The 137,055-nt window shown below is 52.4% G+C and overlaps 30 protein-coding genes across 30 annotated transcripts in view; 18 read left to right on the plus strand and 12 right to left on the minus strand.

Annotated features, from left to right (window-relative positions):
- UCRPA7_4478 (putative glutamate synthase protein) overlaps window positions 1-4,444 on the plus strand; it is a gene marked incomplete at both ends in the record, with an annotated part of 6,517 nt that extends 2,073 nt beyond the window's left edge. The window contains 2 exons of the mRNA XM_007916976.1: window positions 1-4,262; window positions 4,318-4,444. The exon at window positions 1-4,262 is cut by the window's left edge and continues 1,733 nt beyond it. Of these exons, the coding sequence (XP_007915167.1) occupies window positions 1-4,262; window positions 4,318-4,444 (4,389 nt within the window). The remainder of the gene's footprint in view (window positions 4,263-4,317) is intronic.
- Window positions 4,445-5,675: 1,231 nt separating this feature from the next.
- UCRPA7_4479 (putative vacuolar transporter chaperone 2 protein) lies at window positions 5,676-8,050 on the plus strand (the record flags this gene model as incomplete). The annotated part of the gene is made up of 2 exons (XM_007917056.1): window positions 5,676-7,895; window positions 7,964-8,050. The coding sequence occupies 2 exons, from the start codon at window positions 5,676-5,678 to the stop codon at window positions 8,048-8,050; spliced, it is 2,307 nt and encodes a 768-aa protein (XP_007915247.1).
- Window positions 8,051-8,942: 892 nt separating this feature from the next.
- UCRPA7_4480 (putative tpr domain containing protein) lies at window positions 8,943-11,333 on the plus strand (the record flags this gene model as incomplete). Its single annotated transcript, XM_007917013.1, has 4 exons — window positions 8,943-9,023; window positions 9,100-10,132; window positions 10,188-10,369; window positions 10,419-11,333. 4 exons carry the CDS (start codon window positions 8,943-8,945, stop codon window positions 11,331-11,333), a joined length of 2,211 nt encoding a protein of 736 aa, XP_007915204.1.
- A 1,741-nt stretch (window positions 11,334-13,074) lies between these two features.
- On the plus strand, window positions 13,075-15,005 carry UCRPA7_4481 (putative golgi matrix protein; the record flags this gene model as incomplete). Its single annotated transcript, XM_007916998.1, has 5 exons — window positions 13,075-13,120; window positions 13,190-13,320; window positions 13,394-14,496; window positions 14,555-14,937; window positions 15,001-15,005. The coding sequence occupies 5 exons, from the start codon at window positions 13,075-13,077 to the stop codon at window positions 15,003-15,005; spliced, it is 1,668 nt and encodes a 555-aa protein (XP_007915189.1).
- A 235-nt stretch (window positions 15,006-15,240) lies between these two features.
- UCRPA7_4482 (hypothetical protein) lies at window positions 15,241-16,370 on the minus strand (the record flags this gene model as incomplete). The annotated part of the gene is made up of 2 exons (XM_007917010.1): window positions 15,241-16,288; window positions 16,351-16,370. 2 exons carry the CDS (start codon window positions 16,368-16,370, stop codon window positions 15,241-15,243), a joined length of 1,068 nt encoding a protein of 355 aa, XP_007915201.1.
- Window positions 16,371-22,999: 6,629 nt separating this feature from the next.
- On the plus strand, window positions 23,000-24,160 carry UCRPA7_4483 (putative aspartic-type endopeptidase protein; the record flags this gene model as incomplete). Its single annotated transcript, XM_007916993.1, has 1 exon — window positions 23,000-24,160. One exon carries the CDS (start codon window positions 23,000-23,002, stop codon window positions 24,158-24,160), a length of 1,161 nt encoding a protein of 386 aa, XP_007915184.1.
- Window positions 24,161-25,136: 976 nt separating this feature from the next.
- On the plus strand, window positions 25,137-27,034 carry UCRPA7_4484 (putative vacuolar amino acid transporter 2 protein; the record flags this gene model as incomplete). The annotated part of the gene is made up of 4 exons (XM_007917037.1): window positions 25,137-26,096; window positions 26,153-26,315; window positions 26,374-26,946; window positions 27,006-27,034. 4 exons carry the CDS (start codon window positions 25,137-25,139, stop codon window positions 27,032-27,034), a joined length of 1,725 nt encoding a protein of 574 aa, XP_007915228.1.
- A 2,815-nt stretch (window positions 27,035-29,849) lies between these two features.
- UCRPA7_4485 (putative gtp-binding protein rhoa protein) lies at window positions 29,850-30,999 on the minus strand (the record flags this gene model as incomplete). The annotated part of the gene is made up of 5 exons (XM_007917065.1): window positions 29,850-30,008; window positions 30,136-30,270; window positions 30,354-30,551; window positions 30,762-30,789; window positions 30,932-30,999. 5 exons carry the CDS (start codon window positions 30,997-30,999, stop codon window positions 29,850-29,852), a joined length of 588 nt encoding a protein of 195 aa, XP_007915256.1.
- A 3,706-nt stretch (window positions 31,000-34,705) lies between these two features.
- UCRPA7_4486 (putative kow domain-containing protein domain-containing protein) lies at window positions 34,706-35,976 on the plus strand (the record flags this gene model as incomplete). Its single annotated transcript, XM_007917053.1, has 2 exons — window positions 34,706-35,173; window positions 35,236-35,976. 2 exons carry the CDS (start codon window positions 34,706-34,708, stop codon window positions 35,974-35,976), a joined length of 1,209 nt encoding a protein of 402 aa, XP_007915244.1.
- Window positions 35,977-36,086: 110 nt separating this feature from the next.
- On the minus strand, window positions 36,087-40,212 carry UCRPA7_4487 (putative elongator complex protein; the record flags this gene model as incomplete). Its single annotated transcript, XM_007917018.1, has 6 exons — window positions 36,087-36,964; window positions 37,025-37,770; window positions 37,823-37,902; window positions 38,517-39,007; window positions 39,059-39,987; window positions 40,037-40,212. The coding sequence occupies 6 exons, from the start codon at window positions 40,210-40,212 to the stop codon at window positions 36,087-36,089; spliced, it is 3,300 nt and encodes a 1,099-aa protein (XP_007915209.1).
- A 1,195-nt stretch (window positions 40,213-41,407) lies between these two features.
- On the plus strand, window positions 41,408-42,022 carry UCRPA7_4488 (hypothetical protein; the record flags this gene model as incomplete). Its single annotated transcript, XM_007917020.1, has 1 exon — window positions 41,408-42,022. The coding sequence occupies one exon, from the start codon at window positions 41,408-41,410 to the stop codon at window positions 42,020-42,022; it is 615 nt and encodes a 204-aa protein (XP_007915211.1).
- Window positions 42,023-49,098: 7,076 nt separating this feature from the next.
- UCRPA7_4489 (putative histidine phosphotransferase hpt1p protein) lies at window positions 49,099-49,665 on the plus strand (the record flags this gene model as incomplete). Its single annotated transcript, XM_007917034.1, has 2 exons — window positions 49,099-49,250; window positions 49,398-49,665. 2 exons carry the CDS (start codon window positions 49,099-49,101, stop codon window positions 49,663-49,665), a joined length of 420 nt encoding a protein of 139 aa, XP_007915225.1.
- A 1,688-nt stretch (window positions 49,666-51,353) lies between these two features.
- On the plus strand, window positions 51,354-51,944 carry UCRPA7_4490 (hypothetical protein; the record flags this gene model as incomplete). The annotated part of the gene is made up of 1 exon (XM_007917046.1): window positions 51,354-51,944. One exon carries the CDS (start codon window positions 51,354-51,356, stop codon window positions 51,942-51,944), a length of 591 nt encoding a protein of 196 aa, XP_007915237.1.
- A 639-nt stretch (window positions 51,945-52,583) lies between these two features.
- UCRPA7_4491 (hypothetical protein) lies at window positions 52,584-53,472 on the plus strand (the record flags this gene model as incomplete). Its single annotated transcript, XM_007917011.1, has 2 exons — window positions 52,584-53,349; window positions 53,432-53,472. 2 exons carry the CDS (start codon window positions 52,584-52,586, stop codon window positions 53,470-53,472), a joined length of 807 nt encoding a protein of 268 aa, XP_007915202.1.
- An 8,161-nt stretch (window positions 53,473-61,633) lies between these two features.
- Window positions 61,634-63,497, minus strand: UCRPA7_4492 (putative sugar transporter protein; the record flags this gene model as incomplete). The annotated part of the gene is made up of 4 exons (XM_007916971.1): window positions 61,634-61,731; window positions 61,789-61,943; window positions 62,005-62,911; window positions 63,401-63,497. The coding sequence occupies 4 exons, from the start codon at window positions 63,495-63,497 to the stop codon at window positions 61,634-61,636; spliced, it is 1,257 nt and encodes a 418-aa protein (XP_007915162.1).
- A 5,408-nt stretch (window positions 63,498-68,905) lies between these two features.
- Window positions 68,906-71,174, minus strand: UCRPA7_4493 (putative hsp70 protein; the record flags this gene model as incomplete). Its single annotated transcript, XM_007917009.1, has 5 exons — window positions 68,906-69,238; window positions 69,294-69,822; window positions 69,872-70,123; window positions 70,181-70,780; window positions 70,981-71,174. The coding sequence occupies 5 exons, from the start codon at window positions 71,172-71,174 to the stop codon at window positions 68,906-68,908; spliced, it is 1,908 nt and encodes a 635-aa protein (XP_007915200.1).
- A 2,283-nt stretch (window positions 71,175-73,457) lies between these two features.
- On the minus strand, window positions 73,458-75,833 carry UCRPA7_4494 (putative serine threonine-protein kinase mak protein; the record flags this gene model as incomplete). The annotated part of the gene is made up of 2 exons (XM_007916992.1): window positions 73,458-75,659; window positions 75,717-75,833. The coding sequence occupies 2 exons, from the start codon at window positions 75,831-75,833 to the stop codon at window positions 73,458-73,460; spliced, it is 2,319 nt and encodes a 772-aa protein (XP_007915183.1).
- A 5,419-nt stretch (window positions 75,834-81,252) lies between these two features.
- UCRPA7_4495 (hypothetical protein) lies at window positions 81,253-83,395 on the minus strand (the record flags this gene model as incomplete). The annotated part of the gene is made up of 2 exons (XM_007917036.1): window positions 81,253-83,166; window positions 83,393-83,395. 2 exons carry the CDS (start codon window positions 83,393-83,395, stop codon window positions 81,253-81,255), a joined length of 1,917 nt encoding a protein of 638 aa, XP_007915227.1.
- Window positions 83,396-86,283: 2,888 nt separating this feature from the next.
- UCRPA7_4496 (putative ubiquitin conjugation factor e4 protein) lies at window positions 86,284-89,287 on the plus strand (the record flags this gene model as incomplete). The annotated part of the gene is made up of 4 exons (XM_007917003.1): window positions 86,284-86,636; window positions 86,686-86,890; window positions 86,941-88,340; window positions 88,396-89,287. 4 exons carry the CDS (start codon window positions 86,284-86,286, stop codon window positions 89,285-89,287), a joined length of 2,850 nt encoding a protein of 949 aa, XP_007915194.1.
- A 940-nt stretch (window positions 89,288-90,227) lies between these two features.
- UCRPA7_4497 (putative tbc1 domain family member 10a protein) lies at window positions 90,228-93,386 on the plus strand (the record flags this gene model as incomplete). The annotated part of the gene is made up of 1 exon (XM_007916985.1): window positions 90,228-93,386. The coding sequence occupies one exon, from the start codon at window positions 90,228-90,230 to the stop codon at window positions 93,384-93,386; it is 3,159 nt and encodes a 1,052-aa protein (XP_007915176.1).
- Window positions 93,387-94,749: 1,363 nt separating this feature from the next.
- On the plus strand, window positions 94,750-96,468 carry UCRPA7_4498 (putative phthalate transporter protein; the record flags this gene model as incomplete). The annotated part of the gene is made up of 4 exons (XM_007917061.1): window positions 94,750-95,019; window positions 95,276-95,944; window positions 95,997-96,362; window positions 96,427-96,468. The coding sequence occupies 4 exons, from the start codon at window positions 94,750-94,752 to the stop codon at window positions 96,466-96,468; spliced, it is 1,347 nt and encodes a 448-aa protein (XP_007915252.1).
- A 1,100-nt stretch (window positions 96,469-97,568) lies between these two features.
- On the minus strand, window positions 97,569-99,203 carry UCRPA7_4499 (putative ubiquitin fusion degradation protein; the record flags this gene model as incomplete). Its single annotated transcript, XM_007916974.1, has 1 exon — window positions 97,569-99,203. The coding sequence occupies one exon, from the start codon at window positions 99,201-99,203 to the stop codon at window positions 97,569-97,571; it is 1,635 nt and encodes a 544-aa protein (XP_007915165.1).
- Window positions 99,204-103,307: 4,104 nt separating this feature from the next.
- UCRPA7_4500 (putative exocyst complex component sec6 protein) lies at window positions 103,308-105,563 on the minus strand (the record flags this gene model as incomplete). Its single annotated transcript, XM_007917007.1, has 1 exon — window positions 103,308-105,563. The coding sequence occupies one exon, from the start codon at window positions 105,561-105,563 to the stop codon at window positions 103,308-103,310; it is 2,256 nt and encodes a 751-aa protein (XP_007915198.1).
- Window positions 105,564-106,101: 538 nt separating this feature from the next.
- Window positions 106,102-106,950, plus strand: UCRPA7_4501 (putative 60s ribosomal protein l15 protein; the record flags this gene model as incomplete). Its single annotated transcript, XM_007917017.1, has 3 exons — window positions 106,102-106,188; window positions 106,346-106,502; window positions 106,583-106,950. 3 exons carry the CDS (start codon window positions 106,102-106,104, stop codon window positions 106,948-106,950), a joined length of 612 nt encoding a protein of 203 aa, XP_007915208.1.
- A 1,952-nt stretch (window positions 106,951-108,902) lies between these two features.
- Window positions 108,903-113,180, minus strand: UCRPA7_4502 (putative rna-binding protein; the record flags this gene model as incomplete). The annotated part of the gene is made up of 6 exons (XM_007917022.1): window positions 108,903-110,191; window positions 110,246-110,969; window positions 111,467-111,656; window positions 112,288-112,733; window positions 112,860-112,880; window positions 113,004-113,180. The coding sequence occupies 6 exons, from the start codon at window positions 113,178-113,180 to the stop codon at window positions 108,903-108,905; spliced, it is 2,847 nt and encodes a 948-aa protein (XP_007915213.1).
- A 4,646-nt stretch (window positions 113,181-117,826) lies between these two features.
- Window positions 117,827-121,419, plus strand: UCRPA7_4503 (putative dna-directed rna polymerase iii subunit rpc2 protein; the record flags this gene model as incomplete). Its single annotated transcript, XM_007917027.1, has 3 exons — window positions 117,827-117,953; window positions 118,015-118,027; window positions 118,089-121,419. The coding sequence occupies 3 exons, from the start codon at window positions 117,827-117,829 to the stop codon at window positions 121,417-121,419; spliced, it is 3,471 nt and encodes a 1,156-aa protein (XP_007915218.1).
- Window positions 121,420-121,710: 291 nt separating this feature from the next.
- UCRPA7_4504 (putative dna repair protein rad57 protein) lies at window positions 121,711-123,180 on the minus strand (the record flags this gene model as incomplete). The annotated part of the gene is made up of 1 exon (XM_007916995.1): window positions 121,711-123,180. The coding sequence occupies one exon, from the start codon at window positions 123,178-123,180 to the stop codon at window positions 121,711-121,713; it is 1,470 nt and encodes a 489-aa protein (XP_007915186.1).
- Window positions 123,181-126,209: 3,029 nt separating this feature from the next.
- UCRPA7_4505 (hypothetical protein) lies at window positions 126,210-127,356 on the minus strand (the record flags this gene model as incomplete). The annotated part of the gene is made up of 5 exons (XM_007917043.1): window positions 126,210-126,356; window positions 126,407-126,522; window positions 126,582-126,682; window positions 126,733-126,925; window positions 126,978-127,356. The coding sequence occupies 5 exons, from the start codon at window positions 127,354-127,356 to the stop codon at window positions 126,210-126,212; spliced, it is 936 nt and encodes a 311-aa protein (XP_007915234.1).
- Window positions 127,357-132,671: 5,315 nt separating this feature from the next.
- UCRPA7_4506 (putative replication factor c subunit 1 protein) lies at window positions 132,672-135,874 on the plus strand (the record flags this gene model as incomplete). Its single annotated transcript, XM_007917040.1, has 2 exons — window positions 132,672-135,502; window positions 135,553-135,874. 2 exons carry the CDS (start codon window positions 132,672-132,674, stop codon window positions 135,872-135,874), a joined length of 3,153 nt encoding a protein of 1,050 aa, XP_007915231.1.
- Window positions 135,875-136,931: 1,057 nt separating this feature from the next.
- The window catches only part of UCRPA7_4507 (hypothetical protein), a gene marked incomplete at both ends in the record, with an annotated part of 1,509 nt that continues 1,385 nt past the window's right edge, over window positions 136,932-137,055 (plus strand). Inside the window, one exon of the mRNA XM_007917026.1 lies at window positions 136,932-137,047. Coding sequence (XP_007915217.1) covers window positions 136,932-137,047 — 116 coding nt within the window. The remainder of the gene's footprint in view (window positions 137,048-137,055) is intronic.

Genomic DNA, 137,055 nt, shown 5'->3' on the forward strand with positions numbered 1-137,055 from the left:
AAGAAGGAGGGAGTCGAGGGCTACATCAGGCACCTGGACTACATCAACAATGAGGCTACTGCTGCCGTCGAGGCACGAGACCGCATCATTATCCTCTCTGATCGCAACACCTCAAAGGACCGAGTTGCTGTCTCCACTCTCCTCGCCTCTGGTATGGTTCACCACCATCTTGTCAGCAACAAGTGGCGATCTATGGCTGCTATCGTTCTCGAGACTGCTGAGGCTCGTGAGGTTCACCACATGACTGTTCTTCTCGGCTATGGTGCTGATGCCATTAACCCTTACTTGGCCATGGAGTGCATCCTAAAGCTGAACAAGGAGAAGCTCATCAAGAAGAAGCTCAGCGATGACGTTCTGATCCGCAACTACAAGCATTCTTGCGACGGTGGTATTCTGAAGGTCATGAGCAAGATGGGTATCTCGACTCTTGCCAGTTACAAGGGAGCCCAGATTTTCGAGGCTCTTGGTGTTGATGACACTGTTGTCGAGCGATGCTTCCGAGGAACTGCTTCCCGTATCAAGGGTATCACCTTCGAGCTCATTGCCGAGGATGCCTTCCGTTTCCACGAGCGTGGCTTCCCGTCTCGTTACACTGTTGGTGTCCCAGGTCTCACTGAGTCTGGCGAGTACCATTGGCGCGATGGTGGTGAGGCTCATATCAACGACCCTTCTTCCATTGCCAACATCCAGGATGCCGTCCGTTCCAAGAACGACAAGTCCTACGAAGCATACTCAAAGTCCGAGTATGAACAGATCAAGGCCTGTACCCTTCGAGGCATGCTTGATTTCAAGTTTGAGGAGCGCAACCCTGTTCCTATCGACCAGGTTGAGCCCTGGACAGACATCGTGCGCCGTTTCTGCACTGGTGCCATGTCGTACGGTTCCATCTCTATGGAGTCTCACTCTACCCTGGCTGTTGCCATGAACAGACTTGGTGGCAAGTCCAACACCGGTGAAGGTGGTGAGGATCCTGAGCGATCCCAGAGACTCCCTAACGGTGATACGATGCGATCTGCTATAAAGCAAGTCGCTTCTGGTCGTTTCGGTGTCACTTCTGCCTACCTGGCCGACTCCGATGAGCTTCAGATCAAGATGGCCCAGGGTGCTAAGCCTGGTGAGGGTGGTGAGCTTCCTGGCCACAAGGTATCCAAGTCCATTGCTCGCACTCGTCACTCCACCCCTGGTGTCGGTCTGATCTCTCCTCCTCCTCACCATGACATTTACTCTATCGAGGATCTCAAGCAGCTCATTTACGATCTCAAGTGCTCCAGCCCTCGCTCTCGCGTGTCTGTCAAGCTGGTGTCCGAGACCGGTGTCGGTATCGTCGCCTCTGGTGTCGCCAAGGCCAAGGCTGACCACATCCTCATCTCTGGCCACGACGGTGGTACCGGTGCCTCCCGATGGACCGGTATCAAGTACGCCGGTCTGCCTTGGGAGCTGGGTCTTGCTGAGACTCATCAGACCCTGGTGCTGAACGACCTTCGTGGCCGTGTCGTTGTCCAGACTGACGGTCAGCTACGTACCGGGCGCGATGTGGCTATTGCCTGCTTGCTTGGTGCTGAGGAGTGGGGCTTCGCTACGACTCCTCTCATTGCCATGGGCTGCATCATGATGCGCAAATGTCACTTGAATACCTGTCCTGTCGGTATTGCCACCCAGGACCCTGAGCTCCGCAAGAAGTTCCAGGGTACCCCCGAGCATGTCATTAACTTCTTCTACTACATCGCCAACGAGCTCCGCGCTATCATGGCTAAGCTTGGTTTCCGCACCATCAACGAGATGGTTGGCCATGTTGAGGTGCTCAAGGTCCGTGATGACTTGAGGACTAACAAGACTGAGAACATCGACCTGTCTCTCATCCTCACTCCTGCCCACAAGCTGCGCCCTGGTGTTGCTACTTTCAACGTCCGCAAGCAGGATCACCGCCTCTATGTTCGCTTGGACAACAAGCTGATTTCTGAGGCTGAGTTGACCTTGGACAAGGGGCTCCCGTCCAGAATCGAGTGTGATATTGTCAACACTGATCGTGCCATGGGTACTTCACTGTCCTACCAGGTTTCGAAGAAGTATGGAGAGGCTGGTCTGCCGATGGACACTGTCCATGTTAACATCAAGGGCTCCGCCGGTCAGTCTTTCGGTGCTTTCCTTGCTCCTGGTATTACTCTGGAGCTAGAGGGTGATGCCAACGACTACGTTGGTAAGGGTCTGTCTGGTGGTCGTCTTATCGTCTACCCACCTCGCTCTGCGGTCTTCAAGGCTGAGGAGAACATCCTGATCGGTAACGTTTGTCTATACGGTGCCACTCTTGGTACATGCTTCTTCCGAGGTGTTGCTGCCGAGCGATTCGCTGTCCGTAACTCCGGTGCCACTGCCGTTGTTGAGGGTGTCGGTGACCACGGTTGCGAGTACATGACTGGAGGTCGTGTTGTTATTCTGGGAAGCACTGGTCGCAACTTCGCGGCTGGTATGTCTGGAGGTATCGCTTATATCCTTGACATCCACAACGACTTCCTCTCCAAGCTTAACACCGAGATGGTTGAGGCTTCCGGCATTGAGGATCCTGAGGAGATTGCCTTTGTCCGTGGCCTGATTGAGGATCACCACCACTACACCGGCTCTGAGCTTGCTGCTCGTATTCTCGTTGACTTCAACCGTGCTCTGCCCCGCTTCATCAAGGTCCTTCCTGTCGACTACAAGCGAGTCCTTCAGGAGGAGGCAGCCAAGGCTGCTGAGGCTAAGCGTGCGGAGTACAACCTCCCTGTTCTTCCGGGTGTTGAGGCCAAGAAGGACAAGAAGGAGGACAAGTCTGCCAAGCTTGCTGATATGGAGGAGTCATTCGGTGACAAGGCCGCTGAGAAGAAGCGTGCTCTTGTTCTCGACAAGACCAAGGGCTTCATGAAGTACCAGCGACGCGCCGAGAAGTACCGTTCGGCTAAGACCCGTACCAAGGATTGGGCTGAGCTGTCTCAGAGACTGGACGAGGACGAGCTCAAGTACCAGTCCGCTCGATGCATGGACTGCGGTGTTCCTTTCTGCCAGTCTGACACTGGTTGCCCGATCTCCAACATCATTCCCAAGTGGAATGAGCTCGTTTTCCAGAACCAATGGAGAGATGCACTCAATAGACTGCTGATGACCAACAACTTCCCTGAGTTCACTGGTCGTGTCTGCCCTGCTCCTTGCGAGGGTGCCTGTGTTCTGGGCATCAACGAGGATCCCGTTGGCATCAAGTCTATTGAGTGCGCGATCATTGATCGTGGCTTTGAGATGGGCTGGATGATTCCCCGACCTCCCGAGGTACGAACTGGCAAGAACGTTGCTGTCATCGGTTCTGGTCCTGCTGGTCTCGCTGCCGCTGACCAGCTGAACCGTGCCGGTCACTCCGTCACTGTCTACGAGCGTGCCGATCGCCCTGGTGGTCTGCTCATGTACGGTATTCCCAACATGAAGCTTGACAAACGTATTGTCAAGCGACGTACCGACTTCATGGCTGCCGAAGGTGTCCAGTTCAAGACCGGTGTCGCAGTTGGAGAGGACGTCACCCTGATGGATCTCAAGGCTCAGAATGACGCAGTTGTCATCGCCACCGGTGCTACTGTTGCCAGAGACCTCCCCATCAAGAACCGCAACCTCGAGGGTATCCACTTCGCCATGGAGTTCCTGCACAAGAACACCAAGTCTCTGCTTGACTCCGAGCTTGCTGATGGTGCCTACATTTCTGCCAAGGACAAGCACGTTGTTGTCATTGGCGGTGGTGATACCGGAAACGACTGCATTGGTACTTCCCTCCGACATGGCGCCAAGTCCGTTGTCAACTTCGAGCTCCTTCCCCAGCCTCCCAACGAGCGTGCTCGTGACAACCCGTGGCCCCAGTGGCCTCGCATCTACCGTGTTGACTACGGTCACACCGAGGTGCGTCAGCACATGGGCAAGGATCCTCGTGAGTTCTGCATCATGTCTGAGGAGTTCGTCGACGATGGCGAGGGCCGTGTCAAGGGTATCAGCACCGTACGCGTTGAGTGGACCAAGTCTCCGACTGGTGGTTGGGACATGAAGAAGGTAGAGGGATCCCAGCAATTCTTCCCTGCCGACCTCGTCCTCTTGTCCATGGGTTTCTTGGGACCTGAGGCTCGTATCCTGGGTGATGACATCGAGAAGGACGCCCGCAAGAACGTCAAGACTCCTGCTGGCAAGTACTGCACCAACATCGAGGGTGTCTTCGCGGCTGGTGATTGCCGCCGCGGTCAATCTCTTATTGTCTGGTAAGTTCCATCTATTCTCAACAAAGCAAGTTACTCAGCACTAACGTCATTATAGGGGCATCAACGAGGGTCGCCAGGCTGCTCGTGAGGTTGATCTGTACTTGGAGCACTGCACCGCCCTGCCAGTCACGGGTGGTATTATCAAGCGCACTGCCCAGGAGGTTTTCAGCGCTGCTGCTTAAATTGGGAAATTATGGACTGAACAAGAGAGAAGGCAGCATTTGTACGACCTTGTAAGCCTATCACGGTAGCATATTGCATGTTTCCCCTGCGGTGTACTACGAGCAGGTTCCAGAACGGTTTGGATGGCCAGGTCATTTTTTTTCTTCTGATTTCTCCCTTTTTGCTCGTCTTTTTTGATACCACCAAAGAGCAGCACACATAAGAAAAGTTTTCATCGGAGATTCCCAGGGGACGGAAACGGGCACGGGATGGATGGATGGATGTCTTCATGAAACGGATGGCGGTCTACGAATGGAATTGGCGAAGTGCTTTCTTCGGGACGCAGCGTTTCGTGTTGTTTCGTTTTCATTGTCATGTCATGTCCTTGCACATTTGCATATATGAGTTTGCTGTTATTGTACATACTGTTGTTGATATTTATATAAAACCTTAAAAATCATATCCCAAAATGCCCAGTTTTAAGTGTGATTAGCATATCGTTTTGAAGAGATAGTCAGTCTCGGTGTCGTTGTTTGTGACTGATAACCCAACAATTCAAGTCTATAGTGACATTATATCTTAGACCTCAAACGTTCATAGATGAACCAGCCAATCCATTGATATAATATCCAGGAGAGCAGACATGGAGCACTTCTTGGTTAGGGATAGCTTCTCATTCTCGTATCATTGCACGTGCCCACTATTATGATTGCTACAGCTTCGTTGCAGGTTACCGATCTAAGTGGCTGCTTGTAGGCTCAAGCGGCGATCTGTGGGCAGGTTTGGCTGGGACACGTGCTAAAGTTTGACTCTTGATAGGCCAATTGGGCTGTGGTAGTGATGAAAATTGGAGGGGTTCGAAGCTGAAAAAAGGCTACCCCCACATGACAGTGACGCCGGTAGCAAATTCTCGCACTCCGCCCGGCAGGCTAAAGCACTCTAATAGCAACGAAGACGGCCGCTACCTCGCTTCGCCTGTCTCCATCCTATGTCATAAGATCAAAGTCGACGGCCCAGACGAGCCCACGAAAACATACCAAGAAGCTTTAACTAGCTACCTTGCTTCTTTAATCTTCATCATTTGTGTATAAGCTACGTCTTATTGTATTGTTTACCTGTCTAGGAGCCGACACACTCTTATCTACTAATCAATTGAGCCTTCGACCAATTGCTATCTGCATAATATTCCACCAACCAGCTACCCACGGGTCAATTGCTTGACGACGCTTCCTTGCAGACACCTAGCCCACCATGCGCTTCGGGAAGACTCTCCGGTCTTCCATCAACGAGCCATGGAAGGGCAAGTACATTGACTACACCAAGCTCAAGAACCTGCTGCGGGAGGACAAGTTCGAGGACGATGACGTGCCGTGGACCGAGGACGACGAGAACCGCTTCTGCGACGAGATCTTCAACGTCCAGCTCGAGAAGGTCGCCCAGTTCCAGGAGGAGACGGTCGCCAGCCTGCGCCAGCGCGTCGATGCCGCCTTTGAGAAGCTGAGAGAGCTGGCGCCGCCGGCCGCCGAGGGCAAGTCGAAGGGCGACATCACCACCCAGCGGCTGAAGGAGCTGGAGGCGGAGCTCGACGAGATCACGAACGAGGTCAAGGAGCTCAAGAAGTACAGCAGTGTGAACTACACGGGGTTCCTGAAAATTGTCAAGAAGCATGATCGCAAGCGGGGTGATCGATACAAGATCCGGCCCATGATGCAGTACAGCTTATCCCAGCGGCCCTTCAACTCCGAGCATGCGTACAGCCCGCTGCTGAACAAGCTGTCGCTGATGTACTATGCCATCAGGCAGCACCTAGAGGAGAATGCACTGGCGGATGCGCTGCCCACGGATGCGGACAGCCAGGCCGAAACGCACAATGGCGAGCGGTATACTGCACACAAGTTCTGGGTCCATCCGGAAAACCTCCTAGAGGTCAAGACGTATATTCTCCGCCGCCTACCGGCACTGGTGTATAGCAATTCGTCTGCCAAGGAGGCTGACGGTATTGACGATCCGACACTCACGTCCCTCTACTTCGATAACCGCAAGTTCGACCTCTACCTGAGGAAACTGGACCGGGAAGTGGAAGCGTCGTCTCTCCGATTGAGGTGGTACGGCCAGTTGGGCTCGAAGCCTGATATTGTGCTCGAGCAGAAGACCATCCATGACAATGGAAGCAGCGAGGAGCGCAAGTTCACCATCAAGGAGAAGTACATCAAGCAGTTCCTGAGCGGCGAGTACAAGATGGAGAAGAGCGTGCAGAAGATGGAACGACAGGGCCAGAGTGGGGAGGACGTCGAGGCGTTCAAGACGACGGTGGACGAGATCCAGGAGTTCGTCAAGAACAACAAGATCGAGCCGATCCTGCGGGCCAACTACGTTCGCACTGCTTTCCAGAAACCGGCGGACGACCGTGTACGAATTGCGATTGATACTGAGGTCGCCTTCATTCGAGAGGATTCGCTAGACACTAGACGTCCATGCCGTGACCCCGGCGAGTGGCACAGGGCAGACATCGACAATAGAAACATAACCTACCCTTTTAAGGACATCAACCAGAGCGAGGTTTCGAGGTTCCCGTACGCCATTTTGGAAATCAAGCTCAAGGAGGACGGCGTCCACAAGCGGCCGATCTGGGTAGAAGAGCTGATGGCGTCACATCTGGTTCACCCCGCGCCTCGGTTCTCGAAGTTCGTTCACGGCGTGGCCTCGTTGTTCGATGACTACGTGAACAGACTGCCATTCTGGCTGAGCGAGCTGGATGCGGATATCCGTAAAGACCCGCAAGCTGCTTTCGAGGAAGAGGAACAACGGAAGGCCGAGCGAGCCGCTGATGAGCAGGTTGTAGGGAGTCTTCTGGGGTCAAAGGCTGTCTCATTCCAACCCGCAAGAAGCTCACCAATGGCGAAGTCATATCTCCAAGACAGGATGGCTCGAGACTCAAATGCGGGACTGCCATATTCGTCATCTGATGCTCACCTACCGCGGACCAAGTCACCGGCAACCGAAAATGGTGACGCTGGTGACGAGGCGCGGAACTATGGGACATTGTCTTCTGTGCTCCCCAGCTTTTCGATGACCAAGTACTCGAAGGCGAAGAGAGCCAAAGAGGCTCCCCTTCCAGAAGGAGTCAAGGAGCCCGAGACTTGGATCAAGAATGCTGGCCCCTTGAAGATTGAGCCAAAGGTATGGCTTGCCAACGAGCGCACGTTCCTCAAGTGGCAGCATATCTGCATCCTGCTTGGTGGCCTTGCTGTAGCGCTGTACAGCGCAGCCGGTGAGAGCCTCATCGCAGAGTTTATGGGCATTGCGTATATCCTCATTGCTGTGTTCGCTGGACTCTGGGGCTATTACATGCTGAAGACGCGACGGGCCATGATCATTGCGCGCAGCGGCAAGGACTTCGACAACATAATCGGGCCGATGGTTGTGAGCGCAGCACTGATGCTCGCACTGATCTTAAACTTCATCTTCCAGGTACGTAGCAGATGTTTGTCATGATTAACCGAACCATCTCAACTATGATGCTAACAAATTTGTTTTAGTATCAAGCAGCAGTTGCAAGAATGGAGAAGGACGCCGTAGTCTTTGAAAATAAGACTGTAGAGATTGATAGAGTAGAGCTGCTCTAGACAGACCTTGCATGACCGGGGAGACTCTTGGATACTGAAATACCATCAGATCATGTATTGGTGTAATAGATAGCCTTTGCATCGAGGCTCGGGAGATGTACGAACTTGTCATACCTTGTACAATGTCGGCAGATAATGAATAGGCATATAGCGATAATGTGAAGAGGCCCGATTAGAAGCTATCGCGGGCAGTTCCTGTAACGGTTGCACGACCCTGGTCACTTGTATGTCTAGCAGCTGCAAGCAAGCCGGCGTGAGTTCTGAATGGACCACGCAGACTTCCAGACCTCCAATAAACACCTCCGCAGCACACAATTAGCACGTGCAGCTGGTTGGGCAGGATGAAGAAAGTACAGCAAAACCGAAATGTGTGGAATACGTAGGGTGATTCAATGAGTTTAGGCTCTGAGATTCGCATCGCTCAGCTGGGAACTGCAGGCCTCCTGCATTGCTGTTTCAAGAGTGCTGCAAGCATCGCCACAAGGCTGCGCGGAAAGCGTCCTGTCTCGTGCGCCGGGCGTCTCCTCGCTGCGGTATTAGTCCACCCTTTCTTAGAGACTACGTAACCTGGACAGCTGGGAATGGAATGATTCACTTGCCATTTCATCTCAAACGCTTTTTGCTTCCTTTTTCTGCCTGAACTAACGGAGCTACTCAACCTTTAAAGACGCAAGGGCTTTATTGATCGCCAGTTTTTCGACGACCGCTCAACCCTTGGACACATCACGCTTTCACGGCGCAAAGCCACACTTCTTACACGTATGCTGGCCGCCCCAGCCTTGGAATCGTCAGTTTGGAGATGAAGAAACTCAGATAGTCCTCTGAGCGGCGACATCGATTTTCAAATTCTTTATGTCGCAAGCTATCGTTTTCTTATGACAGCTTGCCCAAAATGAGTGACGAGAGAGAAAAGAAGGGCGGCTTCTGGGACCTGTTCCGCAGCAAAACTACCACGCGCAGGGGCAGCCGGCTGGTCAGCAAATTTCTAGACCACCCCCGTGAACCTCGGTTCATTCTTCTAATACCCGCCATGCTGACTTCTAGCATAGGAAAAAGAGCCGCCAAGGAGAGCAAGTGAGGGAGATGCGGCAAGTCGTCGGCGACGAACATCAGAAGGCCCGGATCGCGTCACCAGCACTCGGCGCCGGCCGCGGCGTCCTATCTCCGGCGATGCCAAGGGCAAGGGCCGGGAGGGCCCAAACGGCGCGCCCTACGATACCGGCCCGCTGACAGAATGGCCTCCCTCCGGATTCTCCAGCGAGGAAGAGCTCACGCTGGGCCACGCCATGGAGCTTATCTCGAGAGGCGTGCCTGCGCACAAGGGTCACAAGCGGCCCATCCCTCACGCCTCGGAGAGCTACTACGCGCTCTTCGCGACGACGGCGGGCAACCGTGGCGATGACACGGACACGGCGAACCAGCACGACTCGATGACGCAACTCATGACCCTGCGGATACAGGGGCCTGGGTCGCCGACGTATCCCTGGGAGACACTGGAACAGCCCAGCTACTCATTCTACTTCGGCAAGCGCCCCGGTACGGTCACGCTCAACCAGTGGACAACCTTGTCAAGCAAACTACCTCCTGTCATTGCGCTTCGCGACCCTGGCGTGATGCCGCGAGAGGTCGACCTCGAGCAGGTTTTCCGGCGCCTGAAGGAGCTGGAGGCAGGGCTCGAGGACGACGACGACGATCTCATGTACAGGAACTTGTACAAGAGGCTTCTGAGGGATCCAGACAAGATCATGAATCCGCACAGGACCCTTGACAAGCAGATCACGGATCTGATCATGGTGCTGTCACGGCCAGACTGGTTTGACTTCACCAATCCGAGGAATCAGATTGTGACGAAGTTCATCTTCGACACGGGACACACGAACCACCAGCAGTATTTGAAGTTCTTCCACCAGCTGCTTCTGAGTCTGGAGCTGGATTTACGGATCAACTCGAGACATCACAATGACTGGTCGAAGGAGAAGTTGCTACAGCAGTTGCCGCCGCGGCTCCAGTGGAATCTTGCTTTGTCACGGAGATGGCGCGATAACGTGAGGGTGGAAACATATGGGAAGACAGCCGGTGAAGGTAAGTGTCCGCAAGGTCCAACTTCTTTGGCTGCGTCGTTGCTTACACCCAGTAGTGAAACTACGCTTCAAACTTAAGAGACGACAAATCAAGATGATCAAACGCTTTGCCCAGATGATGAAATGGCCGAACCTACACGAGACCCTTGACACCTTGAAGCGCCGGGACACTGATTCTACTTTGGATGGTATTAGCTCACATGCGATGGCTTTCTTTAGCGGCTTGGTTCTCCCAGGAGTAAGTACCCTTCATAGTAAATGAGCTATGTGTTTCTGACTTCTGCCAGACTACATTCCCCTTTCTCCTGATGAATTCCCTGATCGACATCGATCCAGACAAGGCCACCGATGACCTAGCTCTCCTCACCCACTTGCACCCATTATGTGGCTTCCAGTATCGTAATAGCTACACCTACTGGACGTCCATGTCCATTGTCGGTAAAGTGCTCGCGCCCACCTGCCACGAGATCGCTGGTTGGGTTGGACCGGCTCGTCCCACCGTTGACCTGGGCCGGTCTCAGATCGCCCGCATCCGCACCCGCCAGCCGCGCCAGCGCATGACGGCCGAGGACGTGGCGACGATGAGCGAGCGGTCGGACCCCCTCGGCCCGCCCACCGAGGTGTTCCCCGTCAAGGAGTACACGCTGGTGGTGCCAGACACGGACGAGATCGTCGACACCGTGCGCATCGAGCTACTGACGCTGCGGCCCTGCGCGGATCGCAACGCCTCCAACGAGCCCGCGGACGCACCGCGCTGGTTCGACGCCAGCATCCAGTTCGCCATCGATGGTGTGAGCTGGCCGCTGCGGCTGGCGTACGATGTATCGTTTGTATGCGCGTGGCCGTGCAGCGATGGTCCACACCCGCTGTTCTTCGACTACACGTACATGGCGGTCAAGGCGGACGAGATCACCGGCATCCGGGACTGGGCCGGACTGTACGGGGGCAGCAGCAAAGCCGGCAGCAAGTCCGGGAAGTCTGCGTCTGATCTACTGAGCGCTAGGTCCAGCCCGGCTGTGGGCTTGGGCCCGTCCAAGGCCAAGACACCGATCCATTCGGACCTCAAAAGCGATGACGACGACGACGAGAAGGTGTTGGTCATTGAGGCGTTTGGGGTTGCAGACAATGAAGTCCTGGCCCGTGCCTGGTGCGCGCACTGGGGCTTGAGTGCGGTGGTCGCGGATATTGGCAAGACATGGTGAGTCTTTACGTTCGGTGTCCTCCTGCAGAGATCAAAGTAGGCCTCTCCCCTGAAGAGGACCAGTGTTGCTGACTTGGCTTACAGCATGGCATGTGCTATCCGAGAGGCCTTCGCGGCTACACTTCGGGTGGTAATACTTGTGGAGGACCTGGATTCAGCTGGTGATGATTGATGAAAACGAAGTTGGACGCGTTTACGATAATGCAATGCGACGACATTGGCGTGATGTTTTATGGTTAATCTTCTGCACGGGGTAAGGGAGGGAAGAGGATGATGATGCTTGATGCCATTCATACGGTCTAGGAATACCCCTGAACTTGAAAATTGGGGGAGTTGGAAGGATTATTTTGCCGTATTTTCGAGTTTACGCACCGAAGAACGGTAATAAGTACGCGTATTCGAGCAATTTACATCTGCTTTCCACTTTGAAAGAAGCCTTGCCACCATATTCCCAAGGGAGGAATATCAAGTGACTGCGAGTCGTTCGAAATATGCTTCAGGGGCTACATGTCAAGGGGTATCTAGGCAGTGAATACGATTTTACATGTCCGCACATAGCGAACCCAATGCGACCACAGAGATTTGGGCAGACACCGGGATTATAAAGCGCGTGTACTGATCTACTTCGCGCCGACTCGTGAATCAGCCGGCAGGCGTGTTGCGTCGGGGCTAATTCGATGATATGTCTGGCGAAGGGGAAATATGTATAGGGAAGAAAAAGAGGAAATTTTAAGCAGCCCTGCCATTGAAGCGAGCTTTATGTTAGTCGGCGGTCATGTGACAGCGAAGTATCTCTATCACTCCCAGTCTCTAATCCTCCGTCAGAAGTAAAAATCGGTTCTTTATCATGAATGATTGCCGATACTAAACAAAGAGTGTCTTAGTTAGTTTAATTTGAGGCCCTAGAGATTCTGCTTATTGTTACAGCTTCACTCACTCACAGGTAGTATGACGTTGATGAGTGGCGGTTATGCCCATACCCTTAACGAACTTACGTCTATTATCCTAGCAAAGAAGCACTTTCGAGCCATGTTATGAGGTATAACAATAGATCTACCTTAGCTCATATCAGAACCGCATCTGATATGTAGTCAAGAGGCTCGAGCCTACTGCAGCTTCACTCGTATCGTCGCTGTCGGAGTGTTCGTATCAGTGCCTCGGTGAAGGTGCCGTGACAAGCGTGCGACCAGTCATGTTTGCAGAACCCCCACCATTTTGGATGTTATCCCCATAGAGTCCCCTAAAACACCCCGACTTGTCGACAGGGACCACCAGAATTCGCAAGGCCCAAGCAGGCAAGCGGCGGTTCACGATAATGTCACAATCATGATCCCTGGTCATTGTGATGGTAGTCACATGGGCCTAAAGCAAAGATATACTCTTAGTATTCAATAGAGATCCGGCTTTTGTGGCCGTTTGCTGAAAGTACCTAACCTAGAAGTTGTAGCTTGTAGGTAGTCCGGATTTGTTCTAGCATGTGCGTTAGCACCCGGTGCACTCTACCCAAGTTGCTGGCCGCTCGGCAGGTTCGCGCCTGCTACCGTGCGGTACCTTAGCCTGGCAGAAAAGGCTGACGTGTAGTTGAACTACCAAATGTTTCAATGTCCACCAAGGAGATTTAACACACTGTTTGCACCACCACTCTCACTTCGCTTGGTCAACAAATCTGGCAACAGACCTGCGGAACCGTCTCCGTGGCAGCGTCCCAATGCTCTCGTTTTAAGACGCCATCCCAATTGACCATGTCTTCCGCCGCGCCGCCGGATCCTACCAACTCAGCTTCTCAAGGTTAGTCCAGTGGTTCGCAGCATACCGGATGGGCAAGTTACTGACACGTAGTCTGCACTACCTCAACAGCCCCCAAGAAGAAGAACAATAAGAAGAAGAAGAATGCCAACAAGGCCAAGGCCGCAGCAATCGACACCGACAAGGATGTCAAACAGGCCGACAATGACGACCAGTCGGGTGATGAACCAGACACCCCGGTGGTATGCTCTCCTCAGCTCCTACCCTCTCAGCGCGCACCTTCTTTTGCAGACAATGGCTAATGCACTCTCGTAGAACGCGACGGCGAAGGATTTCGAGCAGCCAGCGAGCCCCGTCAAAACCGAAGCTAAAGCAAATGGCCACGTCGAACCACCAGCCAGCAACGGCCACCCCGTCTCCGCGGACAGCAGCGAGAAGGATAACGACTCGTCCGGCGCTGACACCAGCGCGAAGCTCGAGGCCATGACACAGGAGCGGGAGGCCCTGCGCGCCGAGGTGGAGCAGCTCAGGAAGCAGCTCGAGACGATCCAGGAGACGCACTCGTCCGAGGTTGGCCAGCTCAAGTCGGACCTCGAGGACAGCGAGGCCGCCAAGGAGCACGCCGAGACGCAGTACCAGACGCTGCTGGGCCGCGTGGAGAAGATCAAGGAGACGCTGGGCGAGCGCCTCAAGCGGGACAGGCAGGAGCTGGAGGAGGCCAAGGACCGCATTGAAGAGCTCGAGGCACAGAACGAGGAGCTCCAGAAGGGCGCCAGCGCCTCGAGCGACGACGCAGGCAGGCTGCAGGAGGAGCTTCAGGAAGCGACGCGTGAATTGGCGAGCCTGCGCAGTCGGAGTAACCTCTCACAACAAAATTGGATGAAGGAGAAAGAGGACATGACGAGACAGCTCCAACACTTCAAGTCGGAGCTTGAGTCGACCGGTAGTGCCATGGGCGAGTGGGAGGTCATCGCAATGGAGGAACGTTCGGTTCGAGAGAGTCTCACGGACAAGGTCTCTGATCTCGAGGAGCAACTATCTACGATCAGGGAAGCCTATGAGAGGGCTGCTGCAGAGCGTGATACCCAGTCCCTGACGATCGATGGCCTCCAAAGGGCGCTCCAAGAGATACAAGAGGCCCGAAGGAAAGAGCTCAGAGAGATGGTGGAGTCATCCGAGGAGCAACTCCAGGCCATGAAGAAACGCGTCCAGGACGCAGACGCAAGAGTGGCCGAGGCCGAGGCGGCAAAGGAGACGCTGTCCAAGGAACTTGAGCGAACGGCACCCTTCGAAAAGGAGGTCAGGGAGAAGAACCTGCTCATTGGCAAGCTACGGCATGAAGCAATTGTTCTCAATGACCACTTGACCAAGGCGCTCCGTTATCTGAAGAAGACAAAGCCTGAAGAACAGGTCGACAGGTATGAAAGACTTCATCTTCTGAAACCTCACCCTAGAAAAGTACTAATATTCGTCAAGGCAAATCATTACAAACTACCTCATTCAGTTCCTCTCTCTGGATCGATCAGACCCAAAGAGGTTCCAGATCTTACAAGTCATTGCAGGCTACCTGAACTGGACAGAGGAACAAAAGGAGCAAGCTGGCCTCGCCCGGCCCGGCACGGCGAACAATACTCTTCGCCTGCCGTCCTCGCCTTTCCACCGTACGCCGAGTACGCCATCACTGAATGCAGAGTTCTTCAGTGAGCCTACGCCTTCGTCGGCCAAGGAGTCGTTGGCAGATCTGTGGGCAGGGTTCCTGGAGCGGAGTGTGGAAGAGGGAATGGGAGATGCTGCGTCAAGAAAGGACAGTGTTTCGAGCATAGGCACCACGGGCACTCCACGGCCAGAAGCCAAAGGGCGTGAGTCTTCATGAGGCTATCCAAGGGATTCTCATATGAAGGGGATCGAATTGCATTTTCTAGGGTAATTGAAGGCACGAACCTCACAACATTTACAAGGCGTTCTTCTACAGGTTCAGGGTGCTTATTTTTATGGCATGGGATCCTCGTCCGAGCCGAACTGTGTCGGTCTCAGTGTAAGGTTTATCAGCACAGCACACCAACAAAAGATATGATACAATACTAGGATGTGATGTGTCCCTATAAGGCTATAAATTCTTTGCCGTCTGAAGTGATACGCTCTATATGTTCCTTATGAGTCGCCTATTTTGTCTGTCTAAATGTCGATTGCAACGGTTCGAGCACGGCATTTGCGTACGTGTCCGCATCCCGGCTCATGGCTTCCATGTTCACACGATTCTGCAACGCATCATTGACGCCCTCAATCACCTCGCGCTCCTCCATGACCTCGCCCATCATGCGCACCTCGTGGTTCCAGTACACCTGCGAGGCGCCCCGCAGCTCCTCGTCGCGGCTCGCCGTGTTCTTGACGATGCCCGCCGCGCTGATCTTGCTCTTGACCGAGCCCAGGGCCCGCGACAGGCTCTCGAGGCGCTCGGCCGTCGACGGCGGGCTGGCAAACGCCCGGTTCGTCGCCGACAGCCACAGCAGCCAGCCCAGCAGCGCGTCGAGCCCCGCGAGCGCCAGGTGCCGGTACGTCCGCGCGCGCCAGAAGAAGAAGTCCGTCTCGGCGAGGCGCAGCGCCCGCGCGTTGCCCTGGTACGGGTACACACTGACGGCGTAGGCGTCCGCGAGCCCCACGGCTGCGGCGGCGATGGTCGCCGTCGTGCGCCACTGCGCGCCCTCGCGGCCGCTGACGAGGGTCGACGTCACGAGCGCGAGGACCACGAGGTTGAGCAGGTGCGGCCATGCGAGGGCGGGCAGCGCGTAGTAGAGGTATGAGCGCGGCTCGTCGGCGGCGCAGAAGGGGCAGTTGGCGAGGACGTCCGGGCCGAACTGCAGGTAGAGCAGGCGGCTCTCGAGGTTGACGAAGCGGGCGCGCAGGGCTTCGTCCTGTGGCGTCAGGGAGTTGTTCGGTCTCAGCGCAGATAGGCGGGTGAAGAGCACATCCGTCGGTATCTGCAGTCTGGACTGTGTCCTGGTGAAGACATTCTCGGGTGCGAGGATGGGGATGGTCTTGATGAGGAAGAGCACCGCGATGACGAACAGAATCGCGAGGGATCTCGCTGCTTTGGGAGGAAGAGGTCGTACGGCAAGGCCCTGGACTCGTGGTGCATTACGAACCGAGCGGTAGTAGCTAAGTGCTCGGGGCACGATGATGGGCCCGAAGAAGATGAGGAGAGACTTGATGCTAGGGAGTAGTGTTAGTCGGCTTTATAAAGGGCAGTTTGATTTGAGTATGTAGCGGCTTACCTGCTCCATGGAATTGCCATGGTTATTGTATCATTTCAAAGACAAGCTTAGGTGAATTCAAGGACAGGGGCAGATACTCGGAGGATGTATCTGCATCCAGATGCCAGGTTGCGTTGTCAATCAATCTCACAAGGCTGAGGACAGCGTTGAAGGGAGACCTGTTGACAATGGTCTTCTATTGGCGATTAGGCACGGCTGCAGTGGGGTATGGGGCCTAGTCTACAGTGGGGCCAACGGCGGCCACAGGCCCATCTATCTGCACTTTCTCGCCCTTAAATTTTTGTCATGCTTCACTTCTACAACTCAATACAAAATATCTTAAGCCCTCAAGGCCAAGCGTGAGAAACACTGCAGGCACAAGCCAGCAGCATCCTTTATTTTCGCTAGTCAAGGTATTGTTCCTATCATTATGCTATCTATAGTACAACAATGCTATAGTGACGCTGTTGTATTGAAGTGACCGCTTGGATGTCTTCTCAGACTTCATCTCTTCTACCCCATGGGCACTTTCGAAGCTTTAGCACACCTTCTCAATGGATGCTCAAAGTCAATATGTTGCCCAGAGCGAGCCCAAGTACTCTGCCAAGAGTCATCTCACGTAGTGTTGCAGAGTTTCAGCTTACCGGCCATGAAGAGCTTTGCGTCAAATTGTTGAGAGACATGCTGTGATGCTGATGATGCCTTGTAATCAGTCTGCTATGCTGTTGATGTCGTTGAATTCCTTCTCATGAAGCCTTTTCTCCCTTAGCCGCCGCTTTCGGTGGCTTTGCCGCTGGGACCTTTGTCGGCTGGGGCGTCGCCTCTCGTGAACCTAGGATCAAGCCAAATATCGCGACGATTGTGTCGATCAGCAGCGAGACGACCCCAGTGCAGGCCACCTGCCATGATGCAACACTGACACTCCCTAGCGGCGCCCTGGGGAAGGAGAGTAACCACTCTGCATAGTATGGAAACCATCCGTAAGGTAACCAGAACATCGGCTGCTTAGCGAACCAGAAGGGTATGAAGTATTGCAGGCCTCTCGTCGAGATCCATCGCACCGTCGTCACGATCTTGTCGAATTGTGCGCGCGAGCCGCCAAGTGCAGTCTCTGATCAACAACCCTGATTAGCTATAATCCTTCCAAGGCTAGAAAAATATGGGAATGGGTTTGCGTACTCTTCTTCTCGAGCTGCTCTAACAGTTTGTCGTGATGTCTCCGGAGCTTCGCCCACTTTGCGAACTCATCCTGGCTGCTCGTAGCGTTCAGGTCTCTGCGGACCTTGAGGTAGTCCTGCTGTAGCTTGCGTTGCTCCGCATACTCTTTCGAAGCCGTGCCTGGGAGGGCATTATAAAAGCTCCATAACTATAATCAAAAACAAGAGTATGTCAGCATAGTTTCCCGCAAGTCCGATCAAAGAGGTAGTAGCTCAAGGTCTTGGGCTGCATACTAGGTCGTTTATGGTCGCTGCGCCGATGGTGTTGACGGCCTGGACCACCAGCTCAACTGCGAGAATAATGACGAGAAGAGGAGGCATGGTTGCTGTCTGACGGAACTTTCACAAATATGCAGCGATGGAGTGATGCTCAGATCGTCATGTCCGGGTACAGTTGTGGGCTGTTGGACCGTGAGGCTACCAATTCGTGGCTTTACTTGGGCGCCAGGGTTTAGCGGCGCAAATGGACCGCCGCCAGCTGACATCACACTTTAGAAGCGTCTGTGCCTGAGGCTGTTCAACCAACACACTAACACCACCTGAACGTATCACAGTGAGCTCTAGATGCCTAACAGGTGAACAACTAAAGTTGTGGGCTGCGCTTTCCAAAATCAATGCTGATGGGCTGTCACTGTATATCATATTCACACCACAGCTTGAGTTAAAGGGCTGATGGCTTGAGCAGGAAGGTGCATCATGTCCCGGGCCATCGAGAAAGACATAGCGGCGTCACTGAAGAAAGGCGATCCCGTCGAGGCCTACAGGCAAATATCTGAAGTATTGAACTCAACAACCGGGTCATGTGAGATTGAGATCCTCGGGAAAGCTCACCCTCTACCGCCAGGGACATACTTACTCCAGGATGGTCCGGCAGCTGCTATTTCGAAAGTGGCCCTGGTTCAGGCATTTGTAGTTGCCCACAATATCCTCAGAGACCATCTCGATGGGCAAAGAGCGGTACCAAATGAGGAGTTGCTTGCCGCAACAAGTGTGGCTCTTCTCTTGGATCCTGAGCACCTCACGGCGGCGAACATCCGGAAGAAAGTTGTCCTGGCTCGGCTATCACAGACTCATGAGGCTCAAGCTGCAGAGCCAAATGGTCTGCAGGTCATGGACAGCGAGAGGTGGTTCGTTGACAACCTCTTGATGAGCCGCTTGCATAGGCATACCAAGTCTCCAACCCTCTGGAGCCACCGCAGATGGCTCATGCATAAGAAGAGCTCATCAGGTCAAAATGTCGACGTGTTAGGCGATATCACACGAGTTGTGTTAGTAGCAGCGGAGCGACACCCAAGGAACTACTATGCTTGGACGCATGCCCGGAGTCTAGTGAAGTTCATCTCAGATAAGCCAAAAATTTTGGCTCGTGATGGGCCATCACTGTTGACAGTAGTCAAGTCTTGGTGTATCAAACATCACAATGATGTATCTGGATGGTCTTTTCTCCACCACCTGCTGATACTCGAGGGAAATGCAGGTCGGCAAGGGGCTGTGATCACTATCTACTGCGAGATTCTGGATCTGGTCAAGTCATTTCGTTGGGCAAACGAATCTGTGTGGACGTTTATGCGTACCTTGGTCGCGTCAGGGGCTGTGGGAGAGGACGGCACTGAGGCGTTCTTCGAGGTAGCGACAGGGCTTAAGAATGCGGTACCTCAGAGCTCGCAGGACTGGAAAACACTCGACGCAGCTGAGACCTGGTGTCGGCAATACAGACGCATGTCTGAGACTTGAAGTGGTGTCCTTCAATGCTTACGTACACATACCAGCAGAGTGCTAACGTGTGGAATGGCAAGCCATTCTTCCTCGGCCTTGGCAGGCATAGCCAAATGAGGATGACATCGTTAGTCTGTAAGAGACGCAGACGGCCTGCCTTGCTGCACGGCAAAGCTGGTATGCTATCCTTTTCGCGCCCTTGGACGGACCTTGAGAAAGTGCTGGAGTCACTGAAGGCCCATACGAAAGCTCAGGGGCTATTGTGTGAATGGTGCTCACGATAAGCTTCCCCGTCCTCGTCGTGGCTATGGTTGCAATCAGTTTAATTGACCCGGACTGGCATACCGGCGGTGAACGACCAAGACTGAAAAACAAACGGATGCCGAGCGAGATCTACAGGGACGTCGTCTCGAGGTCGCAATTTCAATTAAAACCCCGGGTCTCCAGTGTCCTGCAAATCAGACTCTAGGAGATCTTGGTGTGGTATCTATGGAGGGCGCCTTCCCAACAACGAGATAGACTGGTCGTGATGAGTGCCATCTCAGCAGCAACGCGGATTGCACGTGTAGATTAGAGGTGCTGATCATCGACTGATATGGCACTAATACAGTGACGACTTCGAAATGTCTTAGCATTGCTTGCGTGTGTTATAGTGTAGTGGTCCCTGGCCATCGTGGGGCTGTGAAGGACGGCATCTCGAACACGCCCGCCCATCAGCCCAAAAAGCCGCGATAGGCCAATTCCCCTGGCGCCTCTGGGCACACCCTTGGAGATGCAGCATACACACACACATGCTGTAAAAGGGCATGTGGAGGCGTCATGGGCGCCTGCAAGGGTTAGGAGATATGGAGGTGTAGCCATTGCCCCAATTGGGCCTATGGACGGGCTATCCTAGCTCTCTAGGTGCTGCCAGTTGTCGGGTGTGGTAGCAGTGAGCCCCTTTCTTTTCAGCTTCAACTCCAGAACCCCGTAATGCCGATGATGGCTCAAATCGGCAGTGTCATTCCACACGTTGGCTCAAGACATCATGCAGCTTTTTGTGTGCTGTTGAAGAAAAATGAGTGACGTCGTGAGAAGTGATAGAATCGTAGAAATGGACGGTTTCTCTCGTTTCTGACACAACCAGTGCTGCCACCTTCTAATTTCGGAGGGTGCAGCGATCATTCAGCCGAGAAAGCCCGCTGCCCTGACCAGCAGCACGCGGTTGAGTACGGGCATTATCATTAATATACCAGCACACAAAAATGCGTGGCATAGCGCGGGATGGTATTCTCGACAAGTCTGGTAGGCAATTAATGCTACATACATGTATGCACAAGTAAAGACGAGCACAATAAGAAGCTATGAATAGGTAGGTAAACAGCTTGAGGGCACGCACGCCACACGGGAGCAAGGGCGGCGTCCAGGTATCGAAGAGAAGCAATCTGGGCATCATCCTTGGACGCATCTCCCAAGAGCCCCGAGCGTCTCAAGACACTCGTAAAGGCAAAGTCGGTCAAAGATGAAGCTGTTCCTGTCAGTTCTACCTTGCAGGCCTAACATTGTATGGGAGTCTAGGAGTCTTTTCTGAACGTGGGTCTTCGTGTCGTTATCATTCTCTACCTCTGCAAGGTTGCCCGACTCCCGAGGCCCTGCGTTTTTGCTGGGCCCCCTGCATTGAGGATTCCTGCTTGGCCCAAAGCAGGTCCCTGGCACCAGCTAGGGCGCTATCTGCTGGGCTTGGCAAAGGGCACATGAGATGAGAGAGAGACCGAGAAGCTCCGGTGCGTTGCAGCAACAAACACAGCAGTCTACCACGATACTCCTCCAGTCGAGCCTTTTAGTCAAATTTGATGTTGAAGATCGGTGGAGGGCTCTTGAGGGCTCCCGAAGGCTCTCAAGGCAACTCTGAAACGCCGTGCGCCCTCGAGCTGGAGAATTGGCCCGCAGAAGGCAGATAGGCGGTGGGCCATGTGGCTCGACGATCTTCATCCCATCTTCGAGAATCTCCACGATTGCGTACATGCACAATTACTGTGTGTACACTGGAGACTGGCCCCTCTCTCTCTCTCTCTCCCTACGTGTATCTCCCACTCAGGGCGGGCGCGTGGGCCTCGAACAGCACTGACATTGGGTCGTTTTGGGGGAGCGCTTGCTCTGTGCTCAGTGCTCAGTGCTCACTCAGGTGCTGTGAGGGTTTCGAAACCAGCAGCGAATGAGAGGTGCAGCGAGGACACGGACATGGACAAGGGCACTTTAATGAGGTAGATCGCAGTTTAAATATCTACTTGGCGGAGACCTGTTACCCTGGTTTCTAGCCGCTCAGCTGAGCGGTGGTCCTGACGAGCCCACAGTAACTGCGCATCTGCCTGCAAGGGACAGACCGCCATAGCCGTGCTAGGAGATACACGCGGGCACCCGCAGGCGTTGATGACGGACAAGGTCGAAGCCGGGTAGAGCTCAACGTGCCCTAGGGCGCCCTAGGCCCGTAGCTTGTTAGCGCAGAGCCACGGTGCGCGCGCGCTAGGCCTGCTTGGGGGGCTGGCAAGTGATATCGTTGATGAAAGAGAGACAGAGAGACAGACGAGCGAGACTCGAGATGCGGAGGGAATGCTACGGTACCTGCACCACGCCCCGTCGCGGTTACCACGATACTCCATCCTGCTCAGCATGCGCCGCACAACGCCGTGTACTGGGCGGTATATCATCAAACAGAGCTGCATTCCCCCTCAAGTCCCTCATCATCTGCCTGCTCCAAGCCGCCCGCCCGCAACGCTTCTCCTATCCAAATTCCAGCTCCTCTCCCACTAGTTTAGGGCCTTGGTGTGATGGTGGTACCTTGACGTTGACCTTGCCTTAGTCTACTGTTTGGGTTCCCACTCTCTCTACATATTCCATCCAGCCATCCGTTCGATCTATTACATAGTAATTCTCTCCTTCCTCTCGTTCCATTGACTCGAAGGCTGTTCCCTTTCCTCGACGCCCTACTGCGCTTTTTCCTTTGAGGTCTTTTTCGGCATCATAAAATAGACCCTCACGTTGTTATCATCATCGTCAATCTCAGCATCATCTGATCAGTGCGGCACGCTTTCGTCTAGCTTGTCGCCCGTCTCCTTGTCCTTGCTTATCACTAGTCTCTTTGCCTGTGGCGCTCGTCCTTTTTTGTTCCTCGTATTTGCCAGCGCTAGCATACATAGCATTGGAGTTCGCCGAAAGAACCGCGTTCTCGAATCCCAATTGCATACACTCAAAACAGCATTTTCTCTCGTCTCGTCTTCCTCCAACGGTTCTTTGGAAAGGGAAGGGGAAAAAAATACGTCTTTGTTCTCTTGCCCAAGGGAAGACTCGGACCGCATGCACCAATGCTGCCCATATAATCTCTAATCCTTTAATACTGCCAGGGGTGGCAGAGTCTGGTACTCTCGGCCAGTTCGGTGTTGGCCAGAAGAGAGTCTGAAGTGAAGAGGAGGAAGTGCTTAGAGGACCCAGCCGGAGCGTCACCATGCTCCGCGTCCTCGTCTTAATACAGCTGACGCTATGGGCAACCGCCGTCCACGCCTTCTTTCCGTGGATACCCGGGTACCTATGTGATGAAGAAAACAACTGCGAGAAGCAGGACAAGAGGGGGCAACCCATAAGCCTCGGGGCTCCATTGAAGAAGGCAAACACCCCAGCAGGATCTGTGACCTTCAAGCTGTCACAGAGGGTCTCGGGCGTAAGTATTGAGCTGCTCCTTCAGCATGTAAATCATTGCTAACATGAGCTTCCTAAAGGCCAATTTCCGATCTTCTGTAGGAGCTGCACGACAGGCCGACCATCTCCGCAGGAAGAAGGCTTCCCTCGAGGTTTCTCGCGCGCTGAACCATCCTGCCGAGGTGGTTAAGCGTGACAACAAGTATGCGGTGGTGTCTGCAGTCGCGCCTACACAAACAAACAGCGTAGGAATCAACCAAGATGGGACCGATTTCTCCTACTTCATTGAGGCAGGAATTGGTTCGGCCTCAACGCCTCTGTTCTTGCTTATCGACACGGGAGCAGGCACCAGCTGGGCTATGGGCTCAGGGTGCAAGTCTACCGCGTGTGGGATGCACAATTCCTTCGGTCCTGATGACTCGACGACATACAAGGATTCATCCCACGTCTTCTCGATAGCATATGGATCCGGATCTGTAGCGGGCACATTAGCTGAGGATTCCATCTCAGTTGCCGGCCTGAAAGTCACCATGACTTTTGGCATTGCCAATACCACGTCTGATGATTTCACACATTTCCCCTTCGACGGCATACTCGGTCTTTCCATGAACAAGGGTGCTACAGATAACTTCATGGCCTCTATCAAGGAAGACAATCTGTTGGGCTCGAACATCTTCAGCGTGGCATTGAGCCGCAACTCGGACGGCCAAAACACGGGAGAAATTACGTTTGGTGCTACCAATCCTGATAAATTCACCGGAGACATTACATACACATCTGTCTCGTCCGGGAGCAACGGCGACTGGGCTGTACCCATGGACGGCTTGTCTTACGATGGCAAGGATGCAGGGATCAGTGGCAGACTGGCTTACATTGATACCGGTACTTCATATGTCTTCGGTCCTCCCGACGATGTTGCTGCTATCCACAAAGTCATTCCCGACGCATCCAGCTCCGACGGGATCACATTCACCGCTCCTTGCGATACAGACAAGCCAATCACCGTCACGTTCTCCGGCGTCAAGTACACCATGTCCCGAAAGGACTGGCTTTCCGCCCCTTCCGGTTCTGGGGTTTGCACCAGCAATATCTACGGCCACGAAGTCGTCAAGGGCTCGTGGTTGCTTGGGGACCTCTTCCTCAAGAATGTCTACGCCGTCTTCGACGTAGACAAGACTCGTATTGGTAAGGTTCCCTTGATTGTGTCATACCATCAACAGCACTAACAGCCTGCAGGATTTGCTTCCAGACCAGTGATTGCCACGCCGACCACCACATCTTCAAGTGTTGTGTCGTCCACAACTGCCCCCGAATCATCGGAGACAACATCAACTGATGGTGATAAACCATCTAAAACCGCTGGTACAACGATCACTCCTGTACCAAGTGCATCGAGCGGCACAACAGGCGGAGTTCCGGGCCTTAGTGGGCACGAGACATCAGCGACTGCTGTGGGTGTCGCCCAGACCCAGGCCGCCTCAGCTACGGCAACTCAGGACTCCTCCGGGGAGAACCTAGGATCTAACAAGTACGCTCCGATCATGTGCATTGTTGCGGCTGTCGTCTTTATGGCGTAATCTAAACTATAATTCTCACATATATGGGTGAGATTACACCTGTATGAATATGTGTTCGAGGATCAATCAGCTCGAAAAAGAGAGCTCGACATTCCATCAAAAGCACGCTTGCATTGTTTCCATGTATTTTTACGTTGTGGAGGGATGGGAAAGATCCCTCAGTTATGATGATACCCACAGAAAGTAGGGCAGAGAGCCTGGATGTATACGAGATCGATAAGGCTCTGAAGAGGCACTGGACCTCTTCAATTTGTATGTAGTAATATGTAATCAAACAAATATGATTCGATTCATACAAAATTGTACTCTCGATGCCATCTTTCAAAATGAAGTGTCGCTTTGTATTGGTATCTAAACACCCCCTTACCTGGTACGTAGCTACGCGTATAATTTCTAGGTAGCGTCAGGTGACGGCCCAGGACCCCTGTGGCTGATCGGCGTAAAGCCAATTGAGAGGAACGGCTGGTGAGAAGATTTGACTTCTCTTGTCCCCAGAGGGAGTTTCAAAAGAAAACCCAATCACGGCACCGGTAAACTTTCCCCCAGAACGTCTACGGCCAGGAACAAAGCTTACAACACTTTGTTTCGCTCGAAGATGCGCTCGCGATAACTAGCCAAGGTAGCTATGGCCAAGGCCAAGACTTACGATGGCCACAGGGACGCGGCACGCAGCGCAGGCGCCGGCAGCGGCGACAATGAAGAGGATATAGGTCTGCTGTCTGCGGACGCCGGCCTGGACGACCGCAACGTAGCCGGCGACGATGACGACGATATCATAGTGCACCCCGGGGGCGCCGTCAGCCCTCCCGATGCTGCGGCGACAGACTCCCAGATCCCTCGGACACCACGAACACCAAACCGCGTGCGATTCGACCTCACGCCCACCGTGGCCAACTTTCCCGCCCACGGCCGCAGCAATGGCTCTGCAAACGGCCACGCGGGCGGCCCGCCGCGGGACAGCTTCGACACGGACGACGGCGACTTTGACTTTGACGACGACCCGCTCGGCAGCCCCGGGGCCGCCCATCGCACGCCGCTCCTCACAGACATCGAGGCGCCCTCGGTGGCGCTGGCGAACTCACCGTGGATCGACGGCGATGTGGACAGCTGGGCAGAGGCGGAACGGGCGCGGCCCAAGAGCGGCCTGCGCTCGGCGTTCATGAATATGGCCAACAGCATCATCGGGGCCGGCATCATCGGGCAGCCGTACGCCTTTCGGCAGGCGGGCCTCCTGGCCGGCGCGGTGCTGCTGGTCGGCCTGACGGTCGTCGTCGACTGGACCATCTGCCTGATTGTCGTCAACTCCAAGCTCAGCGGCGCCAACAGCTTCCAGGGCACCGTCGAGCACTGCTTCGGCCGCACCGGCCTCATCGCCATCAGCATTGCACAGTGGGCGTTTGCGTTCGGCGGTATGGTGGCCTTTGGCATCATCATTGGCGACTCGATACCGCATGTCCTCACCGCTATATGGCCGAACCTACGCGACCTTCCAGTGCTGGGGCTGCTGGCGGACAGGAGGGTGGTGATTGTTGTATTTGTACTGGGAATCAGCTATCCCCTGACGTTATACCGGGATATTGCGAAGGTGAGAGATTGTGATCAAGGTTTATATATGACATCCAGCGTGCTAACAATCTGTAGCTTGCAAAAGCGAGCACACTTGCCTTGATCAGCATGCTTGTCATCATCCTGACAGTTGTGATACAGGGAGCATTGACTCCCAAGGCGGAGAGAGGCTCATTCTCCACACCTCTTCTTACGATCAACGATGGCATATTTCAGGCGATCGGCGTTATCTCCTTTGGTAAGTTCCCGATAACTTACACTTGATCATTGTGGAGACTAACATTATCTGCATTCAGCATTTGTCTGCCACCATAACTCTCTTCTAATCTATGGATCTCTCAAAACGCCCACGATCGACCGCTTCTCGCGCGTCACACACTACTCGACCGGAGTGTCGATGCTAGCATGTCTGCTCATGGCCCTGGCGGGCTTCCTGACCTTTGGCGACCGCACGCTGGGCAACGTGCTCAACAACTTCTCCCCGGACAACACCATGGTCAACGTGGCGCGGCTGTGCTTCGGGCTCAACATGCTGACGACGCTACCCCTCGAGGCGTTTGTCTGCCGCGAGGTCATGTTCAACTACTACTTCCCCGGCGAGCCGTTCAACATGAACCTACACCTCATCTTCAGCACCAGCCTCGTCGTCTCGGCCATGGCCCTGAGCCTGATCACGTGCGACCTGGGCGTCGTGTTCGAGCTCGTCGGCGCCACGAGCGCCTGCGCCCTCGCGTACATCCTGCCGCCGCTGTGCTACATCAAGCTGGCGACGCGGTCGTGGAAGACATACCTCGCCATGGGCATTGTGGTTTTTGGATGCGTTGTCATGGGCATCAGCATGCTCCAGGCTATCGGGAAGATGATCAGAGGTAAGCTCTCCCTACGCCAGGCACAATCAAAAACAGCCCCTTAACTAACGTCATGGCAGGAGAGGGAGGTAGTGCTCAATGCATGTAGGCATGCCGCTGTACTTGGTCATGGTTACGGTGTCCGGTTAGCGCTTTTGGCTTCCAAACCATCGGTTCGCATCGAACGAACAGAAAAGGAGCATTACGATTTCCAAGCATGTATCGTGGGAAATGGCCCCCAAAAGACAAGACAGGGCTTGCGGCAAAAGGAATAGACTTGCATAGGCTGGGAGCCCAGGGATCTTAGACACACATGTATACATACATTAGCTCATCCACGCGGGACATGAATCAAGGGTCATTTGTGGTGATCCCAAGCTCTCAGCCCGAGATCTGTATATATTGTAGGAGCTTCCCACAGCCGTCCATCCAGCCAGCCAGCCCCCAATCGCTGACGTTCCATCCGTCAGCCGAAACGCCGCCTGACTTGGATGTCTAATCAGACGGCCACCACGCGACTGACTGGTGGGCAGCTAGCCCTGTTCCAACACCGGCTGGATCCGCTCTTCAACGTGCATTAGGCCCGACAGAGAGCGGCACCCTTACCTACCTACGTGCCTACTTACTTGGCTTAGACATCCCGAAGTGTGTCCAGCGTGACGAACAAGCCTGCGGGGGTGCTTGTCTCGCGTTCTGCAGCGATCGCCTATACCTGCCTACCTGCTTGCAGCGGCTGTCCAATAAATAAATCCCCGTGAGGGTGTTGGCAGGCGAGGTAGGTAGGCAGGTCTGTGTAAGACACCCAGCGGATCCTATCCATAGTCGAACAGTACTGCAAGATGGCAAACTTACCTGGGTAGCGACCTCCCGTAACGAGAGGGTGGGCTGCCTGCCTACCAACTTCATGCTGGTGTGGTGTGGTGACTCTCGCCGTGGTGGTTTCACCCAAGCAAGCTCTTTCTCACATGCATAGGGAAGGCCTGGGGGACTTATAAGAACCCCGCCTGCGATCCTCTTACACTCCCGTAGGAGGCGAAAAAGGCAGCCCCTCCTCCTCTATTATCAGCACCACCTCACTCACTTGCTGCTTACAGCTTCAAGTTACTCGGCCTGATATTGACAGAACACTCCTGCCGAACAGCAGACGAATACCAGATTACTTATCTTCCTCTCGCAGCCCCCAAAGGTTTGACAACATGCACGGAAGTTCCTGCCCCAAGTGCGGAGCCGCCTCCGACGGCGCCTCCAAGTCCTGCGGTTCCTGCGGCGCGGTACGTTCACCTCTACTTGTGTCCCATGTCCCAAACGTCCTGATGTCTTTTACACGATCGTCAAAGACGGGGCTGCACGGAGTGCTGACATGCTCATGCTTCCACAGTCCTGCCCCATGTAGACTTCTCGTCGGCCTTCCTACAGTTACTACTCGGCCCGGCAGACTTTCCCGCAGATCAAGCCCACCGTCATCTGCGTGCAAACGAAGCTGAGGTCGCTAGCCTCGCGGGGGACAGTGTCGTTCACGGAAGGTTTCTACAACCCTTGAGCTGGCTGGGGAGGAAGGGACACGGCGGGAACGGCTGCTTTGCTTGCTACGAGTTTATGACACAGAAATGGATATGACCGCTTCCTAGCTTACCCTGCTACTCTTCTGCCTTTTGCAGACAATCCAATCACTTACATGCATACATACATACACGCACATATCAGCCTCGACGACGAGGCCATCGTAATCGTCTCCTAGTGCGGCTAGGCGCTAGGCCACTGACACTGACGTGCCCCAAATTTGAAGACTTGCACTCTGAACATGGTATGATATATGCCGTGATAACCATGTCCGCGAGCGCGATCCAAGTCTTGCTGCCACCCCTCCCTACCCCGTGATACGGCCTGGTTCCCGTGACCATTCTCTATATTGTCTCCGGGGCAGCTATTCATTCATGAATAACATAGGCACACGGTGTCTTGAGAATACGGTAGCACAGACAATTGAGGATCAGAAATGAGCACGAACGTGGGCCAAGACACAAGCTAGTAATCGTGCACAACACAAAAGCAGCACTCCCGGTCGCGGATGCTCGGTCCCTTGGTGGGATGCTCTCTAAGGGGCATACAGAGAGGTTGGGCACGGAGACATCGCGGGCTATAAAGTATGCAGCCAAAGAGGACTTAGAATTCGGATAGCAGAAGAATGACAAGCCAAGATAGATAAATAATGATATAAAAAATAATAGCCGACGACAACAACGAGGATCTCTGCGGTCTAAGGGGCGAGGAACAGAGAGAGCTTTCAAGAGGAAAAAAGAGAGATTTATGATATAAGCCACCTGCCCTGAAGGGGCTGGCGACAACCATCGCGAACCCCTTACACAACACAAAAACACGAGTATCTTCTCCGTCTTCTTCTCCGGCCGTCTTTCATCCCCCCGTCTTCCTCCACCATCTCAAACTCTCCTCTCCCCTACTCACATGACACACACACACTCTCTCTCACACACAAGAATACCACACAACACAACACAACATGCCTGATCCTCGCTGTTGTCAGATGCGAGCAACAACACCGCTTCCGTTACCAAAGTCGGGGGAAAATAGAATTAAGCCCCCCCGCCGTGTGTGTTAGGCCCAACCAAAGATGACACGCCGGTCCAATGAAGATAGATGAGAGCATGTAGCGGCAGCACGCAAGACGATATCAAACTCCATCCGAAAACCAATGCAGGCGAGTCCCCTCACACCTACACCAAAATCCCCATGTCCTCCCCGCACAGAATAAGAAACCTTCCCCGATCATCCCTGATCGGTATCGGCGGCAGTGGTGGACAAGTTGATTGAGATGGAGGAAACGAATGCCCGCGGGAAAGATGATGGATTACAAGGCGGAGATATTCGGGCGAAGGGAGTCACGATTACGCTAAGGGCGAGACCCCTTAGAGAATCAGGCACTTCTTGTGGCTGCCGGATCTCTTGCTACGAGACAGCAGGGCAGCCCGAGTAGCGTGCTCGAAGACCTCCCTGACACCCTCGTTGGTCTTGGCCGAGCACTCGAGGTACTTGTAGGCACCAATCTTCTTGCGAACCTCCTCACCCTATTCGCACACATTGGAATTAGCATCCTATCATCACAAGCACAAGGGCGCACAGCTCATGGATCGACGCTCTTTGACTATCGGGTAGACTGTGCGAGTCGTAGTCTGGGAGCAACTTGGGGCTTACCTCTTCAGGAGAGACGGGCTTCTGGCTGGTCTTGCGAAGCTCCTCGATCGTCTTCTGGTCGTAGCGCAGATCCTTCTTGCAGCCGACCAGAATGATGGGGAGACCTTGGCAGAAGTGAAGAACCTCAGAGATCCACTGCAGGAGAGAGCACGTGTCAGTGGGTAGCTTATCAAGAGACGGGGCAGGCGGCGAGCCTCCCGGGGGTATCTGGGACTCACCTTCTCTTGAACGTTATCCAGGGAATCAGGAGAATCAACAGCAAAGCAGATTAGGATGACGTGGGAGTCGGGGTAGGACAGAGGGCGAAGACGGTCGTAATCCTCCTGGCCAGCCGTATCCCATAGCGCCAGCTCGACGTGCTTGCCATCAACCTCGACATCGGCGACGTAGTTCTCGAAAACGGTGGGGACGTATACCTATTTCTGTCGTTAGAGCGTTTGATGAAAGAGATGGAAGTGTTATTGGCTGTGGTCATGCGTCGATGGCCAAATGGGTGGTTGGTGTTTTTGGAGGACGAGGCAGCTGTAGACTGCGTTTGTTTTGCTGCCGATGCCAGGGGAGGACGAAGATTTGGGGGGATGAAGTCGACATCGATGATTTGATGGGAGCAGCGAGCTTTATCTTACCTCGGGGAAGGTGCCCTTGGAGAAAACGCTGAGATTGGTGTTAGCATGGATAGTGTTACTGGGATTGAGGTCTGGTTTTGCTGCTGTTGTTGGTGGTGGTGGTGATGGTGACGGTGCGGACGGCGGAGGGCTGGCGGGAAGTGGAGGAAATGTTGAGAGAGCGGACTTACATCAACAAACAGGTCTTTCCGCAGGCACCGTCACCGACGATGACCAGCTTTCGGCGGATCTCAGCCATTGTGTTTAGTTGTGTGTCGGGTAGTGGTGGTTGTGGTGGTTAGAGAAGAAGGGGTCTAGAAGATCGTCTCGGCTGGGAGAGGAATGCTTTTTCCTTTTTCCTTTTTCCTGGGGAGGATGGGGGCTCCCGACGACAAAAGTGGCTGCAGAGGGAGAAGGAGCCTGAGATCGCGATGCAGGCGAAGATGTGGTCGTCGATTTGAGGGTGTGTTGACTGTTGACGGATGGGGGAGATGGGGTTCTGTCTGGAAGCAAATAACGGGGGGGAAAGAGGTTTGAATGGACTGGATTGACGCCAGAGAGGAGAGACAATGACAGTCGGCGCAGGTGCAGGGCAGTGGAGTTTTGGCGAGTGGAGTGGAGCGTAGAGCGTGGAGCGTGGAGCGTGCGTGAGTTGACTGGACTGAGTGCCCAGGCAAGTACGGGTAAGTGTACGTGCGTTGCTGCGTTGCTTGTGGAAAGTCCAGCCAGGCAGCTTGACTGACTGACTGACTGACTGACGGACTATCTGCTAGTGAACAGCAGCAGTCGCACCCAAGTAACAGTCAGTGGCTGTTGGGGGTTGGTTGGTGGTCAGTGGTAGGTACCTGAGGCAGCTCGACCAGGCAAGTCCTGTTAGGCAGGTACTTTCCTACGACAAGTGAGGAAGCTTAGACCAGGAGGAGGACTACGAGCTGCAGGCATTTAGGTTTACATACATGAGATACGGTGAGAGCGGACCGGAGGAAGGACAAACAAACGCCAGGTTCTGCAGGTTAGAAGACCCTGACCTCCAAACGGAAGAGAATTGGACGAGCTTTTTCGGGTGTTGAGCTATCATCTGCGTCTTCAAGATGACTTGAAGACTGGAGGTGGCTGTTTCGTCCGTGAAGAACCGCGAGGAGATACTTTCAGTTGTTCACTAGGGTAACGTTCCTGCCCGTCAAGGTACCGCTCTAACTCGCAGCCTGAGGCCACCGGTGTTCAATTACAGGAACACTGCGTTACGCACACCAACTCGTCGGCCCTAAAACGGGGTACCTTTAGTTTCGTGCACCTATCTACCTGATAGGTATCCAGATACCGGTTAACATGATCCTCTATCTCATAACAGGCTGCGGCGCCTCAGCCAGGGTGGATAGAACGACATTACATAGCACAATAGCTGCTAGCTACTGCAGTAATGCTGCTCAGAATGAGGTGCCTTCTGAAGCATGGGATGCCGGGCCAGATAACAACAATCACAAACCACATCTGGCGAGCCATTCGCGGTGGTGCGTCACTGGATTCCGTGTGTGGGGGGCAGCGCCAGGCCACCAACACACCCACTAACACACCCGCCTTTGTTCCCCCCGACCGCTCTCTACTTGGGCCAACTTTCCCGGAAGCACAGCTGGTCAGGGGCTGCGGCTGCTGTCAGGAGGCAGCCGCCGTCGGTCTCGCTGAGCTGAGTGGCGAAACAACCTTACCAGCAGGCCTACCTAGGATCTAGGTAGGAAGTGCATGGCCCCGGCCTCGAGGAACATGCTGGTGCTAAGACAGCCACTTACCTCGGGCAAGATCCCTAACGCACAAAAGGTATTTTCTCCAGCGTGCCCCCGTCGTCAGCAGCACCCGTCTTGTATCCACTGAAGAAGAGCGGTAACAGCCCTGTAAGTGCTCCGTAGTGCGCCCGCCGATATGCAAGGGAGCTCTTCCCCGTGCAGATTTGCTCGCTCGGTTCGGTGCTTCGTAAGGAGGAGCGCTGCGAGGGCAATACTTACTTCGAGCAGCAGCTTCACATGCAAAGCGATAGACACTTCACCAGCAGGCGAGGCCGAATGACGCTGGCTGATAGAGACAGACACCGGGCGCTGTGACGATGACTGACAGCATCTTTTGCAAGCTGGTCTTATAATATCATCAGCCCTGGAGCTGAGCAGCCTTCTGCCTTCAACGGATCGAGCTCCTGTGTTCCTCCAAATGCAGCCACAAAAGCTGATGGTCCTGATATTCCTTACAACAATGAAATGACTCCCTCCTAGCAGTACTATAAACGCTGCACCTCTCTCTTGAGTTCTTGCGCCATACGGCGGCGCCGTAATTACGCACCTCGCATGGCCTTGGATCTTGCGGGACCCTGAAAACGCACAGCCTGACCGCCTGTATCCACCGCGATGCAGAAGTAATAACGAACGGCGACGCTACTAGATCTACTGGACGGGACGATCTAGTCAAAGACGACCTATCGTCAGACGCGCTCTGCTACGTCTCCCGTCTCCTTCTTTTCCTTTCAGAAGCTGCTTGTTCTGGAACCAGCATCGGCATTGATCGCAGCAGCTCCGAACCACCGAGCTCCTCCCCAGTCCAGTCACTAAGGTAATCCAAACACCAAGATGTGGCTGACACAGGCTGCTTTTGGGTGGACACGCGAGCAGGCGAGCAACCAAAGCAGAGAGCAGAGACTAGACAGCAGAAAAGTCCTAGCCGTGCCCCCCAAGCATGTAGGACTTTTCCCATGTCAGAGCCGCACGGAAGCCAGCCTGCCTCGCCTGCCTCGCCTGCAGTGCATTATACGGGTCTCAACTGCAGCCCTGGAACTGCCTTCCAATCACCAATGTCTTTGCTCGGGGGGCAGCTCTCCCTCGTGTCTGGCTGGAATTTTCTAGCCCCGGACCATCCGATCCAGTAGATCGCCATGCATATCTACCGATAGGTAGCCTCAACTCTGCGGAACGGATCCAAGATGTCATCTGATCGCTCCCAACGGCTTTCAATTGCACAGACTAGACTCGCTAGATCTCCTCGGCATCTGCAACGCATCTTGCTATTTCTCCACTGTGTCGACCTCATTCCTACCTATCTGCTCACTGATCCAGCGTCTGGAAACCCCATCCTGCCAACAAACAAGCTGTGCTTTGGGTGTTAGTGCATCATGCAATGCAGTGGTTTCATTGAGCATTTCTATGGTTGCTAAACGACGCTTGTCAACACGCTCCCAGATGAGATGCAAGCTGCTCAGAGACCGTCTCGCCGACAGTTTCAATGATATTCTTTTATTTTCGATGCAAAATGACGCTTACTCAATCAGATGGCGATGGCTACTTACAACTACATCTTGAATAATGGTAAAGCTCCAAGCATATCCAAGTGTGCCCAGACAGTCCTATGCAATAGGACTGGTCCCTAGATGTACGCGCAAAACATGCCTCGCTTTACCCTAGGACACCCATGAATCGACCTGTTGCCTGCTAGAACATCATCCAGTCCCGAAAAACACAGTCGTCCTATATTGTCCCAGAGAAGTCGACTTTGTAGAGTTCAGAGAGACGGGAGATTAGAACACCAATACCACTCATTGCTACTGGTCAATGTGATCTATGATATTGTTTTAGCAAGACTCGGAGATATAAGAACTCACTCGAGCTATCTGTGAATTCCACTTCACAATTTTAGGAGCAATGCAGTATAATTGACATGGCTTATAACACGTGCCAGCATAACTGTCCAGCTCTGAAGTGGTATTGTAATTCCCACTGTAGCTGCAGTGCTAGCAACTAGGGGAGTGCTGCTAGCGTCGCAACCTCGGCGGCAGAATTTTCCGAGCACTCAATGCCAGGACCCCTGGTTTGGGCCTAGACATTATTGGAGCATCAGAGCATCGCAGCAAAAAAACTGTCGAGCTCCCCCATACGCGACAGCCAAACCGCACCCATACCACCGCGGCACCGCATCCCAGACCACCCACGATGCTGCAATTGGCGCGGCGGACGGCCATGGCCGAGAGGCAGGTCGTTCGGCGGGCGCTGCGCAAGAAGGCCAAGGACGTCGAGGGCAAGGGCAGGAAGAAGGAGCAGACGCGGGAGAAGGCGAGGACCATGATCCAGATCAAGGCCGACCTGCAGACTGCGCGGGAGACCAGGCGGCAGGACTGGGAGATGGGCCCGCTCGCGCCGCGCCGAGACATACCCAAGCTGAACGAGAGCAGCCGGACATACTACGGCTCCGTTGCCATGGAGCGTTCCACGGTGAAGGGCGTGCTGTCGAAGGAGGAGCTCGATGCAAGGACTGCCTGGGCAGGCGGTATCAAGTTCCTCAATCTTGCCATTGGCGACAGAGTCGTGGTCATAGAAGGCCCCTACAAAGGCAGGATAGCCCCCATCAAGAGGATTGTCAAGGACTCTGCTCAGGTCCTTTTGGACGACACTGCTATAATGGTGAGACCCCGTTCTCCAACCACCAACAACTCGTCCCTTTTGCTGACCGAAGTCGTGCATAGTCAAATATCACTGTCCCTCCGTTCCTCCGGAAGGTTGACTCCGCTACTAAAGCCGTACAGCTCGCCGAGGCACCAGTCCCCATCTCCGCCGTCCGGCTCGTACACCCCGTCAAGGACGAAACAACCGGCGAGACCCGCGACGTGATCATCAAGGAGCTCGTGCACGGCTCCTTCTATTTCGACCGCCAGACCAAGCGATCGAGCTGGGCCCGCATTGTTCCCGGTCTGAACATTAGGATTCCATGGCCCAAGGTCGCGCCGAAGGAGCACGAGGACCACCCCGTGGACACGCTCCGCATCGACGTGGAGGAGAAGACGTTCGTCCCGACCCTCCTGCGGCCCCCGGTCCCTCGGGGCGTCATCGACGAGTTGCGCAACCGGTACAGCATCTTCCGGACGCGGCACGAGCCAGAGTACATTGCGCGCAAGGAGGCGGAGGCGGCAGAGAAGCAGGCGCGCAAGGACCTGGCCAAGACCATGAACACGCCTCTCAAGGAGTTCAACAAGAAGCAGCGCGAGCTGCGCAAGGCTCTGGGCCAGCCGGTGCTGACGGAGGAGATGCTCGAGAAGATCGGCCAGGTGATTGCCAAGAACAAAGAGAACGCACTGGAGGCGTCTGGCGTGGCTGCCGTGGAGAGCGGGCTCCCTGGTGCGGAGGCCCTGGAGGAGGAGATTTTCCACACGGAGGCTCCAGAAGCATTCGAGACTGAGGCGGAGACCAAACCACCCACCTCCTCATAGCATGTAACATATTAGATGATGTATATCACTGTGACATAAATCCGTTAATACACGGGGCCCTGAACGGGCACTATATTATTTGTCAATCCTGATCAAGTGATCCTCATTTATCAACCCAGTAATGACAACCTCTTGAACGCCGTGATCACTGGTGGAGCTTGCTTCACCCTGCTGGCCTCCAGGCTCTCCTGGAAGACCGCATCAGCCCCTGATGGGTGGTATATCGGATCCTCCCCTTCCTGAGCTTGAGGTTTCTCCTCCTCACCGTTGCCAAACACCTCCTTGATAGCCACCCGACAGGCCTCGACGATCTCATCCATCAACGCCTCAATGGCCCTCGCCCGCTCCGCCATGCCCCTCCTCATGAGCCCAAACACAAGCTTCTCCACCTCGCCCTTGGTCTCCTCCACGCGCTCCACCAGCCGCCGCACGCTGTTGACGAGGTACTCCTCCTCGTAGACGGTGCCCTTGCGGCCGCGAGCCCGCTTCTTCTCCTCGCGCTTGCGGTTCTTGCTCGTCGCGCGGCTGACGTTGCTGCCCAGCGTGCCCACGCTGCCGGACTTGCCCGTGTACCGCGTGAACAGGCTGGCGCTCGTGCTGACGCGCGACGAGGCGGCGATGGAGACGTCGTCGGGCACGTCGCCGAGCCCGGAGGGCCGCTCGCCCTCGTAGAACGCCAGCGGGTCCTCGGCCGCCTTCTTGCGCAGCTCGGCGATGCGCGGCACCTGCGCGCGGAGCTGCGCCTTGCAGTCCGCGAGCAGCTCCGTGGACGAGGAGAGGGCGTCGGCGAGACCGGTGTCGATGGTCGACTCGAGGAGCTCGGGCCGGTTGCGCAGGACGGCCAGGCGCATGGCGTCGGCGAAGTGGTAGCCTTTGCAGAGACAACGTACGGCAGAATCGGTGGAGGACAGGTACTCGTCATGGATCCTCGCCGCTGAGGCGTAGTCTTTTGTTTCATAGAGTGCCTCCGCAAGAGTGCCGGCGAGGTCTGCGAGCGCAGATCCAGAAAGGGGTGGAACTTGTTGTTGCGCCGTGAAAAGGCACTCACGCCATGCACCAGCACCAGCAGCACGATAACAGCTTGTAGCTTTCGCGAAGTTGCCGAGGGACTCGTACGCCAAGCCAGCATCCCTGAACTGCGATCTCGATTCGAGATATGCCGCATATAGGTCGGTCAAATTCTTGTGATGTTCCGGCTCATACCGGTACAACTTGAGGGCTATTTGATATAGATTATGCTTGGTGGTGTAGTTCTGGACCTCGTCAAAGGCGTGCAAAGTCTGCAGATGAGCCAGAGCCTTCTCACGACGGCCAAGATGGTCGTCAATGGTGAATCTTCGCCTCAAGTCCGACATTTGATGGAGGGTCTGAATGAAGGGGAGATACTCTCTTGGATCCCTCTGCGATTGCTGTGCAACAAGCAATGCAAGATCCAAGTTATACAGCCCCAAAGCGTGGTCATAGAGCCGGTTGACGTCTTGCAAGAAACAGATGTGCTCAACGGCTCGCTCGGCTAAGCTGTCGTCTTCTTGCATGAGTTCAGCAACAACCAGCAGCCCGTCGTCAAGAGCTGGTGGTGTTTTGCAAACATGCGCGGTTATGATATTTTGCAAATTAGTGTCTTGCCGTGTTCGAAGAGACTTCAGGACGGCATCACAAATCGTGTTAACCTTGGTTGTTGCCAGAAGCGTTGGTGCAGCTGTAGCGGTCTGCCCATTTGGCAGAACTATGCCTGCATCGATCTTCTTTGCAGGCTTGGTATTTTTGTACATGGTTTGTGTCACATCTTCCTCTCTGCACGATATTAGCATGATATCAGCTGATTTCCCCCCAGAAAGAAGCATACCTGAGAGATGATAGGAAGAGATCAATATATGTGACGTCTTGGAGCTGATCCAGAAATAGACCGACGTTGGCCAGGAATTGCTGTGGTTGGTGATCATATAGGATATTCATATCCACGCGTTGCGTTCGAGCGTAAGCGAATGCTCTGCCATAGTTTTTCTCGTCCACAAGCTGCCGGATTCCGGCAAGCACCATGGCTCGAGGGAATATTGTCTCCAAGTTGCCTCTCGGCATTTGTAAGACCAGATTCATATTTGTTGGCATAGCCGTGACCAACCTCGCACCTCTTTCGAGGCTTCTGCACCTCTCATCGTTTTCGGGGTCGTCTGGTGGGACTTCTAGCTCTGTTCCTGTTAGTGTAAATGGATATGACAGCGCTAGGAGAGGCGCCTACCTTCTATACTTGTGAGATGGATGAATTTGAGAAGGTGGTTATTTGTCGTTAGGATAACGTGGTCCTGAGTGAGAAGAAACGAAGTACAGTTCTTCGTGAGAAGACGAGAATTTGCGTAGAGATGACCATTTCTTGACAGGCCAATTGCTATGGTTTCTTCTTCATGCGTCGTTATTTCCACCCACGGAAGGAAAATGGGGAACTTGATTGACGTCGACTCGGTGGTTCCAGTGTCGACTCTGAAGAGTCTCCCGGAACTTGCCTGCACATATGCTCCAGCATCATCATTATGGCAGACTACCATCCTTAACGACTCGATAGGTGTTGCGATATCTGTCTCAAATCGTAGTGATTCAGGGGTATCAGCCTCAAAAAGGAATCGGGATAGCTTCTGGTCTTGGTTGTAATGAAGCAGACTTAGTTCTCCTTTTCCGGCGAAAGATATCCGCAGCACACCGCCGGACAGGACAGCGTCCTCGGATGTCTCGAAATCAACTTTACTGAGCAATTTTGGGATTAGAGAACGCGGCCCTTTGGTTTGCCACTGGTACAGGTCAATGCCGGTTTGGTGTAGTATCGCTAGGGCTGAGTTATCGTGGCTGAAAGCAACATCCACGATATTTGACTTGGCCTGCAACTCAAACATCGCCATTGGTGGTGGTACATTGGCAGTCCTGAAGGCTGTGACTTTCACGGTCTGGCCGTCAATGACGGCAATCGCACCATGGTCGTGAGGCGGCTTCATCGAGCCCCTACAAGTGGTAAATACGTATTCTTGTTGGATGAGGTCATCTGTTTCATGAGTTAGTGTGAGTAGACATCGGAATACAAGGCTGCACAAACCTGATGCGGCAGTGGCTAGACGAAGAGGCTTCTCCGGATGCCAAGATATGAGCGGCTTTGGCGTCTGTAGAGAAATTTCCTGCTTCAAATACCAATGGTAGTTGCCCATTGTCCAGAGTTGAATAGCACTTTTAAGTATGACAGCCAGGACTGTAGAGTCTGAGTTCCACTCAAGAGTGATACTCTCGCTCAGTGCTTCAGGGGCTCGCAGTGTGAATTGGCCATGTTTAAGGCCATTTCTCTCAAAGAAGATGACATCCACACGATCCGCGAGCCGCTGAATCACGGCCATGAGGTTGCCTGCTGGTCTCCAGCTCAGGCTTCCCTCGAGCCCGTCCACTGGCTCACTTACACTGTCGAGGACACCTTCGCGGGTATAGACACGAATGACTCTCCGTGACCCAGACACGATACTGTTGATCGCAACATAAGCACCATCTCCCCTCCAACTAATAGTAGTTCGTCCATCGTCACTGGCGCTAAGAACGCCTTCGTCGACTTTCTCCGGTATCGTGGGATCACGCAGGGCTTTCGCACCCTTGCCCTGGAACTGGGTTTCTTTCTTTCCCCAGCCAACAGAAACGTGCTTTGATGCCTTCAGGTCATCCGAGGTCATCGTCGCCTCAGCAATAGCGTCAAAGCCCCGACTCATAAAGACCAGAGTATCTGCACCAGTCGAGATAACGATGAGTTCTTCATCTGGTGACCACCGAGCTGTTTTTATGCCAGCATCTATCGAGCCGACGATCTCGATATGGACGCCATCTGGAGACGGGAAGTCTTCCTCTTTGACAATGACAATGTCACCGCCAGCAAGGACAAGACAGGCTGTCTGGGTATCGCCAAAATAGTGCAGATTCACTATCCTGTCGACCAGCAGGTCTGGGTTTGGGCTGGGTGCGTCCCATGCAGCGATCCTCTCACATTGTCTAAGCGCCTGTTAGGCATCTTCACACATGAGGCTTATGAAGCACTTACAGCTCTGGGACCTGAGGACTTGGATTTTCCACAACTCTGAGTAATTCAATCCTTGCGTCGTACTCGGTTGGCCCGCAAGCAACCAGAACTTCGTCTTTCCCAGCATCCCAGCATGTTGCCGTTATGTCGGACGGAGCCCTGACCACGCTGTGGCGGATATTGCGCAGGTTCCGCATTATTGACTCCCGACAAAACACCAGGCGGCTTTAGGAATTTGGCTTGAGGTCCAAGAGGTCAATATATTCACACCGTCTGGTAGCTTGGCCTGCCGAAAGTGTTGACCGGGGTCTCTCTGTTTGTGAGCAGCTCTTTGATGCCGACTTCAAAAAATTGATAGAGGCACGGTGCCTAACGACAAGACGGCACGGTATACCAGGGGACCCGACCTTCTGCTCGGGTACTTCTCGCGCTACTTGGCGCTTACCGCAGTGTCATTTATACAGTGTGCACTTATGCAGCCCACTAAAAACAACGGTATTACTTGATGATAATGCACCACTACGGCGATCCAGTGGCGCCTGCAAAATGCAAGGAGATCAAATCACAGGCCAGTCTACTCCCTCGGTAGCGGCATCTTCTCATAGGCTTGTGCTCTGCGGGTTACTGGTGCCCCAGCCTTCCACTGCCTTTCCCATTCTTCCTCCTCCATCCAGGCCAGAAAACGCGATCCCCAGTAGCACCTACAGTGGAGTGACTTATCGCTATCACCGCCTCGGCTCTCCCCAGCTCCATTAACCGAACACGCCCGTGTCGTGATTCCTCCATCGCAAACAACTACAAGCTTGCACGAGGATATTTCACTCCATCAGCACATTCAATTGGGATCAAAGCTATCGGCCTGAGCTACACGACGAGGAGCCTCTCACGATGGACGTCGCGTACAATCAGCACTCGAATCAAGTTCGGCGGAAGAACAGGTCCTCAACGAACCTCAACCACCTGTCCCTGGCCCCGCTCACCTCGAAGCTCCCCCTCAAGGATCACGACGCCTTACCTGACGATCTGAACGTCCCCACGCCTCGCAGCACGTCTTACCTCCGGGGCAAATCAGCTCCCACTACGCCAGGGCTGTTGTCCAACTCACCAGCTAGATCAAGCTCTCACCACCGTCACGCTTCTACGCCTGGAGCTCACCTCCCCAAGAGCAAATCGGCTACTCATCTAGCTTCGCGGGGTCGCCAATCGAGGTCGGGCAATGCGTCGCCGGGTCATCATCGCAGGAGGAAAGACGATTCGGGAGCTCTGTCGGCAAGGGACCGGAATGATAGTGATTGGCTGCTGCGGGCTGGAGCTTTGATCAGTAGTGAGGCACGCGAATCAAAGGGTCAGGCTTGGCTCGTCTCTAGAGCCAGCTCTACGAGTCTCACGGGGATGCACGACGAGGACGAAGACCTGTTCGAGCGCGAGCTAGCAAGGGAGAGGGAGCTTACGAGCCGGCACACCAGCCGACGAGGCAGCTTGGGCATACTGGACGACGAGACGCCCAACGGCAGCCGACTTGGCAGCCGATCCCAAAGCCGCGCGGGCAACCGGAGCCAGATGCTCACGCCGCTAGAACGGCATTCCATTGACGGATACTTCCCGCATCATTCACACCTGGCAGAAGAGGCTCACCTCGCAGGGCCAGACTTCGTGAACTTGGACGAGAAGCTTGAGGCCATCGATCAAGACACCAGTCAGGAAGACGAGGCTCATGTGCGGAGATTAGTCAAGCGAAACAGCGCTGGAGTAGGCACTTGGTTCGGTAATGTCCTAGGTTGGACACTCTTCTCGGTCGAGGAGAACGACGAAGAGTCTGAGACTGAGGGCGAGGCAAGCGATGGTGAAGTGGAAGAGATTTCACACTCGCGCAGATCCAGTCTCAGGCAGTTTGAGGGTGTCGTTGCAACTTCGACCGAAGAGCGGATGCCCCCACCGAAGGCCGACGAGGGTGGCTGGCAAGATGCTGCCTGGTTGCTCAGTGTGGCATCAAAGGTTCTGCTTTGAGTCTCACGGATTGGAGAAGGCCCGTCTGCGTGGTCTCGGCAAGAGCAGAATCCGTGCACCCTATCAGCGTCCATGCAGGTGACGAATGAGGCAAGGTGCCGTGATGGTGCAGCGAGGTCTCCCGGCGTTGAGGAACCCTTAAAGTCACATCACGAGGACTTACCGTCTTTGGCTTTGACTGTGCGGCCCTTTACTCGATATGAGGCATAGGGTGTCCCGGCGGAATCGTGGGATTGTTACGCCAAGGTACGACGAGGTTACCTCAAGTGGCAGGAATCGGCGTCGCTCAAGCCTTGAATATCAACCTGCCTCGCTCTCACCGCACGTGATCGTCGGTGTCCATCAACCTCAACTCGTTCCTACGTCGGCCCATTGTCGTTTTGAGGTCTCATGATAGCGTCACAGTGGTTTGGCATGGAAATTTCTAGCACCACGGGAGACACCTGTGAGCAAAATAGTGTCGACCGGAACGATTAAAATAAGCCGTGGCCCTTGTCTTGATAGGTCCGGCCAAGCCGTGGAAAGGAAACTACTGGCTATGAGGTCGTCAAAAACCGGTTTTGAAGTGTAACTATGCAAACTGCATGCAGGTCCGGCGGGATGTCATAAAACTAGTAAGGTGATAAGAATGAAACGGTGAAGTTCCGGGGTCCAGTTTGACGAGCTAGAGCGCGAGAGTTTCGATGGTGACTAGGGATCGGCGCATGGCCGACCACAATGAGGGCGGATGCAGGATGGTCCTTCTCCAAGCACGACAAAGGAGGGCGCCGGGGGTTGTGGACGGAGGCTCTCTCACGGATGTCGATCACTTAGACATAATCGTTAGCTCGTAGACTTCCGATAAATGAACTAGCCATGTTGGCATCACTCGCACGGAATACGCCCAGATGTTTTGTGCAACAGCTTAGAAATCCCATGTTGTCATAAATTAGGGATGAGGACGGCTGAATTTTAAAGCCACCTCTGTGTCGTGGCCATTCAGTCGAGGCCGTTCATTCATGGTTGAGGTGAGATTATTGTAACGAAAGTCGGCAATTCAGCCGCGGGACTTTGGTGCTTGTATGTCTGCCGTCAGCTCGGTGAGCTGGGAGCACCAGGGCGGAAGCTGTTAGTATGATTCAATCGGTAAGTAAGGCCGGTCAGCCAGGTACCTCAGCGCTATAATACCTGTGGGAAGAGAAGGGTTGACAGGGATGTCCGAAATTTTGGCCGCCTTCCCCAAGAAACCTATAGGGCCTACGATTCACACGGCGAGATGCGTGTTTTAAGATCACCCTTGTGGAAAACGATCCAAACTTGTGGTGGAGCCAGGTTTCTGAGAGGCTGTGGACCGACATGCCAAACTAGCGTCTTATGTCTGACTTGATAGGGTCATGGGTGCCGTCAACAAGCGAGGAAGCCACCCTTTTTACATCCCGTTTCAACGCATGGGTACCCATACTGGTATAGACACGCGGGGACAGCCGTCTTGCCAGTAGAAGAGCGTCATTTAGAAAGGGGCTGCAAGGCCTGCTCAAATGGGAAGAAGGGAGGGCGGGCATGATGACAGGCCGCCGGGAACTTGGATAAGCCTCACACGCTGCTACAGACCAAAAGCCTGTGAGTGTGGGCCGCCCATATCAACGTAAATTGTTGTGCCGATATCCGATCCAGAGGGTTTAGCTGGAGCACTAGGAGGATCATTCCCTTGAAGCGTGTGCCGGTCTTGGACCCGATTCCGACGTGACATGGCAGCATTCATCAGGGATACCCAGGGCCTCGAGGTTCTCGGGGAACATGCTGGTATGGCACACATTAAAACAGATAGAGTATGTCCAGCCACGGGCACAACCAATACCGCCCAATGTCGTATGACCTGGGGTCCCAACACATGATCAGGTTGTACAGAACGTGGTGTGAAAGGCCTCTGCGAACAGACAGGCATCACGACAGGACTCCATAGAGAGTCAGCTTGCTGGTGGTTCGAGAGAAAAGGGCAAAGACGTGAGACGGCGTTTGGCGCTTTGGGGAAATGGCGGGCCAGCAGAGGTCTGCATCCAATAGGAGTTGCGCTTGGCGTGCAGATGCAGTGCAACCCTCAAATTCTCAAATGACGCTGCCAGTGACGTCGGAAAAACCAAAGGACCAGCCATGCATGGCGCCCCACTCTGACAGTGCTGAATGGAGCTTGAGCTTGGACCCGGCTCTGGCATGGGCGGTGGGCGGTGGGCGGACAGAGAAGAAAAAAAAAAGTTCGGCGATGCGATGAAGTGAGGGGTGGTGGGGTAATTCTTGTGACAGTTGGACGACCCTGGTCTGTTCTACTATGGATTAATGGGTAAGTAACGCCAGTTGGTTATGTTGTCGATGCAAAGTGGTCTTGTAATAATCGTGAAAGGAGAACATCTAGCAAGATCTGTCGTAAAGGCAGCCGGGATAGTTTCTATGCTCTGTAGCTAGCATGCGACGGTCCTACGGGTAAATGACTGGCGTGAAGCTGTGCGTATAGCGTCTGGAAACTCAAGAAACCCTAAGCCAAACAACCCAGCAGGAACATTAGCATAGCGTGTAATTCCTGAGACGTAAGCCGGAGCAAGCGGATTGGGGCTAAGGGTATGATCGCTTAGCCACAAGGTCAGGTCGGCATCCCATCATCGTGAGACTCGCAACCGGGACAGCCACCGCATGTCTCTCCAATTGGGAACTGCACGATGCAGCAAGCGACGCTAAGATGGCACGAGCAGGAACAGACGCAGAAGTAGATGGAGGACCCAGCCGACGGGTTGAAGACATCCACCAACAGACATGCTGTTGCGTTGCTTGGGTCGCCGTACAGTACTGAGGACGCTCGGGGCCTTTCGCTCCTCGACCCGGCTTACCGCACTACGGACTATGCAGTAGTTGGAGATATCTCGGGAGGCGCCATGCCCTCTTCTTCCCACCGTTTCCCAAGAGAATCTCATGCAATCTTGGAAAGACCGGAGTGGCGGACAGGGATGGCCTGAACCGCAACCCTGGAGCACAGCTAACGGCCGATTGCTGAGTGGCTTTACCTAGCGGTAAATTTTTCGTATGTGCACAGCACGCTAGTTGGTGGCATACTTTGCTCCCATATTTCGCGAGAAGGGGTCCTGCTTCGGCGGAGGTGATGGTAGGCATGGACCCTGCATCTACTTTCCCCCTCTTCGGGGCCTATTTAGCTTTACCGGAGGTAAATATCGATGCTTTCGTCAAATATGCTTGCCACAATCTAGGTAGGTTGCCCGGGGAAATGCCTCAAACACGTGTAGACGTGAGGTACGATGAACGCCGCGCAGCCTCGGTCAGCTCCTGTGCTATCGTGGCCGGTAGTGAGGCTCTAGACAGCTTTTGCGGTCCAGTGTTAGCCGCTCCGTCATGAGACAGTTGGCATAAACACGTAGTAGGTAGGAGACTGCCAGCAACCCGCATGCCAACTATCTGGTGAACTCAGCACACGATAATGCTTAGAGGTATATGGATCTTGACCTTGTTTCCCCGCCGTGTCGCTCCCGTGCTGCCGTGGCCAATCTGGTCCGACAAGAGTGTGCCGGAGATGGAATGATGTCGCATTGTCCCGATATCGCGACATCTTGAGATCCCGACAAACCTGCTTCCCTGACCGAGTTGCGTCACAGTCGAAGACTACGCTGGCGCGAGGCCGGAGTAGAGGGGTGCAGATCGAAGCTTAAGCTCGGGTGATGATGGCCAAAAGAGCCGGCTGAAGAGCTTCTGTGGAAACAATGGAAAAAGGGCAATGTCGATCATGACTCTATCTGACCTACGCCACTAGGCCAGATGGGCGACATATATAGGTATGCATTAGGGGGCTGGTGATGCCCAGGAGCGGTCCAAGACTTAGCCTTATCAGACCAGCAGCGCTCTTGCTGGTACCTGGCTTGCCTGACTTGCTTGGGGCAAGAGAGCGCCCCTGCTCACCAAGGACCTGTCCCAAAGTCTAAGGTTTGTTCTGGAAGGAACCGAGGAGAGGTACAGTACAGTAAGTACATTGTCATTCCGATGTGGGGACTTGACTATTGTAAGAGTGTGTCGTCTATCTGTATCGTCTACCAGCTCTAAGGAGGAAGAGAAGCCCCCCTACCTTGTTCAACACTCCTCGCCAATCTCAGCGCGGGATTTCGAAGGGATATGGAGGAGAGGTGTTTCCCACGGTTACTTGACACCTTCTCAAACCGTACAGCTTGCCCCCCGTTTCACCCCACGCTTGCTAGGGAAACTACCCTGCAGAAGTGGATGGAAGATAAACAGACGTTACGAATAAGGAAGAATGAAGCATCACAGGAGCCAATACAGTCCTTCTGCAACAAAAGGGCATCCACCCGGTCCGAGTTAATCTGCGTTGAGGACGGGTAGGGTGTAGGGCAGGTGTAGGGCAGGTGTAGGTTAGGAAGGAACCATATTGGGACATCCCTGTCACCTGCCCAGGTACTCTTCTCTCACAGTGATCACTGCCTTCACCACCTAAGCCTTAGTATGTACCAGCCAGACTACCTAGGTAGCGTTACTTACATACCTAGTGCCATGTCAAGGTGAGATAAATGACTTCAGAGATTCCCCCAAACCTCTCACCTTAGACGAAGCCATCTCAATTCCTGCCCAGGTTACCCAGGCACCTAGGGCGAAAACTAATTACCTAGGTATACAGCTCAGGTAAGCTAAGGTAAGGTCGACCTCAGCACGCTCAGGTAAGGCAAGCCAGGACAAGGGGGCCCCCGACTCCATGTTGGCGGCATGGCGTCCACAAATATGATGCAGCAGCGAGCAAGGGCCACCCCCAATGACGCCTTTGGCTGCCGTCTGGCGCGGCTGCACACTGTGGGTTCCACCGGCCGGCCGATCAGATGGGATGGCCGTGGCATGGGTGGTGCCTGTTTGAACTGTGTTAGATTCGGGGTTGCGGGTGCAGACGGTGTGCTAGGAAGGGGTGCATTACTCGAGCGCTCCGCTATGCTACACACCCGCAACCCGCAGATGGGAAACGTTCTGTCATTACAATATCTCGCTCCTGCGTAGGCGAGAGAGACTTGACGGTTGTCGGCGCAGTGCCGTATCAGTCTACCTCCAGGTAACCGGCTTATATAATTGGCATTGGCCGGTTGGCCCGTGGGGAAGGGGAAGGGGAAGGGGGCCTGCTCACATACCCACATCAACAGCACGGACGCACTGATAGACTTACATGCGGTTGAACGAAGAGACACGCAGAAAAGAGAGAGGGAGAGCGAGAGAGAGCACATGGAAAATCCTACTGGAAAGATATCTCACTAGAGAAATGACAGCCCACTTCAGAGTTGAGCAGGGCCCACGATCAAGTCAGACAGACGTTTCCCGTACCTCACCACATGAACTAGGCTGGTCAGGTAAGCCATTTAGGTACTGTGAATATAATGGGTCTTGGCTCGGATCTTCACTAGCAGGTAGCACGACCGCTGATGGCAGAACCGTGCTAGCTAAAGTTGAGTAGTGCAGGTGCAGCTGCCTTTTCATTCTGCTACCACCAGCACTTCAAGGGCTGGCTGCGTGGTGCCCAGGTGGTCTTGAAAAAAAACTCCAGCCGACCAACCCAATGGGGATAATTCGCTGCCTATCTCAGTCAGGGTGGTGTTGGCTTGCTTCTGGCGATTTCTTCCTTGCCGCATTACCTCAACTGCGACTATTTCCATAATATAATCTCCGTATGCGTATGCTTGCTCTTATAACCACTTCGGCGCAATCCACTTAGCCTACCTTCTTTCCCCTACCCTACTGTACCTCCTCTACCTACCTAGGTAAAGTACCTAGTCTAGGTAGTGTATGCAGCCAGACTAACAGCATCGACCCGCCAGTTTCCCCATCCGCACATCCACCATCCACCATCCACCATACATCTTCCCACTGTCTACCATCCACAACAACCCACGAGTCGACTGGCCAGCCGTCATCTCGTCTCTGAACAGCTGGCAGCTTGCTGGGTATTGCCGCGCCCCCCTTCAGCCCGGCCCTCCCTCTTCCAGAAAACGTCCATCGACCGACATACATCCTCTCAGCCTCCAAACCAAGGACGGCAACCTTCCGTCTTCTCCAGATCTCCCCTCCGTCAGCCAGTCTACCTCGCACCGGCAAACCTGCCTTGCTCCTGCGTCAGTCCCTGTCACTCCGTGCCTTGCTTGTCTTCCAGTGAGTACCGTATTCCCCGATCTACCCCGTCCACCTTTGATATGCCCCGTCCACGGCCTGCCCCTGTCCTGTCCTGTCATTGCGTCTTTTGCTGGACCGTTTCCGTTAATCATGACGCCCTTTTTGCCTCTCATCTCAACCCCGCCCCATTCTTTCCACGCTCGTCACCTGTGACAACACCACAGAATCTAGTGAGAGGGGAGAGGAGAAGGGGCGAGAGGGAGAGCATGAGAGAGAGAGAGAGAAAGAGAGAGAAAAGCGCCTCCCCGTTGCAAGTGCCATGCTTCGTCTGACGACGACGGCGACGCAAACCCGCGGTAAGGCGGTTGTTAAGCAGCATGTCGTTCGCTCCGCTGTGGCTGACCAGCTTCTTGTCGCCCAACCCCTTCTGCATCTGGCGGCTGTGCTGTACTATACTGTATCATACCATACTGTACTGTGCTGTTACCGTCCGTCCTTGCTGCATCACGCCTGCCCCTCTGCCCAAACTACCCTACCCCGAAAAATTGTGGGATCCACCTTACTATTCTGGGTCTACACACTTGACGAGTACATAAGGCTTCGGCTCTGCGTTGTCACCTGCCCTCATCTGGCGCTCGGGATACCTTCCCCTATCTAGTCACTCAACCCACTTTGCCCTACCAGGCCATCCATCTACTTGCCCTACCAGCCCCGACCTTGCCTTGCCTCGCCTGGCCTTGTCCTTCTCATAGACCCCAAGCCGCCGAAGTGAGACGTTGAAAAAGTTGTCACAGCCAACATGCCTAGTTCCGAAGTGCGTGACAGGCGAGGCCCTTCTTCTCCGTGCTTCAATCTTTACCGCTGTCTTGTCCTGCTCGCTCTATCTGTTCCAACTCCGTGACTAACTATGGGGCGCTGGGTTATAGGACGACGGATCAGCCACCATGCCTGACCTAGGAGACAATGTCGACATGGCGACCTTCTCTCAGATCCTAGAGATGGACGAGAGTGAGGACGAACGCGAGTTTTCCAAACCCCTCGTCCTTGGCTTCTTCGAGCAGGCAGAGGAAACCTTTGAGAAGATGGACACGGCACTGTGAGTTACCTCCCGCACAGAATCTTATTCTGTCATGTTGCACTGTCACCTACCTCCTTTTTGACTTCCTTACCTCGCATTCTTGCTTTGCGCCCGGGAGATTTATGCGTACCTTGCTGACACTGCTTCCCCCCTCTCTTTCTCTAGGGCTGCTAAGAACCTTAACGAACTCTCCGGTCTTGGACATTTCTTGAAAGGGTCTTCGGCAACACTGGGCTTCAACAAGGTCAGAGATAGTTGTCAAATCATCCAGCAATACGGCCACAAGTTGACCGTGGACGGCGCTCCCGAGCCGGATGAAACCGTCTGCCTCCGTAAGATCACGGAAGCACTCAAGGCCCTCAAGGTGGACTTTGAGGAACTTGAAAAGCAACTGAATAAATTCTTTAGCGGTAACGACGCCAACGGAACCTAGATGCGACAGAAGCGCATAGCACCTACTTTGTGTCTGTCAGCCGCGGTAGCATCAGAAACAAGGGCTCCACCTCGACAACTAAGCACGACCTCGGAGTTGACTTTTTAAGGGGCATTGGCTCCTCTTCGCGCCTATCGTTTTTCCAAATTCTATCTCCAGACGAATCCCCTACACAGCTTACGCACGACCAGAGAGATCCCTCTAACGACAGACCGCTATGGACAATAGCGCCTGGACTATGCATTCAGGCATGGACAGCATTTGCTTTATTTATTTATTTTGGTGATGCCGAATAGAATGCCTTTTTGGACAAAGAGAGTGTCAAGAGGCTGCCACGTCGTTGCGCTGGGAACAATAGTCTCTGCGGAGTGGGAGGCTGGCGCTTTTGCGGTGGCTGTTGTGTCCTTGTCCGCCGAGACGCTTCGTGGTGTTTGTAGCGGAATGGGATTTGACTTTCTAGAGCTGCTAATCTATCCAATATGAGGTGATACTGGCTGTGTTTTTGACGATACCTTCTTCGCCTTGCTCTTGTTGTTTCACCTCTCCAATTTCGTGAAGAGCTAGCTCGTCTACAAATATTGAACGGTATATCGACGTAAATTTCCACACAAGAAATACTTGTAGGCTTGATGAAGGCCCTCTATTGATCTGAACAGCTATCACCATCTATGAAATAGAGACTCCGCATGTCTTGGCAACACTTCTCCCCATATCGACTCCTGCATATTTGGGCGTGTATCGTTTCATACAGGCTTATACGCCCTGTGTCAATGTTGTAGGGGATATCGCCAACTGTGGGGTACTGCCACCGCCCATTTGGGTGTGCTTTCCAGGGTATCCTAGCCCTTGGTGGTACCCAATATGGCCTAAGCAAGAGAGCTAGTGCAACAGCGGAACCGATACCTACGCAACGGAATCAGCGGCCGGACCAGCAGGAGCAGCGGTTGTTGGCTCTTACTCCATATTCAACGCTGTGGAAATAAAACGCCGGAGGCTATCCTACAACCAAACCGGAGCAAAGGCGTGGGAGTCCTGATCTTTATTGCTGTCTGTTCACCTTTCTTTCCAAGTCTTCTACCCTAGAGATCTCGTTGAAGCAGTTGCCCCTGAATGCCACTACCTCTAGTCACAGCCTCAGCCTCAGCGCCGGCCGGCTACGTCATATGTGATTAGTCTATGCAGTATTGTAACAACAGGGTGGCAGCCATGGCTTCTACTCTTCAACAATAATACGCGAACTGTGCAGGATAGAGCTGTCTGATACCAATGCCGAAGATTGTACGCGCAGTCCACTGTGTTTAAGCTACTCCATCCTTTCTCCCATGATGCTATGGTTCTGCGCTTTTCGAGACGTCTTGCAAGCCCCCTCAGAGCCCCACTAGCAATACAACAATGGCTTGCATCCCACATGAACCAATTAGCTAACAACCACTCACCCAGATCTTTAAACAAACAAGCCCAACGTTTTGCGAATGAGTCGTCTGCTGAGGCGCGTCAAGATGCCTCCAAAACCCGCCCCAACGCATTTTCTTTGCATCCCTCTGGTTACTACAGTGTCTCGGCCGCAACTAGTCGAAAGCCTCGCAACGTTCCGCACGGATGTCACCAATCCGAAGAGCCTCGGAGGCTTTGACGTCCCAGATGGTGCGGTCCGGCCCGTGGGGACCCTGCATTTGACATTAGGGGTCATGAGTTTCCCTAAAGGCGAGGGGCTTGATAAGGCTTTGGAGCTGCTGAAGTCTATCAAGCCGAAGAAGATTCTATCCACGATCAAACCACCTGTGATGCCGGGTATGCCTACCCAACCGATTGACCCGCCCTCTGAGGGGTCCACGGCACCGGAGGCGAACCCGCCAGAGAACCTAACAATAACTCTGAAAGGTCTCAACTCAATGCACCAGGTTGAGAAGACTTCTATCCTCTACGCACCTCCCGAGGACAAGCTGGGATTCCTACAAAACTTTGGCGAAAAGATACAGGCACTCTTCAAGGAGGCTGGTCTGATGATCGAGGATAGCCGACCGTTGCTCCTACACGCAACGATTGTAAATATGATTTATGTCAAAGGCGGACGACAAAAGGGGAGCAAGGCACGTGGCAAATGGGATAAGTCAGTCATTGACAATGCTAGAGGAATCCTGGATAGGTACGAGGACTACATCTGGATGAAAGATGTCCCGGTGGAAAAGATCGCTATATGTAGAATGGGTGCCAAGCCTAGTGTGGTCGATGGCGTCGAGGATGCCGCATACGAGGTCGAGGCTGAGATTGATTTCTAAGGGCTTGGGGCAAAGAACTCCCGCTTCTTGCATGGAAGCAGACCACAGACAATCGACATACCAACTGCGAATTGTTTCAACCTGATCATTGGGATCTCCTAGCAGCTCTGGTTAACCGAAGGCGTCCCGGACCTATCTCTAAGACAAGGAAGATAGCTATACGTCCTCGATAGGACTGCATGGTCAAGGTAACGCAGCTGTAGGTTTGATGCTGCTATTGACAATACGCCAACGAAGTTACTCCGCACTAATAGCTGTTGGACCCACTATCAGCTTGCACAGCCGCCCCCGACACACTGGACTCCAGCCAGCCGAAGTGACCTACGACGACTTAATTGGCCCCGCCACACCACCCGGAAGGGCTGAAGTCAGCAAGCACCATCTGTAACTCGCGTGGGCGGATCTGAACTGAGGCGAAACCTACCTGTGTTCCAGGCAACGATATATATCAATAATCGTCTTTTTGCCGCCGGATAGGCAGTTGCATAACCAAATACCTTCCCATCAGACGTGAGGAATTGGAAGATTTTGATCATCTCCCACCATGCAGCGTCACCGTTGTCGTCCTCGTCGGGTTTCACGTTGATCAATTCATGATACTGCCCCGCATCGCAGCTTCAGCCCAACTGACGATCGACCATGAACAGCTCGTCCGACAAGCGTCGCGGGGCCGGCAACACAGGCGGTTCCTCCACGCATGTCCTGCGTACGACGGCGCCTGGGCAGGCCACCAGCTCATCGCCTTCGGGCAATAATACCTCGCGAAGCAGCATCATCGCACCCCCGCCCCGTGCCCAACTCGGTGGGCCGTCCTCGTCGTCCTCGTCGCCCAGTCCCGAAGAGCGGACTGCCCACGCACATGGCACCAACAATGGCAGTTCCACGCCGAGCAGCCGGCGCGACAGCAATGCGCCGAACACGGCAGCTCAGGCCGCTGTGGCGGCGGCTGCGGCGGCCACGCAGCTTGTCAAAGAGAAGGATCTACGGATCGCTGTCTTAGAGCGAGAGCTAGGCGTGATGGAGACGGAGTTCCAGCGTGAGCTGGATAAGCTGAGCCAGAATGAGAGCGAGACGGCGTCGTTCTGGCAGGCCAAACACAGTGCGCTGAATCAGCAGTTCTTGCGCACCGACACGGAATTGCGGTTGCTACGGGCGGAGCTCGATGTGCGTGAGGCTGAGCGCGAGGAGCTGCGGTCCGGATGGGAGACCATGAAGCGCGAAGTACGGGAGCGTGATGACGAGATTCGAGATCTGAAGGCTCAAGTCAGGGGGCTGAAGGAGTGGGTGAGCACAAGCACCAAGGCCGATTCATCGACAAGCGACGAGGTCTTCGGTGACGGCATGGCGAGACTAGGAAACGGCTTGCAGAATTGGATCATTGTCAACTTTAGGAGAGCGAAGCTCGGTATGTTTCCCCCCTTGCCTCCCAGCATTCTGGCGGTCTCGAGGACATTTGACTTACATGGCGTTGATTTAGACCTCTCCAGAACAAATGATGGCGCAGTCTTACAAGAGCTGGGGCAGCTAGTCCCCATGTACGAGGAGCTGGCACAGACGGCAAAGGTACATCTCTTGCAATCTGTCGTCTCCAGGATACTTGTAGATACCATATTTGACGTATATTTCGTTGGGTTGTCAAGAGCCGAAGCGCAGCAATTTGCTCAAATGGAGAGCCTACTTGCTTCAATAGGTATGTGCGAAGCACTTTGTCTTCATGATGTATCGAGCATCAATGCTCACCAGGAACTCCAGGCGCACCGGAAGCAGTCAATCAGTGGAGGTCTCAAACACTTACAATATTGCGAAAAGAAGCGCCGCAGAAGATGCAGGCGCAGACATCCCATGTTGCTGAGGAGGTCATCACACGAGTCAACAGGATATTAGATGCCATAACAGACACGAAGAGCACAGAAACACGGGATCAAGCTCTGCGGGTATTGGTCAACAGCTCCATAGAATTGTCGCGCCATCTTGGCGTGCAGAAGGCGGTGTTTCAAGTGTCGATGCCGGAAATCTTGCCGCATCAAAAGGTCATGTTCGACCACTCAACGATGGAGGACATCGGCGGCGAGGATGAGGAGAGTCTCATCCAGCGAGAAATCTGCTGTGTTACATTCCCGGGGATCATCAAGAGAGGAGATGAGACTGGAGGGCATCTGCAGTTTAGAAATGTGATATCCAAAGCGAGGGTACTATGTACCCCTGAATGAAATTTGGCTAAAGCGCCCAAGAAGACTACACTATTTTTAACGTCCTTCAGAAGGAAGGGAAACAAGAGGCTCTGCTGGACATGGGTTACGTTTGCCAATAAGTAACAGAGTCGCCCTTGATTGGGCGTTTCCTGGCAGAACTAGCCCTTGAGTTCAGGCTTGCATACTGTCTCACTACTCACCTCAGCTTTCCCAACCTACATGAGCTCGTCACTCTGACGAGATAACCAGCGAGAATTGCGAGAAATACGGCGCTCGCATGAATCCAAAATATCAACGAACGAAGATCATATCTCAGCGCCTCTGTCTCAAATCGCTTAACATCGGGAAACGGGTCTTATCGTATGATTTTCAAGAGCAGAATCAGCGCCACGTCAACGCCAACTAGCAGGGGAGATAGAGACGACAGTAATGTCTCCGCGTCAACATACACATCTCCACCATGAGAACTCAGATTGACAAGGATGTCTACCAATCAGCGGGCGGACAGTGCGGGCCGTCTGTCTATAGATGTATTAGCAAAAGTGGAGGAGATGCATGAACACAACCGCGACTGCATAGTACACATGCACAGGTGGGGGAATGCCTCCAGCTCTTCTGCTGGCTCTTGAGCCTCAATCTTCAGGGTCTGGGCCGTCTCCCGGCCTTCTGGGCTGCGACTCGTTAAGGCAGGCTGCTTGGCTGGCATATGAGCTCGCGTCTTGATTAGTCGACTTCGTATCTACAACAATACTGCAGTCATCTCCAACGAGTTCGAAGTTCGAAGCCTATAATTATCAAGCCAGATCAAATCTGAAATCTGAAATTTAAATCCGAATATTTTAGGGTATAGTCAGATCTTTCTGAGGAATTAACGCTCTGTAAAGATATTTGTTTCGCGGGATAGTCGCTGGTGAATTGAGTGGCTGTGTTCGTTGAAGCCTCTGGGTAAATCTACCGAACTTGAAGTTACTGAACGTAACAATGAGTCGCAAAATTCGGGAGCCTCAAAACATAAATGTTAGACAGACCGCTATATCCAAGACAATTTACAAGCAATCAAGGAAATAATAACCATATTCGGTATAAGTTCTTGCGGTGAGAACCACTGACACGGTTGATAGTCACTAGATGGCCAAGACAACCGGCAGCCAGCTCCGACTTTCGTGGCTGGATTCGCTGTGACACAGCGCTTTGTCGGTTACATAAGGCGTGATGGGAAAGAATGGGGAAATTTCTGGCGATTGGCAATCGCCTCTGACTGGGATAGACGAAAGATACTCCTAGAAAAGGAGGGTTGGCTCCCGTGGCCCAACTTCTGAGATGGTGTGCAGCCACTGCTTCTAGTGGAGAACCATATCCTTCCAGCCGCTGTGCCGTCCTGTTGAAGAGTGGGAAAATGAATCGCCCAATGGATTTTCGAGGAGGGAAATGAGTGAACCAGAGATATATCGTTAATCCCCAAGATAGTCTTGATCACAAGCGTTTTGAGACCGGACCAGCGATCCAGAATTTCAGAGTCGCGTTCGTGTTGGAGCCCAACGTTGTGATCTCCTCATCGGACATTTTGTTGTGAATCTGTCGTGACCCTCGTCTGTATCTCTGGAATCTGCAGGATTGGCGCCAGCTGCATGCACTGCACTTGCAGTAGCCACACAAGTGCGTGCAGTTCCTATGACCCGTAAAGCGTCTCGCCATCTCGGCCCACGGCTCATTTAGAACCACTCTTTCCCGATACAGAACTTCGAGTTGCGGGGACTGTTCTTTTCACGTATAAGTCTGACAGACCCGGATCATCGACATCTATTTAAACTTCGACCTTGTTGTAGCGGATAGAGGTGAACTACGCGTACAGCTGACCACCCCACCTTTCGTCTTTGAAATCTAGGCCGAGCGTACTGCTCCGTCAATATGGGGTCGACAAACAACTTTGACTTCACGTCCTTGCAAGAAAGTCTTCCAGAGAAAAGTGAAATGAACGAGAGCGGGCACTGGCAGATGTCTGGATCTGGGCCAAGCTCAGCTTTCCTGTGGGATAGTCTGGGAACTGCTGACTTCAGCGACACTGGACGCTCAATATCTTTTTCGGACCAGGACTCCGAGTATTCTTCGTACAAACTAAACAGCAACCCGTACTTAGATTATGATCTTGAGAGTGTTCCTTCAACAGTGGGGAGTAGCAGCAACCGATCACAGGTGCGAGCGTCGAGCTCCTTAGCCACATCAATCCCACGTCGGCTTCCAGGTCGAACATTCAACGAGCATTTCCAGGACCAGCCTGCGATTAGCTCTGCAATACGTCTCCCATGTGAATTTCATAGACTCACAGGCTGTCGGTCTAGCTTCCCAGCAGATGCGACGACAGAGTGGACAGAGCACGTGAGTGAGCACCTTCAATGGAACTTTCCTGAGGAGTGTTGGTGCTGGTTCTGCGACAGTCAAAAGTTCTTCGCCGCCGACCGTTCTGGAGATAGGTCATTCAATTTCTTTGAGCGCATGGAACACATTCGTGACCACATTGTCGAAGGCGAGTACAGTCCTCAACAGCGACGGCGCGATTATCCGCTCCTTAAACACATGGCGAGGCATGGGCTCATACCGAGGGATGTTGCAAACCGAGAGCTCAGCACTGCCGAGGGTCCAAGTCTCCCTAGATCGATGTCGCCGCATCTCCCATCAAACAGGGACAGACAAAATAACCGAGACAATCGGGTGTTGCATGATCAAGCGGGAGAAGATCGCAAGCAACGAAGGGAGAAGAAAAAAGAAAAAAAGCATCGCCATTGATATAGACAGGGTGACATATGGAACGTCATTCTGACTCACTGGTTGGATTAACATGAGGAAAGAACAACCTCCAATTCCGGCAGGTACTCGGATTAGTTCCGGAGTGTGGTCGGCGGCTCGGGCCATGAACCACGGAACGGAAACCCACATGATACCCTGTCGATCACCGGCGATCCGGGGCTGCCCCACAGGGCTTCTCGGCATTCGATTCTCCCCTGAAGCTTATTTTGCTGTCAATCGATTACTCATAATTTTATACCCGGGGTCCTTTTTATTTCACTTTTTTATTTTATTTCTGCCAGCTGTAAGGCGGACGCATGAACCCGCTGTGCGGCGTCGGCCAACATATTTATCTGCAGGCGGATTTGCGGACCACATGGGAAGGCAACGCGCGTAGGGCAGACGCGAGTCTGCCTCACCAAGCCCCTCTTTGAACTGCCAGGCACATTGAGAACGGCAAGCTGTAGGCCTCGGTACCACAGCTCCTATCGACAGAAATCCTTATTGGAGAAGCTTTGAATAAGCCCATGACGATTTTCCTTGGATGGACATGTCTATCAGTAAGAGGAAGAAACTAGTTTCCATCATACTCAAAGAGATTGAGAAATCGCACAGTTTGACAAACCACGATGATGGGGCAAGGTTGAGTCATTTAAGTCTTCGAGTGCTTTTCCAGTGTACCAAACATGGTCATGGGACGTAATTTCGACGGGGTTAACATGGACACATCCGGGGTTGTGACTTCTCTTCGGAATTTTCAATATGAGCTTATGCCGAGTCTAGCCATAGTGTTATCAGTTATTGCAGTATGATTTCGAAACGCGGTTGTTTCAGTACCGGCAACTCAAGTATTTAATAACAGAGCCAGAAGCGGGAATCTCTTATACGCCCCATCTTACTATATAACTGTCCATTCATTCCCCTCAGCGTCTCCGCCCGTAAGATAAGGCATCGTAGCTAGTGGCAAAATATAGACCGCCATTTCGTTGCCTTATTCCAAGTGTAGGCCAGGCAAAATTTTCAACAAGATCAGGCAGGCTGTGCCAGTTCCCAACCACCCATTGAATACCAGGCACAGCCTCAAAAGATAGTGTACATGGCGAGACATTACTTGTCCCGCTGAACTACTGCACGGCAGCCCTGAAAATGAGTACACCGTAGTCAAGTGACTAACGGGAATGCATACACCAGCAACCTCGACATCCACACTAATGCGAGATGCCACAAGTCCCTGCATGCCGTCAACTTGGCGCAAGAGACAAGCCTCACCCTAATACCATGGTTCGCCAACAGTGGAGGGTACCTCATGGCTCGTAGAGAAGTCATGCCCTCGAGATTGTCGACCCGTATGATTGCTCGGTATTGCTATCGGTGATACCAAAGCGCTGACCTGAGTTGTACCTCTGATATGCTATTGCTATAGCAGAAGAAGATTTTAGCACCCTGAGTAAGTCTTTTGCTACAGCTTTCATCATAGATTCATCTGCTACGGGTTCGATAACGTGTCAGCCACATATCTCGTGTTGACTACTTGCCTCGGTGGCGTTGCTTACCTATTATCCCCGGAACTCTCCAACTAATATAGCCAATACGGGTTGTTTGCTAGCTCTGAAAGCTCTTGACAAAGAGTCTCGGCAGAGCATTGCGCTTATCCCACCTGGCTTGTAGGGTGTTCTCAACTTTGATTTTGAGTCGCATTCTTCCTCGATCAGCTCATGTTGAATTCAGGATTGACTTCCTCTATATCGTCATCAATTCCCGACACTAAGTCATTCATAACCTTTATGTAAGGCTTCAGATATGGATGCCTGCCTCCCCTAAAGAGGGCGAAAAACGCAAGAAATCCATTCAGCAGTTCGCTTATGCGACTCGGGAATGTAGAGGAAGAAGAGTGAACTGCGGCGCCAAGATTCGAGTTCTGCCCCTGGTGGTTCGGATTTGTACCAAACATCGTCATCCCACTGTCGCCTGGTGTGTTCATATTGCCAGTTGTAAATAGTATTAGTGACATTGCCACGTTATAAACCTTCTCAACCTAATTCATTTCGCTTTAGTACATATTCATCCTCAGTAGATAAATGGGGGAATGAGGAAGGGAGAGGGATACTCACGATACCAACTCCGTGAACTTCCATGCTGCTTAGCCGCGATGTTGTGCAAATCTGCAACATATTTTGCGCAATCACAACGATGTAATCTGGTCGAAACTCGGACCTCATGTCACCTGCGCTAAGAAGGGTGTGCTTAAGACACAAGTCCCACATTCGGTGGTGCAGCCACTGTTGACTAACCAAGATATCGACTTCCTGAGTTTCTGTCGGCTCGGGAGCACCGGTGGAGGCACCAGTGCCACCGCTTTTCTCTGCCATACTGTCATCCCCTTGAGGCTGAAAATGAATGACTTGCATCTGGTAAAACCTGACAGCGTCCTCATGGGTGAAATTGGCACAATGAGCACCTCTTTCTACGGCACATCGCCCATTCCAGCAATCTACAAGGCGATCATCGATGAGGTCGTAGAGCTCAACCATTCTCTTGAGACCAAGGAGAGCTCTCGCGTCGGTCTCGTCCTGGGTTCGCGGTTCGACATCCGTGATCATTCGATTACGCTGAAAATCCAGGTTCGGATGCCGGCGAATGTGAATTTCTTGGCGCCGCTGAAGTGCCCAGGCCCTGTAAACATGATGAGCTTCGTAAACGCTTCAAGATATTTGCAACAAATCGCGAGGGAAGCTTCGATGGTGTTATACTAACCTTTCAGTCACAGAGAGAATCCAAAACGCCCTTAACCTTTGGTTTCTTTCTTCTTCAGTACGGCCGGAATATGACGAAGGATCCTGCAACCTCATCATTTCTGCCAAAGTAATAGCCTCTTGAAGTCGAAACCACGCTGCATTGTCCTGACCTAAGCCGAAGTGGCAACCAAATAGGAAATAGCTCGTAAGGACAGCCTCCAACGTAGGCTCTTGGCCGAAATCCGGAATGTTGCGAAGCGTGGCCGCTTCGCTCATCAAGTGACTTGCTTGAGCTTTCCGATGTTTCATAGAGCTGCGCTCATCGACTAAAATTGGTTGGATGAGCATGAAGGCACCCAAGGCAAGTAGCATCGCCCCAAACTGGGGGCAGCTTCGGTGGTCTTGAGCTATCATTCTTTGGTAAAGATATGAGCGATTGAATATCGGGGCTGTTGAATGGAGCCTGGTGAGATACGTGTCAATCAATGGAAGGAGAAATGATTCCTTGACAGTTGCTGGCCAAGATTGAGTTATGACACTATCGTTGACCTCGGACTGCATCATGAACCCTGAAAAGTCCACAATAGGAGGCGACGGCGACAGGAATAAACGCTCAGAAACCGTGAAAGCGCTCATGTTCGGCATCAAGGATGATAGTTGCAGGTCTCCTCCACGCTCGGCATCCTGGCTATCTTTCCAACTCTGCAGAACCCAGTCGTCCTGGCCGAGAGCAAACATAGGGTCGTTGGTGTACAAGTCGCGATGAAGATCCGGAGTGCCGGAATCACCAAGGGACAGCGCATCCACAAAGACCTCGGAAGGAGACACACCGGTCTGAGAGCTGGGTGTCGGGTCTGGAGGTGCCAAAGCCTCGACATTGTCCTGGTTCGCCTGGGATGAGGTATTTGACGGTGACACGACTGGTCCATCGATTCTCTCTATATGCTGTGTGGTGGGAATCTGGTGCCATTCCTGCTCTGAGGTCGTCCCAAGCTCAGCATTCTGAGCTCTCTTGAGTCCGGCGATCTGGCCTATTAAACCATTACCTGTTCTTCGCCCAGAGGATGGGAGAGTCTCGGTAGCATATTTGCGTGGAGGCCCTCTTCTCTTGTGGACGAGGTGGAATGTACACTCCAGGCTCTTCTCTGCGCAGCGCCCGCAAGGATGTTGCCGATCACACTGTGAGGAATAAGTATGGGATCAATGACAGGGTTCTATCCAAGTTGTCGTCTAAGCGACTGAGCATGGTAAAGCTATGGCACATACTCTTTGCTTGCGGACATTACATTGGTCACAGGCTTTGGTCTGAGACTGATATCGCAGGAAAGGAAGCTTTCTAGGTGATTGCTGCATGTTGGCAAGGCATCTCGCGCCATATGGTACGCGGTGAACGCAGCATTGGGTAGTCAGGACGGCGAGTGTTTGCAGGTTGGAAGTTTGAGTGGGTAGAAGAAGCATGGGAATTTCAGTGGGCGTGACAGCGTTCGAGTCAGTCAATCGGTGGCGTAAATCACCTGGATTGTAGGTGACAGCACACTATAAGGGCTCGGCTTAGTCATTGCTACCTAGGGAGATGTCGCTAGAAAACCCTGTAGATCACTCCGCGTTTTGACTTCCCCAGTCTGAAGAGCTTTGAAGTACTTAGTTTGTATTTTAAAAAGGAAAATAGGAAGCAAAGGGTCTAATGCCCGTCATTTTGAAATGCTGACTATCTGGTGACATTATTCCCACTTCAGATGAAAGTAGAGGTCACGTAAGGGTGAGATCACGTAAGGGTGAGATCACCTCCATTTAAGGGAACTTAGACCATTCAAGCGGTGTAAGTGCGCCGAGTCAATTCTTTTAATTCTCCTACTACAACTATGCTAAAATGATATTTTCACCTATGGCTGGAATTAATCTCCCTCATATGCTACTGAGACGGCCAATGATGCTTCACCCAGAAATGCGGCGCCCAAATAGGAGAGACTGAAAGATCTTAAGCCTTGTCAACATGCTCCCCGAAGCTGGCGTTAATGGTAGCACCCTTGACAACTGCCTCCTGTACATGTTCAGGAGAAACACCACAGACGTAACCTAGAAGAGACGATTTATCAGTCCATGTCTTGTCCATGCGATATCCAAATTACTTACCCTTGAATCTCCTTGACGGGACGCCAGCGGCGAACATCTCATCAAGCTCAGCCGAAGTCCTTCCTTTAGTCTCTGGCAGGTAGAGAAAGGTTAAGACGAGACAGATGAGCATCCATCCCGCAAAGATGAGATATGTTTTGGCTCCGAGGTTCGCTCTGCACTCAGCGTTAGCCTTTTTCAACACCCCAAAAAATCTAGTCAAGATTGAACACGCACTCATCAGCATTTGTAATGTAAGGGAGGACAAAGGTGACAACAAGGTTGAACAAGAAGATTGTCATGAAGGTGAAGGCGCTAGTCTTATTTCGAAGACGCGCCGTGGGAACCTCTGAAGAGACAATGTATGTCATCGGACCAAAACCTGCAGCGAAGAAGAACCCAAACATCAAAGAGAAAGCGGCTATGGCCTTGCCAGTGGCCGGGTTTGAAGTGTCAGCGAAGCCTAAAGCACCGACAACTATGTCAATGACGAGAATAACCGAGAATGTGCTGAGGGCAAGGACACGGCGTCCGACCCAGTCGACCGCGAGGAGACCGAAGACGGCACCACCAAGAGATAGAATGTTGAGCCCCAGAACTAGCAAGAAGGGGTTGGATGCGCCGATTTGAGTTAGGAAAATGGTGGCATAATTTGTGGCCATCGAGATTCCACTGAGCTGTTGGAAGTTGCCGATGGAGATAGCGATCAAGGTGCGTCGCAGATTGTTGCCCCTGAACAGATCCAACCAGGACACTTCACTCTCGGCGGCACGGAGAGCAGCTTGGTATTTCAGACTTTGCATCTCAACTTCAATCTCCTGCTCATCATAACCCTGTCGGACCTTGCGCAGGCTTTCATACGCACGAGTGTCGTTGCCTTTGATAAGGAAGTACGTCGGCGAGTCCGTGACAAAGAAGAGACCGATCGCGATCAATATGGGCCACAGGCACTGTAGGCCGATAGGGAGGCGGTAGGCGAAGCTGGTTGGATCTGCGTGTGTTCCCCAGTTGATGCCCGAGGTCAAAACAGACGCGGTGTCGATCAAGACAATAGACAGCCCAACTACTGCTCCTCGGATCGCCGAAGGGGATATCTCGCTTTGGAATGTCGCTGCCATGCTGAGGAAGATCATCACGGAGACATCTATCGTATGTTAGTATGAAAAGGGGAAACTCGAAGGCTCTCAATTAGGCAAGGTGTGTGAAGGAATGCGTCTTACTGCAGATAGCACGGCCAACGGTTATAGTGGCAACATTCGTCGACGCCGTTTGAATTGCTGCTCCTATCGCACTAATTACACAGCCAATCCAAAGTGTCTTCTTGCGTCCGATGAGATCTCCAAGCCAGGCCGCAACGACAGAGCCGCAAATGGCACCTGCAACTGGGACTGAGGTGATAATCGAGACATCAGATGCTGGCAAGATATTGCCACTCGTTGAAGTATGACCGAATTGCTTAATGAATGAGGGCATCGCGATGACGCCGCCAATAAGTGAGCCATCATAGCCAAAGGTGAAGTACGCCGTCGAAAGTACCAAAGCTAGTGATTGAATATTGTCAGTCAATTAATTGTCTACTAACCAAGAGTATTTCAAGGGAAAGTAAAATATGATATCTAGGAAAAGAACTCACCGGTGAAAATGAGACGGTGATTGTGACGGAGGTGGTAACCCGCGGTTCTGGTATCCTCTGCCTCACGAGGCTGGACTGCAGAATCGCTCATCTCCATTGGTGAGAATGATGTTAGTGGTAGCTAGATATTTGTGGTACCGGTAGTTTGGATAGCAGATACCATAGGATGCATGGCAATCCGGGGCAAAGCCGGGGTTAATAAACTGATCTGCCGCTCGACCAGGCCTAACCGGTTCAGGAGAATTCCCGCCTTCACCTCGAACACGGCACGCATCTTTGACGAAAGTAGAGTTTTCCCGATATCATGTTCCCACTCCGCATTTCGCAGGGCGAGCATGTCATGGAGACGAGGTCTGGCCATGGCGATGTGACGGTCTTCCCCATAGATGAGAAAATTCAGATGCACACATGGCTTCAGATGACCAAACGATGCTTAACTAGGACATCCTCGTTCGGCATTCCTTTGCTGTCATGCAACCCGTACCTCGCTTTGAAGTCATTCCGATAGAATTATTGTGTCCTGGACTACACTAGGCTCAATACCAATTACACAACAAAATCTCGTCTTGCCTCGTATATCAGCAAGAGGCGGTTGCAGAGCTTTCTACTACTTGCAGGGATGTCAAAGCCGTCTTGAAGCTATACCTCCTACACCTTCAGTTATGGCCATTTCACAAGATCATGAACATGTTCATCCTCTACTAGGAAACTTGATCGGGATCCGCCGCAGCTCTAGCACGGTGCAATTCCGCGGCATACCGTATGCCTCTATTCCAGGTCGCTTTCGCCAATCCCAACTCATCACAGAGCTGCCTCCTCCATGTTACAGAGCGACGGAAGACGGGTATGCATCCACCATCACTGACTATCAGTAGTAATAACCCAATGGCTAATTTATCTTGTTAGACCGGAATGTCCTCAGCCTCCCACCCCTTATCCTGACTATTGGAGCCCGGTCAAGAATGGCTCAACGTCCAATCAAGCAATATACATACCCGCAGAGGCGGATGAGCAGAGATGTCTCAACCTATCAATCACTGCTCCTGTCACAGCCCTGCAAGGGTCTTCCCGGGTCCCAGTGATGATTTGGGTTCACGGGGGATCCTTCGCTGGTGGAAGCCATACAGTCACTGTTGCGGGCGTGCGAGTATATGATCCCTCTGCATTCGTTCAGAGGAGCGTAACTATAGGCAAGCCGGTGCTGGTGGTCGGCATAAATTACCGAACTGGGCCTCTGGGGTTTCTCGCCTCATCGAAGCTTACAGCGCTCAATCAGGCACATGATGAACCTGTGGGCAACTACGGATTACATGATCAAAGGCGAGCCATTGACTGGGTAGTAAGAAATATCGTAGGTTTCGGTGGCGACCCTCAACAAATCACATTATACGGAACCAGTGCTGGTGCTGCGTCTTGTCATTATCAAGTCCTTTCTGACTGGGAGAAGAGGTTTCAGAGGACAATCATCGTCAGCGCAACTGCGCTCGGTCTTGGACCGGCAAGTCCAGAACAGCACGAGGCTTTGTTCGATGGCTACGTGGCGGCGCTTGGTCTGAAAGCCGATCAATTAGATATTGTGGCACTTCTTTCCGAGCTTCCTGTACAGAAACTACTCGATGGGTCCAAGGGCTTAAATTTGGGCCCAATATATAAGCCTTTAATCGATGGCGATTTCATCAAAGATGCTCCAGCACAACGGATGTCAAATCGAGTGAAAAGGGGACCCGACATGATGATAGGGTCTTGCGCATACGAGGTATGTTTTTCCCCATGCAATATCCATACCATACGTGGACTTTGACTAATAATCCCGCAGAAAGAACTTGTAGAAGTCTTATATTCCATCGTCCAAAGCCCCTCTAGGATGGATTATTTACGATCTTCACTTCAACCCAACGGCATGCTACAGGACCCCGCCAACTTCTTAAGTCCAGAGATTCTCAAAACCTACAAGCTTGATTCAAAGTCAAGTGATAGGTCTTCCTACGTTGACTCCAACGCCTTAGATCTTGCCACCGACATCATGTTTAGATGTCCGCCTTACTATACCGCCAAGAACTCCGCGAGCAGGACCCTCCTCTTTGACTTCCAGGCCGTGAACCCCTATCCAGGAGCGAGGTGGAACTACCGCAAGGCACACCACGGCGCCAACGACCTGTTTGTGTTTAATCCAGCGCCTGACCTGGTCCCAGCCGAGGATCGACGAAACTGGAACGACACTGTCGCACGGGTTCAAGAGACATGGATAACCTTTTGCTATGGCGAATTGCCTTGGAAACCGTTTGATAAGACAATTGATGGACCAGTGTACCTGTTCGCAGATAGTGGTCAGTCAAGGGAAGCGCAAAATCTTGTAGATGCTCTTGGTCAAGAGACGGCAAGTCAGTGGGCTACTGTTCTTGCTCAAGCAAGCTGTGATTCATAGTAATGTTATATTCGAGACTCTTTCGGGGTACCAAATACTTGTCGTCGTATGCTGTAGATCTTTACAGATTCTGTATCGCACTTGCAAACACAGTGGCGGATTTCCAACATTACCAGGAGCTATACTTTGATTATCACAGAGGAGATCGCCTCCCTGTTATCTACTACAAGATTCAAAGCGTTACTGACTTATCACAGCATGGAAGCATTCACAGTGCTCCGGGGGCGTGGATTTCAAGTTTAGGGAGAAAGGAATTACCTATACAGGCTTGGGAAGCTTCAAATGAGCCGACATGATAGGCTAGCGTCCCGGCCAATGGCGTATAAGCGTGAAGACTAGGATCTGCAAGTTGGGCTAGGATGATAATACATCGTCGCCACGAGCGTTGTCGAAATGAAAAGACTCAACGAGATCTCGCCATGTCAGAAGATGAATCAGTCAGTGGTCCCCGGCCGATGGTAGCCCAGAACACACTACCCCGGTGTGGGGAGATGGGCGGGCATGGTTGCGTATGATTTGTAGGCAATTTACCAGAAAGGGTAATTTCCCGATATTTGGACGACGCTGGACGACGCCTCATTTCTCGTGTGATATGTATTTGCCCGCCGGCTCACATAACCTCGTGTCACTGCAACAGAGACTTGCGACACCATTTCTCAAAATCATTTCACACCCCTCATCAATCCTTAGCCATGTAGCGTTTGATCCTGTCTAGTTTTTAAAATCGTGCTGGCCTCGGTTACCAGAATCCCTCTTTGCTGGAAATGGCTGCCACCCCCACTATTCCACCAGTGACCGATGCCCCAGAGTCTTCTTCCCTTGCGATATCTTCAAATCAACAAGTAACTTCAACCCTTCCAAGCATTGGTGTTGTCCCTGCCCCTAGTACTGCGTACGCAGATGATTTCAAGCGATGGCGTCCACGGTATCATCTGATGGCGACTTCGGGGTGGATGAACGATCCCTGCGGTCTTGGCTACGACCCGGCATCGGGGTTGTATCACGTGGCTTTCCAGTGGAATCCGGATGGCAACGACTGGGGCGATATTGCCTGGGGCTCTGCCGTTTCTCACGATCTTGTCTCATGGAGAGTCTCGTCGACAGCATGCCTTAGGCCGGACTTGCCTTATGATCGTCTTGGCGTATTCTCAGGATGCCTCATCCGGCCAGGTTTGGCCGGGACAGATCCCAATACCTTGACATACTTCTATACATCGGTCAACCACTTGCCGATTCATTATACGTTACCCTACGTGTACGGCAGCGAGTCGCTGAGCATGGCGATATCGCATGACGGTGGCCGGACATGGACAAAGCATCACGACAACCCCTTATTGCCCCGTCCGCCCCCTGGATTAGACGTGATAGCCTGGCGCGATCCGTTCGTGTCTCCATGGCCGGCCATGGGCAAATTATTGGGGCTTCCGGAAGATACTCTCTTTGGGTGTATCGCGGGTGGTATCAAGGGCCAAAGTCCCACAGCCACTCTATACTCTATTGACCCTAACGACTTGAAGACCTGGACGTATAGAGGCCTTCTTGCCCGCCCCGGTCTCAACAAGCGGCTCTCCCGCTGGTCTGGGGATCTTGGAGTCAACTGGGAGGTGACCAACTTTCTCACTGTGACAGATAATCTCAACCAGATATCTATGAGCTTTATGATCATGGGCTGCGAGGGTTGTCTCCCAGAATCTATCAGCTGGGCGACCAAGGGCAGTGGCTCGGACATGGCACGGCGCACAATTCGAGCCCAGTCATGGATCTCCGGAAAACCCCGGGAAAGTCCAGAGCCAGATAATCAAGAAGGCTTGCTCAGTGTTGATTTTGCAGGCATCTTCGACCACGGCTGTCTCTACGCGGCAAATTCATTTTGGGATCCCACTGTTGACGGAAATGTTGTACTTGGATGGGTGGCAGAGGAGGATGTTCCCGATGACCTCCGTCATAGGCAGGGTTGGAGCGGCTCCCTTTCCATCCCTCGTCTCCTAACACTCGTTACAATTCGCCGGGTCACCGGCGCTCGTGTTTCGGCTCTGAAGGAGATCACATCCATACAGACAATCCCAGATGAAGAGGGCACGTCTACCATTGTTACACTTGGATTTACACCCCATCCAAACCTAAGCCAATTGCGAAAGTCGGCGAACTTGGTGGAGCTTCAACCCTTTGATCTAGTCTCGTCAACACTTGGCTCTTCCCTGTATCAACCCAGCCTCGATGCTCGTAGTTCATCCTGGGAATTCGAGACTCTGATTGCTGTCTCACCGCACTGTCAATGTGTAGGCTTCGAAATAGGTCACTCGGAAGGTGAGTAGACTTAAAAAACATGAGCCTTTCAATCTATGGCCTTGCTAACAACCGGACTCGCTAAGACTTTTCTTCTTCAACGAAACTGTATCTGGATCTGAGCAAGGAGGAATTCGTCATCGATCGAAGTGGTGTAACCGTGACAGACTCTCGAGTCAACCGTCTACCGGAGATTGCTCCCCATACTCTATTCACAGCATATGATAGCAAAGAGGGGCGACACGTAGAGGAGTCGTTACACGTCAGAGTGTTTTACGACGCAAGTATCCTCGAGGTGTTTGTCAACAGCAGGACTGTCATCACAACTCGAATCTATCCAGCCACAGACGAGTGCTTCGGCATCAGACTCTTTGCCGATGCGGGCTCTGACAGCTCGGCAGGAACCATCTTGGCACATGTCGAGCTTGCTCGTTTGTGGGATCGGCTTCCAGGGACCGTGTTCTCGGAGCCCGTAGAGACCTAGGCGAAGACAAATGTTATACAGAGACAGCTGCAGAAAGCCAAACCGATGTTATGATGAAATACATTCTCTTGAATTCTTGTATTGTAGAGAATAATTTGATTGGGTAATTACAACCCGTCCTCTTTTCAAGTATCGTTGCGAATCATCTCGTAGCATTGAGTAGTCATCCGACGCAGCATTTATTATAGTCTAGATCATCGGTGTGATATCCAACCAATTCAAGCGCCCAGAAGTCCACCGTCCCTTTTGTATTGCATTATCCTCTTTCTCATAACCCTCTTGAGTCTCAAGAACCGAGCTATAGGCTCCCTTAACTGAAATCGGCCTCAACCCGACCGTACCTAACCCCGTCAACCTTTAACTCAAAACCTAGACCCGCACTATCGACAATCATCTCAAGAGTGAAATCGAGGTTATCAAACTCGACTCCCCTCGTCGTTGTAAGGCGTGTGAACAGGCTTCTCGGAACAGCGTTGAGATCCGTGGTAAGCGTACATACGTGGACGAGGTCTCTCGTATACGCTTGTGGAGGCTCGTCGGCCTCACAGGCAATCAGGTCGTCAGTCACTATGAGAGACTGTCCGGGACGGAAATTCCGCGTGTAGTGAAACGCGATGGGAGACAAGGGCGATATAGCCTCTCCCTGTGACACGTCAGTAAGCGTATCATGAAAAGGGCAGTTTGGGACAGAAACGTACCTTGGCAATGTGCCACTGCATCCGGTCCGAAACCATCCACCTCTCCCACAGCGGAGACCAGTACCTCTCGCTGACCGAGTGCTTCTCCTCGTCAAACACGGTCGCGTACGATGTGCCGTAGTGCATTCTCGCCTTCCGCGAGATGACCATGTTGCCCTCCAGCCCGCGAAGCACCGCGCCGCGCACGACGGCCGTCCAGGCATAGACGGGCTGCATCACCTCTATGGAGCCCATCTCGTTGAGCGCTGTCGCGCTCGCGTGTGTCGGTCTCTCACTATAAGGAGGAGGCGCTGCACTTGTGAAATGTGATTTTAACCTCCGGTACAGGTAGTCGCTCTGACCAAAGCCTCCGACGAGGATTATCCCCGAAACGATACCGCCCTTGGCTCTAAGACTATCGACCTGGCCTTGCACGAGGTCGCAGACCTCCTTCACTACGGGCTCGAAGATGTCTTTTACTTGCGTAGCGCTCATGACCAGGAAGCCAGAGTCTAAGCCAATTTCCTCGTCGTCAGGCAAGCCGGGAAAGCTATCGCTATTAGCACGTCTTGCTGCTGACTGGAACAAGAATGACTTACGGGATGTTGACCTCCTGATGCTCGTCTTCGTTGAAGTTCCTCTTCACAAACTCTTCAAAGTAGCGCAGGCCCATCTGCCATGTCTTACCTTTCTTGACCTTCATCTCATCGAACCTACTCTGACCAAGCCGATTCTTCACATGCTCCTCGAACCGATAGTTCAAGAACGCACTTCCACACAGGCCACCGGTTCCGACCGCTGACTCCTCGACACGGAGCGGTTTTAGGGATATAATCTTGTATGCGATCAAGCTGTCCTCTGTTAGCTGCAGATCTTTTCACGCCCTCTTCTCAAGCCCATAAACTTACTCAACTGTGCCACCACCGCCGTCACAGACGATGAAGTTGTCGCCCACGTTGAGATGGTTTGGCTGAATCGCTTTTAGTGTGTACACAGCCGCGGCTTCAGGCTCGCTGATCATCTGTATCGAAGACTTGGCGCCCATGCCTGCCCTCTCGGCAGCCTGCAGCGTCGTGTTCTTCGCCGCATCAGACCACACCGCCGGGCAGGTCAGGACAAAGTCCACCTTCGTGGACGCCATGAACGACTCTCCGTACCTCCTCGTGAGGGTGTCCATGGTGTGCTTGTAGATCTGCGTGAGGTAGTCGCTCACGGCGTCGACGACCGTCTTGTTGTAGCGCTTCAGCTGCGCCGCCGTCTCCAGGGGGCTGACGTAGAAGGGGAGCTTCTGCGAGCGGTCGAGGAAGAGCTTGATGCATCGCAGCCGCGACTCCTCCGGCTTGAACTGGAAGCCCCATTTCACAGTGGGCTCGGTGCCGGTGGGCGCGTCCCCGGCCAGGTCATACGTTATCTCGGTGGGCACCTTGTCAGATGTGATACCGTTGCCGCCAGGCCATGTCTTGATGATCTCGATGTCGTCTGGGGTTGATGTGTAGACGGCGGCCACACTGAAAGTTGTGTCAGTACGATACAATAGGAATTAGTTCCCCGTCAAGTTGAGTCTCGTGCTTACTCAACACAACCATCCAATCAATGGTAGGGTAAGGACAAGAGGGATAAATGTGTCCATGTATAGTCAAGAGACGGCATTGGGGAATTATATCAACGAGGCGAAAGGCACGCACATACAAGGAACCATCAAACTTACCCAGAGAAAGTTGTACCAAAGTCCACGCCCACAATCAGCCGATCCGCGGCGGGCATCAGCTCCCGGATGGGTTCCCGGACCGGGCCATTGATGGCCTCGGTGGAGGAGGGCGGAGTGTAATTGGTGAAGTAGTTCCTGCTGTCCTGGTTCCTCCGGCTCGGCGACGAGCGGATGGGCAAGGTAATATTGCTCATCGTATCTTGTGCGCGCTCGCTCGTTCTCTCTCTCTCTTTCTCTTTCTTCTCACTTCGTGCACTGCCCGGGTAAAGGGGGGGTCAACGACTACCGTGGCCACACCCAACTTATCATGCCTATGAGGGAGGCCAGGCAGCTATATTCTCCCCCAGCACCAGCGCTTCCTCAGCGCGAGATCCAATCGGGAAGGAGAGAAGATGCGCTTGTTTTGAACGATAGTTTTCTCAGATGCAGACTTGATTCACTCGGCCGAAGTGAAGTGAAGTGAAGTGTCTCCGGGGGTATATGGCTTAGTCTTTGCTTTCTCAACCCTCGAATGTCAGGGGGAGGGCAGGCGGGCTGTTGCGTGCGATGTTTCCCTCGGCGGCGGGGTCACTAGACCCGTTCGCAACTCAACTCAACACAACTCAACTCAACTCAACTCAGAGAACGCGGGGCTGAGTGAGTGAGGCCTTTCTCTCTCCCTTGTTGTCGTCGCGAAGCCAAAGCGCGTTGGCTAATGCAGGTGCAGGCTTCTTATGATGGATGCCTTAGACGTGACGTCGCAGCATTACGTCGTCGGCAATGAGTACGAGGGGAATCTGGAATCTGGAATCTGTCTGTGGAATCGGGTGTGAATCCTTCCCAAGGATAAGGGTACAGAATATGGCTGCCTGTCACAGTGTCAGGTCAGCGCAGCGCAGCGCATCCAGCCCCGAGCCGGTAGTGGCAGGTCCGGCTCTTTGGACTTTGCAGCCCAAGCCCAGCACCGGCCGGATGGGTTAAGGTACTTTCAACTAAGTGGTAACTAAGACAGAGCTGCTGCAGCTACCGTTGCCCGCTACTCTCGCTGCACCTCAAATTGAACCTCAACTTGGCGGGGATGGCACGTGATAGATAGATCAATCCTGAGATGGGTTTCTCTCGATCCAAGGCAACACTGAGGAACATAGACGAGGTTGACAGCTCTTCCTTCCCATCTCTCTGAACTTCCTTTGATTGTCCAAGGCTCTGAAATGCACCTGTTACACTCGGCCGATAACCTTAGAGCACTCTGCCTCGTGCGGCGCGGCTAGATAGCTCAGCCACCACAGCCCGAACGACACAGCCGCCCAACGATTTTTTTGAACAGGAAATTCCACACCACATAAGTCGGCCCGCTTTTACGAGCTTCGGCTCTGAGATTTCTTCCTTTGGCGATTCTAGAAGATCCTCGGTGGATTGGACTGCATGACGCGGGCTCGGTGCCTCATGCCGACAGACTTGTAACTCTCGATGTAGGCGGAACAGTTTCACTTTCCGTGGTGGACGTGGGGCTCGGTTGTAAGCCTCCATGTCGAGTGTTCCATACTCGATCCGAAGTGCTCGTATACGTTCAGAGGTCAAAGAACATGTGCATATATCACGATAAAAGGCAATTGACAAGCGGTGGATCAGCGGTATATAAGCGTCTGGGCTACGCCACGTCTTTATTCATCCCCCGCCAACTTCTCTCTCTATCATCCGCGATTAGTTGTGGACTACGCGCCCAAGTAGATACAAGAGTCCAATTCTCTCTCTCCCATTCATCCCGATCCATGGTCAACCAGGGCGCCCCCGTTCAAAGATAAAGGAGATGATTCGACCCGGTCCCGAAGAGATGTGTGTTGGTCCAAGCCCGCTGGCCATACAGAGACTCGACTTTGCAAATATGTATTGGTATGTAAACCAGCTCCGTGACCGTAGAATGACAACCCATGACGTAGATCAAATCCTGATACAAGCCAGCCCAGTTCTCCCGCCTTGACAAGTGCCCGCTGAGGGCATTTTGCGGACGGGATAGATGGGTAGATCGACATAGTGAAAGCTGAATATTGAATTGGTGTGACCATGAACTTCTCCTCACCAAAGTCTAACAAATGAAAATGAAAAAATCTGTTCGGTCCGCGCTGCCAAAGGCTATATCTGCCCCTTCGAAGGTCGGCCGTTCAATCTATAATGGGGTATTGTTTTGACATTTGACAAACGCAACAAACAAAGGGATGAGTCCACCCTCGAGGGTGGCCCAATAAATTGGATGATTGAAACCAAAGATAAGTCTGATGGTGAAAATTTGAAATGCAGCCGACTGTGTCAAAATGATGGGCCGTTTGAAGGGTTGCCCACCGTAGCAGGTTCCGGCTGGAAAATGAGCGACGCAAAAATTCGATGAGGCGTATGCCATCCTCAACACCCAACTCCGTAATAATGAATGAATGACCTTGTAGAGACAATAACTTTTGTTACTAAACGCTCCAGAAAAAATGCCACCGAGTAATAATATCCTAGAATCGATTGCTGGCTGCCCAGATGCTGGCAGACGCCGACGCCGCCCACTCGCTCTCCTCATATGGGGGCGTGGGCCATTTGTACTCTGCAGTCTTCTTGTTCAAGTCCAGCGGCTTTGGGGTGACAGCTTCGTGGCCGTCCCCGAACAAAACAACATTGCCGCTGGCTGATGGTGAGGGTGTCGGATATGGGTTTGAGATGCCGATGTTGCTGGCAGACTGTCGCAATCCAGGCTTGCTATCCTTTTCGAGGCGTTTCATAGCACGGTGTGTCGAGTTAAGAACCTCATCCAAAAGCTCGTCTTCCTCATCGGGAGCATCATACTGGTACACGCCGTGAGTGGCCTGAGCTCTGCGAGTTCGGCTGGAAATGGGACCACCACCTCGAGCAGCACCGATGAGATTATCCACGGACCGCGGTTGGTGATGAGGGAGAGAGTGATGGCGTTTGAGATTGCTGTGGCTAGTGACCTGATGTGCAGGAGGGACCGGAGCCTGTGAATTGTCGATATTCTGGTGGACATTCCTCAAAGCATTATCCAGAGACTCATAAGTATCCTTTGCGACAGGCGGTGGCGCCTGCTGGTCAATAACCATAGATGACCTGTTGCTGGGGAACGGACCGCATCCCGCCTGTGCTTCGACATCGTCATAGCTGGGCGAGACTGGTGTCTGGTGACGACCAGAAAACCTCCTCGCTCTTTTCCGCAGATGAGAGAAGAAACTCTCCTTGTGAGCGCTTGGCGGTGACGCTAATCCTGTGTTACCATTGAGGGCCCTCTCAGCTTGCTGCCTGTGAATCTCGGCGTAGTGGTTAGTGCTTGAAGCAACCGACAGCTGACGACCAATCTTCTTGGACGCCTTCTCCTCGACAGCAGCGACTCTGTGTGAACCATTGGCGTATGAGTCATTGTATGAAGGAGCTCTGTTGCTTGCTTGAGCGGTCACCGCGTCAGATAAAGGTGAGATGGGGCGAATCGTCGGCAAGATAGGCATAGGAGCCACATTGGATGGGCCGTTTGTCCATGTTGTGCGTTTGCCGGCAGCCGGGCGTACCTTGGGAGGCGCAACTTCAGACGCAACATGAATCGGCGATGGCCGAGCAGCAACAGGCTTCTCAGCCACAGGTTGAATCGGCGCGCTTTCAGTAGACTCTGAGCGGCCGATGAGAGACTTCCTGAACCAGGATGGCTTTGATGCGGTAGGTGTTGTCGAGGCAGAGTCCTTTGAGCTGCGACCAAGATCAGATTGCTTGCGGCCCAAAATTCTTGAAGCCGAAGACTTCGGTCGCAGCGGGTCAACAGCGTCAGTGAAATACTCGTGTGCTAGAGCTTGAGTTGAAGTTGGTCGGTTCTTGGGATCCCACATCAGACACCAAGTTACGAAATGGCTCAGTGATGCAGGCCATTGCGGAGCCTGGAGAATTGTGTCCATCGCATGGGGCGCCATCTTGGGGAATGAAAAACCTAGCTTTCCAGCAAGCCTAGTGCCTTCTCTCCAGTCTCCACCACCAACGCGAACACCGGTCTTGTTGTACCAATTGCCCGGGCTGCCCATGATCTCACAGACTCGCCAGACTTGGTCAACTTCGTTGCCACCAGGGAATAACGGTTTTAGTGTGGCAACCTCGACAGCCATAGCACCAACGGCCCAAATATCCACTGGTGCGGAGTACTCTCCAGCTCGCAGCAGGACTTCCGGTGCTCGATACCACCTTGTCGAGACGTAAGTTGTGTATGGCAGCTTGGAATGCGTTTCTCTAGCTAGACCAAAATCTGCTATTTTGACGGTATAGCTTGGGGGTGTGGAAGGAGGAGTGACCAACGCTGAGTAACGTCTGAATGAATTGGTTGTGTCTTGATGAGATGATGTAGATACCAGAATATTTTCTGGCTTGATATCGCGGTGGAAAAAGCTGTGGGCGTGAATGTGCTCCAGGCCTTGCATAATCTGGAATAAGATGCTCTTAACGCTTCCATTGTCTAAGACCTTGTGGTCTCGCGCCTTCATCAGTTGGTAGAGATTCCCTTCCATATACTCCATGCAGATGTGCAGCTTTTTGCTGAAAGGATCCAAGAAGATGTCCAAGGCAGGAACAAGATGTTGGTGAGCAGGTAGAGTCCTCAGAAAGACCACCTCGCGAAGTTCGAGACATGGTGTGAATGAGTCGAAGGTCTTCTTCATGGTCTTGATGGCAATCTGGAAGGCCACAGGTGTCAAACCTTGCACTACTCAAATAAGGTGAAACAAACTTACCACTGTGCCTCTTCGAGCAACGCTGGCACCGGCACTGCGTACTCTTGCTAGGACGACACTGCCGAAGCTTCCATCGCCGATCTCCTTCAAAACCTCGAATCTATCCTCCAGGGCCATTCCAGTCGTCGCCTGCGGGGTCGACAAACCCCGATGGGTCAAGTCATGGGCGACAGTCATCGTGGTGAGGCGTATATTCCACTCAGGATCCAGATCCAAAAGTGAGTAGTTGTTCCTTCGAGATGACCAGGTGGTACTATCGTAACGGGTGAGCACCAATTCAATACCAGAGCATTACCACGCTATGGTAACTGAGTTGGGCCACGGAGAAGCTCTTCTACAAGAGCCTGAGGTCGTCACGGGTCATCCAAGTCGGCCAGCGGATTGGTAGAAGTGTCGTCGGTACACACAAGGTGTGTTATGTTGCTGCCGAGCTGTGAACGATAGTATCGGGTGGCTCTGAGGGAAGGACCTATATCTGGGATGGACGCAAGGGAGGGAAACCAGGACCAGGACGAGAAAAGAGCGAATGGACTCGGAGGTAAAGGAGAGAATAGTCGTAGGGACGATTAAAAGGGTTTGAGCGTTCAGGGACGGACCAGAATATTGGGTGCGGGTCCTGTTCGATCTTCCGGGGGTATGACACGGGACCTTCGCGTGATATGCTCCCGGCTAGCGTGAGATGCAATTATTGGAACAAATGAATGGATCCCAAGTGATTAGTTGACCTGGGTCATTTCAGGAGAGTAACGATGCGGAGGGGTTGAAGAGAGTGTGTTGCGCCGTGAAGAGCGCCGAGAGAGAGTGTGTGTGTGAGAGGGAAGGAAGGGGACCTTTTAGGAGCGCGCGGACGATGGTTCCTGATTGCTGGGAGATGGCTTGTCGATATGCTTTACACCTTGGACTTGACTTGTCGCAGTGGCGCAAGGGGTAACGGGGAGCGGGAAACACAGGCCAAGGTGTTTAGGGAGGAGAGGAACCAGACAGCCCAGCTAATGTTCCATATGGAAATGGGATATGGGCACCTGTTCCAGCTCCTATTGTTGATTTGCCGTTGGGGGGAGGGGAGGGATGGATTGATGCTGATGGCCGCTCAAGGGGAGCGAGAGAGAGAGAGGCCGGGACCTTAGCATGAATGAAAGAAGCTGGGGGTCCAGGGTCGATAGGGGGTACCAAATCTCGCTAGTGATTCGGGCGACAACGTCGCCTTGAAGGGCAATTTGCGCCTTCGACCGGGGTTTGAGCCTGAGAGCTTAGAGGGAAAAAAAGGTGACCCGCTCAAGCTCGAGCCCACTGCGTAATAATAAGATTATCGAATGCTTCCACGGGCGATGGAAGCCGATTGTTGGCTGGCGATGGGGCCCAACACTTGGACGTCGAGTATTGTACTGTACTGTAGAGTAGAGTAGAGGAGGCCCTCGTCGATTCGAGTGTTGCGACTTGGGAGAGGGTCCGCAAGGGCCGGTGTCCGGTCAGGAATGACAGAGAGACGGGAGGACAGGCCAGGCCTAGGAATTTGGGGAGGGCAGCCTTTCAGTGAGTGCTGGTTGCTGGGCCGGCCTCGACCTATACCAACACTACAACGACGACGTCTAAAATGCGTGTGTCTTGTCGGCGAGGTGATGAGGTGATTGGACACGACTGCCCAGGCCCTTTATGAGGTTGGCATTATTTATTCTCTATTCTTATTTGAAGCATGGAGTTGAGGGAGGAGGAGGAGAAGAAGAAGAAGAAGTGGGAGACAACGAGGACGGGCGGAACAACGGCGAGTGGACGTCAGAGGGAGTATTGTTGCCCTGCGATGGGGGGGGGGATGGGGGCACCATCCTGTTGTTTTGCTGGCAGCGCAGCAGGCCAACGCTGGTTCGGGACTGCACTGTACCTGTACCAGGCATTTCAGTGGCCAGGTCCCAGCGAGGGAGAGACTCCGTGAAGCCTTATTCGACGGTGCTGACAGTTCAGTCCCATAAGCCTGTTAGGCGGGCACTAGGAAGTCTTCCGCGACACCACGTATCACCAGCATCTCAACCAATAGGACCATATCCTCGGAGTAGCGGTCTAACACGACGCCAGGGATGACAAGTACCTACGGACCTCAAATGTAGGAGGTGAGGTACCTCCCTTGATACCTACTGCGTAGTGACCTACTTGGGGTACCTGCCGCCTTTACTTTTCTCGCCTCAGGTCTCCAGGTCCTGCTTACGGACCCGGGACAACCTTAGCTCTCTCTGATTAGTGCAGGTCGTGTCATGCCTCTGCCTCAGCAGCGTGCACCGCTGGTCCGCTGGTACGGGCACAGCCTAACAAACACGCGACTTCTCACAGGCGCATACTATGCAGTAAGGCTCTGGACTGCACTGCAGTGGAGTCGGGCGATGCGATTTCTATTGCCTTGAACGTTGTAGGGAGGCTCGGTAGGTTTCTCGAAAGGGACGAACCGGAGCGGCATGGAGGCTGTACTTTGCTGCGATGCGAGCGATATTTTGAGAACTGCGCATGCCTCCTCCGTTTGCTAGAAGCACTGATCCAGCGACTGATCCAGCACATCCGTCCATCAGATGGAGCACCATTCTCCTCTCTTTTCTTTTTTTCTTCGAGCCTGAAGTGGAGCCACAGTCCGTGAATCCCTTTTTGGGGAGCAGAGCTTCTGCTAAAATGGTTAAGGGCGAAGTGACCTGGGTGCTGCTCAGGCACAGAGGGATAAAATGGCTACGCATAAAAGTCACTAGCCAAGGGTAGCTCCGTGCCCTTGTGAGGGTATTGTAGGGTACCTTACCGCGTATGAGTCGGATACTCCAGCACCAACATGGATGGGTCAGGAACAATATCTGGGATTCTGGGGGCCTTACTGCTTAGGTAAGGTATGCTTTCTGCGCATCACATCGACCCCACCAGTAAAAGGGGCAGGAAAGATGTGTGCCAGTGATGGAGGGCAACATGACGGCGACACCTGTGACCTGAGCGAGCCATCCTGGGGGCGTGTGCGAGCCTGCACACTGCACAGTGCACACAACCTTCTGCGCGAGCTTCGTGCAAAAACAGGAAATCGTAGACACCGTAGACACCGTAGACACCGGTACCTCTTCTCAGTCAGCTACAGCCTACAGACTGCAGTACCGGTAGGACCGGACAATCATCCTCCATCGCGGTCACGTCAAGTCGCCCCGGGAATCGTGGCTCGGCCCCTCCCAAGCCTGCAAATGGCCTTTCAGCGCATGCTGCCACGGTGCCACCTCAGACTTGCATGCAACGATGTGCAGGTACATTTCCCTGTTTGGTGCCTGGATATCGGGCTAGCTGATTCGCCTGCACAAAAATGGAAGACTGGACGACGCCCGCCAGGGGCATCTTGGGGCATGCTGCAGCCCCCCTTCGAGAAAAGCTGGGTGTCACGTCTGCGCGAGAGCGGCGGGTGAGGTCTCGAATCTCAGCCCTCACATCAAGCTACTTTGACACCCATCGTGCTGGGTGTGGTAGAAGAAGTAACTTTGGGCGCCACCTGTTATAATGATACCTTCCGGATTCAAGCCATACTGCGCAGGTTGGATGCCCGCCCCTGGGATGCCTGCCGCTAGCCGGTCGGATTCTTGGACGGCAGTTTCCTGTCAGAGGAAGTATCCGTGACCATTGGAGCATCGATGTCTGATTTAGCCTCTGCAAATGGCTGACTAGGTACCTCAAGTCGCACCAAAATCACGTGCGGCTCTAAGTCCAGAAGGAGATCACTGATTCCAGCGCTGGGATGGATTGGTAGACGGTACCAGACAGCCATGAGCCTAAAAGTACCTACCGCCTCGTCCCGTAGCGGAGCAGAAGCATGGCTTTCGCAGCTCCACCGAACGTGTTTGGGCCGCGTCTCTGCCAATTCCCTTTGACACAGGCGCGAGCTTGAAACCGACCGCAGGGAGAATGAGTGAAGTAAAAGACTACTTGCGCAAAAGCAACGAAATGCGGAAGAACTGACGTCCCGCACAAATCGCTTTACTTGAAACGGTGCATCGCAAGCCATTCTCGCTCGCCAGACTTATCGACTGTTCATGTCACTGATAAGAGCCGATCGGCACGACTTTCTACATCAGCGAGGAACAGAGCCATCCGCATGACATCTCTGTTCTGCCGTTTGTTGACTGCGGCAATGATGGAGATCATCGCTTGCCGTTCTCTTTCCATCAGACACCGAGATAGGTATATTCGGCTTTCGAGATACCTATGCTTGAATCGCTATTCCGTGGCCGAAAGGTCTTGAGACGAGCCCAGTTTAACTCGGAATACTCCATGCCATGCAAGTGCATATCTCCGCAACTTCAAGCAAGCAGGCTCATAAACGCCATCGTGTTATAGTGTTTGGACCTCAGAGGGCATTGGCTGGCTTTTTCCGTAGACTACATCTGTAGGCATCTCGACAGCGCCATCATTAGCATGATGAGGGTCGAGTCATGCCTATCCTGACTCGGCCAAAGCGACTCGTTGCAAAACGAGACCGTAAACACGATGAGGATTTGCCCGTCGGCAAATCAACGGCTGGTCTTGCCTTGTTTTGAAGCCTTCGCCGGCCAGCCAAACAGATTCCCCCGCCCGCGCGGACCAAAATCACGACCTTTATGCACCCAAGCTCAAGACTATTGGACGCCCAAGATGTGACTGTCACTGCGACCCAGCATCGAAGGCATTGACCCTCGGTACGATGTGACATGCGCAAATGCCAGCCAGCCAGCCCCACGGACCCCTCTGGTTTGAAGTGTTTCCAACCCCTTTACCTGTGCATCAGATATCTTCTGTGACAATGCTCGACCTGGGTATCCTATCATGGTTATCCTTATCAATATCAATCAGTGTGGGCCAACAGGGCGCCCATGGCTTAGGTTCGAGAAGGAGCCCCATACCTTCCATGACATCGCCGGATCGCTTATTGCCATAAATTCACAGCATTCCATCTAAAAACTGCATATATGGGGCTGAGCGGCGACGACCATCGTTCCTATAGTGACCTCGATATTAGGCCACGCGTTGCATAAGTCCTCTGTCATGCCAGCAGCGAAGAAGATGGTTAGACTTTCGACTCTTTGGATGACTTGCACCGAAAGAATGCAGTAAGACATTGTTAAAGTCCTTCTTTCCCTGGCATATTCACGCAGCATGGCTGCAAAGCCGGTGCGATGTGTCCACAACATTACCACGTATCAAAGATGATGGTGAGAGGTCAGTATCAGTAGTTAGGAAATACTTATTACCTCCCGGTAGTAAGCAGCTAGTACCAGCTATTGCCTCCCTACCTCCAGTCGATTGATATCTTGACAAGGAAGACCGTAAGAGGTTACTCCTACGAGGAAGGAGGTAGGGGTGGTCCTCACTGATTCTCATGAAGGTGGCAATGTTGCTATGAAGTGAATGACCTTCACAAACCAAACAGTACTCGTTAATTATTGACTTAATCCTCCCAACGACCGTGGGTTCTATATCATTATACACAAATCCACATGTGACAGCTACTTTGTCTGACAACCGGATGAAAGGGAGGATGTATGACCTCTCAGGCTCTCTAGTAAACTCGAGGTCCGAAATGAGGTCGCCACAATCGCTCATGAGTTACCTTGGGAACATCGTAGTCATCGGGGTCGTCCATCACAGGTTCCACTGTCTCTTCTCCAGGCCCCTCATCGTCTTCCTCCGGGGGACCAAAGTGATACACAATCTCATCCGAGGCCGAACCTCCAACGGTCACATCCTTGTGTGCACTGCAATCCGGGTCGACCAGCACCTCTTGGATCACACCGCCGTATTGAGCCTTTCCAATCTCTCTCAGGCTCTCGCGCATGGCCACGGCCATGCCCACACTAGCTTTCTTGACGCAGCCAATGCAGTATAGCAGACGGCGCGAGAGACGACGCGAGTCCATGTCTTCGACCAATTCCATCTCACGGTCGAACGGGCATGTCTCGCCCGGGGCGGTGTAGATGATGCCCCAATTGCCGTGACCCCGAAGCGCAGTGATTGTCTTCATCTTAGCATAGACAAGCGCAGGCATCTGGGTGCAGGCTCTGGCAAAGGCCGTCACGAGAGGCTCGAGCATCTCCCAGTCTGGCTCGGCGCGAAACTGCCTCTTCGTTCCGCGACCGGTCACCTCCTGCTCTTGGTTCTCGTCAAAGGTATGGCCGCTCATATCGAACCACCGAAGCCGGTTGCCTGTGGGGTTTGGATGACCGAAAAGGCGCTCGTTCTGCTCAGCGGTCATGGCTATCATCCCCGAAAAGTCATGGGGATGGTAGCCAGGAGGGACCTCTCTCCAAGTCAGCCATGGCGACTTTGTATGGTAATCCTTTGGAGTATTCTCGGCACGATGTCTGCCACGACCATTGAAGTAATAGTTGCCCCGAGGGGTCAGACAGTCGAAGTAGATGCTCAAACGCCTCAAGTTCTGCCAAAATGGCGTCGGATCAACTTGTCCCATCGGCCAGAGCAGGGATGGGTCGGCCAAACCAGTGTAGCTGAATTCAGCCACCTGGTCGGTGAAATGCCGGAGGCCACCACAGACCGGATCCCATTCCCAAGGGCTAACGAGATCGGGGCCAATCCATGCTTGATCCTTCGGAGAATCGTGCTTCAATTCGATTGCGACTTTTGCGTGACGGCTCATGGTATCGTCGAATAGGTCTTGAGCGAGATGAATCCGGTTCCATCGACGCAACGCGATGTAGTGGCGCTCGTCATCTGGAAGAACAAGATCTATCATCTTGAGATTCTCAAAAGCTCCGACCAACCTGATCATGGTGCCTGGGCCGACGTTCCGATGCCCAGTATGCACTGTTAAGCGACTGATGCATGGAGGCGGTGCGATGACCTTTGGATCGATGATAGGGATGTCTAGATACGAGAATCGGTACCGTCTTGTGTTGAAAACACTCCTCCAGTGAGTGACCTGCGTGGTCCCGTTGTTCCAGGTCACCGTATAGCTATCTGATGGCGAGCAGATGTCGTTGATAGTGAAAGACATCTTCGGGCAGACCTGCTCGTCGCCCTCCGTCAACTGATTCAAACACTTGAACAGCCTTTCAAGTGCCGACGCGAAGATCTGGCTGTTCAGCTTGCGGTCCAGTGCAAACTCGAACACCAGCCTCCTTGCTGGAACATACTCGGAGAGTAGTATGTCCAGCCTGAGGGCCTTCAGGTAGCCGACCCGCTCCCGCGTCATCACGTCAATGAAGACGACGGGACGGCCGCGCTGCCCGTTTCGCTGCATCTCCTCGAGGAGACCAGCACGGTCTGTCTCATCGATAGCATCGCTACGGATGCTCAGCTCCCGGAATGTCTGCGGCTCGACCGCAAGTTGGAACCTGCGGCAAGTCGCCGCGAGACAAACCCTGACCGGGCCGCGCCGGACAAGGCCCGCGATCCGATCAAGGATCTCCGGTGGGAGATCCAAGATGGATCGCGTTTCCGACGCGTTGATCTCAGCCTGTACACGGTTCGTCAGTCACATCATCACGTCGGTGAGGGCAATATGAGGATCAAAACAGACGGGTGTGCTTGAGTTCTAGCTATCCATCGCCAGCTAGTCCACCCCGATGGGCGCCGTTAGGCGACCCCTCAGGGGCGGTAGCTGGCCGATAGAAGGCTGGAGATAAAAGTTGGAGGATGAAGGAGAAAGAAGGTTAAAGGAGAAAGAAAATCTTTTTACTTACCATCTGCTTTAAGTAGTGAATACTGTGGGTAGTGTCCACGGTTCGGGGAGGGTGTAGTGATGCTTCTAGAAGACCTCTCTCACGGCCCGTACAAGAACCAGGGGGGCCAGCAGTGACACCTGTAGAGTATGTGCAACTGGAATCTGCACGGGAACACTTGTAGAGTACCTAAGACTGAACAAACCAAAGTCTGATGGCAGTTCAGTGACAAGGAAGTCTTGATGAAGAGAAGCAGTTGAACAACGGCTTTGTTTGATCGTGCTTTGTGGGTACAAGTGGTTGATAAATAGAGCGTACGATCTCCTGAGACTGTAGCTCCGGTCTTGAATAAGTAGAGAACACAGGAAAGTGTCGAGAGCGCGTAGATGCCAGCTTTAGGAACAACAACGCTGTGTCTCGGCGATCAATGGATCTCCTCTTGAAGGTTGATTGGGTGGGCAGTAGATGCTATGGCTCGAAGAAGACAACGGAGGCGATGCCCTCAGCCCTTGACACAGATGAGTTATGAAGGCTCTCGGGGCAGAACGTCGATATACTGTAGGGTTTCGTAGTACCGTTATGGATATGTCATGTAATGAAGTAGTATGAAGATGGAATGATGGCAGAGATGATGAGGATGGGTATGAGTGAATAGGAAATAGGGTGATGAAGGGCAAAGCTCAAGGGAGGTAGTGATAGCTTTGATGGTGAGTTCGCGTCTGTCGCGTAGGAGATGGAAATGCACTGTCAACAAAGGTAGGGCTAACCCCTGTGTAAAGCGGCGTCCCTCCACAACACCTGAGATTATTCCAAAACAACACAATGCAGCTATGAAGAACTCCCTTCAAGCTGGGGAAGATAGAAACCTAATCATATAAGCCCAGATACTGTCGTTTCTTCCTGACAGACCCAATTCTCAGCTGATAAATGCTTCGACTGCCCGTTTCAGCCGCGTCACTTGATGCTGCCCAGGCCAACTGGCACTGGCTATATGAGGGGCTTTTCTCATCACATTCTCTGAATTGCAAAGAGAAGCCCGGCAACCCAGATCTCATGACCGAAATTAATACCTCGGTCCGTCTTCTCTGGTGTCTTCTAAGATTGACGAACAGAAACATTGCTGACTTGCGTACAGGTTGAGATATTGAGACCAGTCTTCACATAACTAACAAGGGGTTCATATTACCTCTGTTTCTGAAGCTCAATTTTCGAGGACAAACTACCAAAAGCGACGAGAAGATGTACTATGGTTGAGCTCATGATAACGTTCATCCAGTCCTCAACCAAAGTACAATGGCCAGGACTTCCGTGACCAGTACCAGTAGGAGATATTCCTTCAAGAGTTGAGAGATGCCCTATGAAAGACAGCAGACAACTAATTTCAACGTTAGTATACAAGCTAAAGCTGGTTCCTAGCCCCCAGCGTTACCGATGTAGCTCAATGAGCATTGCCAGATTTTTGCGGGTGGTATAACATGTATCCAATGAAAAGAGTGTCTGATCTCGATATACCATGAGAAACAAGATAACTTGACCATGCCGTCGAAACTCAGCAAAACAGCAACGAGAACGATAAGAGTAGTTGCTAAACGACACCTTTAAGCTCTTAAGCCTAGCTTAAGCAGATATGGAAAACGTTTTCGGGGGCTAGGTTGGAGCGGAAACCTGGGGCTTGGAAACTCTGATGGGAAATACCAGCCAAAGCACTCTAAGTACTCTGAGCACATAAAGAGAGCAAAAGTTGTCTCTCTATGACTTCCTTGAAGTTTTATACAAAGGCTCAATTGAGCGGTTCACCATGCTTTATGAAACACTGGCACCCTCTGTAGAGAGAAAACCAATTGTTCAGAATCTGGACAACTAGACTAGGGAGGGTAGACTTGCAACCTCGGCAAAGAAATGCTATGACAATCTTGTACACAGAATTCTTGAAGTTGTGATGATTCCTCGGGTTTGCGAGACTTGAGGGTGTCAAAGGCCTTGAGAGTTGAGGCTCAACTCACTGGGGTGTCTGCAATTGTCGTTATTAGTAATTAGCAGTGGCCAAGGTACCTTGCTGTTCTGTGAGTTTCTCCGTGAACTCTGCTGGGCAAATCACAGGCCGCTTGTGCCTGGGGCAAGTTGCTCCCGGAGATAAGCCGCTGGCCAGGTGTGCCAGGCTGGAGCTTTGAAAGCTGCGGGGGCCTAATTTAGCGTGGTCAGAGCTGTGGCTCCGTACCAGATAGTCTTTCAGGTGCCCTCCATCATTTCTAGGTAATCTATTATCAGCCGCGTCCGGTCCTACACATCTAAACCCACCTACCTCGAACCTCACGACCACACACACCCTTTCTCCTACCGGATCTGCTGGTAAATCGAGAACCCTACAAGCTTGTCAGTGAAACACAGTGATCTGACAGCCCAGAATATTCGTGCAAAAGCTGCGATATTGTAGGGTTGGGTATTGACAGCAGCCTGACGGCGACGTGGGGCTCAACATTTGAGCTGTTGTCGTCAAGATGAATTCAGATGAGCAACCACCGGCGCAGCCATCCCTCCCAGATGCGCCTGACCAGGAGACTATGGAGGCAATCCGGAGGAGACGTCTAGAAAAGCTTGGATCGGCCACATCATCAAGTCCAAAGCCAGAGACGGCCGATAACGCCAGCTCTCCATCCGAGGAGCAACGGCCAAAGATCAATATCCGCCCCGCGCCGTCTTCGACCGCCACCCCGACTCCAGCGACGGCTTCCACTTCGACGCCGACACCAAACTTACAAGCCAATATTGAGACAAAGTCTGCAGGAAACAACGAGCAAGCAGCAGGTAGAGACACCATAAACTCGAAGAAGAGATCCGCGATAGTCGTTAATTCCTCGTCAGCAACCCCTCCACCCGCCCGTCGCCCTCACGTCGAGTCACACGAGGACTGGATGGATAAGATTCTGAATCACATCTTCCGTGTGAGCGTCGACGAGAAGCGGCTTGTCGACGTCCATGGTCATAAGCTCTCTTTGCTGCCCAACCTCAGCGAGGAGCTGAAAGACCAGGGTGCCCCGCTGAGACTCACAGCCGACGTTCTCGACTCGGCCATTCTCGAGGCCTGCAGCGCAATCCCTCACGATAAGCCGATCATGGATTACCTCCTTCCTTGCTGGAAGCGAGTTGTTGCGGCAAAGAAGAACATGAGAGTTTCGACTCCACAGAAGGATGAGGTTTTGGCAGAGGCTCGACGGCTTTGCATGGCGTACTGCATCTTTGCACTCACTATGCCCGATCTATTCAGGTATTTTTGTCGTATGCATGGGGAACCTTGGAAACTGACCCTTGGCCAGTCGCGAATCGAGTGATTCAATCGTGCCATACCTCCTCAAGGACCTTGAACACGAAAGCGGGATTGGTCTGGACTTCATATCGGACGCTGTTGCACGCTTTGAAGACGATGACAGTATCCCGGGTATCTTCACCAAGGCAATGGTAGATATCAGCGCCAAACTGTCAACCCTGACCATGAACGATGACTACAAACCTTATGTCAATGTATGTTGCCCCAACCACCAAGACCAATACAAGGTGTACTAAATCTGTAGGCCCTAATCCTCTACTCCAAATTCCCTGCGCTACTGAATGCTTTAGCTCAACATCCGTGTTTCCTCATGGCTCAGTCAGCCCCTGGCATAGAGAAGCATACTGTTCTCGGTCCCTTCTTCCGCATATCGCCCCTGCAAACGGAAGTCACAAGGGCTTACTTCACTGGGCCAAGAGTCATGGAGAAAACTGCTGTCAAGAACGCTCAGAATGCACTGCAGATCACTATAACTGCGCACCAGATGGATCTTAGAGGGATCATCAATGCGTTCATTCGCGCAAGTATTGACACCCGAAACAAGGTCTTGGACTGGTTTGCATATATCATGAACGTCAATCATAAGCGACGAGCCATTCAGGTTGACCCGAAGGAAGTATCCTCAGATGGGTTCATGATGAACGTGACGGTCATTTTGGACCATCTATGCGAACCTTTTATGGACTCGACCTTCTCCAAGGTTGACAGAATCGATGTGGACTACTTCAAGCGCAAACCTCGAGTCGATATCAAGGAAGAGACTAAGCTCAATGCTGACCAGTCTCACTCTGATACCTTCTACAGCCAGAGCGTTGACGGGAGTTCTAATTTCATCTCGGAAGTGTTCTTTCTGACATTAGCTGCTCATCACTATGGGAGCGAGGCTACCAATTCCAAGTTGAAGAATCTTGATAGAGATATCAAGTTCTACGAAAAACATATCAGGCAGATGGAGGCTGAGCGTTCCAAGTTCTTGAGCAACCCATCCCAGATGGCCCTATTCGAAGTCAGTCTCAAGCGACACACAGATGTTCTTGAAAAGTCCATGTCTCTCAAGTTCGCTATCGAGGGTGTTCTCTTGGATGAGAAGATGCAGGGCCGGTCTCTTCAGTTCATGAGATACGTCGCTGTATGGTTGCTCCGAGTGGCCAGTCAGTCGGATTATAAACCGGACAAGCCTCTTCGTCTTCCGTTGCCGGCTAAGCAACCTGATGCTTTCAGTTGTCTTCCAGAGTATGCCTTACAGGACGTTGTCGACAACTTCAAGTTTGTCTTCAGATTCGTCCCGCAGATCATCTTATCGGCAGTTGGGGACGAGATGATTGCGCTCTGTGTGACATTCCTCGAGTCTTCTGAATATGTCCGCAACCCCTACCTCAAGTCTACCTTGGTCACGCTCCTGTTCTCAGGCACATGGCCCGCATATCATCTCCGTAAAGGAGTGCTGGGCGATGCGTTGACAGGTACCAAATTCGCGAACGACTACCTCTTGCATGCTCTTATGAAGTTCTATATCGAGGCCGAATCCACTGGAGTGCATACGCAATTCTATGACAAGTTCAACATCCGCTATGAGATTTTCCAGATCATTAAGTGTGTTTGGTCGAATGATTTCTATAAGGAGCAGCTTGCAAAGCAGAGCAGGTATGGATCATCTTGCTATGTTCTATGTTTTTGATGTTAATTTCTCTTTGAATAGGACTGATCGGCAATTCTTTGTCCGGTTCGTCAATCTCCTGCTGAACGACGCAACCTTCGTGATGGACGAGGCACTGGGCAAGTTCCCAAAAATTCACGACTTACAACAGGAATTACGTGAGAACCAGAGCCTATCACAACAAGACAGGCAGAAGAAAGAGGAAGAACTTCAGTCTATCGAGTCAACGGCACAGTCATTTATGCAGCTGGCGAATGAGACGATCGCCATGATGAAGCTGTTCACTAAGGCGTTATCCGGGCCTTTCACAATGCCTGAGATTGTTTCACGACTGGCTGGTATGCTTGATTACAACCTTGATACACTAGTCAGCCCCAAGAGCCAGAACCTAAAGGTTGAGAATCCCGAGAAGTATCACTTCAACCCAAGGACGCTTTTGCCTGACATTGTCGACATTTACCTAAACCTCGGTGGTATCGAGAGCTTCGTAGAGGCAGTGGCCTCTGACGGTCGTTCCTACAAGCCCGAGACGTTTGATCGCGCATCGAACATCATGGGTAAGCGAGGCCTGAAAGCTCCGGATGAGCTTCAGGCCTGGAGCGATCTTAAAGCCCGCATTGCCAAAGCAAAGGAGGTTCTTGACCAGGCTGAAATGGACTACGGAGAGATCCCCTCCGAATATGAGGACCCCATCATGGGTGACTTGATGAAGGATCCCGTCATCCTTCCCTCGCATAACATTGTTGACCGCTCCACGATCATTCAGCACCTTCTTTCCGACCCGACGGACCCGTTCACTCGCAGCAAGATGAGCATTGAGGACGTGCAACCCGCCACAGAGCTGCGAGAGCAGATTGAGGCATGGAAAGCGGAACGTGTTGCCGCCGCCAAAGCTAAGGCGATGGCTGATGTGATGGATACGACTGAGGGCTGAACAAGGCCTATTTTTGTCGAAGACGTGATGATTCTAGAATAGATGCATTTCCATTGTCAAGGAACCCAAGGGACGGTTGCATCGGTGCGCAATGGCGTTGGGGATTTTTGATCTTTGATCTTGGCCTGTGCAGATACAATGATTTACACACGGCTAGCATTGATCGTCTGCGAGCTACCCCTAGCTAGAGACAATTCTTGTGTAGCTCGATAGAAACCATAGTGTATGAAATAATAACCAATGTCTCACCTTTTCCGGTCTGGGGCCAAGCGAGACATGAACCCTTGGAACCTAGGGATGTCCAATGGAGCCAAAATATTTGAGTGAAGGAAGGGCGAGCTTCAGACATTTCACATATCATATCCTACGGAGAGCGACATGAAACTGTATCCTATCCGGGCTGGTCTGCATCTTTGTTGTCGTTTCAGCGCGACAAGTAAACAACAGCTGTGACACGGCATACGCACGGCGTCATGTGCATGTTTGCTTGGTGGTGGCAGCTTCAGGATGGATACCTGATTGTGGGGTGCTTGGAAGATGCTCGCGTGCCCAATCAGTGCATGGGTTTCAAGATAGAGTGGCGGCCTACCTCATGACCCATGCCAGGGCGACCTAATCAGTGAGCCAGGGCAGCTGGGAACAAGTGCCTACCTACCTACAGTAAGCGTGCTAGGTATGCGCAGCTACGGTACCTTGGGCCCGCTGCATTAAAACACTATCGTCACTGATGATTCGCCTGGATCTAGATCAATGCTTCCAGCCCACACCACCACCTGTCCTAATTTAATGCCACCAACGCCCATCTCCCGTCTTCTCCTGCCCATTCCAATGCCAGACTAGCCCTGTCCTGCATAAGAACTCTGACCTCACACATTTTCCGACATCTTCGCCAGACGATGCTGCTCAGCCAGCGGTATCAAAAGCATCAGCAGCAGCAGACATGGACGTCGAGTCTGCAGCCCCGCTTGAGCGCTCCGTCTCGCAGCAGTCTGCTGCCTCGGCGAGGAGCCATCGATCCGCGACGGTGCGCAAGCGAGGCAAACTGACCTCGCAGCCCTCCAGCTCGGCCTCGTCCGTCGCCGCCTCCGACAAGTCTCTGACCTCGTTCCCGTCCTTCGCCCCGGACTCGCCCCGGGAGGAGCGCCCCTTCACGCCGGACACCTATGACGGCGCCACCCTCGCCTCGCGCAAGTCGCCCGATCCGCAGCCCGCGGTCACCTCGATCGTCGCCAGCCTGACCACCTCCAGCCCGCACCCGGTCCGGGCCCGCAGCGCGCTGTTCGAGGACACACCGATCGCCACGACCAAGGTGCCTGGTGCGCTGCATCACGCGGATGATGAGCACATCAGCCGCCTGATCGCAAGGCAGGGGGCGGTGAGTCTGGTGCGCCAGATCGCAGAGGACCTTGCGCATCGCGATGCACAGATCGCCACGATTCGCAGGAAGGCAGACGAGAGGGAGCGAGCACTGAGAAAGATCATTCTGGAGTGTGGGCTGTCCAACTTGGACCTGGAGACGAGGCTGCGGACGATCGAGCAGGAGGCCAAGACAAACGGACACAATAGGCAGGTGTCAGACCTGGTCAACGATGCCATGGCAGACAGCTTTATGCAGGGCTACGGAAACAGCGACGTAAATGATGCGACAATACGGGCTAGGACGTCCTCACCTGCAGCAGATGCGGACAATAAAGGGACTACCAGAGGGTGGAAGGATTACCTCTGGGGAGGTGGCACGAGCAAGAAAAGCAGCCGTGCGAGTAGTATCAACGGCGATACCAACAAGGACCAGCAGACGGTCATCAGAGCTGGACCGCCTGGAGACCGTCGCCCAACGCTACAAGAAGATCTATTCAAACCGCCGGAAGTTGAGTCTATCAGGAGTTCCAGCCGAGCTTCCAGCATCCATTCAGTACAGACTGGCAGAAAGCCATCGCTAGCAAGCACCATGCTTAGGCTAGTTGCTGGTGGAGCCACTCCGGCACAGCGCGAAGGCGATCTTAGAGGGAGAGCCAACAGCGCGGCGGCAGGCGGCTCGTTGCGAACTCCTTCGGCATCAAGCGCTAACACTAGCGCTTCCGCAAGAGCTGTCTCGACACAAGGGGGACCCAAGGCTCTCATGGCAATGAGACGTGCCACGGGTGCCCAGAATATCCCCGTCAGTGGACCGAGTCGAGCGCAGCCACAGGATAGATGGGATACGATGGGCTCTAGTCCCGTCACGGAGATGGCTGCCCGCCAGGAGAGTTATGGACCTGTTGAGATGGACAGCATTCTACCACCCGAGACGCAGCCCCCTACGCTGACACATATTTACAACAATTACATTGGCTCGGAATATCTCACTGACCGCTTTGGTTTTATATACGACCAACGCCGCAAAAAGAGACAACGAGAGGCTGCCCAAGTAGCAAAGCAGTTCAAAAGAGGCAGCCGCACCGAGATGCTTACAAACGGTCGCTCAAATCTGTCTCCTGTTTTGATTGAAGAAACTTCAAGCGCGAAGTGGGATGCCGGCAGTGATGAGCGACCAGACACTCCATCCTCGACAGAAGAGTTCCGGGATGAGGCCAAGCCAAAGAGGTGGCAGGACTATTTGAAGATTGCGACATCTGCTACAGAGCTCTTGTCGCATACCCCTGCAATCAGCGCTAACGCCATAGAGGTGATGGAAGGCGGCGAAATCCCGAAATCGCCAGGATTGATCATATCCGAAGATCGTGGATTTATTCCATCTGCTAGCACTACCTCAGCTGTGGTGGATAGCGAAGCTTCTGTTGGATCTGAGGCCGAACAGGCTGCTGGAACTCTCGTCAAAGAAGACAACGAACCTGTCAAACTTTTGCTACAGCAGATGTCTGAGCTTCATGACAGCTTCCAACGAGACAAGACTGTTCGGTGGAATGACTTCCTTCGCAAAGTTCGAGCTGAAAGGAGGCGCGAAGGTGAGGTTGCCAACGCCACTGCGGCGGCGGCTGCCGAAGCGAGGTTCCAGAGAGCCACCGCCGTCATGCCAGAAGCAAGGCTGGGGGATGGTGAGTTCATCGGCATCGCCAACTGGGCCAACAAGGGCAAAGTTGGTCGAGCGAAGTGGACCGAGTTTCGAAATCTCGTGCTTCAAGGCATCCCTGTGAAATATAGGGCCAAGGTATGGTCAGAATGCTCAGATGCAGTCAACCTACGTGTTCCCGGCTACTACGATGATATCGTATCTCAGCCAGAGGAGGAGGATAATCCGGAAGTCGTCCAACAGATCCGTGCAGATATCAATCGTACCTTAACCGACAACATATTCTTTCGAAAAGGCCCTGGCGTCCAGAAGCTGAATGAGGTCCTATTGGCATACTCACGAAGAAATCCGGAGGTGGGATACTGCCAAGGTATGAATCTTATCACCGCGAATCTTCTTCTCGTCACGCCAACCGCTGAGGACGCATTCTGGATTCTTGCGTCCATCATCGAACGAATCTTACCAACCGGGTACTACGATCAAAGCCTTCTAGCTTCCCGGGCAGACCAGCAAGTTCTCCGCCAGTATGTTGCCGAAGTTTTGCCTAAGCTTTCAGAGCACTTCGACGAGCTAGGCATAGCTCTGGAGACAATGACATTTCAGTGGTTTCTGTCTGTATTCACAGACTGCCTCTCAGCTGAAGCATTGTTCCGCGTCTGGGATGTAGTACTGTGCTTTGGCGACGGTAGCACGTTCCTTTTCCAAGTAGCCCTTGCCTTGCTCAAACTCAATGAGCAGCAACTCTTGAATTGCACAACGCCAGCAGCCGTATACACGTATATCAACCATCAGATGACGAATCATGCTATCAGTATTGATGGTTTGATACAAGCCAGTGAGGGCCTTAGGAGAGTGGTCAGAAGAGAGGACGTTGAAGCCCGTCGTGACAAGGCAATCGAGGCCGAGAAAGAACTAGTGCGTCAACGAGAAGAACGCCTTGCAACTTTCCAGAGGAATAAGAAGGCGGCCAGCGCTCCATCCATCGTCCAAGGTCTGGCAGCTGCTAGTAGTGAAAATGTGGGAGAGCCCCCCAAAACCGACGCATTGACGGTTAGAGATCCAATGCCGATAGAGGAAGAGTCGACATAGAACCGATGCAGCATGGATGTCCATATCGACCTGGCTGACAGCGTCTCAAAGACGGATTTCTTTTTCTGTAAGCATACATACCCGAGGTTGAATTACCCCTTAAGCGCAAAATCATTTGGAGAATTGGTTGTTTGGCACATCAGCGCTTCTTTCATTGGCATTACAAACTGGATTTAGATGGGAAGTCTAAAGATACCCCCCGTTTCGGAGTCGTCAAGACTAGAATATCATAGTCACAATCAAGCATTTTCTTTTTCCAGAAGCTCCGTAGCGCATTTTGTGATTTGATCGTATCATTGAGCCTCGTGCTTTGAAACAATCTTAGATCATGGTTTACGTATTGCGCAGTTGATGATGCTTGATTGAAATTCTGCTTGTAGGCTAGTCTCGAATCTATGGATCTGGGCCTTGAATCGTCACCAAACATCAGCCACTTACCCAGTCAATTAGCATGCTGACGTGATGCGAAACGTGGATCTCAAACGGGCCGAGAAAAACGTTATCTACCGAAACTACTACTTCAATTACCGCACTGGTTTTGGGGCTTCTGGTGTCGGGTTCTTTGCAGAGTCTGGGGCCGGGACTTCAGCTTGCGTATCTCTAACACCTCATTGGCCAGTTCTATTGACGTGATATTGCGACATAACCTCCTTGTCCGTTATTGCAGATAACCACTCTACAACTCGTATCAACTAGGTCAAACCATTACCCCGCGACAACAATATTGAGTAGAATTCGTGGTGTCTGCAGTGAAATGATTGAAGGGGGATTGCACAGGCAGGCTATGTGGAATGGCATACTGAAGCAGGGCCCGATCGATCGATCAGAATAAAAGCAATGGGTGCAGCAACATCTGATATTGAAAACGATGGCTATCACGACTTCAGTCTCCTCTATTTGCAAGGTACTATTTGTAGTAGAAACAACATGCTATAACCGGTAAGCAACATGTATTAGGTTAGATAACAAACGAAAAGTAGATGGTCTATGGCCCATAGTAGAAAATTTGTTCGCGGAGAACGCCTTTTCTAGAAGCAGAATCCTGGCTGGGCCTACCCAGCATGGAAAGATTGCCGATTACCGAACGACTCCCGTTGAGTAGTATCCCAGCCAGCCGTTCAGGGCCAGTCGCAAAAGCGATATGACAATCGCAAGCCCAAATGACACCATCCAGTGACCTGCGTCACTCGTGGGGGAGGTACGCAAGTACAGCCCTCCTGAACATGCTCGTCAGTCGCCATAAATACCCGGGGTGACGGAATGCCCAGAGTCTCGGCAGCCTTCCCAATCCTCTTGGCTGTAGTCCGATACCGTTAGTCTCCCATTGCGACATTAGCAGCCCTCATTGCACGCTGCGCCCGACATGTCTGCGGCATCGAGCGTATCTGAGCCCGTTCCCGGGACCAAGGAGGTTGACACTGAGGCCAAGACCGGAACGGAAACCCCTGCTTCCAAGACCGGGGCCGGCTCGACGGACGAGGTCGACCTCCGCCTTGGCAAAAGTGATGGCGGCGTATATGCAGTCGGCGGATCGTTGGCATCATATGAACCTATTGCGAAATATGAGGGCAAGCACCGTTACGATCCAAAGATTGAGTGGACAGCGGCCGAAGAGAAAAGGCTGATACGACGGGTATGTTCAATTCAATGCATGGTTGTCTCGGATGCCGAGAATGAGCATATTTCAATTGCCATGGCACTCAAGACTTTTTGGATTCCGTTGAATACGTATTCTAATGGTGTTTATTACCTCTACTACCATGTACAAACGTGTGCTGTGGTAATAAACGATCCTCCAATATGCACAATCTGCCTCCTTCACCCGAAAACCAGAATTTAATCTTGTTTGATCATGAATGAATATGGAGACATGGCTAACTCTCAAACAGCTGGACTACAAGATCTGTGCATGGGTTTGTCTCATGTTCTTCGCCCTTCAGCTCGATCGAGGCAATATTTCGCAGGCCTTGTCAGACAACATGCTGAAGGATCTTGGAATGACAACCAACAATTACAATTACGGACAGACGATCTTTTACATCTCCTTCCTTTGTGCCGAGCTACCATCGCAGATGATTTCCAAGAAACTCGGCCCGGATGTTTGGATTCCGATCCAAATGGTGTCTTGGAGCATCGTGGCCTGCTGCCAATCTCGCCTGACTGGAAAGTCTACATTCTATCTGACACGTTCTCTACTCGGATTGATTGAAGGTGGCTTCATCCCAGATGTCATCCTATATCTCAGCTATTTCTACAAAAGCAAGGAGTTGCCAATCCGTCTCAGCTTCTTCTGGGGAGCATACATCTCCACCAACATCGTCTCCGCGTTCCTCGCTTTCGGAATCCTGCATCTCAGAAAAGCTACAGGATGGGCTGGCTGGCGGTGGCTCTTTGCTCTTGAAGGTGGCCTTACAGCCATCATCGGAATTTTATCGTGGTTCTATCTTCCACCATCCCCAACCCAGACCGCAAGCTGGTTCCGCGGGAAAGATGGGTGGTTCTCCGAGCGGGAAGAGAAGATTATGGTCAATAGAATTTTGAGAGATGACCCTGGCAAGGTACGTTGAGCTGCTTTCCATGCTGTGAGCCCTATAACTAATGCCTAAAAAGGGAGGAATGCACAACCGTCAAGGTCTCACCCTGAAGCTCCTATGGGAAGCCGTCTCCGATTACGATCTATGGCCTGTTTATCTCCTGGGGTTGACGTGGTCTATTCCGGCGCAGCCTATCACGGCATATCTAACATTGAATCTGAAGGCTCTTGGCTTCGATACTTTCGAAACGAATTTGCTTACTGTACCGGCCTGGGTCCTCTTCCTTTTGCAACTGATATTCTGGACTTGGGTATCGGAGAAGATCAACAACCGATTCCTGATTGTTCTCATGTGCCAGTTCTATATGCTGCCATTGGTTATAGCTCTGGAGGTCCTACCGGCGAGTGCTAGCCCCTGGGCGTGGTACGCCCTCAGTGCTTTGGTAAGAAGATACAGCGCAACCCTACGTTAAAAAATATAAATACTGATATTATTCGATGAACCAGTTGGTTGGATACCCCTATATTCATGCCATCCTAGGTGAGTAAAGCTTTCTTTGTGATTAGGAGGAGTTATTTACTGATGTGTACAATTCCAAAGTGGCGATAACTTCGAGGAATGCAGGCTCTGTCCGCACTAGGACAGTTGGCAGTGCCCTGTACAACATGTGTGTACAAGCAAGCAATATTATCTCATCAAACGTCAGTTCTCTCCACTATTATAGTCATATAAATCGAGACGTACAACTAACTCGTGGGCGAACAGATATACCGTACTGAGGACTCCCCCCTATATCGAAAGGGCAACAAGGTCATTCTTGGCCTCATCGCGTGGAATATAGTTCTGATTGTCGCCATCAAATGGTATTATAAGTGGCGTAATGATTCTCGGACTAAGACTTGGGAGGCGATGAGTACGGCTGAAAGAGATCAGTATTTGGCTACCACCAATGACAAGGGGAACAAGCGTCTTGACTTCCGATTTGCTCACTGATGTTGGGTAGAGGGCGACATAAGCCGTCACGATGCACTTTGTCGAAGAAACTACTCCTTGACCTGTTGAGTCTGTTACTTTTTTGCTCATATGGTTGTTGTTGTCCTCTGGACTCGTAGGCCAGCGATTGTGGTGCGGATGGGTAGTCAACAGGGTAGTCAACATGGAGAAAGCAGTGTATGCAATAGAATCGATGTAAATAATAGAGTATCGGACCGAGATGCTCAAATTTTAGCCTCCTATCATAGTAGCTATTCAACATCATCTGCACGTATATGAGTGCCCCTGGAACCAACCCCCTGATGTTTGATCCCCTGAATGTTCCTGATAATCCCTTATCGCTGTAAGCCAGAAATACCGCACTCAACGCCGGAGTGTCATTTGACAAGTGTCGTCAAGGTATCATGATAAAAACCGCCACCAGACCAATCCCTGAAAATCAAATAAAAAATCAAATAAAAATCAGAACCCCTTGATGCTATGCCCGGGGCCGTATCCCCTCCTTTGATGCCTCCCAGATGCAAATGCGACCCAATGCCGCAAATTCCTCCTTTCCAGACGATAGAGTGTCGAGACCCTCCGAAGAAGATGGCCACCCAGAAGCGGAACAAGAAATCGCCGGCCGATGCAGATGCAGATGCTTGTGCGGATGCACTTAGAGACGTGGTGGATTGGTGCGATCGCTCATGCGTCGCTGTGGCTGTGGGGCTTCAGCGCTGGCCTGTCCAGTCATCCCATCACTAGGGCGGTTATTGCTGCCACTTGGGAGAGTGCTTGCCACGGCGGCCGCAGCTGCAGCGACGCCGTTGAGAGTCTGTCGATCAAGGGCACGTTTCTGGCGCTGGATGTCCATGAGCCAGCGAACATGCATGCTTACAACTCCATGCTGGCTTCTAGCCTCTGTGAGTGACTCTTTGAGGGGAAGGACCTCATTGAAAAGCATGACGCTGTGACGCGCATCCTGGTCCTGCATAGCCTTCGCAAGATTGTTGATGCGAGACTCTACATCTGCGAACATAGAGAACATGTACTCGTCCCTAGCATCGCAGCGCTGGCAATGACCTTCTGCAGCCGATTGGGATGAAGAGGCATCCTTGGGGCCGTCTAGACCGGAAGGCAAGGTAGATCGACCAGCGCCAACCGGGGCGGCAAGATTGAGATGCGGAAAGCGCTGTTCGATGCGCTCGGTAATGTGCTGAACAACTGAGTCCTCGACAGCTCGTAGCATATTCGTTATATTGTGATCGAGTTGTGCCTTGATCTGCTGCTCCTTGCGCTGCAATACCTGCTCCATCTGCTGCTCCATACGGTCTTTCGCCTTGTCCATCTCATCCTTATGACGTTGCTCTAGGCGCATAAACACGCCAAACCCGCAATTTGCCTCATGCGCAGGAAGCTCGATGCCTTTGCCCTTGAATGTGCAACCCGCAGGAGCAAATGCACAGGCAGCCTCCCGATTCTGGCAGTCTTGCTCGTGGGCCTCCTTCTTATGGCGAACCACATTGTTGCCACAGAACTCACACTTGCCGGTGTGGCCACGGCAGACTGTCTCATAATGCAGTTCCAGCTGTGCCATTTCGATGATGTCCTTGCAGTAGATGCACGGTCCAGTGTAGTGCATGCAGTCCTTGTCGGCGTCCAGTCGAATAATCTTCTTGGAACACTCTCTATCGGGACAAGCCACAAGTGTATACTCGCATTGCTGGCGAATATGATGCTCCACCAATGATCGGATTCCCTTCCACTTGCAAAGTCGATTCGGGCATTTGACTTCGAGCTTATCGAGTTGAGCGTGAACGATTCGGGGGCAGGGGACCTCAACGGTGTGTCGTTGTGAGAAGTTTGTGCGGCAGATCGGGCATGCAGAGCGTAGCTCGAGAGCATGCCCAAGACAGTCTTTACAGAAAGTGTGACCGCACGCTTTGGTAGTGTGAGGATTGAGGAAGGGGGTCTTGCAGATGGGGCAGAGAAGGTTCTCGTCAACGGTGCCAACGTACTCCAAAGCTTGCCAATCAACCTGAACAACCTCGGCCACGGCCGGCTGCCGGGCTTCGGGGATTGATACAGTTGTGATATCTGATCCGGCAGGAGAGACAGATGTACGGGCTATGCGGCCGAAGGGCGGTGGTGTAGGGCTTCGGGAGGGCGGATCGCTTGTCCATTCGTCGCCATCGCCAATGCGGCGTCGAGTCCAAAAGCTCGAGCGTGCTTGACGTTCGGCTCTACGGGTTCTTCGCGGGCCGTAGAACTGCGGCCCATCGCCCTCCTCTGGAGTATTGGGGGGAGGCATTGTGGGCCGATGCCGGGGTGATAGGTGTCGTGATGGTGGTGTCGGAGTTTGAGATAGAGGGAGAAAGCATGCCGGGGATTAAATAGTCGTGAGCCCGGACATCTCTCGATCAGGGGATGATAAAGCTCGTTTGCTACTGCTCAAACAATAGCTAATACAATCCAGCAGGTTTCAGCTCGTCGCAGTGCGTCTCATTGTCTCTGGTATTGTGGCATGGAAACGGTATTGTGTGTTACTGTTAAGCTGTCGCCATTCAACCGAGGTCCTATTGTAGTGGCATTCAATGGGTTGCCGCGTCCGATAACCTGAGTGGAGCTCTGATAATGCACACTAGTGGGTCCCAAGGTTTGGCCCCCTGATACTTTCGGGGACAGCTCCTGACAGCCTCTTCGCAGATGCTCAGCTTTGGTGTGAAATGAAAACATGTAGACAAAGTATTCAGTTTATATGGAATTTGCTCATTCATATATCGTCTTCATTCAATCTCATTTCTCATAAGAAATCTCTCTTCCTTGTGTTCATAATGAACGTCTTCTATAGCCTACATCACAGGAGCTTCCTTCTGAGATGGGAGAATATACCTAGGTATCCTGCAAAGGCCAACCCAAGAGCCAAGCACTACATAACCATTTACCACAAGGAAATAGCACATGCTCCCCATTCTTACAAAGAAAAGAATGTTCTAAAATTTTCTAAAATGTTCTATCTCTTCCTCTGATGTCGACCACTCTCCACTTCGTCTGATAGTGCCTATTAATCAGGGTGTTCATCCCACGATTGCACCTAGGGAACAATGGTTAACAGGATGCGCCTGATGCCGCCAGACCAGTTGTTCAGGCTGAAACAGGATCCAAGACAATGGGTGTATTCCAATAGGTACCATAATTGTGGGAAGTAACGAAAGTTAGAATCACATGAATCACATCAAAGCAGGCTAGCAGTGCGTTATACAGTCGAGAATCTCGGCACATTTCTTGATTCACCTGCCCAGTAACGATCTAAAGACTCAAGGTAAATCTCGAGTGCCCAATTGAGCAAATGCATTCTAATCGAGAGGAACCGCAATTTAGTGTATCAGTGATAAACCTGGCTGATAAGTGTGCTAACCCCTATCTGCCTGAATCTACTTGTTATGTCTAAGAGGGCAATATTGCATAGCAATGCTCCGAGATAGTCGCCGGGTACCAATCTAAAGCGAAGAAATGAGAAATCAGGCGACGTAATCTAATATCGTCTCGGAGTGACTTGGGCATGTTCCATAGATAGCTTCAAGAAGCGCGACCTCAACAAGGAACGGCCGGTGAATCGCAAAGCTCGAAGATAGCTCAGACTTTTATGCTGCTGTGTTAAGTCTTCCCAACTCTTGAAGAGCGGGGGACTGTTGTGGTTCTTGAAAACTTCTCAGGATATTGTGTAGTGACTGCATGGGGGCTCTGAAGGGGCAGTGGCAGATAAAACAAAGGGAAGGTAAAAAATATTGGCTCCTGTGCTAGTCGTCTCGAATCGCAGCTGTGTCCATCTTCCAGGTATGCGATGATCTACATGGTATCATCGCTTCCGTCACTGTAGTCAACGTCGACATCAGGATCCTCATATGCGAGATAAGATGGTGGTTCAATAGGCTGTTTGCGAGTCTTCTGCTCAAAGATTAGATTCTTCAACTGCCAAAACCCATGCAGTAATACTCACGACTTTCTGCCATCTGCCTTTCTTGGCCGATACCTCACTGGTTGTCACAGTAGAGGCGGTGTCAGATGCCACTGTTGACTCTTTGAAACGTGTAACCATCTTCCCATCGGGACCCCATGCTCGATATTCAAGTCGCGCTCTGTCAGTGTCTCTTGGCGCTGCGTCCGTAAGACTGTGAGGTGCCGTAGATGTAAGTGATGGAGCTGATTCGGTCTGGTAGGTCGGCTCCGCCTCGGAGCGCCTGAAAGGCATGTAGGGCATGAGATGATGAGGCGCGCGAGCTGGCGGAGGAGACGAGTCTCGAGAGCTAGCAATAGAAGAGGTGTCACGCTGGTCAATTGAAGCATCACGTTCAGAGAGAGTCAAGGACTCCAAGAGCGTCAATGCCTCGGGGTCACCGGTCTATGGAGATTCAGTATTTCTTCTATCGCGAAAAGAGTTACAATTTTGCTTACCTTGAACTTGTTGCCGCTCACGAACGAGCTTGTGTTACGCGAATGCGCATCTATGGCGGCTCTTGCCTCGCCCTCTGCATGCTCAAGGTACCTGCCGTTCTCTCGTGCCAGATCACGCTCCTCCAGGCTTCGGAGGTTGTTCGAAGCTGGAAGAGGAATATATACGTGTCCGGTCGACTCCGACCACTCCGTGCACTTGATGCACCACTATACCACGATCAGTCATAAACCTGCTGCTCCAAAATAGGTAGGGAAAGTGCAAGGTGTCTTACACGTCGATCACCAGTCTTTCGCTGATTCTTGCTGAACTCACTGATGTGCTTGTATTTGCCACAAGGACCCCGGCATTTGAGTTCATCCCGGGGCGCGCCGGAGTGAGCCATGCAGGCAATGATGCCTTTATCGGGTTGAATCCGCTGGCCCCTGGCAACCAGGTCCGCCAATCGTTTCAGCTGGCTTTGTGAGAATTCATCTTTGGACTTCATCTCATTGCCGACCCTGCAGCGGATTCTACTGTTTGTGAGTAAGGTCATCTACGCGGATATCAAGTCGAGCAGTAGACAGCCACTTACTGGGCAGGCAGGCAGTTGTTGGTGCGCTTGCTGCGGATTGTCAGCAGATGGATATGATGAGCATGTTCTGGAATATTTTACGCTTACCCGTAAGAGTTGAGAGACATCGTGCCGATATGACAGATGAGAATCGTGAGGTGCTTTTTATTCAACCCGGGTGGGGCTTAGAGGACCTTGCGATCAGCAATTAGCGACAATGAAAACGCTTTAATGAGATATCTAAGAAGGTCCAGATATCGGAGAGCGGGAAAGGGAACAACCTGTGTAGTCTCGGATGCGCCTGGTAGTAGAGTCAGGAAGAAAGCTGCCTTTCGAGAACGGATCCGGAGATATGGTCTGGGTGAAGGCATGAGGCAGCTTACTGATGGTTAATATGGACCACGCCAGGAAGCTGGGTAGGCTGCTTGTTGCAGAGAAGAAGGAGGTAAGAGGCGACTAAAGATGTTAGGGACATCAGAAGAACAACACACCAGCTGAAACCTACCTAGATACCTCGGTTGATGGTAGACCCTATTATGGATGCCTCAACGGTGCGCTGGCGGTGGTTATGAAAATGCGGGGGTAAGGAAATTGTGGCCAAGGGGACGATGGGAAGGAGATGGATAGGTGGAATTCTGGAGATTGTCTAGGAAGGAGCTCAACGATGGCTCCTTCCGAGGGTTTCAAAGAGAGAGCTCTAAACCCAATATATAGGCAGATGACGACTGTGTCTTTCTGACACAAAGAGTTATTCCTGTCAGAGGTTATGTCTTAGAAAGTGGAAAAGGAATGAATCATGCATTTGTGACATGAACGACTGTAGACGGCTTGTGCAAAGAAGACGCTGAAATATGAGGGAGGCCTATGAGTTCTTAGCCAGCAGACGAGTCGTGATGAACTCTAGCTTGGCAGTCAGTCACATCGGTCACATCTAATTACATGACAAGCATGCCCTCTTTGTAATGAGGATCACATTATTGTGCCCAAGCTTATATGCTTCCAAGCGCAAAGCTCCAGGAGACTGGTCTGAGACACATCATTGCCGCCAATATCAAAGCCTACACGATGTAGGCGAATACAGATATCGTTGATCTTCCTTCGACTGTGTTCTGGCCAGACACATAGGTTGCGGACCCTCGGCTTGCATGTAAGAGAGATTCCCACAGTGGGCATCTTGGCAGAGACTGACTGGCCTTATCCAAGTTCCGCTATTGGTTTAGATGGACCGATTGGATGAAGACCATTGGTAGGTACGTTTCGAGGGAACAGCCTACTGGGGCCCGATCTTGACGTCCATGACTTCCTAAACGAGGGATCTATTACTATACGACTCAAACTGCCAAATTGGCGGCTAAGGAATGCCACAGCTCAGGTACGAGGAGGGTCCCGTCATCTCAACAATCATTTCATTATTTGACCTTGCTCATAATGGTCTCTGGACCTCTATCAACATACATCTGTGCCGCTCGGGCTTTGACAGCGTTTAGCATGCTCCTTTCAAAGTCATCTCGAGATCTTAGCACTGCCTCAACCCAGCTGATCTGCAAATCCCAGTACGTAGTTTTGAATCTTTCGAACGTGTCGGGTACACTATCTTTCGGTGCCGTAAGTAATTGCTCAAACAGCTCTGTAACTCTCCAGGTTTGTTTGATCGAGTTTCCGACGTCCGGATTCGGTAGGTTACTGAAAAACTCGAAGGCCGTAGATAAATCGTCAAAAATTTTCTCACTGAACTGATCTGTTCTTCGGAACTTGGCGCCCTTGTTCCTAACAGAGGACAAATACCGTACGAGCAGCTCGTCTGCGAAAATCTCGATGAAGATATCCACGAGAGAGTGGTGTAAAACTTGTCGATAGTCGCCGACGTACTCCTCGAATGTTACTATCATTTGTCTCATTGCAGTGCTAGTGTACCATTTTGGCGTAAAGAAATCTGGCATGACGGTTTTGAAGTCCACCGCGAAGATTAGCTGCGCAAACTTCGTGATGCACCAAGTGCTGAAGTCAACATAGCCGTCCCGCAATGCGCTGACTTCAGTATCTGCTCGCTCCATATATTGCGGCGTGACAATTGGCTCAAATTTCTGTCGAAAACTTGACAGGTAGGCGAACCTACTTTCTTCCTCGTTGTCATCAATACAGGCAATTTGATCGTTAGCCGTAGCAACGAGCCAATCCTGTAGAGACTGAAAGCCGTCCAGTTCGGGTTCTCTCCCGCTCTCATATCTTGACGCTTCCTCTTGGAGCATCTTCTGCCAGGATTGTTGCCGACCCCTGAGCCGTATAAACATAGCATCGATGACACCTTCAATGACGTCCGTTCGTTGTGAGTTTGCAGCAACGTCAATTTGTTCTCGTAACATCCTCCACATGTCCACCAGATTCTTGGTCCTGAAGTAGCCGTATTCATCATTGTCGAGGTTAGAACCTTCCACGTTGCGTTCGGCGAAATCCTTCTTCTCCTGCTTGAAAATGCGATCAATCCACTCATCCAAAAACTTGATAATGAGTTGCCTGAAGTCCCGCACGAGCTCAGTCTCACGATTGTCGATAACATGTGGCGTGAGCTCATCCTGTGTCGATCCGAGCTTCTTCATCTTTTTGTAGTACTTGTCCGGCCAATTAATGATCTCGAGGGTGTTGGCAGAACTGCTCTCCGGATCGTCAATCATCGCCGTCAAGAAATCATGCATAAGTCCATGGTAAATATTGGTATAGGTTTTGAAGATTTTCCACTTCTTGGGCATCAATGGCACCATTCCTATCCGTACAGCGTTGAGATCATTGAAGTACCACTTCAAAATCTTTTCTAACTTCGAAGGATCCTCGAGGAACTCTTCTCTTGTTGCTGTAAACTGGGCCTCGGCATAAGCCTTGATCGCTTGTATGAATTTGTCTTTGTAGCCTCTGACTGTCTTGGCACCATCTGTGATGCTCTGAAATCGAGTAGCGATTTCCTTATGATCCTTGAGCGCCTCTTGCAGAGCAAGCACTCTCTGGTCGCTCTTCTCCTCTGCTTCAATGATCAAGGCGAAACGCACTATTAGTCCATTGTTCTCGGAGGTAACGAGCGTGATGAGACTGGTAGCGATCAAGCCGACGTGCTCATCAAACCAGTCTATTGCTCCGTCCAGCCTTTCGAAATAGTCCTCTAGGGTGGATTGTAAACTGGGATCCTCCGCTCTTTGTATTTGTTCCATGGCATCGTCACGAATGTTCCGTAATTGCGTGAGTTCGTAATGAATGGGCAACAAATTCGGCATATTCTCCTGGTCCGCCTCGTCTTCCCGCAGCATGTTCTCGACCATATCCAGACGCGAGTTGAAGGTCTCAAGGTTCTTGCGCATCGTCTCAACAGCGCCAAAGTTTCGATGTGCTTGCGAGACGAGGTTGATTGTTGCAAAGTCCTTGATCATGTTCTGCGACTCGGAACATAGCTTGTCGATCTTGATCATCTCGTCCTTGATCTGCTGAACCGATTTCTGCCCCTCAGTCAAGCCATTCATGCCAGACTGTGACGTCTCCAATTGATCGCGAAGACCGCCTCGTAACTGAGCGTCGACATTCTCCTTCTTGCGCGTGAATTCCTGCTTCAGCGCGGTGATCTTGTCGAGGTCATCTGGAATGCGGAGGAGCTCCGAGAGCTTCACTTGCGGTGTGTCCATGGCGGTGCTCGACTCTCACGCCGTTTCGGCAAGTGAAGGAGCTAGAATCATACCATCTCTTGCTTGAAATGTGTCTGCAAGCCGATTCGTAGGGTCGATGTCTTGACGGGGCTTCGATATCAGAGTGGGATGTCGTTGGTTGAACCCCTGTCCCAGCTCCCATCATGCCGCTGTGCTCGTGGAGCAGAGGAGCACGGACCATATCTAAGCGGCGTCGCGTCTGAGTGATTCTCGATGGAGAAGCGGCCCAACTAAAGAGACAGACTGAGTCATGTGATATGTCACGAGGGATCATCCTTTGTAGACCCACTGAAACATCTAGCGCAAGTCCCCGTCTTAGGGTTGAAGTCGCTAGCCACCTCCAACCAGCGGGCCACTGAAATTTCCCAGAAAATTCTCATTCTCCTTCGACCGAACATTTCGCAACACCAACCGACAAACCCATCGCCAAACTGGTGCGTATACTGATGCTCCCTCTCTCCGTCCACGATCTCGAGGAGATATCCAGCTAACATATACATTCTCTACTACAGTCAAAATGGGTGCCCTCAAGTACGTCGAGGAGCTTCAGAAGCGAAAGCAGTCCGATGTACTGCGATTCCTTCTTCGAGTCCGCTGCTGGGAAGTATGTTGAACACCGATCACAATTGCAATTGGCTTTTCTGTGGACGAGCGTTATTCTTCTCGCTTGCATGCAGACCTCTGTGTCGCAATGGCGAAAGATTTTAACCTCGTCCTTGCTATACACTCGTTGAACATTTGCTGAGAGTGCATCAATATAGCTTCGTCAATTGAACGTTATCCACCGCGCATCTCGCCCCTCCCGCCCCGACAAGGCCCGCCGCCTGGGATACAAGGCCAAGCAGGGCTATGTCATCTACCGCGTGCGCGTCCGCCGTGGTGGCCGCAAGAAGCCCGTTCCCAAGGGTGCCACCTATGGTACGTTTTCGCCCTCGACAGTTCTGGTCGGGTCTGGAGCGAAACGAAAGGATAGCAGCTAACGTTATTTTCTCGAACAGGCAAGCCCACCAACCAGGGAGTGAACCAGCTCAAGTACCAGCGATCTCTCAAGGCCACCGCCGAGGAGCGTGTTGGCCGTCGCTGCGCTAACCTGCGCGTCCTGAACTCCTACTGGATCAACCAGGACTCGACCTACAAGTACTACGAGGTCATCCTCGTCGACCCCCAACACAAGGCCATCCGCCGCGATCCCCGCATCAACTGGATCGTCAACCCCGTCCACAAGCACCGCGAGGCCCGTGGTCTCACTGCTACTGGCAAGCGATCCCGTGGTCTCAACAAGGGCCACCGCTACTCCAAGACCCAGGCCGGCCGCAGAAAGACCTGGAAGAAGCACAACACCCTGTCTCTCTGGAGATACCGGTAAACGGTGGGCGCCCGTGGCGCTTCATCGCGAGGCTCTGGAGGTTCTTTTCGAGGCACGTCATGACGGAAAGGGATCTGAAACCTGGTTCTTCGAGTATAGCATGGGTATTGCGGCTGCTGGCGACAACGGCTGGCCTTGGGCGTTGATAGTACAAAAATCAAAATTGACGAATGATGGCATGAAAAGAAATGCCCATATCATAAAAACGCTGCCTGACCAATTCTGCCTCTTGAGTGTTTCGCCATGTTGAAAGATTTTAACTGGCGTGAAAACCCCCCTTGCCCCATCATACCGGAAGCTGCTTTCCCTCCAGGACCAAGCTCGCTGAGTTGTACTTGAAAAATTTATAATCGTGGGACATGAGAACATCCAGACAAACTTAGACTCAGAGGTATGGACTCCATAATGAGAAGGGGCCACATCTGACGCGCCGGTCCGTCCACCAGTCTCTAGCCCCTTTTAGTCTCCCTGAGCCTCACCGCCAATCTTCACGCCTACTTCACCCTGTAGTATACGAAGTCTCCAAATCTGCCCGCAAACACGACTTGTGATTGAGTTAGGGCTATGCACTGTTTCAAAAACAATACGAGACGCAAACAGCAGGTCTCCCATACTTGACGGAAAAAAAAGTAACGAGCATGCATGCTACAAATCACTGTCACTTGCGAAGCAAAGGGGCCATGAGTTTACTTTTAATCGTTCCATTGCGGATTGACTATCTTTTTTTGTTCTGTCTGAATACACGGCGAGAGCAACTCTATGAATAGCAAATCCAGCCATCTAGATCAAAAGACCAACAGAAGATATTGTCGATCTATGACTCGAAGATGGACTGAAATGCCCAAAGCCCTCTAAAACCCCCCGATGAGCTCGAAAACCGCAAGTGCCATAAAGTGTAAGATGGTGCAGTGTGAGGGTGTTGCGAAGTGAAAACCGCAAATGTACAGGAAGATATTATGGCGTCTATGTGCGAAGGTGAAAAGGGGGTGGGTCCCAGATTTCCATGCTCACTTCAGCCACATCCTCCCGCAGCCAAAAACCCCAGACCCAACGTCTTCAGCTTTGCACCTAGTCCTCCAAAGCCTTGCAAATGCTAAGCTTGTTTGTTTTTGGTGAACGGGCGCCAAGGCCATGCGGATGTAGAATGCCAATCGCAAGAAATGAAATGCCAATCCGAGAAGAAGAAAAGCGAAAGGAAAAAAAAGTCGTGCCCCGTTTCCTTGTTCAGCAGAGCCCAGGCGTTTCCAAATGGTTGAGAATCAACACGATGGATGCTATCCTAGTGAATACTCCAAGGTGTGGCAAAAGCTCTGGCAGTTGAGAATGGGCAAGTGAAATAACTCTCAGCTAGCCCAAGGCCGCTCCGCCGATCAACCAACGTTGCGTAACACCCGAAAACGTTGCTAATCGTTGAGGTTCGTGGTGATCATTATGATGCATGCTGCGACCGCTGCAAGGATGTCAAGATCATGTCGTGAAATTCAGCTGCTCTAAAGTAGAGCCCGTTCCTTAGATACCAAAAAAGACAAAGGAGAAAGTGGAATTTTTGAGTCGTCTATGCCTTGTCCGTGTGAACCGAATACACGTTACAAATGAGAATTCTCTGCAAATGGCTGCCATTCCTCCCAAAACGGCAGCCAGAAACAAAGCATTCTCATGGAAAGAGTCCTCGCCAGCATCGTCGAGCGCATAGTGTACAACAAAGCAATCTAGGAGGTCCCAGATGCTTAAGCTCGATCGATGATGAGGTTGTCGTGGTATGATAGGTTGTATGTGAGTCGTCCTGACGAGATCATGCTGATGTTGAGAACTACAAGAAAGGAAAAGCCGTGACTGGGTTGCATGACGTTACGTTCCTTGATGAGCATGTGTCCAATCGAAGACAAGACGTGAGGAAATTGAATAAGAAAGCGCGTTCACTATCGTACCAAGGTCCTGCAGGGCAAAGGGCCTCAGACCCATTGCGGCGGAGCCTCTCCGTCTGTGGCAGGGAGACCAGGAGCAGCGCGAGGGAACTGAGGAGGTGCATACTGAGGGCCACGTGGAGTTTGCGGCGGGGGGACAGTCAACACAGCACTGGCGGGATAGTTTGACTGTGAAGCGCGGTTGGCCATGCCACCATTCATTCCGTTGGTAAAGCCGCCAGTAGGCAGGATGGACGTGTTGGACATGGCACGGTTGTGATTTGGTCGTAGAGGAATCTGACCCTGAGTGGTATCCGAGGGAGTAACCTGACCGCTGCTTCTTCCACTATTGGAATCATAAGTCTGGATCTTTGCCTGGATGCGACGACCATAAGGAGTTGATCGAATGTTCGGAAGAATCGGGCGAATGGTCTCAACAAGGCGAGTCTTCTGGTAATGGGTAGCATAGTCCAAAGCAGTCTGGATGACGTAATTGGCGAACGAGTCTCTAAGGAGACGATCCATCTCGCCAGGAGCCAAGAGCTCCTCCACAATCATGTCCTTGGACGGATCTTGAGCGCAACGAAGGCATTTCTCAATGACGTTGGAGCTGAACTTGTGGCGCGAGAGCTGGCCTATGCGGCCCTGGAACATGTGAACAACAGGTTCAGTGAAGCTTGACTCGTTGAGATCAATGATGTATTGAACGACGTAGTTGCCAAAAGGGTCTTGGACAAGGGTGACAGCGTGCTCGGTAATCTTCGCGATGAGCCAGATTTTCTGGTCTCCAGAAGCGTGGTCGATGCAGCGCTGCAAGACACAACATCCATGTCGATGCGTTCCGACGTCAACACAGTTATTGCCGACGGCGTCGAAGATGAACTGGGCATCAGGAGCACTGAGCTTGTTGAGACACTTCTGGATGACATGGTTGCCGTTGAGATCCTGGATCAACTCCACGACGCGGTATCGAAGAGCCTCGATGATGAGCGACACCTGCTCCGGCGTAGACACAAACTCGATCATCTTCTGGAGAGCTCGAGTGCCATGCTGGTTCAAGGCAATGCGCACCATATCCGCGGCGGCATTCTGGATGAGGACAGTACGTTCCTCGTCATTGCAGTACTCTAGGAGCTTCTGGCACAAGTAATTACCGAACGGATCTGTCATCAACTCTATGACATGCTGGTTAGTCTCCAGCCAGATCATGTGCACCTGCTCAGGAACGCGGTTCTCAAGCTGCTTCTGAAGGTAGCGGCAACCATGCTGGTCCTTGCAAAGGTCGTAGATAGTGCCACCAACGGACTCCAGGGGCAGGTTTTGATAGCGACTCATTGCTAGGGGTGGATTAGCCAAGAACACTTGCAGCAGTGACATAACTCTCAACTTACCCTCGTTGTCCATCTGTCGTCGATTCTGAATGATACGGGCCTGGCTGTCACGCGGAGCTTGCTGCGGGGGAGCATACACAGCACCGTAGCCAGTGTAGTTCTGAGGGGAATACAGGTTGCCGCCGCCGTTGAGTGACAAGCCCTGCATATTCATTGTGAGAAGGGGGAGGCCGTAGTTCGCCCCATTTGCGCCGTTCGGTGCATTGTAGCCAGAGCCGCCGTAAAAGCCATTGTTGTAGGCCGAGACAGGCGCGGGAGAGGTCACAGTTGGCGCAGATGTCGCAGGGACTTGAGCCTGAGTGACGGGGCCAAAAGGAGCAGCGTTGGCCTGGAGGGTTGAGCCAATGGACGGGTACCCACCAATCGACTCGCGAGCAGCCATGTTATTGTCTGCAGAAAGCTCGCGGCTGTGACGGTTAGGCACAGCACCAGCTGGAATCCGGCCAATGCTTGCATTATGGTTATGCAGGTGCTGCTGGGCGGCATGGTTAGTTGTGGTGTTCCCCGTCATCACCGTCTGACCTGACACGTTCTTGACAGTGGGAATGTCGTTGGCGGAGAAGGATGACTGCAACTTGGGAGGAGTCGCAAGAATGTGGTTTGTGGTGGCAGGTGCCTCAGAGGCATTCTCGTAGTACTTCATGTCGATAGGCTTCATCTCCAGAGAATGGCGGATTGAAGCAGGTCGACCTCCAATGGTCGATACGTCTGTGGTTGTGCTAGTCTGGGCAGAAGTTAGAGATACACCTCCGTTGGCTTGAGATGAACTGGTGGTGGATAGGCTCTGCCGCGGTCGGTGGCGATGGATATTACCCCAACCAGTCGACGACGCGTCAAGAGCAGGAGGGGGTTGGGCAAGGTCCAGTGCAGCAGACGACGTGGAAAACTTAAGAAGAAATACAAGCGTTAACAGGGCCAAAGAAAGATGAGTACACAATGAAGAAGTGAGCAAGAAAGCTGGGGTGTACAGGAAGATTAATTTTGCTTGCAATATTTGCAAAACAAAATGCGCAAGGTCGATTTTAAGGCGATGTTGAGGAAAGGGGCTGAGGCAAAATTTTGGGAAAGACTTCGGATGAAGATAAGGCCAAATATCTGGATGAGCAACTGCCTAAGGGCGAGCTCCAGCAGTGGAATGAGCCAAATTTACAGCCTGAAAAGGCCACCACAAAGCGCAGCTCTTGCCGTATGAACGTGATATAAGAAAGCCAAGTGACTTACCATATTGGGATACTCCTCGCGGCGTACAAGGGTAGGGAAGTTATCGTCAGGATTGGCTTGAGCGTAGAGTTTGCCGTCAGCTCCAGAATCGTCGTCTCCGAAGAGGAAGCGAGTCGTGTTGGCTTGATCGAGTCCGATATCGTAAAAGCCTGATCGGGACTTGGTGACGGGCATTGAATACCGGTTGAGGCTGAAAGCGGATGTTGTCAGTGCCAAGTTCGTTTTTGTGATAGGCAGTGATGAATAGTTCAAGAGTTTGATGAAGTTCCCGTCTCTACAAAGTATGGCGAGAGGCTAAACCCAGGGAAACTTCGCTTTCGAATCCTCCAGGCCGAACAGTAAGGATGGAAAGGAGGAAAGAAAGGAAAGTACGTTGGAGGGATAGTGGGAAGTGTAGGGATTGAGGTTTATGGAAGGTGGTGAAAGATGGGGAGGAAAACGGTCTGATATAAAGTATGTGATAGGTGAGGTAAGTGAGCGATTGCACACAGCTGTGCGTCTTAATAATGTAATCGTTGCTTGCTTTAGTACTGTGGACGGGAAACTAAGGGAAGAAGGCTTATTGAAATCGAGTCAAGCGTTCGTCAATAGAAGATGGGGGAGAACAATAGAAGCAGCCAGGTTTTTGAGGCAACGCGCAGCTGTCGATTGTCTTTCCTCATCCAGATATACTGAACGCAACTTGACGAAATTCTATTCCTCCACTTCGCCAACACTGCTTGCCCGGAGCCCGGAACTCACAGGCATCAAAGCTGTTTGATATCGGACGAGCGAAACAGGAAGGCGCTTTTCAGAAGACTAGGCAGAGGGGAGCAACTTACGCATTAGCTGATCGATGTGAGGTAGGGTCCTGGCGGATGGCCTCCTCCTTCTCGTCTTCGTCACTGTTTCTACGCGATCCAGGAACGGAGCGAGAGGGCAGCTGGTCGTCGAAGGCAAAACGAGACTGCAATATGCCAGACTGCGGTGAAGCAAGTTGAGATCCAGATCGGCCGGGCCGATTATACAAGCCCGGGGGAGATGTCAGGCTCGAAGTAGAGTACCGGTTCGGACGAGAGAACATGGTTGGGAAACCAGAGGATGTCTCACGGTACTCAGGTGGCGTCGTGGGCTCGGATTGATGGCCGGACATCCTGCCGATGTCTTCTTGCATCTGTGCCAGCTCGAGCTCCTCTCGGCGCTGCTGCTGGTCTAGCTTCTGCATCTCGGCCTCAAACCGCCGCTTCTGTTCCCGAAGCCTCTCATATTCCATCCGCTTCTTTTCTAGCTATTTCTTTGTCAGTTCAAGTTGCTGATTGCGGGGGTATCACAATGGAGAGTTTGACAGCTCGCTGTCGATGGTGTTGAGCTCCAGAAACAAGTGTCTTTGGAAGCTCATCATCAACACACTCACCAATTGAACTTTCTGTAAAGCCTGTCAAAGAAATGGGTCAGTTATATCCAATGGTGCATTTGTGTCGACAACACAGAACAATGCCCGGGCCACGGCAAAGAGGAGTTGTCCAGTTCAAAGTCTTGACAGCTGCACGGCACGCACCTGTGTGGCAGCGAAGTCCTGCGGCTCTGGACCACGCTGGGTTGTAATAGTAGACAATGTTGGTACACGCCCCGAGTCGGTGGTGAAGCGGCGAGGCAAGGTCGATCGAGGGTCGTGGGAAGGCACCGACTGTTGCAGGCGAGTGCCATTCCGAGGAGGGGAGACAAGAGAGTTCATTGGGGCTTCGTTTCGAGGAGACTGCTGGGATCGGAAGTCCATTTCAGGTACAAACTACAACGCTCGACTTTCGTACACGGCCGAATTGGCTATCGGATCCGGTCTATTATACTGCAAGAGAGAAGACATGAGTTAGCCGACCGAGAGGAGGTTCTGGCAGTGCGATGACGAGGCGGTCTTGCTGATCGCAGAGGTGGGGAGAGAGGGGGACCCCTTCGGGAGGAGGATAATGTAGTAATGTAGGTATGTCAGAGGAGGTTGACGCTCTCGTCCGCCACCCTACATTAAGGCAGGCTCGTGGCACTTGCGGTGTGCGCCCTCTGCATCACCTTTGGCGTTTCGGGGGCTCGACGGACGGGACTGGGCTGGCTTCCCGCATTTCCAAGATGCATGCAAGCAAGACGGACAGCTCAACAAAAAGGGGGCGACTCACCTGGTAAAAACAACTATATGGCACACGTTGCGCCCTGGAGAGCCAGGAGCAGCAAGGAGAGGTGAGCAAGCAGTCTGGATAATGAGCGTGGGTTGCAAGAGAGGAGGGAGACTCCAGGTTCAAGAGGAAGCAGGCCAGAAAAGATGCTGGCTGGCTGGCTGGCTGGCTGGGTGCGGGCGCTGGGGGGCGGCCCTCCGGCGGTGCTGTTGCTGGTACTGGTGCTAGGTACTGAGGAGGAGTAAGTCCTGGCGCTGGTGCTGATGCGGGCGAACCCCTGGCTGGACCCTCTGACCCTCCCCTCGTGGTCCCACGAGAGAGACGGGCACCAGGTCCCAGCACTAACACGCCCGTAACCGCTCTTTTCCTTCCTTCTGCCGCACTTGACAACGCTCGCACGCAGGCTTCTCCGTTGGATGGATGGATGGATGGATGGATGGGGGCCGGGGTATCGCATCGACGTCAGACACCGGCGCAAGATCGAAACGGTTCTGGGTCTTCTGGCATTTTGGCATTGGCATTGACTACCTTATCTACTCTTAAAAGTCTAAATTGTTTCTCTCTCCATCCTCTACGGCAACGATTCGAAACAAACTGCTCAAAGAGGGCAGATACGCGAACATTGGACGGATGATTCACCCAAGCTTCGAGGAACGTGCTCGTGCTGAGCTATTTGCTAAGGTAGTGTCCCGTTTGTACGTACCTCTCCTTAGCAATGGAACCCTTGAGTGAGCAGCGTTGGGGCCAAGGACCCGTTAGAGCGCGGCCCCTATCCTATCCGTCCGTCGACGGGCGCTCTAGCAACGACTGACTATTCGATCCAGACCGGACACGCAAGCGACCAAACTGTTAGTCGTCTCTTGTGGCTGCGGTTGCGGTTGCGGTTGCTGGCACATCCTTAGAATTCGAAGACTCACATCAGCGGTGTGGGCATGCATGTCTTCCTGTCACATATTACAAGGCTTGCTCCTGCGCGCGCACGCACTGCTGTCCTCGCCTTTCGGTGCCGGGGAAGGCAAGTAAAGGTAAGGTCAGGTAAGGTAAGGGATCAGGATGAACCGTGCTCTCTCTTTCTGTTTCGGTCAACCCAGCTTCGGCCTACGGTAAGTAATAGGTAGGTAACTTGATGTAAGTGTATGCGGCCCATATGCGCCCCCATTCCCCTTACCCCTCCATGGGACCTCGTCTTTGCCCTGTGAGCAGCCCCTCCTGCCGCTTCGTGTCTTGCAGGACGCTTGAGGACCTGAAACCGCGATAGCAAGCTACTCGTGAGGCCCTTCGTTTGTGGAGGCGTGGATGGGCTTGTACCCAGCGGGTTGGGAAGAGCTTGGGTTGGGGGAGTCTGGTATCAGACTAACACGCCTGCACGGTCGTCACACCACATGCAGGAGAAGAGAGGACAGCAGGAGACTGTAATGCGTGCGTACCGACTATCTACATGCAGAAGTACCCGAGAACAATGACCTACCTACCTACAGTAGCTAGGTAGCTTGACCAACGTACACTTTGATTGTCTTCCACACACGAGCTGCAACCAAGGCAGATCTCGGATCCGTGGTTCAAATGCTCCGGCGTTGGACAGACTCCCGCTATACGTGAATCATCAGCAGACGGGTTGAGCAGAGCCGATGGCAACTCGCCAAAGCCGTCTGGACTCTGGACTCTGGTAGCGCCGTGCGTCTTCGACAGTTCCTCAGGATTCAAGCCCAAACAATAATGGACGGGCAACAATTGGTGGAGTGGGGATGGACATTCATGAGTGGCTGTCCTCCCCAAGTAGCATGTATGCAGGTGCATTTATCCGGCCTAGCTGGCAAAGACCACAGAGATGGGTCCTGTCGACTATCAAACATTGCCTCTGTCTGCAGTACGCTGGAGGTAAGATGCCCTTCTGCAGATCAAGCAGGCGATCACAGTTGCCGGTTTGCGTCCAGACTGTCGATGAGAAGCGGCAGGGCTTCGAGATCTCTGTGATGGAAGCTCTTGTTGCTCTCCATCCGCCCATTGCCGACTTTGAGTTACCCTGAGCCCCTCCTTGCGCAAGAGTCTTCAAAGAACGGACCCTCTTCATATCCATGTTCTTTCTGGCTCTTTAGCAAACATGAGGTACCCAGGTAGCCCCTCCGCAACGGCACCTTGCCCACTCCTAGCTTCTCACTAACAACCCAACCCCTTTCTTACCACTTTCAAGGCTTTACCTTGCACACAGTAAACTCATCGTTGCCCGCTGTAACAGAGGCTTAGCGCGGCTACAAAATCTTTGCTCCACCCGCAGGCGTTGACTACCTACACAGCTACGAAACGCTCACCATATGCTACCTAGGCACCTACCTTGGGTCTCCAAGTAGGTACTGTACATAGTAGAGACCTGGCATGCAGCTCTCTTGTCTTGTCTAGACATCCGCACAGTCGGCCCGCTGAATCATTCGACAACTCCCCTCGCCGTCGACATCACTTGTGCGGTGAACTACGCAGCAGGTAGTTAACAAAGACTTTTTCCCCGCCCGAACGGCTTCGGCATTATTATGACTCTGTACGCGTCCCAGGATTTGCCTTGACGGGAGTCTGACCCGATGGTCGAGCAGGAGATTAACAGAGCTTAGCGCCCGTGCTAGCATCGCATCGACAAACGGACGATGCTAGTCGAGGCTCCGTCATTTGTTGAGTGGCAAGGGGCCACCACGGCCCATCGTGTCTCTTTTTTCTCCTTCACCGACTTTTAAGGTCCCGCATTGGATCGAGGCAGAGGTGGAGGTGGGGGGAGACGATGCCACCGCAAAACCCTCGCGACGATCAGTGGCATTCCTGTTACGTCGGTCGACGAAGACCGACAGCAAAGGTCTGCAGTAGTCGACAACAATCCCACAGTCCCGCGCATGCATGTCCGACTTCGCGCACAAAAACGACTCATGGCCAGAAATTGCTCAAACCAATCAATTAAAGAAGCACAGAATGTCCTGGAGAAGAATGTCTAGACTCGGTCCATCCATGTACACGACAACTCCACTGGGTGGGGGGTTGTCGAGGAGGCTCTTGTGGCCGGTCCTGCACGCAACGAGCCGAGATATCCAATCCTTGCCTAGCAAATAAGCAGTACGTATAACTGTTCTGTGATGTTTTCCAAATCTCCAGAAAGCTTTAGACGCTGGGATGACATAACTGTAAGTATCGTTGCTGGCGAGACCCTTTGTATACCTTCCAAGGGCTCAACCAGCCGCTCTCATCTTCGCACAAAAGTTGCCAGGGGATAGATCACATTTTGCCTACTGTATGCACAATGCTTGCAATCCTCAATGTCTGCCAACACAGCATTGCATCGGAAGCACGAGGACGCATCCAGGCTTGCGGGGAAGTTGTGTGTCCCAATCCAATTACTAGGGGGCGGTCTCGCTCTGTCCTGCCAACAATTGCATCTTTCCAAACTGATAGTTGCCTTCCCTCCTTCGTCCAAGCCCTAAGCCACTGCCTCTGGAGGACCCCTGAACACATCTGGTCAAATGAGGGGTGGTGCTGCAAGGGCAGGTAAGCTAAAAATAAAGATGCTGGCAGCACTTTGAGCTACAAAAACATTGGTGATTATACAAATGCAAAGACGAGAGGACCAGTACGCATTCCTTCCATTTACTTAAAACTTGCGCGAACGGAAAACCACCTGGTATGCTAGAATTATCACACAACATGAAGCAAGTCCAAGTCAACATCTGTATTTGAGAAATAGAGCATAGGTGGAAAACATTTCGGGATGCTTCAAGGTATGTCCTGAGAATGACTGCCAAGGCTTCCCATCCACCAGCTTGTTGTGAATCATGCCTGGCTTGACAACATCCTGCTTTAGCATCATTCGTAGTAGTATAACATAAACTCCTGGTAACATAAGAAGCTATTCATTGCATAAGCACCACTGATTCAAGCTCTTATTAAGTTGAAGCGATAATTATGACAACAAGTATTAAGCAGCATTGGCATGTGCCCTTTCTTCAGGTGACAGACAACTGCTTTAGGGGACTTAATTAAAAGTCTCCCTGGATGCGTGGGAAGCTTAAAGGTTTACATGGTCGTGGCCAACCCTCCAAACCACATGTCGACTCCACTAGCTTAGCTCTTATCGATAAGCTGCTTCTTCGCGGGGCTGCCGTAGAGTCACTCCAAAAATATTTTGATAGCTTCATCAACAGATCTGGAACGTGGAAAAAATGAGCACGGCCACAATGCGAAAATGCCGATGATGGACGACGGTTTCGAGGCTCTCTTAGAGCCCTTCTACAATGGCAAGGCATTGACAGACCCCATCTCCACCAAGGACGACAAGTACCAGCTTCTCCCTGCGTTCTTGAAAGTAAAGGGTGAGTGATCAACCAAGCGCATTCTTTCCAAATCACTCCAGCTAACTCCTATAACCCACAGGTCTCGTCAAACAGTATGTTTTCATCAGTCGCCTGGAGCTCAATGAGATATCGGGCTAATGAATCGAATTGCAGGCACATCGACTCCTACAATTTCTTCGTAGATCACGAGATCAAGGAGATTGTCAAGGCGAACCGAACAATCCGAAGCGATGTCGACAAAAACTTCTTCCTCGAGTTCACAGACATTCGTGTCGAGCGGCCGACCCGGGCAGACTTCAGCGACGTTAAGGCCCACAACGACGTCACACCCATGGAATGTCGCCTGCGAGACATGACCTACGCTGCTCCGATGGTCGTCGACATTGCATTCATGCGAGACAGGAAGAAGGTCATCCGCCGGAATATTATTCTTGGACGGATACCTGTCATGCTTAAGAGCTCAAAATGCTGTCTGCACGGGGCCTCCAACTCAGAGATGGAGGTAATGAACGAATGCCCCCTTGACCCGGGCGGTTACTTCATCATCAACGGGACGGAGAAGGTCATTCTCATTCAGGAGCAGCTGAGCAAGAACCGTGTCATTGTGGAGGCCGACGAAAAGAACAATATCATCTCTGCGTCCGTCACCAGTTCGACACACGAGAGAAAGTCCAAGACATATGTCACACTAAAGAAGGATCGCATAGCGCTACAGCACAACGTACTAGTGGAGAACATACCCATTATCATCGTTCTTAAGGCCCTCGGCGGATTGTCTGATTATGAGATCATGCAACTTGCCGCCGGCTCCGATGGACGCTACCAGGATGATTTTGTGGTAAACTTCGACGAAGCGACCAAAGCCGGTGTATTCACCCAGCAACAAGCACTTGAGTACATCGGTGCTCGTGTGAAGATGGGCACACGAAACAAACCACAGGCCGGTATGCAAGCTAGGAGGAACAATGTGGAAGAAGGCCTTGACGCATTGGCAAATATCATTATCGCCCACGTTCCTATCGAAGGACTAGACTTTTATCCCAAAGCTATCTATGTCGCAATGATGGTCCGCCGAGTTTTGATGGCGGCACATGACCCAAAATTGGTCGATGATCGTGATTTCGTCGGAAACAAGAGACTTGAGTTGGCTGGCCAGCTTCTGTCACTCCTTTTTGAGGATCTGTTCAAGAAGTTTCTCGTCGACCTTCGTATGAACATCGACAAGTTTTTCAAGAAACCCAACAAGGCGGTCGCCTTTGATCCCCTGAACTCTATCAGCGCATCAGGCGGGCACATCTCGGCCGGTATGAACCGTGCGATCCAGACTGGAAATTGGAGTGTGAAGCGATTCAATATGAACAGAGCTGGTGTCACCCACGTCTTGAGTCGATTGAGTTATATCAGTGCCCTCGGCATGATGACTCGTATCAGCAGTCAATTCGAGAAGACCCGAAAAGTCAGTGGTCCAAGAGCTTTGCAACCTTCGCAATGGGGCATGTTGTGTCCCTCCGATACCCCTGAAGGAGAGGCTTGTGGTTTGGTGAAGAACTTGGCATTAATGACGCATATCACTACTCATGTCGATGAGGAGCCAGTAAAGAGATGGATCTTCAGTCTTGACTCTAGTGTTGAGCCTCTGAGAAATTTCTCTGGTTCAGAAATGCACAAGGAGGGCTGTTTCATGATCAACGTCAACGGTACACCATTTGCAATGACTCGACACCCAAAGCGTTTCTGTGGTAAATTCAGGACAATGCGACGTCGAGGTTGGATATCGCCGTTTGTCAGCATCAATGTCAACACCCACTTCAACCAAGTACATATCGCTACGGACGAGGGTCGTATTTGCCGACCCTACATCATCGTCAAGAACGGAGCTTCAAAACTCAAACCCGAGCATCTGAGATTATTACAGATGGGCAAAGCCACATTTGATGACTTCCTAAGGAATGGTGTCGTGGAATACCTCGATGTCAACGAAGAAAACGATGCCCTTGTTGCTTTATATGAGAACGAGATTACTCAGAGTACGACACACGTCGAGATTGAGCCCTTTACCATTCTTGGAGCAGTGGCTGGACTTATTCCCTTCCCTCATCACAATCAGTCACCGCGAAACACATACCAATGTGCTATGGGTAAACAAGCCATTGGTGCTATTGCCTACAATCAATTCAATAGAATTGACACACTCCTATATACCCTAGTCTACCCTCAAAGGCCTATGGTCATCACAAAGACCATCGAGCTTGTGCATTACGACAAACTTCCGGCTGGCCAAAATGCAACCGTTGTCGTCATGTCCTTCTCCGGATACGATATTGAAGATGCCTTGGTTCTGAACAAGGCGTCATGCGATAGAGGATTTGGCCGCTGTCAAGTCTTCCGAAAATACACTGCAGAAATGCAAAGATACCCCAATGGACGCGCAGAGCGCATCGGGCCTCCCGAGATCGATCCCAAGACTAACACGCGAGTTCAAAAGCACGGGTGTCTGGACGCAGACGGTCTTGCGAATGTGGGCTGGAAGGTCCATTCTGGGGAGGTCATGATCAAGAAGGAGACTCCGATAGACTGCGGCACAACAGGTATCGGTTCTGACAGAGGACCAAATGACTTCCGCGATTCGTCTATTCTTTATCGCATACCTGATCCTGCCTATATTGACAAGGTCATGGTATCCCAGACTGAGAAGGAGACTTTAATTGTCAAGGTCCAGACGAGGCAGACTCGCCGTCCAGAACTTGGTGATAAGTTCTCATCCCGTCACGGCCAAAAGGGTGTGGTTGGTATCATAGTTGACCAGGAGGATATGCCCTTCTCCGACACGGGCCTCGTTCCTGACATTATCATGAACCCTCATGGTTTCCCTTCTCGTATGACAGTCGGCAAGTTGCTGGAATGCTTAACCGGCAAAGCGTCGATTGTCCATGGCCGAAAGAAATACGGCTATGGAGACGCATTCCGCTCCCATCCAGTTGAAGACATGGCCAAAGTCCTTGTCGAACACGGCTTCTCCTGGGAAGGCAAGGACTACTTCACCTCTGGTATTACTGGAGAACCTCTAGAAGCCTACATCTTCAACGGTCCGATCTACTACCAGCGCCTGAAGCACATGGTGCAAGACAAAATGCACTCTCGATCTCGTGGTCCTCGCGCCATCCTGACAAGACAGCCGACGGAAGGTCGATCTCGAGATGGTGGTCTGCGTCTAGGAGAGATGGAGCGTGATTGCTTGATTGCATACGGCGCCTCCCAGCTGCTCCTGGAGCGTCTCATGACGAGCTCTGATGGAGTCAACATCGACATCTGCCAGCGTTGCGGTCTCTTCGGCTACAAAGGCTTCTGCCAGACGTGCAAGAGCACAAGGGAGGTCACGCAGATGACCATGCCGTATGCTGCGAAGCTACTAGTCCAGGAGCTGATCAGTATGAATGTTGGCGTGAGGTTGCAGATGGAGGACGAGTTCCCTCATCCGAGGTAGCACAACTCTACAGACGGTGTACGAGTAAATAACCCTTCTCTCAATGGGCGCAAGGGGATTCTTGCGTGTTAGCTTCCTTAGCATCGAGCGACACTCTAGCATTTGCATGGCAATGAGTATCAGGGATGGGTCTAGATAGAACGGGTAGCGAATATCAATCCTATCAAAACACCATTTGACCATTGTGGTCATCCGCATACCCTAATTCACCAAAATGTGATATGATACTATACAAAGTGTTTGCATTTTTATGGTTCATACCAACCCCATATAGTCATGGTCTCGTAGTAATCATTTCTCCTTTTCCTTGGTCACCGCCCGTAATCCACCCATATTGACCTCAAACTCCACCGCGCCATCCAGCCCAGGTCCCGTAGCCGCCACATGCGGCGCGAACACAACCTTCATCCACCGCCGCCACATCTTAAGCGTCGGCATGCCACGGGCCTCGTCCTCCTCGCCGTTGTAGCGCGACAGCCCGTACGCGGTCTTCTTGAACAGCGCGATGCGGCACGCGATCTGCGTCGACCACACCAGCCCTAGGCTCGGCGTCTTGAGCGCGTACGAGGCGAAGGGGTCGTCGCCCCACCCTGTGAACCACCGCTGCTGATGGTCGAGCATCAGCGCCGGCGGAGCGGGAGGGCCGAGGTCCTCTGACCCTGGGGGAGGGGGCGGCATGTATGTGGATGGCGGAGGCGCCGGCTCCGGCATGCTAGACCGCGGGAGGGCGTCGGCCATGGAGGACGACGGCTCGACGGGCGGGAGAGGCTGGGCGGGAGGTCTGCTCCGGGATGCGAGGGGGCTGTCCTGCGAAAACTTCACGTGAGATGTGTAGGGCGTCGACGTCCTGCCGCTCCTGAGGCTGCTTGCGTTGCGGAGGACTGATACCGGGCTAACGGTGCCGAAACGGTCCGCCACCTGGTTGGCCACGACGACCGCGAGGTTGTACTTGCGCGCCAGATCGCGGAGCAGCATGCCCAGTCGCACGAGCTCCGCGCTGCGTGCACCCATGTTCGATGACAGTTGACCCGAGCCGCCGCGCTCGAACTCGGCCCGGTAGTTCGCGGCCACGGAGTCGAGCACGATGAGGCCTACGTTGCGCCGCTCGACCTCCACGGGAACCTGGTAGGTGAGGATGTGATCCTGGGACTCGAGGTCCGGGGTGGCGGTGCTGACGATGTTGTCAAGAGATGGGCGGGTCTCGCCCGTGTTGAAGAGCGGGTTGTTATTTAACATCTGAGATAGGCGCCGGGTAGAGAGGGCGGCCTCGGTAGAGATGTATAATGCCGGCCGGGATAGCCCGTATGGCGGAGGCAGCTGCACGGCGAGCAGCAATGAGAGAAGAAATTGCGTCTTGCCGGCGCCGCTTTCGCCTGTGATCTCGGTCACGTAGCCGGTTGGGATGCCGCCGCCCAAGGCCGCGTCCAGGGTTTCATCTAAGGTGCTGATAGTAGAACGCGCCGCTTTCAAGTCTCCCGGTGACTGTCGCAAAGGCTCTTGAGGCCTGTTGTTTGAGGGCGAGTCTTTTTCTTTGTCTGATGTCTTCTTGTCTGAGACGCCGAGGTCAGAGTGAAGTGCTCCCAACACGGCATTACAAAGCCTCTTGAGATCCAAGAGAGGCAGCTGGGTGCGCTTGCCAATGTCAGCGACCTCGAGAGTGAGCAGGTCGCTCACTGTCACCTGGTGCTTCTCCAGGCCGGGGATGAGGCTCGCATACTGGCCAACAGGGAAGGTTGGCAGGACGCGTAGCAAATCGGTCATGAGGCATTGAGCGGTCCGACCTCGACCTGCGATGTCAGTGAGCAGAAGTCTGGCTGGCTGGGATCGCTACATGTATAGGCGCGTCGCGCACGTTGGATTAGTGGCGTTCAGGTAGCGTCCAGAGCTCTAGTGGGGACTGTGGCAGCTCCCGGGTGTGGGGTTCCACCAAATGTTAGTGCTTCTATGGTAGATATCATCCACTCCCGGAGGAACTGTCTTGCTGATTACCGCCTCATATGTGCATTCTTGCCACTACTGCACCATTGCGACCTTTGCTGAGAAGCTGTCAAATTTGACTTGCTCCTGCTCCTTTTGTTTTCTTTTTGCATCCTAGCTCAATCAAGTCTTGTGTGAAATATTCCGATATTATTCTATTCTATCGACTGCTAAGTGCGCTCAGTCGTCACTATTAGCTATATGCTAGATTGAAGTCACGAGCAGATTCAAGTCGACAACAACGCCACGATGTATCCAATATTTACGGCTCATCCAATATGTGGCTTCCGTGCTTCCGTTTGTTAGGTTGTCTCAAGACAGCTAAGGCAGATATAACACGAGGCTCAAGATGTATGTAACAGAACAGCACAGCACTACTGATTGTAACGCCAGGGAAGGCGAGTCTTGGCGATCAACCCATGGCCCAGGGCACACAGCCAGGTCTTTTCAGCTACTGCAAGCCACACCCCTCTGGGATGATCACGCCCGACAATTGGCTGCATATCTGCCCGCTCATCTCCTCAAGGTGCCTGTGGCAGTCTAATATTGGAAAGGGAATGGTCTAAGGCTGAGCGGGTTGTGCCCAGAGGCGTCTGGAGTAAGGTGGGCTTTCTTTTCCTCCGAGTCTCCTAAGCTACATAGGCAGCATGCCCCCAAGTGGGATCATGACGCCAGTTCTGCTGGTCCTTGTGTTTGTAAAAACAATGTCTCCGAGAATTGGCGGATCTTGTAGTCTCTTATCTCATTGTCGCTCATTTTCTTGACCATGGGAAGGGCAAGCGTTTATATGCTGGCCGCGTTTGGCGCAACTATCCAAGCTCTTATCTTTCCCGGTCCCGAGGCTACAGATGCTGTTGTGACCCCGACCAATGCGCAAAGCCCGCGACCGACTAGACCTCCAATTTTCAAAGAGCTTCGAAGGAGGCAGGCCTCGAGTACCGACGAGACATTTCTTGTAGCACCTGATAATACATGTGGTTATGTTAGTGGATTGTCAAGTGAGATTATCTCCTCCCCGGTCTATCCTCAGCAAAAATGCTAACGTGCAAAGGCGCATATTATACTTGCAATGGGGAGACGGACCTTTGTGTCTTCATGACAGCTACGGGCAGCTTGCCCGGGGCTGTTGGGTGCTGTGACACGACTGATTGTGGCTTCCGAGTTACTTGTTACGATTATGACCAGATGTCCTCGTCGAGTCTATGTGACAGTGACTGTTTAACAAACACGTTCTATGCTAAATGGTATGAGCACTCTAATCGAGAAACATCCTTCAAGAACGTCTGGGACTAACAGCGGATCAGCACCGATACGACCGCCAAGTTTTGCAACACAATTTCCTTTGATGGGGACATAATAGACTATTTCTGCAATTCGCGAAACATCTCGGTGCCTATGGTGGCTTCAACCACCTATAGCGGGGAGACAGATGGCAGGAGTTTCCGAGAATTAGTCCTCACAGGGTCAAGCAGCATACCACTCACGACGCCGTCGAGCTCAACGGAAACCAGTACCACTACATCGAGTTCTTCTTCATCGTCCACGAGTAGCATCATAACATCGACCACAACCGCTGCTTCGTCAGGGGGTGGCGGCTCATCTACCCCGGTCGGCGCAATCGTAGGAGGCGTGGTAGGGGGTCTTGCTGTTTTAGGCCTATTGCTATTCGGAATCTTCTTCGTCCTACGATCGAACAAGAAGAAAGCTCAGCAGCCACCAGCCCAGCCTCAGCAACCAAGCTATCCGCCGATGGCTCAGCAGCCGCCACCACCCTCAAACCATGCAACCTACTACGGCGGACAGCCAGATCCTTCAAAAATGGGCCAGCAAGTACCTTACGCCCAGAACTACGTCTCACCAACCCCGCCTAGTGCGCCGCAGTTCGGGGCGTCTCCGAATCAGTATCCCCAGGGGTACCAAGGAGGCTACTTCGTCCCCGGCCAGGAGGGCATGCAGCAACAAGGGCAATACTCTCCTGGCGTGGTGCCGGGACAGGCGTCAGATCCTACTGGCAACACATCGCCATTGTCAGACGGTCATCGGATCAGTCAGCTTCCAAGCAGTCCGGTGTCAACAGCGCCGAGTTATCAGCAATTCTATCCTGGGCAGACAGGTCTACAGCAGGCGCAACAAAGTCCAGTTTACGAGGCCGGGGGCAATGTTGTGGGAGCATCTGATTACAACGCAAACCACCGAGGGCAGATGCATGAGATGGGCCAATGAGTTGGCTACTGTGATAGGAAGCCAAGGCCTGGGCATCGTCGTTGGGTGTTCTCCTTCTCACGGTTATTACACTAACTTCGACTAAGTCCGCTGGCGCTGGTGACACATTATTGCATTGTCGGTTGATGAAATCTTGCATGCCTGGTGGGAGAAAGGAGTCTAGGATGATCAATCACATGTAATTAAAGTAATTAAACTGCCGCTAAACAGACAGGCTACAATATACGCTCGCAAAGCAAATCGAGCGTCAGATTTGACATGGAAAAGAAGCAATCCCAATGGGGTATCTCTTCGTAATACCAACAAAACCACAAGGAACGTACTCCGTTAGGAAAATTGCGTCAAGGTCCTGAATCATAATAGAAAAACTATGTGACGAAAGCCGTGAGATGCTGCCCCTTCGCCTCGTCGTGCAAGAATCGTTGAAATCAGAAGGACTCATGTTGTTTTTGGGGGGGATGAATCATCCATGCGTGAATGAACAACTTGGAGGTTGGTAGGCAAATTAAGCCTAGATGTACACGACAAAGCCGCAAGCACAGTGAGGATAGGAGGTACAGCTGGCCGCTCCTCATCATCATCTGGAGGTCTTAGTCATCCGTGAGATCAATTAGATCTCTGCCACCATCACGCTTTGAGATCTTCAATGGCCGACTGGGCCCGGCATCGCCCGTCAAATCATACGACTGGTCGTGTTCACTCTTGACCGATCTTCGGCGCTTCGATGATCTCTCGTCCTGACGGCAATAATTAGCCTGTACTGGTTAGAAATGACGATTTATCATACCTTGATCTGAGCCAATCTTTCTTTTGCTAGGCGGGCGATCTCATCGGCAGCGAGCCCATTAAGCTGAAGGTCTGGACTTGGAGATCGAGGGATGATCATTTCTTCCTTCAGAGCCTCTGAACAATGATTAGCAATTTTCTCAGCTGCCAGCTCCTCTACCAGTTGTGGTACGCACCCCGTGATCGATATTTGAAAGTAAAAATTGCGATAGGGTCATTGTCAATATAGACGCAATCTACCGTCCTCGACTTCTCCGTCGGGACTGCTTCAGAGTAGCTGATTCGGTTAGTTTTCAATTTGCCAACTAATAAGTTAGGGGAAATCACCTTGTTCCGTGTGAGACAGCGCGGCCTTTCAGTGCTTTTTCGGCGATCGAGAACTCCGCAATTTGTTTGTCTTGAGCGAAGAGCTTTGGAAGCGTTTCGCCCACTTCAATTCTACTGATCTTGACCTCGATCAAGCCTAGATGCTTGGCACGCTTGATATCTTGCTTCACGCGACTCTTGTCAGTGTCGTCCACTGGTTTTTGGTTATTAGAGGTGCATGCATTGATAAGGGCGGAGAATCTCACCCTTGTGTAAAGGCGCAAATTTGAATTTACAAAGCAGCGAGGGACCGTGTTCGCTGTGCTTCACATGGCCTCTAAATTCGGTCGACCAGGTGTTTTGCAAAACAGCCTTTCGCCCGCAAATCTTGTTTGTAACATATTTGCCATCGGCAGAAAGGTGGAAAACGAGACCATGGTCTGCTCCCTGATTCAGCCAAGAATACTCGCCAGTCAAGCCTGCAGAGATCGAGAACTCGGCGCCATCGATACACTCGATGTACTTGTTACAACGGATAGGAAACTCCCCGTCTCCCTCCCCCCCGTCAGGATCATCATATTCGGGCGCTGTGCTCCCATTGATTTTGACGCCCGCCTCGAGCTTGAAATCCTCGATCACCGCCATCTTTGGAAGGCTTGTACGGGGTGAAAAACTAGTGCGGGTAATGGGATGAACAGATAGTGTAATAAACGGTTTGCCGTCCTGTCAAGATATCCAGAATCTGGAATGCGAAATAAGGCCGGAACGGAACTCTGGGCAGGGCTTGTTCTGAGACGGCTTAGTGCTGTAGACTCTGACTGCTGCCGAGTGATGATACCTCCCTTCACCTTGAGGTCATCGGGATGAAAACAGGAAGGCAGTGGGCTCCGACTCGGCAGCCAGCATCTCAACTGATGGTGTGTTGAAGCTGTAAGGTCTCACCTCGAAATCTGGGGAAGGATCAAGAACAGTGTACAAGGAAAGTTTGGAAAAAGAGAAGGTCCAAGAAAGGCACCACTGACCCACCTTCCCCAAACCTGGAATTCTGCCTCGTTCCAACCCAAGTGGTAGGCCTGGGAGGCTGCCCTGGTGAGGCTGAGGCTGAGGCTGCAATGTGCATTTAGCTGGAGGTGTGTGCTGGCCAACCGCTGATAGTGACTTTACTTCAACCTTGAAGTCAAAGTGTGTATGATAAAGCTTGTGGCTGAGCCATCAAACAATGACTGACCTACCAATGCTACCTCGCCATGAAATAGGCACTGACTACCGGACTTATCACTCAAACATTTGGCCTGAGACATGCTCTCTTGCTTCATATTGCTCACTAGACGCTCAGTGAAGCATAGAGACGCATGTCTTTTGATGCTCAGTGGAGTTGCTAAACCGGTGGAGCACGGTAAGGCTAAGTGATGTTACTCCTGGTAAGACAGCGCTCTACAAGCTCCCACGTGGGTGAGCTTAGTACGCGGGTGGTTAGGCCTTGGAGGTGATCCACTCGCACCCGGAAGGATCTTGCGGCCTGAGGCACACATTGGCCAGCTCAACGTAGGGAGAGCAAGCTCCGAATACTCCATTCCGTCGGCATCCAGCTGCTAATATACGTCGATTGGCTCTTCACTTTCACGTCGTTTTGAAGCTGCAATATGCTCGCTGTCGGCAATGTGGGAGCCAAGTCGATGCCCTTGAACTCCCATCTCCTTCACTCAGAAGGGGCCTCAACATGTCGCAAGACGGGCCTGGCAACATTCGAGTCTTCGTTCGCTGGGACGATCAAACCGTCTTCGCTGGCGAGGAGGTGAAATGCACCATCGCATTCAAGAACGTGGCCCCGGGCCCAAGCCCACCCCCTAGCCAGCTGAAGCCATCCTCGCAACAACCTCGATCGTCGAATTCGGATCGCTCGAGACAGCCGTCACCTCTCCAAGGACCAAGCCGACCCAAGGGTGCGGTTGGCCTAGCACCGCCCCCCTCGTCAGGTGGCCGTCGCGGCCACCGATCTACTTTGTCTTTGAATGTCCCATCCAGGGGCCAGGGAAATAGACCAGGTTCTGTTCAGTGGCCACCGCCGCAACTACCTAGCGAAAGCCCAAGGACTAGCAGTAATGGAAACGGAAACTCCCACGGCAATGGCCATGGGCACGCTCATCGGCGGTCTCTCTCAATTGTCTCCATTGGGTCCATTGGTTCAGTGAACTCGGTCGATAGTCATCCTCCCAACAGTGCAAGCTTCAGCAAATCACAACGGCCGAATCGTGGTCATGCAAGAGCTTCGAGTCTACAGATTGTACCTCGCGGCAGCCCTTTGATCACTGGACCTAGATCTGGTGAATAAGCCAGTCCCAATTTTATAGTATTCTGGAAAGCTAATCGTTTTGAAACTCAGCTTCGCACCCACAAAGACCGTACAACTCGCAGAATTCCCCGCTATTCAACTCGTCGTATCCCCCAGATAGACACGCACACTACAGACGACAGTCTGGCACCGCGACAGTGCCAAACACTCCAGGACAAGGCATCTCTGTCTCTCCTAGGCTGGGATCTGATACACTATCTGAATTCAAGTTTCCCATGGTGCAGTCTCCGTCGTTAGAAGCAAATGGTGGCTCGTTAAGACCCGCGGACAGTCCCCTGATCAACCCAACATCACCGCTCGGCGAACCCACGAGTTTGCCAGTCCGGTCGAAAGACCCTATTCCAACTATCAATGAACAAGCTGCAGCCCCGGCAGCCAGAGTTCTGTCTACCACGAGTATCGCAGGCACACCTAGAAGTAGTGGGGAATTCTACTCGATGAGCAATAACTCAACGGAGACTCTCGCATCAGAATATGTCACGCACCAACCTTTACGAAGGCAAGGGGGGCCATCGCACTTACGACAGAGATCAAATCTGTTGCCACAAAGGACAAAGTTACCAGAAGCTCTAATGATGGGTTATGCCCAAGTTCAGGGTTCGTTCACGCTCGATGGATCACTCGTGAGCCTTGGCCCGTTCGAACAGGTCAAAAGAAAGGCCGTGGTAGGCGGCCAAGGAGGTGGCGTCATAGGCGTTGAGAGCTCCAGGCGGGAAAGCGGACTTCTCAAGAGTTTCGGGTGGGGGAACTTCACGAATTCCATCGGGGAACTGCTCGGAGGCGGGGAGCTTAGCAGCATCAAGGATATGCGCGGAATCGCAAGCTCTAAGTCAATACCGCTATTGTCAACGCCACAATCTGTTCTTTTCGTCGACCTTCAACTTGCCCCTGGCGAAAGCAAGACATATGAATACTCCTTCAAATTGCCGAAAGGGCTACCTCCAACGCATCGGGGTAAGGCAATGAAGATAACATACAGTCTAGTTATTGGCACTCAGCGACCTGGTGGTGCCAAGGAACAGCAAGTCAAATCGGTAGAGATTCCATTCCGAGTGTTAGGGAGCGTGAACAACCATGGAGAAATCTTGGGTCACGATCTTATGTCACCCTATATACTCTTACGGGACCAAGCCAGAGTGCAGACCGTCGACAAGCCATCAATTTCACGAGATGCGACCCCAAGCAAAGTGCAGGTACAGATGCCTCCCTCCACTATGAACAGCTTCCTATCGTACGTTGACGAGCTTTTGGATCGTTCCGGCAAACGCTCAGGCGCCGGACTTCTATCACCCACAGCTATGCCAAGCTCGAGGCGCCCATCTGTATACGAAGAAGCCACAACAGCTCGAGAAGCAATCGACCTCGCTATTATCAGAAGCAATTTGACGTCGGAGGGCCAACAGAGTGCGAATCGCTTCGAAATTGCTCGAAACGGCCGTCGTGTAGGTGTTGTAATGCTTGCTCGGCCTTCCTACCGTCTGGGCGAAGCTATTTCCATGGCTGTGGATTTCACAGGGGCAGAGATACCTTGCTATGCAGTTCATGCCGCTCTCGAAACTGCAGAAAGAATCGACCCTAGTTTAGCTCTTCGCTCCGAAGCAAGCGTCCACCGAGCGTCACGCAAGGTTTGGGTTTCATCCTCAGAGGCTACATTATACTCTCGACGAATCACATTCAATCCCACAATTCCGGTCTCTGCAACTCCCGAATTTGTCACGAGTGGTGTCAGTCTTGAGTGGAAAATTAGACTTGAATTCGTGGTGCCTGTATATGACGATCGCAAGGAAGAGGAGGAGGAGGAGGAGCAAGACAGCAGTCAAGAGCGGAGATTAACAGATCCGCGCCCACAGACAGGGCCACATCCCCTACTCGAGGAGATCTCTCGAGACGACCGCGGAGGACTTGTACTGGTTGCCGCCGAGAATCTGACTTGCGAGAGCTTTGAGGTGGCTGTTCCGCTGCGGGTGTATGGCGCAATCTGTACTGGTTTGGAGCGTCTAGAAAGAGATGAGGCTCTAGAGGAGGGCCTTGCTGTGTAAAACACTGAAGGAAACTGGCGGCGATTTGGATCGAGCAACGGCATGTTGGCCTCGGCTGTAGCATCTTAGGCGAATATGCCTCTCGCAAATTGGGAGGAGAGGGTTCTTGGAATAAAATCGCGGCGTCACGGAATGCATGAAATGAATAAGTTATAGTCGATAGCGTAGAGCAGAGTGAAAAGAACAAACATGGGGTTTTCTCCATGATCCTACTATGCCTTGCGCCAAACCATATGCATTCTTGATAAAGCTTTCCATCCACTCTACTTGATCATCTTGAACTTAAGACCGCGTGCATTCTTCAACATTGTTACAGCTAGATATACACGAGCTCGCAATCTATTCCTGCATTCCCTTCTCTACGATGTGGGAGCCGTCGAGCTGGGTGTGCTAGTGACAGCTGAAGCTACCTCTGGCAACTCTGCGGTGGGTATCTGTCTTCGCGGCCGCTTCAGATCCTCTAACGTAACTCCTTCAAGCTTGGTGATGCCTACTACCGGCGCATCACCCTTCTTGACGAACTCATATTGCCCTGGGAGTTTGTTTCCGGCCAACCGGAAGGCATCTCGCACTACCTGTTCGTGAATAGCTCCCCTGATCTCGAAGATTATCTGATTGACTGCTACCCTCGTTGCCCAATGATCGAATGAGCCCTTTCCTTTACCCATACGCATCTGGACGTACCATTAGCATTGCCATATTGACCCTGAATAATGCCGACTCAAACTGACCTCGTTACCGCTGACGTACACGCCAATGTTACAATTAACTCTTTTGTACAAACGATATCTCTGACCACGAAGCCTCTGCTTGATTGTGTCCTCGGCGACCTTCAATTGCTGGGCGCTGATCCGGCGGTGGTGGTCCCACATGCGAAGACCATAGTCGCCAACCATCACGGTCGTGCCCTTTGATGAGCCGCCAGTGGGAACTCTCGGTCGCCCCTTCATCATTTTCTTCTTGCGATCGATCTGTGGTTCTAGCCATGAGCCCGCATTGGCGGCAGTCGCTGTGAAAGTCCTAACATGAGGCCGTTGTCCTTGGGTCGTGGCTGCCATGCGGATCGCTGACGGGGTTGTTGCCGGACGCAGCGGTATCGTGGGCGATAACCTCAGCCCTAGGAAGGCACTGAGGAGGGAGGTTGCCTTCCGCGACATCTTCGGCAGGAGTGACTGGATTGATTGCCGTTGAATGCCGTGTCTCTCTGGCAGGTTCGAGCCTCCATGATCAGAAAAGTTGACGGCGGAGCTCGGACCACCTTAAACGACACTAGCCTGACTCTCCAGTCAGGCATGTGGACCAGGCGTGCCAGGGGAGCTCCTGCCTACTGTGCCTAAACTGAAGTGAGCTAGCTACCTGGAACACTTAACGCCAAGGGCGCGCGACACGTCCATGACGCGAGTGAATTTCCTAGGCTCCAACGCTCTCAATTCATCGGTTCGCCTCTCCAGCAACTTCACTTAATTGCAGGTGGCCGCAGGCCGACAATTCCTCAATGCCCATCTGAAATTCGTATGAATCTCACTTCAGAGAATAATTGATCATCGGCAAAAAAGACTTGTCTCACAATGCCTGCTGATATCCGATCGTTTTTCGGCGGCAAAGGGGGCGCCGCCCCAGCGAAGGCCCCGCCCAAGAAGGAGAACGACTCGGCCAAGAAACCACGGGCGAAGGGCCGCAAGGTCGTCGATGATAGTGACGAAGACGATGAGCCTGTAGCTCAACCGAAAAAGCAGGCAAAGGCCACCCCGAAGAAGAAGGCTGCAGAACCCGATGCCGTTAAGGGGACTGCCATCTCCGCCAACGACTATTTCGCATCTTCCAAGGCAAAGCCTCAGAAAGTTGATGGCACACCAAAATCAGCTACCAAAACTCGTACCCAGGTCGAGATTCGACAAAGTCCACGGAGCAAGCAGCCGGCTGCACCTCCCGCGGCCGACACAGCGAAGAGTGCCACAAATGGCATTAAGAAGAAAGCCACAACAACATTTCACAAGCATGGCCTTGACGACGACGAAGATGCATACATGGACGATGAAGATGGAGGGGACGATATCTTCGCTGCTGACATTAAGGGCCGTAAGAGAAAGAACGACGACTACGAGGATGATGATAGTGAGGACGAGTTTCTGCCAAAACCTAAACGGGTGGCCTCTCGAGGCAAGCCTGCAGTGAAGGCCGAGGAATCGGATCAAGATGTGAAGCCTACCGCAACGAAAGCAGCCAAGAATGGCAAGCCAGCAGCGGCCGGCAAGAAGCGAAAGACTCCTGTTAGTGACGAGGATTCAGATGATGCCACTCCACGCAAAAAGGCTGCTGCTAAGCCTCGTGCTCCAAGAGCGAAGAAGGCCGCAGAACCAGAGAGTGCCGACTTCCAAGCCATCATTGATGCTGTCCCCACTGTCCGACCTCCAACACCACCGCCCAAGGACCCGAACTTCAAGTTTGATTGGCGAAAGGCAGCTCCTGGGGGTGGTAACTCCGGGCCTCCGCCTAATGCGGGCGCTGCCGATATCCCTGAAGGAGAGGAGAACTGCCTGATCGGTATGACTTTTGTTTTTACGGGCTTGTTAAAGACCATTGGCCGAGAAGAGGCTCAAGCTCTCGTCAAACGATATGGTGGAAAGGTCACAGGTGCACCGAGCAGCAAAACCACCTTCGTCGTGCTCGGCGACGATGCGGGCCCCAGCAAACTCACAAAGATCAAGCAGCTGAATATCAAGACGATCGATGAAAATGGTCTTTTTGCACTGATACGTACTGCTCCCGCGAATGGAGGCACCGGCAAGGGCGCCGCGAAGGCCCGGGAGAAGCAAGAGGCCGATCAAGAGAAGATCAAACAGCAGGCAGCAGAGATGGAAAAGGAAGAGAAGGCGCGAAAAGCCGAAGCAGAGAAGGCCCGCAAGGCCGCGTCTGTCCGAGGTGCTACCGGCCCGGCTCAACCAGCAGCCAACTCTCAATTATGGACGACTAAATATGCCCCGTCTCAACTGAACCAGATCTGCGGAAACAAAGGCCAAGTCGAAAAGATTCAAGCCTGGTTGAAGAACTGGCCGAAAGCGCGAAAGTATGACTTCCAGAAACGTGGAGCAGATGGCATGGGAGCTGCACGTGCGATCATTCTTTCAGGACCTCCGGGCATTGGAAAGACTACTGCAGCACATCTCGCCGCAAAATTGGAGGGATATGATGTGATAGAAAGCAACGCCAGCGACACTCGAAGCAAGAAATTGGTGGAGAATGGCGTTAGCGATGTCATGACCAACACCTCTTTACTAGGCTATTTCGCTGGAGACGGCAAGAAGGTTGAGGATGCCAAGAAGAAGATCGTGCTCATCATGGATGAGGTGGACGGTATGTCTGCAGGCGATCGTGGTGGCGTTGGCGCTCTGGCGAAGTTTTGTAAGAAGACCGAAGTACCCTTGATTCTCATTTGTAACGAACGTCGACTACCCAAAATGAAGCCTTTCGACTTTGTTGCCTTTGACATCAAGTTTCAGCGACCCACGGTTGACCAAGTCCGCTCTCGAATCATGACAATTTGCCATCGCGAAGGCTTGAAGTTGCCTGTTCCTGTTGTGGATGCGCTTATTGAGGGCAGCAATAAGGATATTCGACAGATCATCAACATGATTTCAACTATCAAACTCGACCAGACCTCTATGGACTACGACCAGAGCAAGTCGATGTCAAAGGCATGGGAGAAACATGTCATTCTCAAGCCATGGGATATTTGCCAGAAGATGCTTGCGGGAGGACTTTTTGCCCCAGCGAGCAAGGCAACTCTGAATGACAAGATAGAGCTCTATTTCAACGACCACGAATTCAGTTATCTTATGATTCAAGAGAATTACTTGCGCACGCGCCCGATGGCGCTACAGGGCAGAGGCTACAACAAGAGAGAAGAGAACATGAAATATCTCGAACTCATGGATCAAGCTGCCGAGAGCATCAGCGATGGCGACCTTGTTGATAGGATGATACACGGGCCCCAGCAACAATGGAGCTTGATGCCAACTCATGCAGTCTTTAGTTCGGTAAGGCCTTCGAGCTTCGCTGCTGGTCAACTCTTGGGCTCCAACTTCACATCATGGCTTGGAAATAACGCCAAGAGTGGCAAGCTGGGCCGCTACATCAGGGAGATTCACTCCCATATGAGATTGAAGTCGTCTGGTGACCATAACGAGATTCGTCAGCAGTATCTTCCTGTTCTTTGGTATCAGCTCATCCAGAGATTATCTGTGGAGGGCAAAGATGCTGTCGAAGAGATAATAGATCTGATGGACAGCTACTACTTGACGAGAGAGGATTTCGATTTCATCAAGGAGTTGGGAATTGGACCGCAGTCAGAGGACGTCGTCAATTTTGAGTCCCAGACCAAGGCGGCATTTACTCGAACGTAAGTTCATAATCACAGCCGGTATGAGATTGTTAGACTAACATTCGCAGTTACAACTCGATGTCACACCCTGTTCCGTTCATGAAGGCCAGTAATGTTACTGCCACGAAGAAGGTGGCCAAGGAGATGCCTGATCTTGAGGAGGCTATCGAGGAAGAAGATGATAATGATGTTCTTGAGCCAGCTGAGGCTGACGATGATGAAACCGATATCAAGAAGGACAAATACATCAAACAGCCGAAGCAGAAGGCTAAGAAGGCAACTAAGAAACCCACAAAAGCTGAGGATGATGATGAAGACGATGATGTGAAACCTGCAAAGGGACGTGGCAAAGGGAAAGCAGCCGCTGCCAAGGGCAAGGGCAAGAAGTGAACAAACAAATATCTGTTTGAAATCTTTGCTTAGCAACATTTCTTAGACTGGCTTCTACTTCATGGCTTTATAAGAGGTCTTGGTGCAGCTTAGTCTTATCGAGTTGCTCTGATAATGAGGTGAAAAGAAAGTGGTTGTTGTCATACAACTTATGGCTGAAAAGATAGCTATATAAGATTTACCACACTATCATTTGTCATTCCTTGTATCGTAAGAGGCTGATTTGATGGGGCTGGGACTTTGCTGTCGTCGCTTTTTGGCCAAGTTTGTTTACATTTATCACGACCTCACATCCTACTTCTCCCAAGCACATTCACACTTTCCCGAGAATATCACCACAAACATCATCGACAGACATCCACCCCGGGGAACAATCATCGTCACCAGTACCATCACACTGCCATCAGAGAACTTGACAACTAATCTCGACGACTAAGCAGTCATCAGGTATTTATGCAAAATGGAGACCCAAGCCTTTTTGTCCTCGATCACCCTCGACATTGCTTCGCTCCGTTGCATTTGCTCTTCGACCCGTCATCGCAATCACCTCCAGTACCTATATTTCGAGCCTTTGCTTCTTTCTATCGTCCCGCATTTGATTTTCAGCGTTTGCTCGTATTGCTCTCTTGATTTTTCACATGCGCTTTGCTATTTTGGCTCATCTAATTCTGACCGCGAACGGCTCAGGGCAAACAAGCAACGCGAGAAAAGGGCAAACAAGATGGGTGACTCAGATCCTTTCGTGGATCATCCGAATCCAGACCGCTTGGACGCCAATGAAGGCATCAAGCTTCTGGAAGCGGCCAGAGGCAGGGTTCGGGACAGTCCTTGGATGAGAGGCGTTGACTTCGGTGAGCATCTGAGATACTGGTGATCAGAACTGACTGTATTCTCATCTAACAACTGATCAGATGCCGAACATCATGACTTCCAACCCTCTAGCTCTGCTCCTCCTGAGATCGCCCCATCCGGACTTGCTCCACCAGATCGCGATAATGCCACAGCCGTTCCCGGCTGTAGTAATCAAAAAGGTGGTGCTATGCGCGTCTCAAATTCCATGCTGAAGACGTACATTGCCATGCGTGGAACTCATGTCGGTTTTAACGATTCCCTGTTTGAGTGGGTTAACGACAAGGAGCGTGCGGGTCGTCATAATAACGATGGAGAGCCTTCGTGAGTTA

The sequence above is a fragment of the Phaeoacremonium minimum genome (genome assembly GCF_000392275.1).
Source record: "Phaeoacremonium minimum UCRPA7 unplaced genomic scaffold PA7_03_scaffold_348, whole genome shotgun sequence".
Lineage (NCBI taxonomy): Eukaryota > Fungi > Ascomycota > Sordariomycetes > Togniniales > Togniniaceae > Phaeoacremonium > Phaeoacremonium minimum.